Raw genomic sequence first — 144,179 nt, 5'->3', positions numbered from 1 at the left:
TGTAGATCTTGGAACATGGAAAAAAAATCTTTTGTCAAATGCACACATTCTGCAAAATGTAACTACTTCTCTACTGCAGTTTGTTGATTTTGTGCTAAGAGCATAGTTAAACCCAATTGTTCATTGTTTTGTATATGAAATGATGATATATCCTATTGTTTCTTACAGTTCATTGGGTTGAAAAACATTTAACATGATCTATTGAAGAGGGTATATGGTTATGAAACAGGAACTTCTTGAACTGCACTCCTACGCTCTACCATTGACATAAACCCTTGAATGTTGAAAACTGCCCTTTTTTAAAAAGGTGATAGAGTGGGTGACTGTATGGAACTTGTAGAACTAATGACATCAGTGCACTTTCTTGTCAGCTGTACAAATTAATACATTTCATTAAGGGTTGTAAGGATATTTGTCGTGTTACAGCACAGAGTACAGCACTACTGCACAGGTAGCATTTTTTTTGATGCAGCACCACCACATGGGTGTGGTGCATTGCTATATGTGTTGCCAGAGTAACATGGACATATAAGTAAAGACAGGCTATTCAGTCAAAGACAATTTTTACATATAAGATGCAAATCTATTTTTACAGTTAAAAGCACACATGTGCACATTCAAAATGCACACTATTTTTCACCTGAAATGCCTGTGTTGCAAGAGACACATTTGAAAATTAATAACTAACCTTATTAATATCTAACCTGACTAATAAAACTTCATTTAACATAACCCACTAATAAAAATGTGTCTCCACTGCAGAATTAGGCCTACTCTGAAAGTGATCTTTTAAACGCACATTCATTTATTTTTCTCTGCTGCTCTGTCCACATAACTACAGGAAGCAAAGAGCTCGAAGGAACAGGAAATCAGTTTGTTACAATTGCCACTGTAGAAGTGAGCCATTGTGTAGTGAGGGAGGAGATGACATGATTGATTCTGATTGGAGCCGCGTCATAGCAAGTATCATGCTAGAGGCTGTGATTAGAACTTTGCTGGAGAAGCTTGAGGAGAGGGGGAGAACAATCGAGATCTGGCAGAGCTGGGAGAAGGATCTTTTACTGGCTGGGGCATTCCTGCTGCAAAAGCTGAGAGTTCCAGGCAATAACCCCGGTTTGAGAACGGCAGACGCTTGTTCTCACTGGGGTTGATTTTCAAGATGAGTGATGAAAACAACTATTTGCAAAATGAAGCAAACAGACTCCTTAAAAAGTGTAAGGACTTAGAACAGCAAATGTGCATTCCCAAGTCCCAGGAGAGGCGGCAGGGTACCACATTCAATGGAGTGGAGGTGAATTCAGTTCTGCCCAAAGAGCTAGTGCTCCAGTGACTGGGCCGGTGACTGAACTTGGTTGCAGCGCCCTTGGGGGATTTGATACTCCCATTGGGGGCAGCCACCAATCTCATACACCTGAAAACAGGATTGAATCACAAAGTAGTGCAATTCCATGCATTGCAACAAGTAGCCCCATAAAAATAATGAAATCCAAAAAAGCCCTGATCAAACCATTTAAAAAGGGAGGTGAATGCTGCATTGAGGATCATTTAGAAGAGGTGCATGACATTTTTAAAGCACTCCAGATACCTAAGGAACAGTACAGGCAATATTTTCATTTAACTTTAGATGCCCCGACGGCCAGCATCATAAGGGGATTAAATGAACAGCAGAATATGACCTGGGTGGAGTTTGAAAAAGAAATTAGGCATCATTTTTCTCCTTTTCAGTCATTGCAGGAGGCAAAGAAAGTCGCTTACACAATCACTGCTGGACCTAATACATCCCCTCGCCAATTTTTACAAGACTTAAAAAGAGCATTTTCTCGCTTTGATGTATCTTTTGACCCAAATTCCAATGAGTTTAAAACTGCATACTTCTATGGGCTACAGAAAGACATCATATCCGAATTGGTCCGTGAATTTGACCGTGACAAGTCCCTTGAATGGATTGTACATCAAAGCACAAAACTATATGAGGTACTCTATTGTCAGGGTAGAGAAAGTGATAAAATGAAAGATACTAGACCTAAATCCAAAGAACCCTCAGCCACAGTAATGGAAATCAGGTCAGCCAAAATGTCCCTTGAGTCTGCTCAAAGCCAAGGTAAAAATAATGTGACACCTGAACAAAGGGGTAATCAACAAAGATCGCCATTTCCTGTACCAATGTTCCAATCACATGATCCTAGTAATAGGGAGAGCTACATCAGCCCTAGTTATTTAAGGGACAGACCCCGGGTAGGATATCGGCCTGATATGGCAGGTATGAACAATAACCAGAGACAAAATCAAGATCAAAGAAATGATGGTCCCTACCAGTCATTGGGGACACAGAGCAGATTTGATCCCAACACCATGATATATGGTAATCAGGATAGACCCCGATATGTGGATCGATTTACTGATAATGGAAATCAACATAGGGGCCAGTACCCACAATCTGAGAGACAGGACATGAGGCAAAACATGAACTACAATCCACGTCAGTACAATGATTCCCCACCAGGGGACTATAATCAAAGGATGGGTGCACCCCGCTCCCCTCCACAAATGAATCAAGAGTTCAGAAACCATCCCAACCGACATCAATCACCTGAGAGGTATCAGAATAGATCCAATCAGGGGGAAAACAACCAATATCGACCTAGGCCACAGAAAGAGGATTCTAGAGAGATGGAAAGGTTCCAGTGCCTTGAGGCCCAAGTGAAAATGTTAGCTGAGCAAATAGTAAAGCTCTACACAGCGCAAAAACAACCTTCCAAAGAGGGGGCTGATGGCCATAGCAATGACCGGGGGGCTTCCGAAAAGTGACTAAGTACTCATGATAACTGCAGTGCCAAAATGACAGATTGCTCTGATATAATTTTGCTTAACGACTCTGAGATGCCTAATGAATTAAAAATGAAAGTGCCAGTAAATGAACATGTGACAGAAAGTGCAAATACTTCTAAAAAAGAGGTACGGTTTAACCTGGAGCTAAATAAAACAGTAAAGATTTGCACAAATGAAAAAGAAACATTAGGAATTCCAAAAGAACAAAGGGACAGATTTAAGAAAAATGACTCATGCATGGGAAATACCAGTGAACAGGGAGTAAGTGGGGATGCTATAGCTCCTTCCCTGGGCAAGCAAAACAATGACCAAACACAGGCAGAAAAAGGGTATACTCAAATGGAGGGTACAAGTCAATCACCTGAAGAATTCTTTGAGCCACATATTTTTGAAGAGGCTGAAAGGGCTGGTATCACACTAAATGATCACAAATGCACAGAATTAAAAAATGACAAATTGCTGAATGATGTTGTTACACATGTTCAGTTGGAAGGTTGTAGTGTGGTCTCTGATGTTACCCAGATGGATGGGCGAACAGTGGCCACACTCCAAAAAACCTCTGATCATGGAGAAATGAATAAAGTCTCTCGCGCAGAAATGGGTAAAAAGGAGGGAAACATGTCTTTCCATTTACCAATGTGCTTAGCCAAAAGTGAAAAAGGCCTGAGAAAGGTGAGCCCTGAAATCAGTAAGAATTCACACTTCTTATGTATATTAGAGGAAGTTGAGCACAAATATTATGCACCCATCACTGTAGAAGAAAAATGCCACACCTTTGCTATGATTGACACTGGCACACAGGCCACAATTATGTCCAAGGAGCTGGTAAAGAGTATCAATGAAGGGAGATCCCCACAGAGTCAGATCACAGTGAAGGAAAATCAAGGTCCAGTGCATAACTTTAATGGGGAGGAGGTGCCCATCATAGGTGTAACTGAGGTTGACATAAAAATAGGAAAGCACAGAATGAAACAAGAGGTATTGATCACATCTATTTGTGAAATTCCATTTCTGATGGGGACAGGTTGCTTGAAAAGATTGTCTCCTCTCATAGATGGGGTGAATGGAGTGCTGTGGTCCTTAACCAAAAAACCATTGAGGCCTAAGAAACTAAAATCACAAAACAGCAACATAAATGAATGTCACACCGTTGCCAAAACAAATGATGCTGTGGAGGTATATCTCCAGAATAGTTGCATACCTAGTGTCACTGTTATATTAATGTGTCAAGACAAAATGCAGAGCGACAATGAAAAACTACCTGTACAAATATACTTGGACCCAAGGAAAAATTGGCAGACTGCCATAGATGAGCACACATTATGTTTTTATTTAAAAGAGAAAACATGCAAACAGAATATTGCTCCTAAAACAGATTCAGAAAAACACATTACCACTCTGGCAGAAATACACATGGAAGATGAGCAACCATGGATTCATGTTGGTATAAATGACTATTTTAAAACAATAAAAGGCACTTTAGCGCTTGGACATGAAAGGAGTTTCATTAATGAGAAATTGTTGCAAAAAATAATGGAGAGGGAAGAAATCCCGAAATTTAGGATTAAAAACCAATATGTTTCTGGGTTGGACAGTCCAGACTTTAAAAACCGAATTGCAGGCAGATGCATGCTTAAAATTAGCATTGGGCAGAAAACAATTTACCATAATGTATGGATAGTGAGTGGAGCACAAAATGAATTTTACATGGGCAATGACATCATGCACAGAATGTGTATGGTGTTAGATTTCCTTAATCAAAAAAATGGTCACGCCTAGGTGGTCCGGCACCTGAATTTGAAGACAAAAGAAGGGCTTATCATTGTGCACAACTGGTTTCTTATGCAATTGAATTACAAATGAGGAAAGATACTATTATTCCTGCATTTACAAAACAGTTTGCAATAACACTGAAATGCAAAAATGGAGAGCAGATGAAAGACTCTGATGCATTTGTATGCCTGAATGAATCCATAAAACAGCAAGGCCTGGATTATGAATACATTACATTGGTAGATATTGGTGAAGGATCTGTAAAAATTATGGTAAATAATAAAGGTTGTCAGGATATTCATTTAGAGAAAAACACCCCATTAGGAATGGCCATACAAAAATCACATTATACGGCAGATTTAAATAACATGGTGATTGAAAATATCCCTGAAAAGTATGTAGATGCCAAGGGTGAGTTGCCAGAACACCTGGACTCCCAGCCCAAAGGAATATTTAAAATTCATTCTGTGTATCCTTATGATTCAAATGAGACAGTGTGCTGCCATCAAGAGGATTGCATAATATTAATTTAAATGAAAATGAAACAGAAAATCAGCCCATTGAAGTGGAAGCTGATATGCCAAAATATTTAAAAGTGGCAGCTTTACAAAAAGACACAGCCACACAGTTAGAGGAAAGCGCCGAGATTCCCTTACCAGAAGATTTTCCAGAATTTTCCAAAATGGTAGAAGAGCAGATCTCCTTAGCAGATGCGTGTGACAGCAATGAGGATAGCGACAATCTGAGGGAGATATTTATGGAGTTTAAGGATGTATTTGCAAAAGATGCTTATGATTGTGGTTTAACTGATATACATGTGGCCACACTACCAGAAGGGTGTAGCAGAAGCCCAGTGTTTGTACGCCAGTATAGACTACCGCTGGCATGTTTAGAATCATTGGCAGAGATTATTAAAAATTTGGAATCGCGGGGAATCATCAGGCCCATTCATAGCACATCGAATACACCTATTTTAGGTGTGTTAAAGCCAAATGGTCAATGGCGGCTATGTGCAGACTTGAGAGAGTTAAATAAAAGAGTACCAGTATCTAGATGGCCACTGCCATTCCTTGATCAGGGCCTAGCTCAGGTACATGGTTCAAAAGTATTTACCACATAAGATCTCACCTCTGGATATTGGTGCGTGCCATTGGCAGAGGAGATACAACATTTATTTTCCTTTACATTTGACAGGACTCAATACGCCTGGCTTAGAGCTCAGTTCGGGTACATCAATAGTGGGAGTGAATTTGGCATATTTTTGAGAAATGCCATGCCAGATGCAGCGGAAAGAGGAACAATAGTTTACGTGGACGATGTCCTGATAAAAAATGAAAGCCTGAAAAGCCATTTTGATGAAATAAGACATGTGCTTGGCCAATTGCAGAAAGCAGGCGCCAAAGTATCTTTGCAAAAAGCACAATGGTGCAAGAAAAAAGTGAACTTTCTAGGGCATGAAGTGACTGAACATGGGCTAAATCCACAAAAGAAGAAAATAGAGGCCATACAAAGATTAAAAGATCCTAAAAATGTGAAAGGAGTAAAAAGTTTATTAGGGATGACAGGCTATAACAGAAAGTTCATTGAAAATTATGCAGAAATCACTCAACCATTGACTAAACTGCTTAAACTGAATACTCCCTGGAAATGGGAAAAAGAGCAGTCTGATGCAGTGGCTAAATTAAAGTAATGTCTTGTAAAGGCACCATGTTTGGCATATCCCATAAAGTACAGGGATTTCTTTATAGAAATAGGTTTTTCTGAACATTGTATGTCAGCAGTCTTATCACAAAAACACGATTTGAATCACAAAACCATTGCCTGTGCAAGTAAGGCATTGTCCCAAGTTGAAATGAAATTTAATGAATGTGAAAAGGCCCTATTAACCACTGTGTGGGCGCAACAACATTTCCGCCCCATTGTTCAGGGAGAAAAGGTGATTATTGAAACAAATCATCAACCTTTGCAATTTTTAGAGAGTAAAAGAATTAGATCAGGTAATCTAGCGCAGTCCAGATTCACTTCATGGACGCTGGCATTACAAGGTTTTCCTGTAGAAGTGAGATATGGACAAAATAAAAAGAACCCAATTGCTCAAGGGTTAGCTGACTTACATGACTGCGCAGCTGAACAAATACCAAATGAAATGGAAGTGGAAACTAGTTTGCAGGAATTTGAACAATCACCACACAAAGCTTTTGATGAAAAAACATGCAAGGATTTGCCAACTGTATATGTGGATGGTTGTGCTTTTCACATTGAAAATGACCGTAATAAACAATTAGTGGCAGGAATAGGAAATGTCTGGTTGAAATGTGAAGGCGTCCCCAGTATAGGGATGAGGATTGGAGATAGGAGCAGTCAGGTGGCGGAATTGGCAGCCATTTATAAAGCAATTACTACTGCAGTTGATAAAAAGTTCAGTGAAATTGTCCTGGTGACTGATTCTGACTATGCACGGAATAGCTTTGTGGAGTATTTGCCTGGTTGGAAAGCAAGAGGCATGGTTACATACAACAAAAAGCCACTTAAACATGGAAAAATGATACAAGCCATAGACAAATTGGTGTCAGAGAATAATTTAACAATATACTGGAGAAAAATTCGTGGGCATTTAAAAACACCAGGAGAGGATAAGGAGGGAAATGATAAGGCAGACCACCTGGCTAAGATTGGGGCTGTGATGGGAGAATTGCTACCTATTGATTATTTAATGGGTGGAATAAAAATTGATGCAGTAACACGTTCTAAAGCACCAAAGGAGGTAGATCAACCAGTGGTACAGTGGAGTCATGACACGCCAGACCAAGATTTGATTGAGGCACAAAAGAATGATCGAATTTTGGGAATCTATTATAATCATTTGATAGATCCTGAACAAAATCCTTTAACAGAAAATGATTGTATGGGAAAAGAAGAGTTGAGGGTGCTATTAAAGAACAAAACACGAATTAGATTACAGAGTCCATAACAGGACAAATACAGTGGGTGGTACCCCTTTCATTCAGAGGGCTAATGCTACACCATGCACATGATGCCATAACTGCAGGCCATAGAGGTTCACAAAAAACATTGGAAATACTGAAAGATTATGCTTACTGGCCACATATGTCCCAAGATGTGGAATTATATACTAGAGGGTGTCTAGTATGCGCCCAATTTAAAGCTGCTTCACCAATGCATAGAGTCCCATTAATGAAAAGAGGCCTAACTCTTCCATGGTCAGATTTGCAAATAGACTATGTAGGGCCTTTAAAAAGGTCGAGCAGAGGAAACCGTTATATTTTAAGTGTGGTATGTTTGATGTCAAAGTGGATTGAATGCATTCCTGCACCAGATTGTACTGCGCAAACAGCAGCCACATTGCTGGTGAACCATGTGTTCTCAAGGTTTGGGTTGCCACAAAGAATTGAGTCAGACAGAGGAAGTCATTTCACAAGTATTCTAACGAGTAAGGTATGGCAAATACTGGGTGTGAAAAGAAAACTACATATTGCATATCGGGCGGTCTCTTCAAGTGGAGTTGAACGAAGCAATAGGTCTGTTGTGGATATTTTAAAGAAATTCGTGGCAGAAGCAGGTTCCAGCTGGGATTTACGTTTACCGTTGGTTTTGATGGCAATCAGATCAACTCCTGTCAAAGCAACAGGTGTTAGCCCCCATGAGGTCTTGACAGGTAGGAAAATGGTGTTACCACAACACCTACTATACAGAAAACATGAGCAAACACTTGTGAGTGCATCCACAGTTCATGAATATATTGATGAAATGAGGAGGCATTTGCAACATGCATTTGCTTTTGTGCAGAGAAATCTGGAAAGAGCTGCTGACAGTGCAAAGTCTTATTATGATAAAAAGACATCAGTAAAGGAATACAGTGTAGGGGATCAGGTGTACAAGTTTCATTTTGGAAAAAGTAAACAGAAAAATTCTAAATTTCTAGCAGCCTGGCAGGGGCCATTTCGAATTATAGATAAGGTCTCTCCTGTGGTTTATACAATTTTGAAAAATGAAGGTGAAACGGCGATAGAGCAGTTTGTCCATGTAAATCAGATCAAACCATGCCATCCCAGACACGAGATCAGGCGGCTTGAGCATGTAGAAACAGAAAGCCCTGGGGCTACTACCCACTGATGCACACAATACAACATAAAGTCCCTTGAACACAAAAAGAGAAAATAAATGGATATGAAGTGGGAGAATGGAAAAACAGGCTCCCGTCCTTCCCCTCTCGCGCCTGGCCTAAAGGATCACGGCCCAGGCACCCGCCACGAGAAGAGTTTGCCCATCTACCAGACGACCAAATACCCTGGTACAGGAACATACGGATGTGTCCATCTGCCTGCCCAGCAGCACGCCCTGCCCATGCCGACACCTGCGGCACGGATCAACTAGATTAAAACCTACACGTCGTTAGAGATGCCATGACGACCTAGCCAACGGTCAGCACACCTGTGCAAATATACACAATGGACACTCCCGCACCAATCTACACGAAGAATACACTCAGTGCTATGACGTAGGCGACAGACATACTCACGGACGTGCATCTTTATTATTTTTCACATAGGCTCTCAAAATGCAGAAACGCAAGACGCATCATGAACTCATCTAAAAAGCTTGCTTACGCGTCTCCTAAACCCAGGTGCCATAATGAGAAATATAACGAAGACACGATACTGGTTATAAGACAATATGATACTATAACCTAAAGCGCCTGTGCACCAAACGGTTCCACCTATACACCAGGCCTAAGTAGGCCGCAAGCAAGAGCTTCCATGGACGTTAAAAGAACAAGAGTCAGGTTGCTGATCCTGCAGAATGAGCCCGGTGAAAGCAGACAGCCAAGGTCGCAATGTTGCAAACCCACATTCCGAAAGCAGACCATCAAGGGCACGATGTTGCAACCTCGCACGCCGCGCACCAACGTTAAAGTCACACCTGCAAATTAAACCAGGCACACAGTGGAAAAACAATATTAATTGTGCAGAAGTCTGCCTCAAACACGGTCCCACCTCACGTGACCAAGCTGAACTTGACAGGATGCCAAGCCCAGGAGAAAGAAGGCGTCTGGATCCTTCGGTACAAGACACAGGCAGACACACTTAAAAGGCTCAATGGACATCTGCGACAGTGGGAGTAGTCGGCCTTCTCGCTCATGAATAAGTCCTCACATTGTCTGCACGTACTCATAGTGAAACATTGTTGCAAATGACAGGTACACCGAGAGCTGGGAACAGCGATGGTCCCATGCTGGGAAGCTCGCGGGCGCACCAATCAGAACATGGGGCTCTTATCACTGACGCCATTAACATTGACCAATCATCAGGAGTCTTCATGTAACAATTCTCATGTATCTAATTGTAGGGACAACACAGTATATCACCTGACTAACCCTTGTCCACTAATATTGTTCTCTATACGTATGCTATACTAACCCTACCACTCGAGCAACCAATTAAGAGTGGCGATAGGTTTTTTGCTAACTTTCTAAGGTGACGCAAGTAGCGCGTCATACTAAGGTAAAAAGGGCCTGCGAGCCCCACGATTGTGTGTGTGTCAGGACGGACGCGTACGATCCTTGACCCATCCCTGCCGTTTTTGTTTAATAAACAGCAGAGTCACCTTGCTTCTTGTGTATGTCTCATACTCTATCTCATCTGGGATATACGGGAGGAGATGGGGCCTCCCTGCCCGGAGGTCTGCGGACGGCCCGGCCGACCCCGGCAGAATTTCCCCCCGACAAGTTGGAGGCACTGCTGAGATCTGTTTAAGATCCGCCTTTTTATTTTTTTACTTTTTCCAGGCACTCCAGTTGCGAGGAGGCCCGGCGGCGCGGCCCCCTCTGCCGTCGCCCCCTTCTGAGGACTACAGGACCATCGCAGAGCTGCGAGAAGACCGGACAGCGCAATCCGGATATTGGCCCTCGGGAGCCGGTTGAGAAGTATCCCGCCCGCGGTTTGCAAGTGTCCAGACGTGGTCCAGACGAGGGGAGGTGACGAGCCGCTTGGAGGGGTGCACGCAGTCGAGCGGCCCCGCATCAAGAGAACTTGGTGAGCATGCCACGCACAACAAGCAATGTGAAATTGTGAGGGAGGGGGGAGGAATTAAATACGGGAGGCGGGAGGTGTTGCAGAGGTGCGCGGCGAAGGTTTGACAACTTAGTGTTGGAAATAGAATGAATGGTAGTCGAACAAGTGCGAGAGCAGTCGACTACGTTACGCGAGAGAGGGGGGCGGAGCACGAAAACATCACGTGCGGCCGCTCGTAGAAACTGATTGGCCTAGGTAGCGACTACGTGCAAGGGTGGGTGTGTGTGGTTTCCTACGATTTGGCATTTATTGATCAATGAGTAGATGAGGATCCCTATTGTTCAAGCAGGAAACCCGATAGATAGATGATGTTTCCCTGTAGGCGGTAGCTAGTTAGTTGCCTAATATGGAAGATAATTGGCTGGTTAAGCCCTCCTGTCGAGGGGCGTATCACACGCGAGGCGACGCAGTGTGCGCAGTCCGATTATATTATTGATTTGATTACCTTGTTCCAGGAGTGACAGGAAGACAGCTGTAGGGTTAACGGGGGTAGATTGCAAGTGTATTTTGAACTTAAAGAATATATAAAGAACTTATCAGTAGCTCGAAGAGATCGGTGACGTCACCAGTAGGGCTTTCATAGGATATCGCGAGCACAAGGAATCTTCGTCTTGAGAGTGGTGGGGAAGAGAACTGTGGTAAGGGAGTGGAAACGGAGATAAATGGTAATGAGTTGATCGGGGAAAGGCGAAACGGGGGACGTGGCTGCGCACGGAGAACGCCGGCCACGGCAAAGTGTAGAAGGGGGAGGAGCACGTGAAAGTAGGACAACTGTATAAGAACGCCATAAAGGGGTACGCAGCCGCAGGGGGCTACGTGCGCCTCGGCCGCAGGGGGCTGTAAGGGTGTTGTAGAAAGAAAGAAAGACAGAAGAAAATATACAAATGTAACATACTATATTTTTTATAATTTTCCTTAGCGGACTATCGTAAGTCCCCAAACTTACGGGGCCAGGTAACAATATAAGGCTGTATATTGTAAACTACTAGTGAGATAAATTGCTACCAGATAGGGGAAGGGTAGCAAGTGGAGCGCTACTATGTCATACGGGACAGGATCGGGAGGGTGGGGGAACACCCTCTCTACCCCACTACAACACATATGCACAACACTGCCACCCCATAGGGAGAAACTGATTAAGTATAGCATAGAATGGACCGAGGGGACGGATAACAAAATGCTAATACCGTGGCCGCCTAATGGTAGCTTCGATCCATATGCCCAACATTCGCTATTAAACCATATGCACAATACATATAAAGGGAAGAAGTTGGCAAACCACGTGGAAGTGTTTAACTTATGGAGGATGTTCCAGGGGTCCCGACCAGGACCAAATGGAATGTTCACTATGGGGAAAATACCGGAAGAAAAAGAGATTAAGGAGGAAGGAGAGGATGGGAAACAGGGGAGTGAGGACCCAAAGAACACGAGGAACAGAGGAGAGGGAGGAGAAAAGAATAATAAAACAGATGAGATAAAAAAGGAACCGAGCAACGAGATACCCATAGCAAAGGGAGTGAAAACAGAGGGAGGGGGGTTGTACCCTTTAAGAGAATTAGGAGAAATAGAAAGAGGACAGTTAAGGGCGGCTGAGGGATACTCGAACCCGGCATACAGCCCTCCACCAGATGTGGCTCATAGGAAAATGCCAGCAGGGGAGGGGCGGACTTGTAACACTCACCTGATTCCCTCGGAGGCGCGGGTCTTGACTGGGCGGTGAAGCCGTCTTCAGCGTTAGGCGTAGGATTCGTTTGGCTCCCGGATTAGGCCCCTTCTTCACTGAAAATTTGACCCGAAGGGTGAGGTGTCTGCAAGTAGAAAATCTAGGTATTAGTGGCTGGAAGGCTGGGAGAAGTTCCAAGCCCCTCTCTCCCTCTCTCCCCGTGGTACTGGGTTGTAGTCGCGCTCACCTTAAATAGGTGAATGCCGGGCTCTCCATCCTGCGTCTTGTGCAGGGGCGCTGGGTCCAGTTACTTCACTGGATTCGAGTTCAGCCTCTTGATTGCAGAGGGTGATTTGAGAGTGATGCCGCCGTTTGCTGCACGAGCGTGACTTGTAAGTATTAAAGTTCTTTTTAGATTGCTCTCTTATAATGTCTATGTCTTTTTCCTTTTCAGTTGCTGCCGATGCCAAAGAAGATGCCCTCCCGGTTCGTGGCAAGGAATAAAGCAAGAAGGTGGAGAATAGGATGGCACGTAAGAAGAAAGGCTGCTCTAGGGCTGTAGAATGCACCTTAATGTCTCCTTTTGTCTTTACAGGTGATGGAATGCGGCGCGAGCAGAGTTGAGGCGAGCGTAATGCAGGTAAGTCGTTTTGCAACTAAGCGTTAGTAACCAATGTTCTTTGTCTTTGCAGGCCCGATGCCGGACGAGAAATGCAGAAAAAACGCCTTGGATGCTGCCGATGGATCGGGTATGTTGAAGCGCCAACCTTGCTTTTGCCTAACCTGTGCCTTTTGTTTTTGCAGGAGTTGCTGAAGACTGCAGATTGGTTCCAGCAGGTAATTTTCTTATTCACAGGATCCGGAGCTGAAGATTCCCTGGAGCTGACATGGTGAGGGTCCTGCTGCAGATGCAGAATAACGCGAAGCACGTTGCACCAATCGGGTGTGGTTTAAATAGCCCACAGGAGTGCTTAGGTGTCTCCTTCCTCAGCCTCGCCCAGGAAAAAAGAGTTCCTGCTTCCAGAAGGATTCCAGCATCAATGATCCAGGGAGTGGTGCCTGCCCCACCCAGAAGAAAAAGTAGTCCCTGCCAGAGGAGAATGAAACATCATTCTGCTGGTAAGTAAGCAGCATGGTCTGCTGCAGGTAGGTCCACCCAAGCACTTTCACACTTGTTATGAGCCCGGCGCTTCCTGTGCCGGGACTGGTCCATTTTATGAGCCTGGCACCACCGGTGCCAGGACAGGGTCCAAAGGGTCCCCATTGGGACTGGCTGGCGCTGATGGTATATGTTATGAGCCTGCTTCCAAGGGTGTTGGGTTGGTCCTGACTCCTTGGAAGCAGTGGTCATGACAGGACTGGAGAAGATCAGACTGTGGAAATAGGAAATGATGAGTGGGTAGCTGCACAGATATTATTAAAATTACGAGGTTCATTAACAGGAGAAGAGAAGGAGGTAGTAAAGAAAACAGACGAGGATAATGCAAGGGAGAGTGAAATGAGGGGGGATGAGCTGTTACGACAAAAGGGAGAGATTTTGGAGGAACACTAGCAAAATTAAGGGATGAGCAGAATGAATTGATCAATCAGCTTGAGAGGGAGGAGAGAGAGAGAGAGCGAGGAAAAGGAAAGAAGGTAAGAACGAATTGGAGAAAATACGGGAACGAACGGAGGAGCAAAGGAGAGAAGCTGAAAGGGTAAAAGCAGCAGCAGAAAGGGTATCAAGAGTAGTACTGCGAGAAAAGAAAAGGGAAGAAGAAGAAAAAGAAAAAGAAATGGCAATGTGGAAGAGGAGGTTACTATCAGAAACAACTAAGAAATACGAAGAAGGGAGGGTGATAGAGAGTATAGTAGAAAGAGAAAGGGTGAAATGGGAAAGGAAGAAGGTGGATGAAAGAATACTAGAACAGATGAGAAGTGAAGTAATGGAGGAATTAAAAAGGAAAAGGGAGGAAAATAGTAGGGAGATGGTGGAGAGAAATGAAGGAGAAAGCGAAGATAGGAGAAGGGAGAGTGGAGCATGGGGGGATGTATATAGAAACACAGAAGTAGCAACAACATCAGCACAAAGGGGAGCGGTTGATAAAGGAGACGCAGGAGAACTGGACCTAATAGACTTACAAACAGTAACGATCAAGGGGAAAAAGACCGAGTGGGGGTTGCCGTTTATGACTGACTTTTGTAGTGAGGAAGAAGAAGGAGTGGAGAAGGAAGGAAGAAACAGTGAAATGGAAAGTTTAGATAAACTATACATCACCCGGACCAACACAGACTCACCATGGATCAGTAGGAGAAAAGATGAGCTGGAGAGAAGTGAGGAGGGAGAGCGAGGAATAGTGGAAAGACAGACACATGAGGCAGCACCATCCCCATCCCCATCACGCCCTCCCCCATCGCACCCTACATGCTCAACCACCTCACGCTCGTTACGCAAAATAAAACTCGCGCCCTTCACAGATGAACTGACACCCTATGCATGTCGACTTAGAGACCTCCCTAGTCGCAGGCAGGAAAGACGAATACACATGCCCACATTAAATACAGGAAAAGATGGGAGAAGGGGAAAAGATGGAGAAGAAAGAGTTACGAGCAGGGGAAATACGGACGAAATTGAAGATGTAGAAGAAAGGGAAGAGGAGGAAGGGTGTGAGGACTCGATATTATGGAACACAAAGGGTGAAACGAGACATAACCTAATGCCACCTTTAGAGAGAGGAGGGGTTAGACCGCAGTATGTCCCTTGGAAGCATAGCGATAAAGAAAATATAAAATGCAGGCTCCCATCATTAAGTGGAGGTGCGGGTAAGTGGATATATGAAATGGAAAAACACACCGCAGGACAGAAACTGGCAGTAGGAGATGTAAAGGGCCTGTTAATATCAATATTAGGGGATAGAGCGGATGACATTTGGAAGAGAGCGGGATTCCATGGGGTAACAATAACAAACACATTGCATGATGGGGCACCATTCGCAAACTGCAGACATGCACTATGGCAGGCACTGAGGGTACAGTACCCAGACACATCAGACATAGGAGCAATTACCTCACGCAAGATGCGTGAGAATGAAGACTCTGTTGATTATATCCAGGAGATCCAAGAGAAGTGGCACATGGAAACTAGAGAGCAATGGGATAAAACACCAGCAATATTCTATCATATACTAGTACAAGGGCTCCCAGAAGGAGTTCAGAAACAACTAAAGAAAGTAGTGGGAATGGAAGCAAAACCATGGCCAGAAATACAACTGACTATAGTGCATCATTGCAGGACATGGCAAGGAAAAATGAAACAAAAGGAAGAGGACAGGAAAACGGAAGAGGCTAAACTAGTACAGAAAAAACTTACTAAATACACAATGGAAGGGGCACTAATAACTACGCCCACAACAATGACCCAAAGCCCCACACAAGTAGTGGCTGCACCAGATTCCGCCCAAATACCACCTTCACAGAATGTAACACAACAGGCGCCGCCAAAACTACCATACACGACCAACATGGGAGGAGGACATACAATGGCGGGAGTTGGGTATTATAATTATAACAGGGGGAGAGGAGGATTTATGAGGGGGAGAGGATACGGATATAACACCCAACAACAGGGGGGAGGACTTAGAAATCCCTACCCCACAGGGCAACCAGTATACCAGGACAACACAGGGAGCTTCCCATGGCAGAGTAGGGAACCACCGGTGTGTTGGAGTTGTGGACTATTGGGGCACATGTCACGCACGTGTAGAGTTAGACCAGGAACACCATCATGGAGTGAACAGGGACAACCAAGGCCCTCACAGGAACAGCAGGGCCTACAAAAACAGCAGCCGTTGCAACAGGGAAATGAACAACAACAACAAATAACACAACAACAGCCACAGACATATTCACTGCCACAACAACAGGTAGCGATGACACAACACCCCCAAGCACAACAAACACAACTGGGTAGGGTGACGGTCTTGGGACACAACCCTTACACAGGAAATGGCCAATCATTGTACCCTCAATAGGACTGCCCACAGACGGCCTTGGTGTGTCCCATCCTGTCAGTAACACCTAATAGTGCGGAGGAGCCACGCATAGAGGTAAGGATAGGTGACAAAAAATTATCATTCCTTGTTGACACCGGGGCAACCCGGTCCTGCATAAGGGAAGGTAAATTTAAGATGTCAGGCGAAGCCATGAACACCCAAGGATTCTCTGGGGCTAGAGGGTTGGTTCCCTTTACTGATAACATTCCCTTATCTATTGGAGATTATGATCTGTCAGTTCCACTTCTATATTATAGTGCCTCACCAGTAAATATACTGGGGAGGGACATAATGAACAGGTTGAATATGACCTATACTGAGGACGGCATAATTTGCTCTACTCCAGGGATTAACATGCTCACAGCATGACAGATTATGCAAGCATACTGCGGACAGACAGCGATTAGGGCGGAGCCAGTAGATGGCGAACTATTCCAGTATGGAACAGATATGGCAATTGCATGGATGCCAGGGATAGACGGGAAAATATGGAGGAGGCCAGCAGCTTATCTGTTCAGACCAGAAACACCTGTTAATGAACCAGAAGGAAAGGTGGTCCTAATGGACATTGAGAGCATTATTGCAACAGCTGATTACATTGCTGTACATGCCCAAGACAGAGAAGGAAGAGCATGGAGGGCCGTGATAGCATTAGCAGAAGGATGTAGGCTCACCCAGGTGTCAGATGAGGAGCTGTTTTCAGATGAAAAGGAAGAAGGTGAAATGGTGTTTATGATGAGTGTGGAAATATGGCTAAGAGTGGCTTACAAACAAGTAGCACAGAAAATTGCAATGGCACTTGAGGCATCCGCATGCACCCCAGTCCCCTTCTTTAAGGAGGATATGTCAAAGGTACCCAAATCATTGTGGACTACTGGCCCCTCTGACGTGGGGTGCATAAAAAGTATAGGGGGAGTAAGGATAAAATTGAAAAAAGGTGCAATACTCCCCAGAGTAAAACAGTACCCACTGTCAAAAGAGGCAGATGAGGGCATATATGAAACCATAATGGCCCTTATAAATAATGGGATATTGGTCCCCTCGGAATCACCATGTAACACGGCTGTGTACCCTGTGCGCAAGGCTAAAGGGGGGTCTTGGTGCTTCATACAGGATCTCAGGCCGTTGAACAACATAGTAGAAGCGGAATATCCTGTAGCAGCAAACCCGGCCACGATATTGTGTGGCATTCCAGCAGAGGCATCACATTTACAGTGATCGACCTTAAAAATGCTTTTTTCTCAATACCATTACACCCAGACTCACAAGATCTGACGAGCTTCACTTACAGAAACACAAAGTGGAAGCACAATAGATTGCCACAAAGGTATTGCGAATCACCCTCAATTTTCAACAGAGTAATACAGATGGATTTGGGTAACATTGAAGTGGAAAGCACAGTGTTGCAGTATGTGGATGACATAATAATTTGCAGTACAAACGAAAGAACATGCAGAGAGGACTCCTTAAAGATGTTGACAATATTGGCTGAAAAAGGCTACAAGGTAGACATGGAAAATATACAGTACTGTCAAGAACAGGTACTTTACATTGGTGAGTTTATATCCCAACATGGAAGAAAGATTGCACCACAAAGAGCACAGGCCATTTCAAACACTCCAATGCCACAAACTGTGAGGGAACTGCAGCAGTTCCTGGGGCTGTGCAACTACTGTAGAGCGTGGGTATTTGATTACAGTTCGTACATAGGAGCCCTGCTTGAGGCGTTAAGGGAAGCTAATAAAGGGGAGAAAAAGCTGGGGTGGACGATGGAAATGAAAGAGGCTTTTGATGAATTGAAAGATGCGATATCAACTGCTCCAGTACTGGCATCCCCAAACTATGAGCGACAATTTTTTATATTTTCACATTGCGACTCAGCAGTAATGAAAGCAGTGTTGGCTCAAAAAACAAGCATGGGCTACAAACCAGTAGCATTTTACAGCGGCCACTTAGATCCTGTGATGTTAGGTCACTTCCCTTGCGAACAAGGTCTCGCCGCAGCTGCTTTTGCGGTGGAAAAGGCATCAGCAATCACCATGGGGTGCCCAACTACACTGTTTGTGGAACATGCACTATTTGCGATATTGAATAAACCTAAGTCCACCCTAACCACGCAGAGGGCATCAGGTTATGAGATCATTTTATCCAGAGCTGAACTATCAATTGTTAGATGTAGCACGGTCAACCCTGCAAGGTTCCTAGCAGAAGTAATTGAGGAGGGAGATTATGCCCATGACTGTACGGAAATAACTGAAATGTACTCATTTACTAGAAAGGTTGAAGAAAACGCACTGGAGGGTGGTGAGCTCTTATTTATTGATTGGTCATCAACTATCGATCAAAGGGATGGTATAAGGAGAACCGGGGCAGCAGTGGTAAAAATGATGGAGGTACCGGTGTGTGTGGCAATAAAATGTGTACAATTACCACAGCATTACTCCGCTCAAGCAGCGGAATTAGTTGCACTGATCTTGGCATTGAAGGAAAGCTTTGACAAACGAGTGACCATATACTCCGACAGCGCATATGTTACATCCACTGTCCACTCAGGGCTGTCGAAATGGAGAAGAAGAGGGTTTAGGAGAGCTGATGGCACCCCAGTGCAACATGCTCTCTTATTGGCTGAACTGATTGAAGTAATAAATGACCCCCAAGAATTAGCTTTAGTAAAATGCACCGCACACACCAATGGTGAAGACCACGTCTCAAAGGGGAATGCAGCAGCAGACGCACATGCGAAGTATGCTGCATACTTTGGTGAGATATGGAACCCCCCAGAGTCACAGAGAGGGAGAGGGAGGGGAATGGCTAAGGAGATGTTGATAAGAGAAGGGTACACCCATCTCCCAGCCACGCAGATTATGGAGCTACAAGCGGCTGCACCAATGGCCGAAAAAGAAATATGGGTAAAAAGAGGATGCACAATGTCACCAACTGACGCACTATGGCACCAGGGTGGCACTGGAAAGGTTGTAATACCATTGGCACTTTTGAACACTGCCCTGAGCCAACTACATCATCCAGCCCACACAGGCAAGGAAGTAATTGCAGCACGAATTAGGGAAGACTGGTTCTGCCCCGAGTTAAATTCTCATGTGTCAAATTTTATCAGTAATTGTCTCACATATCAACAGGCCGGCCATACTCTAAAGGTGGTAAGAGGTACTATACCCCGGCCAGAGGGACCTTTCCGGCATCTCCATATTGACTATGTTGATATGATCAACATATGTCAAGGAAATAGGTATATGATTGTAGTAGTATGCCCATTCTCTAGGTGGATTGAAGCAGGGCCCTGTTCACACCCAGATGCATTTAGAGCAGCTAAATTCCTAGTGAGGGAGGTCTTCCCAAGGTGGGGAGTGTGCGAAGTGTTAAGGTCAGACAATGGCCCACATTTCGCAAATGAAATGTTCCAGCACATCACCTCCTTGCTGAACATAAAGCATAAATTTGCATGTGCATACCACCCACAGGCCAACGGTGTATGTGAACGCCTGAATGGCCTATTAAAGGAGGCAATTGCAAAGATACAGCAAACAACAAAGAAGAGTTGTTATATTGCCTTCCATTAGCCCTATTTGAGCTAAGGAATAGACCAGGGTCCGACCACCACCTCACCCCACACGAGGTGGTTACCGGACGTCAAATGCGCCTTCCCCTAACGCCAACATCAAGAGCATTTACCGACCACGAAAGCACAGCAAGTGTTCTTGGTGATGAAATGTACCAATATGTGTCTTCTTTGATTACTAGTGTAGTGTTTGTGTCTCAACAGCTCGAGCGCACACGGGGCGGGTCTAACAGCAATCAACAAGAAGACGCGGATAAAGAATTGGAAAAGGAAAGACTGTGTAAAGTTGCTAAAGGTGACCACGTACTACTTCGCAATTTCAATAGGAAATGGAATAGTGCACGATTTACTGGCCCCCATCTGGTAGAGGAGGTATCAACGAGAGCAGTAAAGCTACAGGACAAGCGTGCCTGGAACCACCTACACGATGTAAAGATCTACAAACTCCAGACCCGCCCCAGCACCACCGACAGGTCCATTGGGAGAACAGCAACAACATCACCAACGGAGGAAGAAAGTTCTACCACAGCCAACGACCCAAGTGTTCCCATACCCTGTCAATCCCCAGATTCCCCAGAGACAATAACTGAAGAAGAAAAGGGTGATCCCCATACTGCCCACCCCATGGTCACACGCTCAAAGAGTAAAAATACTTCCGCCAGTTGAGCCCAACCCCCCTGCCCATTGACCCCTACCCCCACTACAAGTAATAACTGAACTAAAGAACATTTTGTTGCACAAGTACACATGTAAACACGTGAATGCTCTCTTTTCTTTTCTCTCGCACATGCAGGAACTGCGTATTATTGTACTGCTAAGAAAATAGATAACTAACAAATTCACTGCCCAGGAGTAGATGGTACCCTCAGACGATAACTACCCAGAAGAATTGTCACACCAATTTGTATATGAAGTAAAAAGGCCAACGTACCTGAAAAGGAGAAGGGTACGTGTCTACTACACAGCATTCCTCTTGGCCATAGAATATTCAATGCCCCACCTCCACCCATACTTGCCTGTCCTAAGAGATAGAACGCTTAGAATAGCGTGGGAACAGCTCTTCGCCTGGGCACTGAATGACTATTTGATAGGGAGAGCTTAAATAACAACAACTAACATTTAATAACCATCATATTGAGAATTTTCAGGTGGGCAACTTTAACATCGCAAGAATACGCTGCCGGACCGCAGCAAGGTAAGAGCAAAATGCCGGTGAAATTAGCATATGTAATAAAAATAATAGGGATTTTGATGATCACCGGGTTCTTGGCTGCCTCTGTATGGCAGTACAGCTGTGCTATCAATATTATTGCTGTACCCAAACCTAATACACCCCCATCCCCAGCTGCAACAGGTGTTACGTCAGGTGATACTAGTAATATTACACACAAGCAAAATAGAGTTAAACGCAGCACATACTCAGATAATAAAGGTATTGATAATTATATACAAGATTCAGCACACGTCTCAAACAACATATGGTACCAACACATGACCCGCATCGGTAAGCAGACAACAGAAGACAGCTGCTACGTTTGCTCATTAATACCATATGCCATGAGCGCTCCCCGAACATTTGTTGCCGCAGAAATAGATGAAAAGACAGCACGATGCATAATATACTTGGCACTGTTCCAAACAAAAGGAAGATTTCAAGGGACAGTGGTGCATATGGTGTGGAAAACACGAGACTCATACCCATACGAAAACAACTTCCTCAAGACTTATTTGAGTTACCACAAGAGCAGTTTACATGCTGAAGCATTCAGATACATAACAAGTGGGCCTGCAAAAGGGGAAACAAAGAAAGTAACACTGCAGTATTTACCATGTGATTGGTACGCCACTGAAGCTCCTGGTAAACTAGGATGCTGGGAGAGGCCACTGGTGACGATAACGGGGAAGGTGTACTTGGACAACAATTGGGAGATAGGAGTGATTGGCAGCAACATGGTAACAAAGGAAACTATCTCAACTATCAAGGCACACAACCACAGATGTTGGATGACTTGGATCAAGTACGTGCCCATGCTCACGTGGATAGAGACGGATGAAGACCCAATAACAATACTGCCGCTGACTGTGTTACTCACCGGTGAGATGAGTGCGTGGAACCGGGGAGTATCCAAAACCCAGGAAGTTGCTTGAAGAGCTTTGGGTAGGGCCTCTACCCAAGCCTCCTCTCTGTGAGGGAATAAGACATTCAAAATGATATGACCACTTGCTGTATTTAACCAGACAAGGGGACTGATCACCCAGAAGGGAGGGGAGAAAGCGCACCGCCACGAACCAGGCTGTAAAGGAAGAACAACAAGTGAGTAATACGAAGGTAACAGTTGTCCCCTGTAAGCCTTACTAACTGATGGGATACCTGGGCTTTTTCCCCCCGTAGGATAGAAGAACAGTACAATCCGGGAATCACCTAGGAATATAACAAGACTTAGTATCTAACTGGCTTAAACTATGACACAATTCAAGAGGTGGACAGGATCTTACCAGTGGAGAATGAATGGAGGATTTGAGTAGCTTATAACACAACGACAGGGATAAAATAAGAAAAAGGAAATGTTAGTAGTAGGATGCTAATACCCGGGCGGCACGAGAGTCGCACTGGATTCGGGATGGTGCACAGCTGCAGAGCGTCCTTGAGTGCACGGATAAAACAGGTGCATTCCAAATGTTCCGTTTGTGAAGCAGAAAGTCTTACCACTGATGAACGAAGAATGATGACAACAACCAGTCGGGATGGTAGTTCCAGGGAAGGTAAGTGGAAGGCAGGTAAGGTCTGGCGCGATGCAGAACAACCAGTCGGGATGGCTATTCCTGAGATAGGTAAGTCGAAGGCAGGCAAGGTCTGGTACACTAGGGGACATGGACTATGGCAAAAGCGCGTAGAAAAGAAGTCCAGCAGAAAATCGGTTTTCGGTACACAGGCAGGCAATAACAAAGACAATTTTTTTCTAGCGGGGTCCGTGAAGCAAAAACAGGTTCGGTACACGGGAAGGCAGTTCAATAAGGGTATTCCAAAAATAGAGGGTCCAGTAAACAGTCCGAGTCAAATCCGTAAGAACAAGGAGGTTTAGCAATTGAAGATGGAACTTCTAAATGCCGGAGTAGCTGTAAACAGAAGCGGCGCCCTGGCTGCCTCCATGGACTACATCAGTGAGAGAGGCGGGACAAGCCAATGCGAGGCTCTACTGGCAAACTACCATACGGAGCCAGGTTTTCTGGGGAATGTAGTTTCCGATTTGCTAACTTCCACGGCAGCTGCCATCGTGCATGAAATGGGGCAGCATAATGCCGAATTCTTTTGGGGAGCGCTACAAATCTCCCCTTCATTCTGGTAGTTGCACTAGGAAGTCGAAGTGCTAGAGGTGCAGGTGGCTGGGTTTTGCACACAGAGGGGGGTGAACGACGACCCATAACAGCATCCGCCCCCAAAGACAGCGGCAACCCCTTGCGGGCATGGAAACGACGCAGGAGTACAGGTGAGTGGATGTTACACAAGGGTTCCCAAGACCTATCCTCAGGACCATACCCCTTCCAATCGACCAGATAAAAGGGCCGACCCCTGCAGAGTTGGAAGTCAATATATCAGCAACCTCATATTCATCTTCGCCATCCACGCGAATAGCGCAAGGTCGCGTAGGTAGGCGCGTGGAAGGAAGGCAAGGCTTGAGGAGACTGACGTGGAAAACAGGATGCAGTTTCCGTGAAGTTGGCAAAGAAAGACGCATTGCCACAGGATTCAAAACCTTCGTAATGGGAAAAGGACCCACAAACTTCGGTAGCAGCATACGTCTGCCAGGAATACGTAGATTACGTGTAGACAGCCAAACCTTCATGCCCACTTTGTATTCAGGAGCTGCAGTCCTATGCCGGTCAGCGTATCTTTTCGCTCTCTCCTGCGCAAGTAGAAGATGGGATCGAACTCCCCTACGGACTGAGTCCAATTCTCTTACACAAGCCTGAGCGGCCGGGTTGTCAATGGGGAGTGCCGGATCCAAGGGCAAAGAACGTGGATGGAATCCATACAAGGCAAAAAACGGTGATACACCCGAGGCACAGTGTACCGAATTATTGTAGGCAAATTCGGCAGTGGCGAGCGTCTCTAACCAGGTAGACTGAAATTGGAGACACAGGCATCGGAGGAACTGTTCCAGAGTGGCGTTAGCCCTCTCAGTCTGTCCATCGGTTTGTGGATGGTATGCAGAGCTGAAACGATCGTCAATGTGCAGTGAAGAAGTCAAAGCCCTCCAAAAGCGAGAAGTAAACTGAGGGCCGCGGTCCGAAACTATGATAGAGGGAAGTCCAAAGAAACGAAAGACATGCTTGAGAAACAAAGAAGCCAGGAGGGGGGCTGAAGGTAACCCCGAGCAGGGAACAAACAGAGCCATCTTGGAGAAGTAGTCGATGACAACCCAGACGGTATCATAACCGCTTAGAGGAGGCAGATCCACGATGAAATCCATGGAAACCATATACCATGGTTTATGTGGCACCGGAAGGGGTCGCAAAAGGCCCACAGACTTGGATCTCGAGACTTTGCATTGAGCACATACTGAGCAAGAGGCCACGTAATCGATGATATCCCTGGACATCGACGGCCACCAAGCCCAACGGCGCAGTGCCTCCAACGTCTTTTGCTGCCCCGGATGGGCCGCCATCAAGGAATCGTGTGACCAGGCTAAAGCTCGAAGACGTGCTTCTCCAGGAGGTATAAAGAGACGACCCTGGATATAAGGCAAGCCTTGTACGATGTCGAGATTTAATGATTCACATTCCTCATCATTTGAGGTCACCCAAGATGATATAAGGGCACGGAGCGAAGGCTGAGGAGTGCAGGCACAGACCACCCTTTCAGGTAACAGCAGGGGACGATCAGCCTTAGAAACACAGGAACCGTGGAATAACCTTGAAAGAGCGTCAGCACAGGCATTGAGGCGAGCCGGTCTATATGTGATGACAAAGTTAAACTGGGAAAAGAAAAGATGCCAACGAGCTTGTCGGGCCGTAAGGCACTTCATAGATTTGAAGGCAAGGAGGCTACGATGATCCGAATAAACAGTAACCTGATGACGGGCCCCCAACAGATGATGACGCCATTCCGCAAAGGCATCTCTGATGGCTAATAACTCACGTTCTGTGATAGGATAATTGCGTTCATAAGGGGTCAATTTTCTGGAAAAATATGCCACTGGATGGATTTCTCCTGAATCGGGACATTCTTGTGACAACACTGCCCCAACAGCTGAACCAGAGGCGTCTGCCTCCACTAGGAAGGGAAGGAGAGGGTCCGGGTGTTGCAAGACCGGTGCTGTCGAAAAGGCGGTCTTCAGGATTTCAAAGGCCCGCTGTGCCTCCAGATTCCATGCATATGGTTTCTTGGAGCTGGTCAGTGCTATTAAAGGAGAAGAGATCGATGAGAATGAATGGATGAAACGTCGATAAAAATTGGAGAACCCCAAGAAGGACTGCAGTGCTTTAACTGAAGCAGGAACGGGCCATTCCAGAATCGCTCTAACCTTAGAGTGACTCATACGAATGCCACGACTGGTCAAGTCATAATCAAGAAATTCCACCTCGGCGGAATTAAATACACACTTCTCTGCCTTGACGTACAGGTGGTTCTCCCTCAACCTCTGTAACACAAGACGCACATGTACGCAGTGATCTTTCATAGAGGATGAGTAGATAAGGATATCATCTAGATAAATTATGACAAATTGATCCAGATAGTCATGGAAGATGTCATTCATGAAGGCCTGGAAGGTGGCCGGGGCATTACAAAGTCCAAACGGCATCACTAAGTATTCGAACAAGCCATAACGTGTCTTAAAGGCAGTCTTCCACTCGTCCCCTGCTCTAATCCGAACGAGATTATAGGCCCCCCTGAGGTCAAGTTTAGTGAACATCACTGACGAACCAAGTTGATCTAGAAGCACTGATATCAACGGAAGAGGGTACTGATTTTTTACCGTAACATTATTCAATGCCCTGTAATCTATACAAGTGCGCAGGTCCCCCTCCTTCTTAGGGACAAAGAATAATGGAGATGCCGCTGGGGATTTGGAAGGCCTAATAAAGCCCGTGGCCAAGGCTTTATCTATGTATTCTTTCAGAACCTTGTCTACTGGTAAGGTAAGGGAATAGACTCTTCTGGCTGGTATCTTGGCCCCAGGTAACAGGTCTGTTGGACAATCATAGGGCCTATGAGGCGGCAATCGATCTGCCCTGCCCTTATCGAACACATCCCGAAAGGATTCGTATTCAGGAGGGATGTCTTTACTAGTGTCACGAACGATGGCACCTATGACAGACAAGGAAGCCACCAGAGCTTGACAGGAAGACTCCGGGCATACATATGTATCCTGAAAACAGTTTTCATTACACTCCAAAGAAGGGAATCGAACACTTTTCTTTACCCAATCAATAGCAGGGTTGTGGTGTTGCAACCATGGAATACCCAATATGACCTGATATTGAGGAGCTTTGATTAGATCGAATGACATCGATTCAACATGTCCGTCTTCGGTCTTCATGCTGACAAGGGAAGTATTCTGTGTAAGCAAACCGGATACCAAAGTTGTACCGTCCACAGTATGGACCCTCTCGGGTTGAGCCTTTGGTAGAATGGACACTTTGTTTTTTCCAGCGTAGTCAAAGTCCTTATAGTTCCCCGTAGCTCCGGAATCTATAATAGCCAAGGAGGGGAACGTAGCGTCTTCGGCCGTGGTAAATAACACAGGAAGACTGACAGGAGCAGACAAAAAACCCTGTGAGTCCAAAGAAGACACTCCCGGCGTAGGGACTCTATCTATCGCCGGGATTTGGCGTTTCCCGCCTTTTTGACCGGTCTTTTGGGACAGTCTTTCAATTGGTGTTCTGAAGAACCACAATACATGCACAAATTATGTGAACGTCGATATTCACGTTGGGCCTGAGTCAAAGGACCCCTCACCGCCCCTATCTGCATGGGTTCTGGAGTCAGAGCAGGAGGAGTAACTACATCTGCTGGAATGGGGGTAAGGATTGATGTTTTACGTTCTCCTCTTCTTTCAGACCTTCGGGCATCTATTTGCAACACCAAGTCTAATAATTCACCGAAGGAGGTCGGAACGACCGGTACTGTGGCTAGGATGTCTTTTAATTCTTCGGACAACCCCTGGTAGAATACGGCTGATTTCTTCTCTTCAGGCCAGTCTGTCTCAGCAGCTAGCTGATTGAATCTGGTTAGATAATAAAAAAGAGAAGAAGAGCCTTGTCGTAGACTCAACAACTCCAGGTCAGATGCTTGAGATTTGTAACGGTTATCAAAAACCTTATTCATGGCCAATATGAGTTTGTCACAGTCATAGAGGACGTAGCTGTTGGACTCAAGTAAAGGGTTGGCCCACGCAGCCGCTGTACCCCCGAGATGGGAAAGAATAAAGGCTGCCTTGGTGGTGGAGTTTGGAAAGGTGGTGGGCCGACACAAAAAATGCAATTTGCATTGATTCATGAAGGTCCGATATTGCTTTGGATCTCCCGTAAAGCGTTCCGGAGGGGCCAACGGGAATTGAGTGGCCATCAAAACCGGGGTCGCAGAAAACCCAGAGGCGGAAGCTGAAGGTAGACCAGAACCTGAAGCGGCCGCACCCGCCATGTCTACCCCGAGTGTCGGGGGGGTTTGAATACTCCGTAAGCTGTCGATCCTTTGATGCATGGCGTCATGAGCTAATGTCATGTCAGATCGTAACTCAGACACCAAACGAAACAAAGCAGCCAAAGGATCAGCTTCATCCATGGCTTCTGTTTTTGTTACTCACCGGTGAGATGAGTGCGTGGAACCGGGGAGTATCTAAAACCCAGGAAGTTGCTTGAAGAGCTTTGGGTAGGGCCTCTACCCAAGCCTCCTCTCTGTGAGGGAATAAGACCTTCAAAATGATATGACCACTTGCTGTATTTAACCAGACAAGGGGACTGATCACCCAGAAGGGCGGGGAGAAAGTGCACCGCCACGAACCAGGCTGTAAAGGAAGAACAACAAGTGAGTAATACGAAGGTAACAGTTGTCCCCTGTAAGCCTTACTAACTGATGGAATACCTGGGCTTTTTCCCCGTGTAGGATAGAAGAACAGCACAATCCGGGAATCACCTAGGAATATAACAAGACTTAGTATTTAACTGGCTTAAACTATGACACAATTCAAGAGGTGGACAGGATCTTACCAGTGGAGAATGAATGGAGGATTTGAGTAGCTTAGAACACAACGACAGGGATAAAATAAGAAAAAGGAAATGTTAGTAGTAGGATGCTAATACCCGGGCGGCACGAGAGTCGCACTGGATTCGGGATGGTGCACAGCTGCAGAGCGTCCTTGAGTGCACGGATTAAACAGGTGCATTCCAAATGTTCCGTTTGTGAAGCAGAAAGTCTTACCACTGATGAACGAAGAATGATGACAACAACCAGTCGGGATGGTAGTTCCAGGGAAGGTAAGTGGAAGGCAGGTAAGGTCTGGTGCGATGCAGAACAACCAGTCGGGATGGCTATTCCTGAGATAGGTAAGTCGAAGGGAGGCAAGGTCTGGTACACTAGCGGACAGGGACTATGGCAAAAGCGCGTAGAAAAGAAGTCCAGCAGAAAATCGGTTTTCGGTACACAGGCAGGCAATAACAAAGACAAACTTTTTCTAGCGGGGTCCGTGAAGCAAAAACAGGTTCGGTACACGGGAAGGCAGTTCAATAAGGGTATTCCAAAAATAGAGGGTCCAGTAAACAGTCCGAGTCGAATCCGTAAGAACAAGGAGGTTTAGCAATTGAAGATGGAACTTCTAAATGCCGGGAGTAGCTGTAAAAAGAAGCGGCGCCCTGGCTGCCTCCATGGACTACATCAGTGAGAGAGGCGGGGCAAGCCAATGCGAGGCTCTACCGGCAAACTACCGTACGGAGCCAGGTTTTCTGGGGAATGTAGTTTACGATTTGCTAACTTCCACGGCAGCTGCCATCGTGCATGAAATGGGGCAGCATAATGCCGAATTCTTTTGGGGAGCGCAACAAATCTCCCCTTCATTCTGGTAGTTGCACTAGGAAGTCGAAGTGCTAGAGGTGCAGGTGGCTGGGTTTTGCACACAGAGGGGGGTGAACGACGACCCATAACAGACTGCGCCTAAGGTATGCTACCAACATAAAGGAAAGGTGGACGTAGGATACAACACCAACTGTGCAAGCGTGATGGAGTTACCTGAGGGGGGAGCAGGAACAGCAGTGATAATGGACCATTACTGGGCCTGTGGAGAAAAGGCATACCACACACTGCTCCCTCTGTGGAATGGTGTGTGCACGATGGTGCACGTCAATGTACCATCACTAGTGGTACCCAAGAAGCATGTGAATGTGGCGAACTTTCCCAAAATGGATGAAGGGGACAAGAGAAAGAAGAGATCTGCACCACCTCAGGTGGAGCAAGGGAACAGGACCAATGGCAATAATACCGTCCTAAATAGAAGGAAAAGACAAGGAGAACCTCTGACTGGAAATTACCTATGGGGAAGGTCGGAAACGGCACTCACTTCAATTCCGCCAGAACACAGACTATTCGGCAGAGCAGCAATGTTCTTCTCCTCAATAATACATCCGGGACTGCAGGTTTACGCAAACGCAAAATGGCTCCAGATAACTAGATGGGAACTAATGATGACCATCAATTCTACAGTAAATGGATTCAACGCAATAAAAGAGGAGCTGCGAGCTGTAAGGATGGTAGCACTCCAGAACAGATATGTATTGGACCTCCTCACAGCCATGGAAGGAGGAGTCAGCGCAAAGATAGGACAATCATGCTGCACGTTCATTCCTGCCAACGATGCTGACAATGGTACACTGACAGAAGCAGTTTAACAATTGGCGCAGATGCACTCCAAAATGATGGATGAAAGTAATGGTGTAAAAAAGGATGAGAGCTGGTTTTCGCTATTATGGTCATGGATGCCATCTTGGCTGTCAGATGGACTGAAAATCATAGTTGGTTGTACTATTTTGGCTGGAGCTACACTGATCATAATAAGATTTTGGAAGGCCCGGAAGGCACGCACCACCGACGAGTTGCTTGAAATGGTCGGTATGCACCCCTTGATGCCAGCAGATGACAGCCAACACACAGGCATAATAATACAAGAGAGAGAGAAATTGCGCAACCAGATCATCACCAACCACCTGGACCCACCATCGGTGAAGATCGAGAACCCAAGAAACCCCAGGAGTTACATTGGGAAATGGGTATACTGTACTCCTGGAGGAACATGTGAATATATGTACTGGTCATTTGAAGATCATGTTAACCACTATGGACATTTAGGAGGAATAACTAAAATATGGAGAGAAAGAGGAGATAACGAAAAGGATATGTTTGTGGTCGACAAGTCGACCAGAGGGGGGACTGAAGTGGGAGAATGGAAAAACAGGCTCCAGTCCTTCCCCTCTCGCGCCTGGCCTAAAGGATCACGGCCCAGGCACCCGCCACGAGAAGAGTTTGCCCATCTACCAGACGACCAAATACCCTGGTACAGGAACATACGGATGTGTCCATCTGCCTGCCCAGCAGCACGCCCTGCCCATGCCGACACCTGCGGCACGGATCAACTAGATTAAAACCTACACGTCGTTAGAGATGCCATGACGACCTAGCCAACGGTCAGCACACCTGTGCAAATATACACACTGGACACTCCCGCACCAATCTACACGAAGAATACACTCAGTGCTATGACGTAGGCGACAGACATACTCACGGACGTGCATCTTTATTATTTTTCACATAGGCTCTCAAAATGCAAAAACGCAAGACGCATCATGAACTCATCTAAAAAGCTTGCTTACGCTTCTCCTAAACCCAGGTGCCATAATGAGAAATATAACGAAGACACGATACTGGTTATAAGACAATATGATACTATAACCTAAAGCGCCTGTGCACCAAACGGTTCCACCTATACACCAGGCCTAAGTAGGCCGCAAGCAAGAGCTTCCATGGACGTTAAAAGAACAAGAGTCATGTTGCTGATCCTGCAGAATGAGCCCGGTGAAAGCAGACAGCCAAGGTCGCAATGTTGCAAACCCACATTCCGAAAGCAGACCATCAAGGGCACGATGTTGCAACCTCGCACGCCGCGCACCAACGTTAAAGTCACACCTGCAAATTAAACCAGGCACACAGTGGAAAAACAATATTAATTGTGCAGAAGTCTGCCTCAAACACGGTCCCACCTCACGTGACCAATCTGAACTTGACAGGATGCCAAGCCCAGGAGAAAGAAGGCGTCTGGATCCTTCGGTACAAGACACAGGCAGACACACTTAAAAGGCTCAATGGACATCTGCGACAGTGGGAGTAGTCGGCCTTCTCGCTCATGAATAAGTCCTCACATTGTCTGCACGTACTCATAGTGAAACATTGTTGCAAATGACAGGTACACCGAGAGCTGGGAACAGCGATGGTCCCAGGCTGGGAAGCTTGCGGGCGCCCCAATCAGAACATGGGGCTCTTATCACTGATGCCATTAACATTGACCAATCATCAGGAGTCTTCATGTAACAATTCTCATGTATCTAATTGTAGGGACAACCCAGTATATCACCTGACTAACCCTTGTCCACTAATATTGTTCTCTATACGTATGCTATACTAACCCTACCACTCGAGCAACCAATTAAGAGTGGCGATAGGTTTTTTGCTAACTTTCTAAGGTGACGCAAGTAGCGCGTCATACTAAGGTAAAAAGGGCCTGCGAGCCCCACGATTGTGTGTGTGTCAGGACGGACACGTACGATCCTTGACCCACCCCTGCCGTTTTTGTTTAATAAACAGCAGAGTCACCTTGCTTCTTGTGTGTGTCTCATACTCTATTTCATCTGGGATATACGGAAGGAGTTAGGGCCTCCCTGCCCGGAGGTCTGCGGACGGCCCGGCCGACCCCGGCAGGATTTCCCCCCGACAGATACAATCAGGAGGCAGTGACAGAGAAGTTAAAAAGTTGATTGTTATAATGGCACACAAACACTGTAATATATGTAAAAGTATATAATATAAAATAAGAAAATAAATAAATAAATAAATAAATAAATAAATAGATAAATAAATATAATCGAAGCTCATGGTTGGTGTGCAGAGAGAAAATGTATTAAATATTGAATGCTGTTTTATATATGCTTGTTTTCTTTTTAACTTGTGTTTAATTTCAGAAAAAAAAAAAAAAAAAAAACGAAATGTTTTTACCAAGCATGTTTTATTTTTGGAAAAAGGGTGAAGTTAGTATTGTGCAATATACTTAATCTGTTTCTTTTCTATTTTGGTTTAGAACATTAACTATTTATACCGGAGGTCACGGGAGACAATGGAGTCCTGGAGCCCACATGGACGGATTCCGGGAAAGCCCCAAAGAGGGGTGAAGACCAAGGCTGTAAAGCGATCAGCATTGAAGATGATACCGATGATATGGTTAATGATGATGATATTTGGAGGGATCTTCAAGAATTCAGAAGCACAGGTTGTCATTGAACCTGGACCAGCATCTGGTATCGCGGTGGAAGAGGCACCAGGATTCATCATGAGTGATAGAAGGATGATTTTCCAAAATATCTACATACCATTGAATCCTGAGATTTTGATTGAAAAACATTTGAACAATACCGGAATTAAGATTGAACAGACTAAAGAGTGGCTGGAAATAAGAAAAGGGGACACAAAGCAGTCAATAAGAGATATATTAATGCAGTTGGAGAAAACATTTGTGAATTCAGCAGACATTAAGAAGAGGAGAGGAAAGAGAGGTGCAGTGATGCGCGCGATATCATTGGTAATGTCTATAGTTGGAGCCATAATAGGTACCACAATATCAACAGCCAATTCTATTTCGGTAGGAACACTGAGTACTAAAGCGCAACAACTGAGTATTGACCTATAAATAATACAAAAAACATTAGATGGGATTAGAGGGGGACTGGATGAACAAGTAAGATTCATAAATGAAACTGCAATCATTCTAAATGAACAAGCAGATGTGATGCAACGGGGGACTAAAATAATACTTAAGCATGACAGAACTTTGAATGAAATATTGAACATAATGAGTCCTGTTGATAGACTATTAACAAATTATATGAGAGAAGTTCAAACTGCAGTTTCACAATTGATTCAAGGACATATCCCCTTGTATTTTGTTTCGCAGGATATTATTCGTCAAATGATAGAAAGATTGACCAGGAGGGAAATTGATATAATACAGGTAAAAATTGCATTTGAAATGGGTAATGCAATGCCGTTATACGTGGACTTGGAAAGACTAGAGATCGGATTTTTGCTATGCATCCCATATGTAGCTCCTGAACTTATTTATCAAACGAAGTGGGTACACAACGTGGGATTTTGGCAAGAGGACACATTTATTAAGATTAAGACTCCAGAAGTGGTGGCATTTCAGTCATGGGAACCTGAAGTTTATTTAATACCAAACCTGGAAACATGTGTCAAATTTAAAGAACAAAATTATATGTGTCCAGGTAAACCGTTTGTTCCTGATGCCACAGATGCTGTTTGTGGTTTGAAATCTGACCAAAGTATATCATAAGGATGTGAAGTGATTATTAGTAATATGGGGAGTGAAGAACTGGCACAGGCTAAGATGGTCAGAGGTAAATGGTTGGTCAGCACCTGTTTAAAGAACATGACGGTAGTACATTTAAACCATGGAACATACGTGGTTAAACAGGTGAAATATAATGTTTTTTATTTACAGGTTCCAAAGGATACAATTGTGTCAATTGGGGGGTTAACATTGTTTCATGTAACAAATGATGTTTGGGAAAGCCAAGTGGAAAATATCGATTTTTTCAAAGGGATACTTTTCCAATAGATCCGGATGTGGAATATTTATTGAATCACAAAAAAAGACATGTTATAAAAATTAATTTGAGAAAAAAACAATATTACAATTAGTAATCTGGGGATAATAGAAGTGGAAAGATTTAATTGGGGAACCTGGGGGGAACGCTCAATAGTGGGTTTGGCTGTCCTGGTGCTAATCATGGGTGGATGGTTGATTGTGCTATCAGTAAAAATGAAAATGTTACTGATTTTAGTAGCTACATCAGGAAGAGAAAGATATCCCAATACACATGCATTTTAAAAGAAAAAAGAACAAGTTGTTTTTAGGAATTGGCTTGGATCGTAGCCAAGTTCTAAAAACAAAAGGAGGGTATGTAAGGATATTTGGCGTGTTACAGCACAGAGTACAGCACTACTGCACAGGTAGTATTTTTTTTTGATGCAGCACCACCACATGGGTGTGGTGCATTGCTATATGTGTTGCCAGAGTAACATGGACATATAAGTAAAGACAGGCTATTCAGTCAAAAACGATTTTTACATATAAGATGCAAATCTATTTTTACAGTTAAAAGCACACATGTTCACATTCAAAATGCACACTATTTATCACCTGAAATGCCTATGTGGCGAAAGAGACACATTTGAAAATTAATAACTAACCTTATTAATAACTAACTGACTAATAAAACTTCATTTAACATAACCCACTAATAAAAATGTGTCTCCACTGCAGAATTAGGCCTACTCTGAAAGTGAACTTTTAAACGCACATTCATTTTTTTTTCTCTGCTGCTCTGTCCACATAACTACAGGAAGCAAAGAGCTCGAAGGAACAGGAAATCAGTTTGTTACAATTGCCACTGTAGAAGTGAGCCATTGTGTAGTGAGGGAGGAGATGATATGATTGATTCTGATTGGAGCAGCGTCATAGCAAGTATCATGCTAGAGGCTGTGATTAGAACTTTGCTGGAGAAGCTTGAGGAGAGGGGGAGAACAATCGAGATCTGGCAGAGCTGGGAGAAGGGTCTTTTACTGGCTGGGGCATTCCTGCTGCAAAAGCTGAGAGTTCCAGGCAATAACCCCGGTTTGAGAACGGCAGACGCTTGTTCTCACTGGGGTTGATTTTCAAGGGAGCCAAATTCAGAAAGAGAATAGCCGGAGAAAACTCATGCTGTACAGATAAGGTAATTATAGAAGCGAGTGGGAGCTGTGCGAAAGTGTGCGAAACTGTTCAGTCAGTTTATTAAAGGGAGTCTCAGTCCAATTGAATATATTCTCGCAGCTCTCTGTTCATTTATCACAAATAATGTTGTACCATTTCATTTATTTCTATAAAAAAAATTAAACTGTGTTTAAAAGAAATTTCTATAATACAAAAATATTTGAAAACAGATAGCTAGTGTGTATTATTTCTCTCTTTCATTTTGCATGGGAAAAGGTTTAAACGTGGGTAGATTTTCAAACAGTGCAATTGTCATTTTAAAACAGATGTGTGCATGATTCTATTCAGTATGGACAGTTGTGAGTGACTGTTTGTAGCATAGCCTGTTGGAGGTACATGAGTCAACGGGAAGAGAGACTCTCTGGACATAGTTCCCTACCATATACAAGGTAGTGGAAATTACCACAAAAATACCACAATAGCCCATGGTGCCACACAACACTAACACTGAAAATGTGGTATCCCTAAAATGTAGGCCTGAGGTCTCTCTAGTGATCAAGAACAATCTAGATAAAAAACAAGGGATGTTGGATATTGGGGCCACAAATAAACCAACCACTTTACCAACCAACCACGCAAACTACCGCGCACATCATCTAAATGGGTCTGAATTCTGAAATAATGCAATGTATTATTGTCATGTGTGACCCAATATGAATACAGAGAGTGATTATTGCTAAAGGTATTTTGGCGGTAAGAAAATACAGCAAAGCCCCAAATATCCACAAAATACCCAACAGGGCATATTATTGGTTTCCACCACAGTTTTATAACATTCATATGAGCTTCCAGCGGACTATTTCAAACTGATAATATCACCAGTAGAACTTGGGTAAATGTAAAACACAGCTTGTATCATACGAAGAAGTCACTCACAACTGTCCATACTGAATAGAATCATGCAGCATAATGGTGTTTACCCTATGTTTCAGGAGATGATCAGGAGTATTTCAAATGTAGAAATGTTTTGCTCATTACATAAAATGATAAGATTGCAAATATTTTCTTCAATTTAAGGTTGGACATGGGGGCAGCCAGATTTGAACTAAGGACCTCATGATCTACAGTCAAGTGCTCTACCACTAGCTATACCCCCAATTCTGAAATGTTCACCTATTTTAATTCAGTAATATGTACAAAGTGGAAGCAACATGCAATCACCATCAAAGCAATACATTTTCAGCCACCAAACATTCCTTATAACTATAAGGGGTACACAAGATGTCCTTTATCTGCCTTGGTAAAATACAGTGAGGTTTCCATTGCAAGAATTCATACATTTCGTAACACATGTAGATCTTGGAACATGGAAAAAAAATCTTTTGTCAAATGCACAAATTCTGCAAAATGTAACTGCTTCTCTACTGCAGTTTGTTGATTTTGTGCTAAGAGCATAGTTAAACCCAATTGTTAATTGTTTTGTATATGAAATGATGATATATCCTATTGTTTCTAACAGTGCATTGGGTTGAAAAACATTTTAACAGGATCTATTGACGAGGGTATATAGTTATGAAACAGGGACTTCTTGAACTGCACTCCTACGCTCTACCACTGAGTTAAACCCTTGAATGCTGAAAACTGCCCTTTTTTAAAAAGGTGATAGAGTGGGTGACTGTATGGAACTTGTAGAACTAATGACATCAGTGCACTTCTGGTCAGCTGTACAAATTAATACATTTCATTTAGGGCATATTATTGGTTTCCACCACAGTTTTATAACATTCATATGAGCTTCCAATGGACTATTTCAAACTGATAATATCACCAGTAGAACTTGGGTGAATGTAAAACACACCTTGTATCATATGAAGAAATCCTAAACAGTTTCATGGTGTTTACCCTATGTTTCAGGAGATGATCAGGAATATTTCAAATGTAGAAATGTGTTGCTCATTACATAAAATGCTAAGATTGTAAATGTTTTCTTCAATTTATTTAATTAAAAAAATATTTCTACAGGTAAAACAGTTGGACAAGGGGGCACCCAAATTCGAACTAGGGACCTCTTGAACTGCAGTCAAATGCTCTACCACTGAGCTATACCCCTAGTTCTGAAATGTGTACCTTTATTAATTCAGTAATATGTACAAAGTGCAAGCAACATGCAATCACCATCAAAGCAATGCATTTTCAGCCACCAAACCCTCCTTATAAGTATATGGGGTGCGAAGGATGTCCTTTATCTGCCTTGGTAAAATACAGTGAGGTTTCCATTGCAAGAATTCATACATTTCGTGTCACATGTAGATCTTGGAACATGGAAAACAAATCTTTTGTCAAATGCACAAATTCTGCAAAATGTAACTGCTTCTCTACTGAAGTTTGTTGATTTTGTGCTAAGAGCATAGTTAAACCCAATTTTTCATTGTTTTTTATATGAAATGATGATATATCCTATTGTTTCTTACAGTGCATTGGGTTGAAAAACATTTTAACAGTATCTATTGACGAGGGTATGTGGTTATGAAAAAGGGACTTCTTGAACTGCACTCCTACGCTCTACCACTGAGTTAAACCCTTGAATGCTGAAAACTGCCCTTTTTTAAAAAGGTGATAGAGTGGGTGACTGTATGGAACTTGTAGAACTAATGACATCAGTGCACTTCTGGTCAGCTGTACAAATTAATACATTTCATTTAGGGCATATTATTGGTTTCCACCACAGTTTTATAACATTCACATGACCTTCCAATGGACTATTTCAAACTGATAATATCACCAGTAGAACTTTGGTAAATGTAAAACACAGCTTGTATCATATGAAGAAATCCTAAACAGTTTCATGGTGTTTACCCTATGTTTCAGGAGATGATCAGGAATATTTCAAATGTAGAAATGTGTTACTCTTTACATAAAATGCTAAGATTGTAAATGTTTTCTTCAATTTATTTAATTAAAAACATTTTTCTACAGGTAAAACAGCTGAACAAGCAGGCACCCAGATTTGAACTAGGGTACCGCTTGATCTGCAGTCAAATGCTCTACCACTGAGCTATACCCCCAGTTCTGAAATATTCACCTTTATTAATTCAGTAATATATACAAAGTGCAAGCAACAGGCAATCACCATCAAAGCAATGCATTTTCAGCACCCAAACCCTCATATATGTATATGGGGTGCGAAGGATGTCCTTTATCTGCCTTGGTAAAATACAGTGAGGTTTCCTTTGCAAGAATTCATACATTTCGTAACACATGTAGATCTTGGAACATGGAAAAAAAATCTTTTGTCAAATGCACAAATTCTGCAAAATGTAACTGCTTCTCTACTGCAGTTTGTTGATTTTGTGCTAAGATCATAGTTAAACCCAATTGTTCATTGTTTTGTATATGAAATGATGATATATCCTATTGTTTCTTACAGTGCATTGGGTTGAAAAACATTTTAACAGGATCTATTGAAGAGGGTATATGGTTATGAAACAGGGACTTCTTGAGCTACACCCCTACGCTCTACCACTGACATACACCCTTGAATGTTGAAAACTGCCCTTTTTTAAAAAGGTGAGAGAGTGGGTGACTGTAGGGAACTTGTAGTACAATGACATCCGTGCACTTCTGGTCAGCTGTACAAATTAATACATTTCATTAAGGGCAAATTATTGGTTTCCACCACTGTTTTATAACATTCATATGAGCTTCCAATGGACTATTTCAAACTGATAATATCACCAATAGAACTTGGGTGAATGTAAAACACAGCTTGTATCATACGAAGAAATCCTAAACAGTTTCATGGTGTTTACCCTATGTTTTAGGAGATGATGAGGAGTATTTCAAATGTAGAAATGTGTTGCTCATTACATAAAATGCTAAGATTGTAAATGTTTTCTTCAATTTATCTAATTTAAAAAATATTTCTACACGTAAAACAGTTGAACAAGGGGGCACCCACATTTGAACTAGTTGACCTCTTGATCAGCAGTCAAATGCTATACCACTGAGCTATACCCCCACTTCTGACATGTTCACCTTTATTAATTCAGTAATATGTACAAAGTGCAAGCAACATGCAATCACCATCAAAGCAATGCAGTTTCAGCCACCAAACCCTCCTTATAATTATATGGGGTGCGAAGGATGTCCTTTATCTGCCTTGGTAAAATACAGTGAGGTTTCCATTGCAAGAATTCATACATTTCGTATCACATGTAGATCTTGGAACATGGAAAAAAAACTTTTGTCAAATGCACAAATTCTGCAAAACGTAACTGCTTCTCTACTGCAGTTTGATGATTTTGTGCTAAGAGCATAGTTAAATCCAATTGTTCATTGTTTTTTATATGAAATGATGATATATCCTATTGTTTCTTACAGTGCATTGGGTTGAAAAACATTTTAACAGGATCTATTGACGAGGGTATATGGTTATGAAACAGGGACTTCTTGAACTGCACTCCTACGCTCTACCACTGAGTTAAACCCTTGAATGCTGAAAACTGCCCTTTTTTAAAAAGGTGATAGAGTGGGTGACTGTATGGAACTTGTAGAACTAATGACATCAGTGCACTTCTGGTCAGCTGTACAAATTAATACATTTCATTAAGGGAATATTATTGGTTTCCACCAGAGTTTTATAACATTCATATGAGCTTCCAATGGACTATTTCAAACTGATAATATCACCAGTAGAACCTGGGTGAATGTAAAACACAGCTTGTATCATATGAAGAAATCCTAAACAGTTTCATGGTGTTTACCCTATGTTTCAGGAGATGATCAGGAATATTTCAAATGTAGAAATGTGTTGCTCATTACATAAAATGATAAGATTGTAAATGTTTTCTTCGATTTATTTAATTAAAAAAAATGTTCTACAGGTAAAACAGTTGAAAAAGTGGGCACCCAGATTTGAATTAGGAAACTTCTTGATCTGCAGTCAAATGCTCTACCACTGAGCTATACCCCCAGTTCCGAAATGTTCACCTTTATTAATTCAGTAATATATACAAAGTGCAAGCAACAGGCAATCACCTCAAAGCAATGCATTTTCAGCCACCAAACCCTCATATAAGTATATGGGGTGCGAAGGATGTCCTTTATCTGCCTTGGTAAAATACAGTGAGGTTTCCATTGCAAGAATTCATACATTTCGTATCACATGTAGATCTTGGAACATGGAAAAAAAATCTTTTGTCAAATGCACAAATTCTGCAAAATGTAACTGCTTCTCTACTGCAGTTTGTTGATTTTGTGCTAAGAGTATAGTTAAACCCAATTGTTCATTGTTTTTTATATGAAATGATGATATATCCTATTGTTTCTTACAGTGCATTGGGTTGAAAAACATTTTAACAGGATCTATTGACGAGGGTATATGGTTATGAAACAGGGACTTCTTGAACTGCACTCCTATGCTCTACCACTGAGTTAAACCCTTGAATGCTGAAAACTGCCCTTTTTTAAAAAGGTGATAGAGTGGGTGACTGTATGGAACTTGTAGAACTAATGACATCAGTGCACTTCTGGTCAGCTTTACAAATTAATACATTTCATTAAGGGCATATTATTGGTTTCCACCACAGTTTTATAACATTCATATGAGCTTCCAATGGACTATTTCAAACTGATCATATCACCAGTAGAATTTGGGTGAATGTAAAACACAGCTTGTATCATATGAAGAAATCCTAAACAGTTTCATGTTGTTTACCCTATGTTTCAGGAGATGATCAGGAGTATTTCAAATGTAGAAATGTGTTGCTCATTACATAAAATGCTAACATTGTAAATGTTTTCTTCAATTTATTTAATAAAAAAATATTTCTACAGGTAAAACAGTTGGACAAGGGTGCACCCAGATTTAAACTAGCGACCTTTTGATCTGCAGTGAAATGCTCTACCCCTAAATTATACCCCCATTTCTGAAATGTTCACCTTTATTTATTCAGTAATATGTACAAAGTGGAAGCAACATGCAATCACCATCAAAGCAATGCATGTTCAGCCACCAAACCCTCCTTATAAGTATAAGGGGTGCAACGGATGTCCTTTATCTACCTTGGTAAAATACAGTGAGGTTTCCATTGCAAGAATTCATACATTTCGTATCACATGTAGATCTTGGAACATGGAAAAAAAATCTTTTGTCAAATGCTCACATTCTGCAAAATGTAACTGCTTCTCTACTGAAGTTTGTTGATTTTGTGCTAAGAGCATAGTTAAACCCAATTGTTCATTGTTTTTTATATGAAATGATGATATATCCTATTGTTTCTTAGAGTGCATTGGGTTGAAAAACATTTTAACAGGATCTATTGACGAGGGTATATGGTTGTGAAACAGGGACTTCTTGAACTGCACTCCTATGCTCTACCACTGAGTTAAACCCTTGAATGCTGAAAACTGCCCTTTTTTAAAAAGGTGATAGAGTGGGTGACTGTATGGAACTTGTAGAACTAATGACATCAGTGCACTTCTGGTCAGCTCTACAAATTAATACATTTCATTAAGGGCATATTATTGGTTTCCACCACAGTTTTATAACATTCATATGAGCTTCCAATGGACTATTTCAAACTGATAATATCACCAGTAGAACTTGGGTGAATGTAAAACACAGCTTATATCATATGAAGAAATCCTAAACAGTTTAATGGTGTTTACCCTATGTTTCAGGAGATGATCAGGAGTATTTCAAATGTAGAAATTTGTTGCTCATTACATAAAATGCTAACATTGTAAATGTTTTTTTCAATTTATTTAATAAAAAAAATATTTCTACAGGTAAAACAGTTGGACAAGGGGGCGCCCAGAGTTGAACTAGGGACCTCTTGATCTGCAGTCAAATGCTCTACTACTGAGCTATACCCACAGTTCTGAAAAGTCCACCTTTATTAATTCAGTAATATGTACAAAGTGCAAGCAACATGCAATCACCATCAAAGCAATGCATTTTCAGCCACCAAACCCTCCTTATAAGTATAAGGGGTACAAAAATGTCCTTTATCTGCCTTGGTAAAATACAGTGAGGTTTCCATTGCAAGAATTCATACCTTTCGTATCACATGTAGATCTTGGAACATGGAAAAAAAACGTTTGTCCAATGCACAAATTCTGCAAAACGTAACTGCTTCTCTACTGCAGTTTGTGGATTTTGTGCTAAGAGTATAGTTAAACCCAATTGTTCATTGTTTTTTATATGAAATGATGATATATCCTATTGTTTCTTACAGTGCATTGGGTTGAAAAACATTTTAACAGGATCTATTGACGAGGGCATATGCTTATGAAACAGGGACTTATTGCACTGCCCTCCTATGCTCTACCACTGAGTTAAACCCTTGAATGCTGAAAACTGCGCTTTTTTAAAAAGGTGATAGAGTGGGTGACTGTATGGAACTTGTAGAACTAATGACATCAGTGCACTTCTGGTCAGCTGTACAAATTAATACATTTAATTAAGGGAATATTATTGGTTTCCACCAGAGTTTTATAACATTCAAATGAGCTTCCAATGGACTATTTCAAACTGATAATATCACCAGTAGTGCCTGGGTGAATGTAAAACACAGCTTGTATCATATGAAGAAATCCTAAACAGTTTCATGGTGTTTACCCTATGTTTCAGGAGATAATCAGGAATATTTCAAATGTAGAAATGTGTTGCTCATTACATAAAATGCTAAGATTGTAAATGATTTCTTCGATTTATTTAATTAAAAAAAATGTTCTACAGGTAAAACAGTTGAACAAGTGGGCACCCAGATTTGGACTAGGGAACTTCTTGATCTGCAGTCAAATGCTCTACCACTGAGCTATACCCCCAGTTCTGAAATGTTCACCTTTATTAATTCAGTAATATATACAAAGTGCAAGCAACAGGCAATCACCTCAAAGCAATGCATTTTCAGCCACCAAACCCTCCTTATAAGTATAAGGGGTACAAAAATGTCCTTTATCTGCCTTGGTAAAATACAGTGAGGTTTCCATTGCAAGAATTCATACATTTCGTATCACATGTAGATCTTGGAACATGGAAAAAAAATCTTTTGTCAAATGCATAAATTCTGCAAAATGTAACTGCTTCTCTACTGCAGTTTGTTGATTTTGTGCTAAGAGCATAGTTAAACCCAATTGTTCATTGTTTTGTATATGAAATGATGATATATCTTATTGTTTCTTACAGTGCATTGGGTTGAAAAACATTTTAACAGGATCTATTGAAGAGGGTATATGGTTATGAAACAGGGACTTTTTGAACTGCATTCCTACGCTCTACCACTGAGTTGAACCCTTGAATGTTGAAAACTGCCCTTTTTTAAAAAGGTGATAGAGTGGGTGACTGTATGGAACTTGTAGAACTAATGACATCAGTGCACTTCTGGACAGCTCTACAAATTAATGCAGTTCATTAAGGGCATATTATTGGTTTCCAACACAGTTTTATAACATTCATATGAGCTTCCAATGGACTATTTCATACTGATAATATCACCAGTAGAACTTGGGTGAATGTAAAACACAGCTTGTATCATATGAAGAAATCCTAAACAGCTTAATGGTGTTTACCCTATGTTTCAGGAGATGATCAGGAGTATTTCAAATGTAGAAATGTGTTGCTCATTACATAAAATGCTAAGATTGTAAATGTTTTCTTCAATTTATTTAATAAAAAAAATATTTCTACAGGTAAAACAGTTGAACAAGGGGCACCCAGATTTGAACTAGGGACCTTTTGAACTGCAGTGAAATGCTCTACCCCTGAGCTACACCCCCATTTCTGAAATATTCACCTTTATTTATTCAGAAATATGTACAAAGTGGAAGCAACATGCAATCACCATCAAAGCAATGCATTTTCAGCCACCAAACCCTCCTTATAAGTATATGGGGTGCAAAGGATGTCCTTTATCTGCCTTGGTAAAATACAGTGAGGTTTCCATTGCAAGAATTCATAAATTTCGTATCACATCTAGATCTTGGAACATGGAAAATAAACGTTTGTCAAATGCACAAATTCTGCAAAACGTAACTGCTTCTCTACTGCAGTTTGTTGATTTTGTGCTAAGAGTATAGTTAAACCCAATTTTTCATTGTTTTTATATGAAATTATGATATATCCTATTGTTTCTTACAGTGCATTGGGTTGAAAAACATTTTAAGAGGATCTATTGACGAGGGTATATGCTTATGAAACAGGGACTTCTTGAACTGCACTCCTATGCTCTACCACTGAGTTAAACCCTTGAATGCTGAAAACTGCCCTTTTTTAAAAAGGTAATAGAGTGGGTGACTGTATGGAACTTGTAGAACTAATGACATCAGTGCACTTCTGGTCAGCTGTACAAATTAATACATTTCATTAAGGGCATATTATTGGTTTCCACCACAGTTTTATAACATTCATATGAGCTTCCAATGGACTATTTCAAACTGGTAATATCACTAGTAGAACTTGGGTGAATGTAAAACACAGCTTGTATCATATGAAGAAATCCTAAACAGCTTAATGGTGTTTACCCTATGTTTCAGTTGATGATCAGGGGTATTTCAAATGTAGAAATGTGTTGCTCATTACATAAAATGCTAAGATTGTAAATGTTTACTTCAATTTATTTAATTAAAAAAATATTTCTACAGGTAAAACAGTTGGACAAGGGGGCAACCAGATTTGAACTAGGGACCTTTTGATCTGCAGTGAAATGCTGTACCCCTGAGCTATATCCCCATCTCTGAAATATTCACCTTTATTTATTCAGTAATATGTACAAAGTGGAAGCGACATGCAATCACCATCAAAGCAATGCATGTTCAGCCACCAAACCCTCCTTATAAGTATAAGGGGTGCGAAGAATGGCCTTTATCTGCCTTGGTAAAATACAGTGAGGTTTCCATTGCAAGAATTCATACATTTCGTATCACATGTAGATCTTGGAACATGGAAAAAAAATCTTTTGTCAAATGCACAAATTCTGCAAAATGTAACTGCTTCTCTACTGCAGTTTGTTGATTTTGTGCTAAGAGCATAGTTAAACCCAATTGTTCATTGTTTTGTATATGAAATGATGATATATCCTATTGTTTCTTACAGTGCATTGGGTTGAAAAACATTTTAACAGGATCTATTGAAGAGGGTATATGGTTATGAAACAGGGACTTCTTGAACTCCACTCCTATGCTCTACCACTGAGTTAAACCCTTAAATGCTGAAAACTGCCCTTTTTAAAAAAAGGTGTTAGAGTGGGTGACTGTATGGAACTTGTAGAATTAATGACATCAGTGCACTTCTGGTCAGCTGTACAAATTAATACATTTCATTAAGGGCATATTATTGGTTTCCACCACAGTTTTATAACATTCATATGAGCTTCCAATGGACTATGTCAAACTGATAATATCACCAGTAGAACTTGGGTGAATGTAAAACACAGCTTGTATCATATGAAGAAATCCTAAACAGCTTAATGCTTACCCTATGTTTCAGGTGATGATGAGGAGTATTTCAAATGTAGAAATGTGTTGCTCATTACATAAAATGCTAAGATTGCAAATGTTTACTTCAATTTATTTAATTAAAAACACATTTCTACAGGTAAAACAGTTGGACAAGGGGGCACCTAGATTTGAACTAGGGACCTTTTGATCCACAGTGAAATGCTCTACCCCTGAGCTATAGCCCCATTTCTGAAATGTTTACATTTATTTATTCAGTAATATGTACAAAGTGAAAGCAACATGCAATCACCATCAAAGCAATGCATTTCCAGCCACCAAACCCTCCTTATAAGTATAAGGGGTACAAAAGATGTCCTTTATCTGCCTTGGTAAAATACAGTGAGGTTTCCATTGCAAGAATTCATACATTTCGTATCACATGTAGATCTTGGAACATGGAAAAACAATCTTTTGTCAAATGCACAAATTCTGCAAAATGTAACTGCTTCTCTACTGCAGTTTGTTGATTTTGTGCTAAGAGCATAGTTAAACCCAATGTTCCATTGTTTTTTATATGAAATGATGATATATCTTATTGTTTCTTACTGTGCATTGGGTTGAAAAACATTTTAACAGGATCTATTGAAGAGGGTATATGGTTATGAAACAGGGACTTCTTGAACTACACTCCTACGCTCTACCACTGACATAAACCCTTGAATGTTGAAAACTGCCCTTTTTTAAAAAGGTGATAGAGTGTGTGACTGTATGAAACTTGTAGAACTAATGACATCAGTGCACTTCTGGTCAGCTGTACAAATTAATACATTTCATTAAGGGCATATTATTGGTTTCCACCACAGTTTTATAACATTCATATGAGCTTCCAATGGACTATTTCAAACTGATAATATCACCAGTAGAACTTGGGTGAATGTAAAACACAGCTTGTATCATTTGAAGAAATCCTAAACAGTTTCATGGTGTTTACCCTATGTTTCAGGAGATGATCAGGAGTATTTCAAATGTAGAAATGTGTTGCTAATTACATGAAATGCTAACATTGTAAATGTTTTCTTCAATTTATTTAATAAAAAAATATTTCTACAGGTAAAACAGTTGAACAAAGGGCACCCAGAGTTGAACTAGGGACCTCTTGATCTGCAGTCAAATGCTCTACTACTGAGCTATACGGCCAGCTCTGAAAAGTCCATCTTTATTAATTCAGTAATATGTACAAAGTGCAAGCAACATGCAATCACCATCAAAGCAATGCATTTTCAACCACCAAACCCTCCTTATAAGTATAAGGGGTACAAAAATGTCCTTTATCTGCCTTGGCAAAATACAGTGAGGTTTCCATTGCAAGAATTCATACATCTCGTATCACATGTAGATCTTGGAACATGAAAAAAAAACGTTTGACAAATGCACAAATTCTGCAAAACGTAACTGCTTCTCTACTGCAGTTTGTTGATTTTGTGCTAAGAGTATAATTAAACCCAATGTTCCATTGTTTTTTATATGAAATGATGATATATCCTATTGTTTCTTACAGTGCATTGGGTTGAAAAACATTTTAACAGGATCTATTGACGAGGGTATATGCTTATGAAACAGGGACTTCTTGAACTGCACTCCTATGCACTACCACTGAGTTAAACCCTTGAATGCTGAAAACTGCCCTTTTTTAAAAAGGTGATAGAGTGGGTGACTGTATGGAACTTGTAGAACTAATGACATCAGTGCACTTCTGGTCAGCTGTACAAATTAATACATTTCATTAAGGGCATATTATTGGTTTCCACCACAGTTTTATAACATTCATATGAGCTTCCAATGGACTATTTCAAACTGATCATATCACCAGTAGAACTTGGGTGAATGTAAAACACAGCTTGTATCATACAAAGAAATCCTAAACGGCTTAATGGTGTTTACCCTATGTTTCAGGTGATGATCAGGAGTATTTCAAATGTAGAAATGTGTTGCTCATTACATAAAATGCTAACATTGTAAATGTTTTCTTCAATTTATTTAATAAAAAAAATATTTCTACAGGTAAAACAGTTGAACAAAGGGCACCCAGAGTTGAACTAGGGACCTCTTGATCTGCAGTCAAATGCTCTACTACTGAGCTATACGGCCAGTTCTGAAAAGTTCTCCTTTATTAATTCAGTAATATGTACAAAGTGCAAGCAACATGCAATCACCATCAAAGCAATGCATTTTCAACCACCAAACCCTCCTTATAAGTATATGGGGTGCGAAGGATGTCCTTTTTCTGCCTTGGTAAAATGCAGTGAGGTTTCCATTGCAAGAATTCATACATTTGGTATCACATGTAGATCTTGGAACATGGAAAAAAAATCTTTTGTCAAATGCATAAATTCTGCAAAATGTAACTGCTTCTCTACTGCAGTTTGTTGATTTTGTGCTAAGAGCATAGTTAAACCCAATTGTTCATTGTTTTGTATATGAAATGATGATATATCTTATTGTTTCTTACAGTGTATTGGGTTGAAAAACATTTTAACAGGATCTATTGAAGAGGGTATATGGTTATGAAACAGTGACCTTTTTAACTGCATTCCTACGCTCTACCACTGAGTTCAACCCTTGAATGCTGAAAACTGCCCTTTTCTAAAAAGGTGATAGAGTGGGTGACTGTATGGAACTTGTAGAACTAATGACATCAGTGCACATCTGGACAGCTGTACAAATTAATACCGTTCATTAAGGGCATATTATTGGTTTCCACCACAGTTTTATAACATTCATTTGAGCTTCCAATGGACTATTTCAAACTGATAATATCACCAGTAGAACTTGGGCGAATGTAAAACACAGCTTGTATCATATGAAGAAATCCTAAACAGTTTCATGGTGTTTACCCTATGTTTCAGGAGATGATCAAGAGTATTTCAAATGTAGAAAAGTGTTGCTCATTACATAAAATGCTAAGATTGTAAATGTTTTCTTCAATTTATTTAATAAAAAAAATATTTCTACAGGTAAAACAGTTGAACAAGGGGGCACCCAGATTTGAACTAGGAACCTCTTGATCTGCAGTGAAATGCTCTACCCCTGAGCTATACCCCCATTTCTGAAATATTCACCTTTATTTATTCAGTAATATGTACAAAGTGGAAGCAACATGCAATCACCATCAAAGCAATGCATGTTCAGCCACCAAACCCTCCTTATAAGTATAAGGGGTGCGAAGAATGTCCTTTATCTGCCTTGGTAAAATACAGTGAGGTTTCCATTGCAAGAATTCATACATTTCGTATCACATGTAGATCTTGGAACATGGAAAAAAAATCTTTTGTCAAATGCACAAATTCTGCAAAATGTAACTGCTTCTCTACTGCAGTTTGTTGATTTTGTGCTAAGAGCATAGTTAAACCCAATTGTTCATTGTTTTGTATATGAAATGATGATATATCCTATTGTTTCTTACAAGGCATTGGGTTGAAAAACATTTTAACAGGATCTATTGAAGAGGGTATATGTTTATGAAACAGGGACTTCTTGAACTGCACTCCTATGCTCTACCACTGAGTTAAACCCTTGAATGCTGAAAACTGCCCTTTTTTAAAAAGGTGATAGAGTGGGTGACTGTATGGAACTTGTAGAACTAATGACATCAGTGCACTTCTGGTCAGCTGTACAAATTAATGCATTTCATTAAGGGCATATTATTGGTTTCCACCACAGTTTTATAACATTCATATGAGCTTCCAATGGACTATTTCAAACTGATAATATCACCATCAGAACTTGGGTGAATGTAAAACACAGGTTGTATCATTTGAAGAAATCCTAAACAGCTTAATAGTGTTTACCCTATGTTTCAGGTGATGATCAGGAGTATTTCAAATGTAGAAATGTGTTGCTCATTACATAAAATGCTAAGATTGTAAATGTTTACTTCAATTTATTTAATTAAAAAAATATTTCTACAGGTAAAATAGTTGAACAAGGGGACACCCAGATTTGAACTAGGGACCTCTTGATCTGCAGTCAAATGCTCTACCACTGAGCTATACCCCCATTTCTGAAAAGTTCACCTTTATTAATTCAGTAATATGTACAAAGTGCAAGCAACATGCAATCGCCATCAAAGCAAAGCATTTCAGCCACCAAACCCTCCTTATAAGTATAAGGGGTACAAAAGATGTCCTTAATCTTTTTTGGTAAAATACAGTGAGGTTTCCATTGCAAGAATTCATACATTTCGTATCACATGTAGATCTTGGAACATGGAAAAAAATCTTTTGTCAAATGCACAAATTCTGCAAAATGTAAATGCTTGTCTACTGCAGTTTGTTGATTTTGTGCTAAGAGCATAGTTAAACCCAATTGTTCATTGTTTTGTATATGAAGTGATGATATATCCTATTGTTTGTTACAGTGCATTGGGTTGAAAAATATTTTAACAGGATATATTGACGAGGGTATATGCTTATGAAACAGGGACTTCTTGAACTGCACTCCTATGCTCTACCACTGAGTTAAACCCTTGAATGCTGAAAACTGCCCTTTTTTAAAAAGGTGATAGAGTGGGTGACTGTATGGAACTTGTAGAACTAATGACATCAATGCACTTCTGGTCAGCTGTACAAATTAATTCATTTCATTAAGGGCATATTATTGGTTTCCACCACAGTTTTATAACATTCATATGAGCTTCCAATGGACTATTTCAAACTGATCATATCACCAGTAGAACTTGGGTGAATGTAAAACACAGCTTGTATCATATGAAGAAATCCTAAACAGTTTCATGGTGTTTACCCTATGTTTCAGGAGATGATCAGGAGTATTTCAAATGTAGAAATGTGTTGCTCATTACGTAAAATGCTAAGATTGTAAATGTTTTCTTCAATTTACTTAATTAAAAAAATATTTGTACAGGTAAAACAGTTGAACAAGGGGGCACCCAGATTTGAACTAGGGACCTCTTGATCTGCAGTCAAATGCTCTACCACTGAGCTATACCCCCAGTTCTGAAAAATTCACCTTTATTAATTCATTAATATGTACAAAGTGCAAGCAACATGCAATCACCATCAAAGCAATGCATTTTCAGCCACCAAACCCTCCTTATAAGTATATGGGGTGCGAAGGATGTCCTTTATCTGCCTTGGTAAAATACAGTGAGGTTTCCATTGCAAGAATTCATACATTTCGTATCACATGTAGATCTTGGAACATGGAAAAAAAATCTTTTGTCAAATGCACAAATTCTGCAAAATGTAAATGCTTGTCTACTGCAGTTTGTTGATTTTGTGCTAAGAGCATAGTTAAACCCAATTGTTCATTGTTTTGTATAGGAAATGATGATATATCCTATTGTTTCTTACAGTGCATTGTGTTGAAAAACATTTTAACAGGATCTATTGAAGAGGGTATATGGTTATGAAACAGGGACTTCTTGAACTACACTCCTACGCTCTACCACTGACATAAACCCTTCAATGTTGAAAACTGCCCTTTTTTAAAAAGGTGATAGAGTGGGTGACTGTATGGAACTTGTAGAAGTAATGACATCAGTGCACTTCTGGTCAGCTGTACAAATTAATACATTTCATTAAGGGCATATTATTGGTTTCCACCACCGTTTTATAACATTCATATGAGCTTCCAATGGACTATTTCAAACTGATAATATCACCAGTAGAACTTGGGTGAATGTAAAACACAGCTTGTATCATATGAAGAAATCCTAAACAGTTTCATGGTGTTTACCCTATGTTTCAGGAGATGATCAGGAGTATTTCAAATGTAGAAATGTGTTGCTCGTTACATAAAATGCTAAGATTGTAAATGTTTTCTTCAATTTATTTAATTAAAAAAATATTTCTACAGGTAAAACAGTTGAAGAAGGGGGCACCCAGATTTGAACTAGGGACCTCTTGATATGCAGTCAAATGCTCTACCACTGAGCTATACCCCCAGTTCTGAAAAGTTCACCTTTATTAATTCAGTAATATGTACAAAGTGCAAGCAACATGCAATCACCATCAAAGCAATGCATTTTCAGCCACCAAACCCTCCTTATAAGTATGTGGGGTGCGAAGGATGTCTTTATCTGCCTTGGTAAAATACAGTGAGGTTTCCATTGCAAGAATTCATACATTTCGTATCACATGTAGATCTTGGAACATGGAAAAAAAATCTTTTGTCAAATGCACAAATTCTGCAAAATGTAACTGCTTCTCTACTGCAGTTTGTTGATTTTGTGCTAAGAGCATAGTTAAACCCAATTGTTCATTTTTTTGTATATGAAATGATGATATATCCTATTATTTCTTACAGTGCATTGGGTTGAAAAACATTTTAACAGGATCTATTGAAGAGGGTATATGGTTATGAAACAGGGACTTCTTGAACTACACTCCTACGCTCTACCACTGACATAAACCCTTCAATGTTGAAAACTGCCCTTTTTTAAAAAGGTGATAGAGTGGGTGACTGTATGGAACTTGTAGAACTAATGACATCAGTGCACTTCTGGTCAGCTGTACAAATTAATACAGTTCATTAAGGGCATATTATTGGTTTCCACCACAGTTTTATAACATTCATATGAGCTTCCAATGGACTATTTCAAACTGATAATATCACCAGTAGAACTTGGGTGAATGTAAAACACAGCTTGTATCATATGAAGAAATCCTAAACAGTTTCATGGTGTTTACCCTATGTTTCAGGATATGATCAGGAGTATTTCAAATGTAGAAATGTGTTGCTCATTACATAAAATGCTAAGATTGTAAATGTTTTCTTCAATTTATTTAATTAAAAAAATATTTCTACAGGTAAAACAGTTGAACAAGGGGGCACCCAGATTTGAACTAGGGACCTCTTGATCTGCAGTCAAATGCTCTACCACTGAGCTATACCCCCAGTTCTGAAAAATTCACCTTTATTAATTCAGTAATATGTACAAAGTGCAAGCAACATGCAATCACCATCAAAGCAATGCATTTTTAGCCACCAAACCCTCCTTATAAGTATATGGGTTGCGAAGGATGTCCTTTATCTGCTTTGGTAAAATACAGTGAGGTTTCCATTGCAAGAATTCATACATTTCGTATCACATGTAGATCTTGGAACATGGAAAAAAAATCTATTGTCAAATGCACAAATTCTGCAAAATGTAAATGCTTGTCTACTGCAGTTTGTTGATTTTGTGCTAGGAGCATAGTTAAACCCAATTGTTCATTGTTTTGTATATGAAATGATGATATATCCTATTGTTTCTTACAGTGCATTGGGTTGAAAAACATTTTAACAGGATATATTGACGAGGGTATATGCTTATGAAACAGGGACTTCTTGAACTGCACTCCTATGCTCTACCACTGAGTTAAACCCTTGAATGCTGAAAACTGCCCTTTTTTAAAAAGGTGATAGAGTGGGTGACTGTATGGAACTTGTAGAACTAATGACATCAATGCACTTCTGGTCAGCTGTACAAATTAATACATTTCATAAAGGGCATATTATTGATTTCCACCACAGTTTTATAACATTCATATGAGCTTCCAATGGACTATTTCAAACTGGTCATATCACCAGTAGAACTTGGGTGAATGTAAAACACAGCTTGTATCATATGAAGAAATCCTAAACAGTTTCATGGTGTTTACCCTATGTTTCAGGAGATGATCAGGAGTATTTCAAATGTAGACATGTGTTGCTCATTACATAAAATGCTAAGATTGTAAATGTTTTTTTCAATTTATTTAATAAAAAAATATTTCTACAGGTAAAACAGTTGGGCAAGGGGGCACCCACATTTGAACTAGGGACATTTTGATCTGCAGTGAAATGCTCTACCCCTGAGCTATACCCCCATTTCTGAAATGTTCACCTTTATTTATTCAGTAATATGTACAAAGCCCAAGCAACATGCAATCACCATCAAAGCAATGCATTTTCAGCCACCAAACCCGCCTTATAAGTATATGGGGTGCGAAGAATGTCCTTTACCTGCCTTGGTAAAATACAGTGAGGTTTCCATTGCAAGAATTCATACATTTCGTATCACATGTAGATCTTGGAACATGGAAAAAAAATCTTTTGTCAAATGCACAAATTCTGCAAAATGTAAATGCTTGTCTACTGCAGTTTGTTGATTTTGTGCTAAGAGCATAGTTAAACCCAATTGTTCATTGTTTTGTATATGAAATTATGATATATCCTATTGTTTCTTACAGTGCATTGGGTTGAAAAACATTTTAACAGGATCTATTGAAGAGGGTATATGGTTATGAAACAGGGACTTCTTGAACTACACTCCTACGCTCTACCACTGACATAAACCCTTGAATGTTGAAAACTGCCCTTTTTTAAAAAGGTGATAGAGTGGGTGACTCTATGGAACTTGTGGAACTAATGACATCAATGCACCTCTGGTCAGCTGTACAAATTAATCCATTTCATTAAGGGCATATTATTGGTTTCCACCACAGTTTTATAACATTCATATGAGCTTCCAATGGACTATTTTAAACTGATCATATCGCCAGTAGAACTTGGGTGAATGTAAAACACAGCTTGTATCATATGAAGAAATCCTAAACAGCTTAATGGTGTTTACCCTATGTTTCAGGTGATGATCAGGAGTATTTCAAATGTAGAAATGTGTTGCTCATTACATAAAATGCTAAGATTGTAAATGTTTACTTCAATTTATTCAATTAAAAAAATATTTCTACAGGTAAAACAGTTGGACAAGGGGGCACCCACATTTGAACTAGGGACATTTTGATCTGCAGTGAAATGCTCTACCCCTGAGCTATACCCCCATTTCTGAAATGTTCACCTTTATTTATTCAGTAATATGTACAAAGTGAAAGCAACATGCAATTACCATCAAAGCAATGCATTTTCAGCCACCAAACCCTCCTTATAAGTATAAGGGGTACAAAAGATGTCCTTTATCTGCCTTGGTAAAATACAGTGAGGTTTCCATTGCAAGAATTCATACATTTCGTATCACATGTAGATCTTGGAACATGGAAAAAAAATATTTTGTCAAATGCACAAATTCTGCAAAATGTAACTGCTTCTCTACTGCAGTTTGTTGATTTTGTGCTAAGAGTATAGTTAAACCCAATTGTTCATTGTTTTTTTATATGAAATGATGATATATCCTATTGTTTCTTACAGTGCATTGGGTTGAAAAACATTTTAACAGGATCTATTGACGAGGGTATATGGTTATGAAACAGGGACTTCTTCAACTGCACTCCTATGCTCTAACACTGAGTTAAACCCTTGAATGCTGAAAACTGCCCTTTTTTAAAAAGGTGATAGAGTGGGTGACTGTATGGAACTTGTAGAACTAATGACATCAGTGCACTTCTGGTCAGCTGTACAAATTAATACATTTCATTAAGGGCATAATATTGGTTTCCACCACAGTTTTATAACATTCATATGAGCTTCCAATGGACTATTTCAAACTGATAATATCACCAGTAGAACTTGGGTGAATGTAAAACACAGCTTGTATAATATGAAGAAATCCTAAACAGTTTCATGGTGTTTACCCTATGTTTCAGGAGATGATCAGGAGTATTTCAAATGTAGAAATGTGTTGCTCATTACATAACATTCTAAGATTGTAAATGTTTTCTTCAATTTATTTAGTTAAAAAAATATTTCTACAGGTAAAACAGTTGATCAAGGGGGCACCCAGATTTGAACTAGGGACCTCTTGATCTGCAGTCAAAAGCTCTACCACTGAGCTATACCCCCAGTTCTGAAGTTTTTCCCCTTTATTAATTCAGTAATATGTACAAAGTGCAAGCAACATGCAATCACCATCAAAGCAATGCATTTTCAGCCACCAAACCCTCCTTATAAGTATATGGGGTGCGAAGGATGTCCTTTATCTGCCTTGGTAAAATACAGTGAGGTTTCCATTGCGAGAATTCATACATTTCGTATCACATGTAGATCTTGGAACATGGAAAAAAATCTTTTGTCAAATGCACACATTCTGGAAAATGTAACTGCTTCTCTACTGCAGTTTGTCGATTTTGTGCTAAGAGCATAGTTAAACCCAATACTTCATTGTTTTTTATAAGAAATGATGATATATCCTATTGTTTCTTACATTGCATTGGGTTGGAAAACATTTTAACAGGATCTATTGAAGAGGGTATATGGTTCTGAAACAGGGACTTCTTGAACTACACTCCTATGCTCTACCACTGACATAAACCCTTCAATGTTGAAAACTGCCCTTTTTAAAAAAGGTGATAGAGTGGGTGACTCTATGGAACTTGTAGAACTAATGACATCAGTGCACTTCTGGTCAGCTGTACAAATTAATACATTTCATTAAGGGCATATTATTGGTTTCCACCACAGTTTTATAACATTCATATGAGCTTCCAGTGGACTATTTCAAACTGATCATATCACCAGTAGAACCTGGGTGAATGTAAAACACAGCTTTTATCATATGAAGAAATCCTAAACAGCTTAGTGGTGTTTACCCTATATTTCAGGTGATGATCAGGAGTATTTCAAATGTAGAAATGTGTTGCTCATTACATAAAATGCTAAGATTCTAAATGTTTACTTCAATTTATTTAATTAAAAAAATATTTCTACAGGTAAAACAGTTGGACAAGGGGGCACCCAGATTTGAACTAGGAACCTTTTGTCCTGCAGTGAAATGCTCTACCCCTGATCTATACCCCCATTTCTAAAATGTTCACCTTTATTAATTCAGTAATATGTACAAAGTGGAAGCAACATGCAATCACCATCAAAGCAATGCATTTTCAGCCACCAAACCCTACTTATAAGTATATGGGGTGCAAAGGATGTCCTTTATCTGCCTTGGTAAAATACAGTGAGGTTTCCATTGCAAGAATTCATACATTTCGTATCACATGTAGATCTTGGAACATGAAAAAAAAAATCTTTTGTCAAATGCACAAATTCTGCAAAATGTAACTGCTTCTCTACTGCAGTTTGTTGATTTTGTGCTAAGAGCATAGTTAAACCCAATTGTTCATTTTTTTTGTATATGAAATGATGATATATCCTATTGTTTCTTACAGTGCATTGGGTTGAAAAACATTTTAACAGGATCTATCGAAGAGGGTATATGCTTATGAAACAGGGACTTCTTGAACTGCACTCCTATGCTCTACCACTGAGTTAAACCCTTGAATGCTGAAAACTGCCCTTTTTTAAAAAGGTGATAGAGTGGGTGACTGTATGGAACTTGTAGAACTAATGACATCAATGCACTTCTGGTCAGCTGTACAAATTAATACATTTCATAAAGGGCATATTATTGGTTTCCACCACAGTTTTATAACATTCATATGAGCTTCCAATGGACTATTTCAAACTGGTCATATAACCAGTAGAACTTGGGTGAATGTAAAACACAGCTTGTATCATATGAAGAAATCCTAAACAGTTTCATGGTGTTTACCCTATGTTTCAGGAGAAGATCAGGAGTATTTCAAATGTAGAAATGTGTTGCTCATTACATAAAATGCTAAGATTGTAAATGTTTTTTTCAATTTATTTAATAAAAAAATATTTCTACAGGTAAAACAGTTGAACAAGGGGACACCCAGATTTGAACTACGGTCCTCTTGATCTGCAGTCAAATGCTCTACCACTGAGCTATACCACCAGTTTTGAAAAGTCCATCTTTATTAATTCAGTAATATGTACAAAGTGCAAGCAACATGCAATCACCATCAAAGCAATGCATTTTCAGCCACCAAACCCTCCTTATAAGTATATGGGGTGCGAAGGATGTCCTTTATCTGCCTTGGTAAAATACAGTGAGGTTTCCATTGCAAGAATTCATACATTTCGTATCACATGTAGATCTTGGAACATGGAAAAAAAATCTTTTGTCAAATGCACAAATTCTGCAAAATGTAACTGCTTCTCTACTGCAGTTTGTTGATTTTGTGCTAAGAGCATAGTTAAACCCAATCGTTCATTTTTTTGTATATGAAATGATGATATATCCTATTGTTTCTTACAGTGCATTGGGTTGAAAAACATTTTAACAGGATCTATTGAAGAGGGTATATAGTTATGAAACAGGGACTTCTTGAACTACACTCCTACGCTCTACCACTGACATAAACCCTTCAATGTTGAAAACTGCCCTTTTTTAAAAAGGTGATAGAGTGGGTGACTGTATGGAACTTGTAGAACTAATGACATCAGTGCACTTCTGGTCAGCTGTACAAATTAATACAGTTCATTAAAGGCATATTATTGGTTTCCACCACAGTTTTATAACATTCATATGAGCTTCCAATGGACTATTTCAAACTGATAACATCACCAGTAGAACTTGGGTGAATGTAAAACACAGCTTGTATCATATGAAGAAATCCTAAACAGTTTCATGGTGTTAACCCTATGTTTCAGGATATGATCAGGAGTATTTCAAATGTAGAAATGTGTTGCTCATTACATAAAATGCTAAGATTGTAAATGTTTTCTTCAATTTATTTAATTAAAAAAATATTTCTACAGGTAAAACAGTTGAACAAGGGGACACCTGGATTTGAACCAGGGACCTCTTGATCTGCAGTCAAATGCTCTACCACTGAGCTATACCCCCAGTTTTGAAAAGTCCACCTTTATTAATTCAGTAATATGTACAAAGTGCAAGCAACATGCAATCACCATCAAAGCAATGCATTTTCAGCCACCAAACCCTCCTTATAAGTATATGGGGTGCGAAGGATGTCCTTTATCTGCCTTGGTAAAATACAGTGAGGTTTCCATTGCAAGAATTCATACATTTCGTATCACATGTAGATCTTGGAACATGGAAAAAAAATCTTTTGTCAAATGCACAAATTCTGCAAAATGTAACTGTTTCTCTACTGCAGTTTGTTGATTTTGTGCTAAGAGCATAGTTAAACCCAATTGTTCATTTTTTTGTATATGAAATGATGATATATCCTATTGTTTCTTACAGTGCATTGGGTTGAAAAACATTTTAACATGATCTATTGAAGAGGGTACATGGTTATGAAACAGGGACTTCTTGAACTACACTCCTACGCTCTACCACTGACATAAACCCTTCAATGTTGAAAACTGCCCTTTTTTAAAAAGGTGATAGAGTGGGTGACTGTATGGAACTTGTACAACTAATGACATCAGTGCACTTCTGGTCAGCGGTACAAATTAATACAGTTCATTAAGGGCATATTATTGGTTTCCACCACAGTTTTATAACATTCATATGAGCTTCCAATTGACTATTTCAAACTGATAATATCACCAGTAGAACTTGGGTGAATGTAAAACACAGCTTGTATCATATGAAGAAATCCTAAACAGTTTCATGGTGTTTACCCTATGTTTCAAGATATGATCAGGAGTATTTCAAATGTAGAAATGTGTTGCTCATTACATAAAATGCTAAGATTGTAAATGTTTTCTTCAATTTATTTAATTAAAAAAATATTTCTACAGGTAAAACAGTTGAAAAAGGGGACACCCAGATTTGAACTAGGGACCTCTTGATCTGCAGTCAAACACTCTACCACTGAGCTATACCGCCAGTTCTGAAAAATTCACCTTTATTAATTCAGTAATATGTACAAAGTGCAAGCAACATGCAATCACCATCAAAGCAATGCATTTTCAGCCACCAAACCCTCCTTATAAGTATATGGGGTGCGAAGGATGTCCTTTATCTGCCTTGGTAAAATACAGTGAGGTTTCCATTGCAAGAATTCATACATTTCGTATCACATGTAGATCTTGGAACATGGAAAAAAAATCTTTTGTCAAATGCACAAATTCTGCAAAATGTAAATGCTTGTCTACTGCAGTTTGTTGATTTTGTGCTAGGAGCATAGTTAAACCCAATTGTTCATTGTTTTGTATATGAAATGATGATATATCCTATTGTTTCTTACAGTGAATTGGGTTGAAAAACATTTTAACAGGATATATTGACGAGGGTATATGCTTATGAAACAGGGACTTCTTGAACTGCACTCCTATGCTCTACCACTGAGTTAAACCCTTGAATGCTGAAAACTGCCCTTTTTTAAAAAGGTGATAGAGTGGGTGACTGTATGGAACTTGTAGAACTAATGACATCAATGCACTTCTGGTCAGCTGTACAAATTAATACATTTCATAAAGGGTATATTATTGGTTTCCACCACAGTTTTATAACATTCATATGAGCTTCCAATGGACTATTTCAAACTGGTCATATCACCAGTAGAACTTGGGTGAATGTAAAACACAGCTTGTATCATATGAAGAAATCCTAAACAGTTTCATGGTGTTTACCCTATGTTTCAGGAGATGATCAGGAGTATTTCAAATGTAGAAATGTGTTGCTCATTACATAAAATGCTAAGATTGTAAATGTTTTTTTCAATTTATTTAATAAAACATATTTCTACAGGTAAAACAGTTGAACAAGGGGACACCCAGATTTGAACTAGGGACCTCTTGATCTACAGTCAAATGCTCTACCACTGAGCTATACCCCCAGTTCTGAAAAGTCCATCTTTATTAATTCAGTAATATGTACAAAGTGCAAGCAACATGCAATCACCATCAAAGCAATGCATTTTCAGCCACCAAACCCTCCTTATAAGTATATGGGGTGCGAAGGATGTCCTTTATCTGCCTTGGTAAAATACAGTGAGGTTTCCATTGCAAGAATTCCTACATTTCGTATCACATGTAGATCTTGGAACATGGAAAAAAAATCTTTTGTCAAATGCACAAATTCTGGAAAATGTAACTGCTTCTCTACTGCAGTTTGTTGATTTTGTGCTAAGAGCATAGTTAAACCCAATTGTTCATTTTTTTGTATATGAAATGATGATATATCCTATTGTTTCTTACAGTGCATTGGGTTGAAAAACATTTTAACAGGATCTATTGAAGAGGGTATATGGTTATGAAACAGGGACTTCTTGAACTACACTCCTACGCTCTACCACTGACATAAACCATTCAATGTTGAAAACTGCCCTTTTTTAAAAAGGTGATAGAGTGGGTGACTGTATGGAACTTGTAGAACTAATGACATCAGTGCACTTCTGGTCAGCTGTACAAATTAATACAGTTCATTAAGGGCATATTATTGGTTTCCACCACAGTTTTATAACATTCATATGAGCTTCCAATGGACTATTTCAAACTGATAATATCACCAGTAGAACTTGGGTGAATGTAAAACACAGCTTGTATCATATGAAGAAATCCTAAACAGTTTCATGGTGTTTACCCTATGTTTCAGGAGATGATCAGGAGTATTTCAAATGTAGAAATGTGTTGCTCATTACATAAAATGGTAACATTGTAAATGTTTTCTTCAATTTATTTAATAAAAAAATATTTCTACAGGTAAAACAGTTGAACAAGGGGACACCCAGATTTGAACTAGGGACCTCTTGATCTGCAGTCAAATGCTCTACCACTGAGCTATACCCCCAGTTCTGAAAAGTCCATCTTTATTAATTCAGTAATATGTACAAAGTGCAAGCAACATGCAATCACCATCAAAGCAATGCATTTTCAGCCACCAAACCCTCCTTATAAGTATATGGGGTGCGAAGGATGTCCTTTATCTGCCTTGGTAAAATACAGTGAGGTTTCCATTGCAAGAATTCATACATTTCGTATCACATGTAGATCTTGGAACATGGAAAAAAAATCTTTTGTCAAATGCACAAATTCTGCAAAATGTAACTGCTTCTCTACTGCAGTTTGTTGATTTTGTGCTAAGAGTATAGTTAAACCCAATTGTTCATTGTTTTGTATATGAAATTATGATATATTTTATTGTTTCTTACAGTGCATTGGGTTGAAAAACATTTTAACAGGATCTATTGAAGAGCGTATATGGTTATGAAACAGGGACTTCTTGAACTACACTCCTACGCTCTACCACTGACATAAACCCTTCAATGTTGAAAACTGCCCTTTTTTAAAAAGGTGATAGAGTGGGTGACTGTATGGAACTTGTAGAAGTAATGACATCAGTGCACTTCTGGTCAGCTGTACAAATTAATACAGTTCATTAAGGGCATATTATTGGTTTCCACCACAGTTTTATAACATTCATATGAGCTTCCAATGGACTATTTCAAACTGATAATATCACCAGTAGAACTTGGGTGAATGTAAAACACAGCTTGCATCATATGAAGAAATCCTAAACAGTTTCATGGTGTTTACCCTATGTTTCAGGAGATGATCAGGAGTATTTCAAATGTAGAAATGTGTTGCTCATTACATAAAATGGTAACATTGTAAATGTTTTCTTCAATTTATTTAATAAAATAAATATTTCTACAGGTAAAACAGTTGAACAAGGGGCACCCAGAGTTGAACTAGGGACCTCTTGATCTGCAGTCAAATGCTCTACTACTGAGCTATACCCCCAGTTCTGAAAAGTTCATCGTTATTAATTCAGTAATATGTACAAAATGCAAGCAACATGCAATCACCATCAAAGCAATGCATTTTCGGCCACCAAACCCTCCTTATAAGTATAAAGGGTACAAAAATGTCCTTTATCTGCCTTGGTAAAATACAGTGAGGTTTCCATTGCAAGAATTCATACATTTCGTATCACATGTAGATCTTGGAACATGGAAAAAAAATCTTTTGTCAAATCCACAAATTTTGCAAAATGTAACTGCTTCTCTACTGCAGTTTGTTGATTTTGTGCTAAGAGCATAGTTAAACCCAATTGTTCATTTTTTTGTATATGAAATGATGATATATCCTATTGTTTCTTACAGTGCATTGGGTTGAAAAACATTTTAACATGATCTATTGAAGAGGGTATATGGTTATGAAACAGGGACTTCTTGAACTACACTCCTACGCTCTACCACTGACATAAACCCTTCAATGTTGAAAACTGCCCTTTTTTAAAAAGGTGATAGAGTGGGTGACTGTATGGAACTTGTAGAACTAATGACATCAATGCACTTCTGGTCAGCTGTACAAATTAATACATTTCATAAAGGGTATATTATTGGTTTCCACCACAGTTTTATAACATTCATATGAGCTTCCAATGGACTATTTCAAACTGAAAATATCACCAGTAGAACTTGGGTGAATGTAAAACACAGCTTGTATAATATGAAGAAATCCTAAACAGTTTCATGGTGTTAACCCTATGTTTCAGGATATGATCAGGAGTATTTCAAATGTAGAAATGTGTTGCTCATTACATAAAATGCTAAGATTGTAAATGTTTTCTTCAATTTATTTAATTAAAAAAATATTTCTACAGGTAAAACAGTTGAAAAAGGGAACACCCAGATTTGAACTAGGGACCTCTTGATCGGCAGTCAAATGCTCTACCACTGAGCTATACCCCCAGTTTTGAAAAGTCCACCTTTATTAATTCAGTAATATGTACAAAGTGCAAGCAACATGCAATCACCATCAAAGCAATGCATGTTCAGCCACCAAACCCTCCTTAGAAGTATGTGGGGTGCGAAGGATGTCCTTTATCTGCCTTGGTAAAATACAGTGAGGTTTCCATTGCAAGAATTCATACATTTCCTATCACATGTAGATCTTGGAACATGGAAAAAAAATCTTTTGTCAAATGCACAAATTCTGCAAAATGTAACTGCTTCTCTACTGCAGTTTGTTGATTTTGTGCTAAGAGCATAGTTAAACCCAATTGTTCATTTTTTTGTATATGAAATGATGATATATCCTATTGTTTCTTACAGTGCATTGGGTTGAAAAACATTTTAACAGGATCTATTGAAGAGGGTATATGGTTATGAAACAGGGACTTCTTGAACTATACTCCTACGCTCTACCACTGACATAAACCCTTCAATGTTGAACACTGCCCTTTTTTAAAAAGGTGATAGAGTGGGTGACTGTATGGAACTTGTAGAACTAATGACATCAGTGCACTTCTGGTCAGCTGTACAAATTAATACAGTTCATTAAGGGCATATTATTGGTTTCAACCACAGTTTTATAACATTCATATGAGCTTCCAATGGACTATTTCAAACTGATAATATCACCAGTAGAACTTGGGTGAATGTAAAACACAGCTTGTATCATATGAAGAAATCCTAAACAGTTTCATGGTGTTTACCCTATGTTTCAGGATATGATCAGGAGTATTTCAAATGTAGAAATGTGTTGCTCATTACATAAAATGCTAAGATTGTAAATGTTTTCTTCAATTTATTTAATTAAAAAAATATTTCTACAGGTAAAACAGTTGAACAAGGGGGCACCCAGATTTGAACTAGGTACCTTTTGATCTGCAGTCAAATGCTCTACCACTGAGCTATACCGCCAGTTCTGAAAAATTCACCTTTATTAATTCAGTAATATGTACAAAGTGCAAGCAACATGCAATCACCATCAAAGCAATGCATTTTCAGCCACCAAACCCTCCTTATAAGTATATGGGGTGCGAAGGATGTCCTTTATCTGCCTTGGTAAAATACAGTGAGGTTTCCATTGCAAGAATTCCTACATTTCGTATCACATGTAGATCTTGGAACATGGAAAAAAAATCTTTTGTCAAATACACAAATTCTGCAAAATGTAACTGCTTCTCTACTGCAGTTTGTTGATTTTGTGCTAAGAGCATAGTTAAACCCAATTGTTCATTTTTTTGTATATGAAATGATGATATATCCTATTGTTTCTTACAGTGCATTGGGTTGAAAAACATTTTAACAGGATCTATTGAAGAGGGTATATGGTTATGAAACAGGGACTTCTTGAACTACACTCCTACGCTCTACCACTGACATAAACCCTTCAATGTTGAAAACTGCCCTTTTTTAAAAAGGTGATAGAGTGGGTGACTGTATGGAACTTGTAGAACTAATGACATCAGTGCACTTCTGGTCAGCTGTACAAATTAATACAGTTCATTAAGGGTATAATATTGGTTTCCACCACAGTTTTATAACATTCATATGAGATTCCAATGGACTATTTCAAACTGATAATATCACCAGTAGAACTTGGGTGAATGTAAAACACAGCTTGTATCATATGAAGAAATCCTAAACAGTTTCATGGTGTTTACCCTATGTTTCAGGATATGATCAGGAGTATTTCAAATGTAGAAATGTGTTGCTCATTATATAAAATGCTAAGATTGTAAATGTTTTCTTCAATTTATTTAATTAAAAAAATATTTCTACAGGTAAAACAGTTGAACAAGGGGACACCCAGATTTGAACTAGGGACCTCTTGATCTGCAGTCAAATGCTCTACCACTGAGCTATACCCCCAGTTTTGAAAAGTCCACCTTTATTAATTCAGTAATATGTACAAAGTGGAAGCAACATGCAATCACCATCAAAGCAATGCATTTTCAGCCACCAAACCCTCCTTATAAGTATATGGGGTGCGAAGGATGTCCTTTATCTGCCTTGGTAAAATACAGTGAGGTTTCCATTGCAAGAATTCATACATTTCGTATCACATGTAGATCTTGGAACATGGAAAAAAAATCTTTTGTCAAATGCACAAATTCTGCAAAATGTAAATGCTTGTCTACTGCAGTTTGTTGATTTTGTGCTAGGAGCATAGTTAAACCCAATTGTTCATTGTTTTGTATATGAAATGATGATATATCCTATTGTTTCTTACAGTGCATTGGGTTGAAAAACATTTTAACAGGATATATTGACGAGGGTATATGCTTATGAAACAGGGACTTCTTGAACTGCACTCCTATGCTCTACCACTGAGTTAAACCCTTGAATGCTGAAAACTGCCCTTTTTTAAAAAGGTGATAGAGTGGGTGACTGTATGGAACTTGTAGAACTAATGACATCAATGCACTTCTGGTCAGCTGTACAAATTAATACATTTCATAAAGGGTATATTATTGGTTTCCACCACAGTTTTATAACATTCATATGAGCTTCCAATGGACTATTTCAAACTGGTCATATCACCAGTAGAACTTGGGTGAATGTAAAACACAGCTTGTATCATATGAAGAAATCCTAAACAGTTTCATGGTGTTTACCCTATGTTTCAGGAGATGATCAGGAGTATTTCAAATGTAGAAATGTGTTGCTCATTACATAAAATGCTAAGATTGTAAATGTTTTTTTCAATTTATTTAATAAAAAAATATTTCTACAGGTAAAACAGTTGAACAAGGGGACACCCAGATTTGAACTAGGGACCTCTTGATCTACAGTCAAATGCTCTACCACTGAGCTATACCCCCAGTTCTGAAAAGTCCATCTTTATTAATTCAGTAATATGTACAAAGTGCAAGCAACATGCAATCACCATCAAAGCAATGCATTTTCAGCCACCAAACCCTCCTTATAAGTATATGGGGTGCGAAGGATGTCCTTTATCTGCCTTGGTAAAATACAGTGAGGTTTCCATTGCAAGAATTCCTACATTTCGTATCACATGTAGATCTTGGAACATGGAAAAAAAATCTTTTGTCAAATGCACAAATTCTGCAAAATGTAACTGCTTCTCTACTGCAGTTTGATGATTTTGTGCTAAGAGCATAGTTAAACCCAATTGTTCATTTTTTTGTATATGAAATGATGATATATCCTATTGTTTCTTACAGTGCATTGGGTTGAAAAACATTTTAACAGGATCTATTGAAGAGGGTATATGGTTATGAAACAGGGACTTCTTGAACTACACTCCTACGCTCTACCACTGACATAAACCCTTCAATGTTGAAAACTGCCCTTTTTTAAAAAGGTGATAGAGTGGGTGACTGTATGGAACTTGTAGAACTAATGACATCAGTGCACTTCTGGTCAGCTGTACAAATTAATACAGTTCATTAAGGGCATATTATTGGTTTCCACCACAGTTTTATAACATTCATATGAGCTTCCAATGGACTATTTCAAACTGATAATATCACCAGTAGAACTTGGGTGAATGTAAAACACAGCTTGTATCATATGAAGAAATCCTAAACAGTTTCATGGTGTTTACCCTATGTTTCAGGAGATGATCAGGAGTATTTCAAATGTAGAAATTTGTTGCTCATTACATAAAATGGTAACATTGTAAATGTTTTCTTCAATTTATTTAATAAAAAAATATTTCTACAGGTAAAACAGTTGAACAAGGGGACCCCCAGATTTGAACTAGGGACCTCTTGATCTGCAGTCAAATGCTCTACCACTGAGCTATACCCCCAGTTCAGAAAAATCCATCTTTATTAATTCAGTAATATGTACAAAATGCAAGCAACATGCAATCACCTTCAAAGCAATGCATTTTCGGCCACCAAACCCTTCTTATAAGTATAAGGGGTACAAAAATGTCCTTTATCTGCCTTGGTAAAATACTGTGAGGTTTCCATTGCAAGAATTCATAAATTTCGTATCACATGTAGATCTTGGAACATGGAAAAAAAACGTTTGTGAAATGCACAAATTCTGCAAAACGTAACTGCTTCTCTATTGCAGTTTGTTGATTTTGTGCTAAGAGTATAGTTAAACCCAATTGGTCATTGTTTTTTTTATGAAATGATGATATATCCTATTGTTTCTTACAGTGCATTGGGTTGAAAAACATTTTAACAGGATCTATTGACGAGGGTATATGCTTATGAAACAGGGACTTCTTGAACTGCACTCCTATGCTCCACCACTGAGTTAAACCCTTGAATGCTGAAAACTGCCCTTTTTTTTTAAAAAGGTGATAGAGTGGGTGACTGTATGGAACTTGTAGAACTAATGACATCAGTGCACTTCTGGTCAGCTCTACAAATTAAATACATTTCATTAAGGGCATATTATTGGTTTCCACCACAGTTTTATAACATTCATATGAGCTTCCAATGGACTATTTCAAACTGATCATATCACCAGTAGAACTTGGGTGAATGTAAAACACAGCTTGTATCATATGAAGAAATCCTAAACAGCTTAATGGTGTTTACCCTATGTTTCAGGTGATGATCAGGAGTATTTCAAATGTAGAAATTTGTTGCTCATTACATAAAATGGTAACATTGTAAATGTTTTCTTCAATTTATTTAATAAAATAAATATTTCTACAGGTAAAACAGTTGAACAAGGGGACACCCAGATTTGAACTAGGGACCTCTTAAGCTGCAGTCAAATGCTCTACCACTGAGCTATACCCCCAGTTTGGAAAAGTTCACCTTTATTAATTCAGTAATATGTACAAAGTGCAAGCAACATGCAATCACCATCAAAGCAAAGCATTTTCAGCCACCAAACCCTCCTTATAAGTATATGGGGTGCGAAGGATGTCCTTTATCTGCCTTGGTAAAATACAGTGAGGTTTCCATTGCAAGAATTCCTACATTTCGTATCACATGTAGATCTTGGAACATGGAAAAAAAATCTTTTGTCAAATACACAAATTCTGCAAAATGTAACTGCTTCTCTACTGCAGTTTGTTGATTTTGTGCTAAGAGCATAGTTAAACCCAATTGTTCATTTTTTTGTATATGAAATGATGATATATCCTATTGTTTCTTACAGTGCATTGGGTTGAAAAACATTTTAACAGGATCTATTGAAGACGGTATATGGTTATGAAACAGGGACTTCTTGAACTACACTCCTACGCTCTACCACTGATATAAACCCTTCAATGTTGAAAACTGCCCTTTTTTAAAAAGGTGATAGAGTGGGTGACTGTATGGAACTTGTAGAACTAATGACATCAGTGCACTTCTGGTCAGCTGTACAAATTAATACAGTTCATTAAGGGTATAATATTGGTTTCCACCACAGTTTTATAACATTCATATGAGCTTCCAATGGACTATTTCAAACTGATAATATCACCAGTAGAACTTGGGTGAATGTAAAACACAGCTTGTATCATATGAAGAAATCCTAAACAGTTTCATGGTGTTTACCCTATGTTTCAGGATATGATCAGGAGTATTTCAAATGTAGAAATGTGTTGCTCATTATATAAAATGCTAAGATTGTAAATGTTTTCTTCAATTTATTTAATTAAAAAGATATTTCTACAGGTAAAACAGTTGAACAAGGGGACACCCAGATTTGAACTAGGGACCTCTTGAGCTGCAGTCAAATGCTCTACCACTGAGCTATACCCCCAGTTTGGAAAAGTTCACCTTTATTAATTCAGTAATATGTACAAAGTGGAAGCAACATGCAATCACCATCAAAGCAATGCATTTTCAGCCACCAAACCCTCCTTATAAGTATATGGGGTGCGAAGGATGTCCTTTATCTGCCTTGGTAAAATACAGTGAGGTTTCCATTGCAAGAATTCATACATTTCGTATCACATGTAGATCTTGGAACATGGAAAAAAAATCTTTTGTCAAATGCACAAATTCTGCAAAATGTAACTGCTTCTCTACTGCAGTTTGTTGATTTTGTGCTAAGAGCATAGTTAAACCCAATTGTTTTGTATATGAAATGATGATATATCCTATTGTTTCTTACAGTGCATTGGGTTGAAAAACATTTTAACAGGATCTATTGAAGAGGGTATATGGTTATGAAACAGGGACTTCTTGAACTACACTCCTACGCTCTACCACTGACATAAACCCTTCAATATTGAAAACTGCCCTTTTTTAAAAAGATGATAGAGTGGGTGACTGTATGGAACTTGTAGAACTAATGACATCAGTGCACTTCTGGTCAGCTGTACAAATTAATACAGTTCATTAAGGGCATATTATTGGTTTCCACCACAGTTTTATAACATTCATATGAGCTTCCAATGGACTATTTCAAACTGATAATATCACCAGTAGAACTTGGGTGAATGTAAAACACAGCTTGTATCATATGAAGAAATCCTAAACAGTTTCATGGTGTTTACCCTATTTTCAGGATATGATCAGGAGTATTTCAAATGTAGAAATGTGTTGCTCATTACATAAAATGCTAAGATTGTAAATGTTTTCTTCAATTTATTTAATAAAATAAATATTTCTAAAGGTAAAACAGTTGAACAAGGGGCACCCAGAGTTGAACTAGGGACCTCTTGATCTGCAGTCAAATGCTCTACTACTGAGCTATACCCCCAGTTCTGAAAAGTTCATCGTTATTAATTCAGTAATATGTACAAAATGCAAGCAACATGCAATCAACATCAAAGCAATGCATTTTCGGCCACCAAACCCTCCTTATAAGTATAAGGGGTACAAAAATGTCCTTTATCTGCCTTGGTAAAATACAGTGAGGTTTCCATTGCAAGAATTCATAAATTTCGTATCACATGTAGATCTTGGAACATGGAAAAAAAACGTTTGTCAAATGCACAAATTCTGCAAAACGTAACTGCTTCTCTATTGCAGTTTGTTGATTTTGTGCTAAGAGTATAGTTAAACCCAATTGTTCATTGTTTTTTATATGAAATGATGATATATCCTATTGTTTCTTACAGTGCATTGGGTTGAAAAACATTTTAACATGATCTATTGACGAGGGTATATGCTTATGAAACAGGGACTTCTTGATCTGCACTCCTATGCTCTACCACTGAGTTAAACCCTTGAATGCTGAAAACTGCCCTTTTTTTAAAAAGGTGATAGAGTGGGTGACTGTATGGAACTTGTAGAACTAATGACATCAGTGCACTTCTGGTCAGCTCTACAAATTAATACATTTCATTAAGGGCATATTATTGGTTTCCACCACAGTTTTATAACATTCATATGAGCTTCCAATGGACTATTTCAAACTGATCATATCACCAGTAGAACTTGGGTGAATGTAAAACCCAGCTTGTATCATATGAAGAAATCCTAAACAGCTTAATGGTGTTTACCCTATGTTTCAGGTGATGATCAGGAGTATTTCAAATGTAGAAATGTGTTGCTCATTACATAAAATGGTAACATTGTAAATGTTTTCTTCAATTTATTTAATAAAATAAATATTTCTACAGGTAAAACAGTTGAACAAGGGGACACCCAGATTTGAACTAGGGACCTCTTGAGCTGCAGTCAAATGCTCTACCACTGAGCTATACCCCCAGTTTGGAAAAGTTCACCTTTATTAATTCAGTAATATGTACAAAGTGCAAGCAACATGCAATCACCATCAAAGCAATGCATTTTCAGCCACCAAACCATCCTTATAAATGGGGTGCGAAGGATATCCTTTATCTGCCTTGGTAAAATACAGTGAGGTTTCCATTGCAAGCATTCATACATTTCGTATCACATGTAGATCTTGGAACATGGAAAAAAATCTTTTGTCAAATGCACAAATTCTGCAAAATGTTACTGCTTCTCTACTGCAGTTTGTTGATTTTGTGCTAAGAGCATAGTTAAACCCAATTGTTCATTGTTTTGTATATGAAATGATGATATATCCTATTGTTTCTTACAGTGCATTGGGTTGAAAAACATTTTAACAGGATCTATTGAAGAGGGTATATGGTTATGAAACAGGGACTTCTTGAACTACACTCCTATGCTCTACCACTGAGTTAAACCCTTGAATGCTGAAAACTGCCCTTTTTTAAAAAGGTGATAGAGTGGGTGACTGTATGGAACTTGTAGAACTAATGACATCAGTGCACTTCTGGTCAGCTGTACAAATTAATACAGTTCATTAAGGGCATATTATTGGTTTCCACCACAGTTTTATAACATTCATATGAGCTTCCAATGGACTATTTCAAACTGATAATATCACCAGTAGAACTTGGGTGAATGTAAAACACAGCTTGCATCATATGAAGAAATCCTAAACATTTTCATGGTGTTTACCCTATGTTTCAGGAGATGATCAGGAGTATTTCAAATGTAGAAATGTGTTGCTCATTACATTAAATGCTAAGATTGTAAATGTTTTCTTCAATTTATTTAAAAAAATATTTCTACAGGTAAAACAGTTGAACAAGGGGGCACACAGATTTGAACTAGGGACCTCTTGAGCTGCAGTCAAATGCTCTACCACTGAGCTATACCCCCAGTTTGGAAAAGTTCACCTTTATTAATTCAGTAATATGTACAAAGTGCAAGCAACATGCAATCACCATCAAAGCAAAGCATTTTCAGCCACCAAACCCTCCTTATAAGTATAAGGGGTACAAAAGATGTCCTTTATCTGCCTTGGTAAAATACAGTGAGGTTTCCATTGCAAGAATTCATACATTTCGTATCACATGTAGATCTTGGAACATGGAAAAAAAATCTTTTGTCAAATGCACAAATTCTGCAAAATGTAACTGCTTCTCTACTGCAGTTTGTTGATTTTGTGCTAAGAGCATAGTTAAACCCAATTGTTCATTTTTTTGTATATGAAATGATGATATATCCTATTGTTTCTTACAGTGCGTTGGGTTGAAAAACATTTTAACAGGATCTATTGAAGAGGGTATATGGTTATGAAACAGGGACTTCTTGAACTACACTCCTACGCTCTACCACTGACATAAACCCTTCAATATTGAAAACTGCCCTTTTTTAAAAAGATGATAGAGTGGGTGACTGTATGGAACTTGTAGAACTAATGACATCAGTGCACTTCTGGTCAGCTGTACAAATTAATACAGTTCATTAAGGGCATATTATTGGTTTCCACCACAGTTTTATAACATTCATATGAGCTTCCAATGGACTATTTCAAACTGATAATATCACCAGTAGAACTTGGGTGAATGTAAAACACAGCTTGTATCATATGAAGAAATCCTAAACAGTTTCATGGTGTTTACCCTATGTTTCAGGATATGATCAGGAGTATTTCAAATGTAGAAATGTGTTGCTCATTACATAAAATGCTAAGATTGTAAATGTTTTCTTCAATTTATTTAATAAAATAAATATTTCTACAGGTAAAACAGTTGAACAAGGGGCACCCAGAGTTGAACTAGGGACCTCTTGATCTGCAGTCAAATGCTCTACTACTGAGCTATACCCCCAGTTCTGAAAAGTTCATCGTTATTAATTCAGTAATATGTACAAAATGCAAGCAACATGCAATCAACATCAAAGCAATGCATTTTCGGCCACCAAACCCTCCTTATAAGTATAAGGGGTACAAAAATGTCCTTTATCTGCCTTGGTAAAATACAGTGAGGTTTCCATTGCAAGAATTCATAAATTTCGTATCACATGTAGATCTTGGAACATGGAAAAAAAACGTTTGTCAAATGCACAAATTCTGCAAAACGTAACTGCTTCTCTATTGCAGTTTGTTGATTTTGTGCTAAGAGTATAGTTAAACCCAATTGTTCATTGTTTTTTATATGAAATGATGATATATCCTATTGTTTCTTACAGTGCATTGGGTTGAAAAACATTTTAACATGATCTATTGACGAGGGTATATGCTTATGAAACAGGGACTTCTTGATCTGCACTCCTATGCTCTACCACTGAGTTAAACCCTTGAATGCTGAAAACTGCCCTTTTTTTAAAAAGGTGATAGAGTGGGTGACTGTATGGAACTTGTAGAACTAATGACATCAGTGCACTTCTGGTCAGCTCTACAAATTAATACATTTCATTAAGGGCATATTATTGGTTTCCACCACAGTTTTATAACATTCATATGAGCTTCCAATGGACTATTTCAAACTGATCATATCACCAGTAGAACTTGGGTGAATGTAAAACCCAGCTTGTATCATATGAAGAAATCCTAAACAGCTTAATGGTGTTTACCCTATGTTTCAGGTGATGATCAGGAGTATTTCAAATGTAGAAATGTGTTGCTCATTACATAAAATGGTAACATTGTAAATGTTTTCTTCAATTTATTTAATAAAATAAATATTTCTACAGGTAAAACAGTTGAACAAGGGGACACCCAGATTTGAACTAGGGACCTCTTGAGCTGCAGTCAAATGCTCTACCACTGAGCTATACACCCAGTTTGGAAAAGTTCACCTTTATTAATTCAGTAATATGTACAAAGTGCAAGCAACATGCAATCACCATCAAAGCAATGCATTTTCAGCCACCAAACCATCCTTATAAATGGGGTGCGAAGGATATCCTTTATCTGCCTTGGTAAAATACAGTGAGGTTTCCATTGCAAGCATTCATACATTTCGTATCACATGTAGATCTTGGAACATGGAAAAAAATCTTTTGTCAAATGCACAAATTCTGCAAAATGTTACTGCTTCTCTACTGCAGTTTGTTGATTTTGTGCTAAGAGCATAGTTAAACCCAATTGTTCATTGTTTTGTATATGAAATGATGATATATCCTATTGTTTCTTACAGTGCATTGGGTTGAAAAACATTTTAACAGGATCTATTGAAGAGGGTATATGGTTATGAAACAGGGACTTCTTGAACTACACTCCTATGCTCTACCACTGAGTTAAACCCTTGAATGCTGAAAACTGCCCTTTTTTAAAAAGGTGATAGAGTGGGTGACTGTATGGAACTTGTAGAACTAATGACATCAGTGCACTTCTGGTCAGCTGTACAAATTAATACAGTTCATTAAGGGCATATTATTGGTTTCCACCACAGTTTTATAACATTCATATGAGCTTCCAATGGACTATTTCAAACTGATAATATCACCAGTAGAACTTGGGTGAATGTAAAACACAGCTTGCATCATATGAAGAAATCCTAAATATTTTCATGGTGTTTACCCTATGTTTCAGGAGATGATCAGGAGTATTTCAAATGTAGAAATGTGTTGCTCATTACATTAAATGCTAAGATTGTAAATGTTTTCTTCAATTTATTTAAAAAAATATTTCTACAGGTAGAACAGTTGAACAAGGGGGCACCCAGATTTGAACTAGGGACCTCTTGATTTGTAGTCAAATGCTCTACCACTGAGCTATACCCCCAGTTCTGAAAAATTCACCTTTATTAATTCAGTAATATGTACAAAGTACAAGCAACATGCAATCACCATCAAAGCAATGCATTTTCAGCCACCAAACCCTCCTTATAAGTATATGGGGTGCGAAGGATGTCCTTTATCTGCCTTGGTAAAATACAGTGAGGTTTCCATTGCAAGAATTCATACATTTCGTATCACATGTAGATCTTGGAACATGGAAAAAAAATCTTTTGTCAAATGCACAAATTCTGCAAAATGTAACTGCTTCTCTACTGCAGTTTGTTGATTTTGTGCTAAGAGCATAGTTAAACCCAATTGTTCATTTTTTTGTATATGAAATGATGATATATCCTATTGTTTCTTACAGTGCGTTGGGTTGAAAAACATTTTAACAGGATCTATTGAAGAGGGTATATGGTTATGAAACAGGGACTTCTTGAACTACACTCCTACGCTCTACCACTGACATAAACCCTTCAATATTGAAAACTGCCCTTTTTTAAAAAGGTGATAGAGTGGGTGACTGTATGGAACTTGTAGAACTAATGACATCAGTGCACTTCTGGTCAGCTGTACAAATTAATACAGTTCATTAAGGGCATATTATTGGTTTCCACCACAGTTTTATAACATTCATATGAGCTTCCAATGGACTATTTCAAACTGATAATATCACCAGTAGAACTTGGGTGAATGTAAAACACAGCTTGTATCATATGAAGAAATCCTAAACAGTTTCATGGTGTTTACCCTATGTTTCAGGATATGATCAGGAGTATTTCAAATGTAGAAATGTGTTGCTCATTACATAAAATGCTAAGATTGTAAATGTTTTCTTCAATTTATTTAATTAAAAAAATATTTCTACAGGTAAAACAGTTGAACAAGGGGGCACCCTGATTTGAACTAGGGACCTCTTGATCTACAGTCAAATGCTCTACCACTGAGCTATACCCCCAGTTCTGAAAAATTCACCTTTATTAATTCAGTAATATGTACAAAGTGCAAGCAACATGCAATTACCATCAAAGCAATGCATTTTCACCCACCAAACCCTCCTTATAAGTATATGGGGTGCGAAGGATGTCCTTTATCTGCCTTGGTAAAATACAGTGAGGTTTCCATTGCAAGAATTCATACATTTCGTATCACATGTAGATCTTGGAACATGGAAAGAAAATCTTTTGTCAAATGCACAAATTCTGCAAAATGTAACTGCTTCTCTACTGCAGTTTGTTGATTTTGTGCTAAGAGTATAGTTAAACCCAATTGTTCATTGTTTTGTATATGAAATGATGATATATTTTATTGTTTCTTACAGTGCATTGGGTTGAAAAACATTTTAACAGGATCTATTGAAGAGGGTATATGGTTATGAAACAGTGACTTCTTGAACTGCATCCCTACGCTCTACCACTGAGTTAAACCCTTCAATGCTGAAAACGGCCCTTTTTTAAAAAGGTGATAGAGTGGGTGACTGTATGGAACTTGTAGAACTAATGACATCAGTGCACTTCTGGTCAGCTGTACAAATTAATACAGTTCATTAAGGGCATATTATTGGTTTCCACCACAGTTTTATAACATTCATATGAGCTTCCAATGGACTATTTCAAACTGATAATATCACCAGTAGAACTTGGGTGAATGTAAAACACAGCTTGTATCATATGAAGAAATCCTAAACAGTTTCATGGTGTTTACCTTATGTTTCAGGAGATGATCAGGAGTATTTCAAATGTAGAAATGTGTTGCTCATTACATAAAATGCTAAGATTGTAAATGTTTTTTTCCTACAGGTAAAACAGTTGAACAAGGGGGCACCCAGATTTGATCTAAGGACTTCTTGATCTGCAGTCAAATGCTCTACCACTGAGCTATACCCCCAGTTTGGAAAAGTTCACCTTTATTAATTCAGTAATATGTACAAAGTGCAAGCAACATGCAATCACCATCAAAGCAATGCATTTTCAGCCACCAAACCATCCTTATAAATGGGGTGCGAAGGATATCCTTTATCTGCCTTGGTAAAATACAGTGAGGTTTCCATTGCAAGCATTCATACATTTCGTATCACATGTAGATCTTGGAACATGGAAAAAAAATCTTTTGTCAAATGCACAAATTCTGCAAAATGTAACTGCTTCTCTACTGCAGTTTGTTGATTTTGTGCTAAGAGCATAGTTAAACCCAATTGTTCATTGTTTTGTATATGAAATGATGATATATCCTATTGTTTCTTACAGTGCATTGGGTTGAAAAACATTTAACAGGATCTATTGAAGAGGGTATATGGTTATGAAACAGGGACTTCTTGAACTGCACTCCTACGCTCTACCACTGACATAAACCCTTGAATGTTGAAAACTGCCCTTTTTAAAAAGGTGATAGAGTGGGTGACTCTATGGAACTTGTAGAACTAATGACATCAGTGCACTTCTGGTCAGCTGTACAAATTAATACATTTCATTAAGGGCATATTATTGGTTTCCACCACAGTTTTATAACATTCATATGAGCTTCCAATGGACTATTTCAAACTGATCATATCACCAGTAGAACTTGGGTGAATGTAAAACCCAGCTTGTATCATATGAAGAAATCCTAAACAGCTTAATGGTGTTTACCCTATGTTTCAGGTGATGATCAGGAGTATTTCAAATGTAGAAATGTGTTGCTCATTACATAGAATGGTAACATTGTAAATGTTTTCTTCAATTTATTTAATAAAATAAATATTTCTACAGGTAAAACAGTTGAACAAGGGGACACCCAGATTTGAACTAGGGACCTCTTGAGCTGCAGTCAAATGCTCTACCACTGAGTTATACCCCCAGTTCGGAAAAGTTCACCTTTATTAATTCAGTAATATGTACAAAGTGCAAGCAACATGCAATCACCATCAAAGCAATGCATTTTCAGCCACCAAACCATCCTTATAAATGGGGTGCGAAGGATATCCTTTATCTGCCTTGGTAAAATACAGTGAGGTTTCCATTGCAAGCATTCATACATTTCGTATCACATGTAGATCTTGGAACATGGAAAAAAATCTTTTGTCAAATGCACAAATTCTGCAAAATGTTACTGCTTCTCTACTGCAGTTTGTTGATTTTGTGCTAAGAGCATAGTTAAACCCAATTGTTCATTGTTTTGTATATGAAATGATGATATATCCTATTGTTTCTTACAGTGCATTGGGTTGAAAAACATTTTAACAGGATCTATTGAAGAGGGTATATGGTTATGAAACAGGGACTTCTTGAACTACACTCCTATGCTCTACCACTGAGTTAAACCCTTGAATGCTGAAAACTGCCCTTTTTTAAAAAGGTGATAGAGTGGGTGACTGTATGGAACTTGTAGAACTAATGACATCAGTGCACTTCTGGTCAGCTGTACAAATTAATACAGTTCATTAAGGGCATATTATTGGTTTCCACCACAGTTTTATAACATTCATATGAGCTTCCAATGGACTATTTCAAACTGATAATATCACCAGTAGAACTTGGGTGAATGTAAAACACAGCTTGCATCATATGAAGAAATCCTAAACATTTTCATGGTGTTTACCCTATGTTTCAGGAGATGATCAGGAGTATTTCAAATGTAGAAATGTGTTGCTCATTACATTAAATGCTAAGATTGTAAATGTTTTCTTCAATTTATTTAAAAAAATATTTCTACAGGTAAAACAGTTGAACAAGGGGGCACCCAGATTTGAACTAGGGACCTCTTGATTTGTAGTCAAATGCTCTACCACTGAGCTATACCCCCAGTTCTGAAAAATTCACCTTTATTAATTCAGTAATATGTACAAAGTACAAGCAACATGCAATCACCATCAAAGCAATGCATTTTCAGCCACCAAACCCTCCTTATAAGTATATGGGGTGCGAAGGATGTCCTTTATCTGCCTTGGTAAAATACAGTGAGGTTTCCATTGCAAGAATTCATACATTTCATATCACATGTAGATCTTGGAACATGGAAAAAAAATCTTTTGTCAAATGCACAAATTCTGCAAAATGTAACTGCTTCTCTACTGCAGTTTGTTGATTTTGTGCTAAGAGCATAGTTAAACCCAATTGTTCATTTTTTTGTATATGAAATGATGATATATCCTATTGTTTCTTACAGTGCGTTGGGTTGAAAAACATTTTAACAGGATCTATTGAAGAGGGTATATGGTTATGAAACAGGGACTTCTTGAACTACACTCCTACGCTCTACCACTGACATAAACCCTTCAATATTGAAAACTGCCCTTTTTTAAAAAGGTGATAGAGTGGGTGACTGTATGGAACTTGTAGAACTAATGACATCAGTGCACTTCTGGTCAGCTGTACAAATTAATACAGTTCATTAAGGGCATATTATTGGTTTCCACCACAGTTTTATAACATTCATATGAGCTTCCAATGGACTATTTCAAACTGATAATATCACCAGTAGAACTTGGGTGAATGTAAAACACAGCTTGTATCATATGAAGAAATCCTAAACAGTTTCATGGTGTTTACCCTATGTTTCAGGAGATGATCAGGAGTATTTCAAATGTAGAAATGTGTTGCTCATTACATAAAATGCTAAGATTGTAAATGTTTTCTTCAATGTATTTAATTAAAAAAATATTTCTACAGGTAAAACAGTTGAACAAGGGGGCACCCAGATTTGAACTAGGGACCTCTTGATCTACAGTCAAATGCTCTACCACTGAGCTATACCCCCAGTTCTGAAAAGTTCACCTTTATTAATTCAGTAATATGTACAAAGTGCAAGCAACATGCAATCACCATCAAAGCAATGCATTTTCAGCCACCAAACCCTCATTATAAGTATATGGGGTGCGAAGGATGTCCTTTATCTGCCTTGGTAAAATACAGTGAGGTTTCCATTGCAAGAATTCATACATTTGGTATCACATGTAGATCTTGGAACATGGAAAAAAAATCTTTTGTCAAATGCACAAATTCTGCAAAATGTAAATGCTTGTCTACTGCAGTTTGTTGATTTTGTGCTAAGAGCATAGTTAAACCCAATTGTTCATTGTTTTGTATATGAAATGATGATATATCCTATTGTTTCTTAGAGTGCATTGGGTTGAAAAACATTTTAACAGGATCTATTGAAGAGGGTATATGGTTATGAAACAGGGACTTCTTGAACTACACTCCTACGCTCTACCACTGACATAAACCCTTGAATGCTGAAAACTGCCCTTTTTTAAAAAGGTGATAGAGGGGGTGACTGTATGGAACTTGTAGAACTAATGACATCAGTGCACTTCTGGTCAGCTGTACAAATTAATACATTTCATTAAGGGCATATTATTGGTTTCCACCACAGTTTTATAACATTCATATGAGCTTCCAATGGACTATTTTAAACTGATCATATCACCAGTAGAACTTGGGTGAATGTAAAACACAGCTTGTATCATATGAAGAAATCCTAAACAGTTTCATGGTGTTTACCCTATGTTTCAGGAGATGATCAGGAGTATTTCAAATGTAGAAATGTGTTGCTCATTACATAAAATGCTAAGATTGTAAATGTTTTCTTCAATTTATTTCATTAAAAAAATATTTCTACAGGTAAAACAGTTGAACAAGGGGGCACCCATATTTGAACTAGGGACCTCTTGATCTGCAGTCAAATGCTCTACCACTGAGCTATACCTCCAGTTATGAAAAGTTCACCTTTATTAAATCAGTAATATGTACAAAGTGCAAGCAACATGCAATCACCATCAAAGCAATGCATTTTCAGCCACCAACCCCTCCTTATAAGTATATGGGGTGCGAAGGATGTCTTTATCTGCCTTGGTAAAATACAGTGAGGTTTCCATTGCAAGAATTCATACATTTTGTATCACATGTAGATCTTGGAACATGGAAAAAAAATCTTTTGTCAAATGCACAAATTCTGCAAAATGTAAATGCTTGTCTACTGCAGTTTGTTGATTTTGTGCTAAGAGCATAGTTAAACCCAATTGTTCATTGTTTTGTATATGAAATGATGATATATCCTATTGTTTCTTACAGTGCATTGGGTTGAAAAACATTTTAACAGGATCTATTGAAGAGGGTATATGGTTATGAAACAGGGACTTCTTGAACTACACTCCTACGCTCTACCACTGACATAAACCCTTGAATGTTGAAAACTGCCCTTTTTTAAAAAGGTGATAGAGTGGGTGACTCTATGGAACTTGTGGAACTAATGACATCAGTGCACTTCTGGTCAGCTGTACAAATTAATCCATTTCATTAAGGGCATATTATTGGTTTCCACCACAGTTTTATAACATTCATATGAGCTTCCAATGGACTATTTTAAACTGATCATATCACCAGTAGAAATTGGGTGAATGTAAAACACAGCTTGTATCATATGAAGAAATCCTAAACAGCTTAATGGTGTTTACCCTATGTTTCAGGTGATGATCAGGAGTATTTCAAATGTAGAAATGTGTTGCTTCATTACATAAAATGCTAAGATTGTAAATGTTTTTTTCAATTTATTTAATAAAAAAATATTTCTACAGGTAAAACAGTTGAACAAGGGGACACCCAGATTTGAACTAGGGATCTCTTGATCTGCAGTCAAATGCTCTACCACTGAGCTATACCCCCAGTTCTGAAAAGTCCACCTTTATTAATTCAGTAATATGTACAAAGTGCAAGCAACATGCAATCACCATCAAAGCAATGCATTTTCAGCCACCAAACCCTCCTTATAAGTATATGGGGTGCGAAGGATGTCCTTTATCTGCCTTGGTAAAATACAGTGAGGTTTCCATTGCAAGAATTCATACATTTCGTATCACATGTAGATCTTGGAACATGGAAAAAAAATCTTTTGTCAAATACACAAATTCTGCAAAATGTAACTGCCTCTCTACTGCAGTTTGTTGATTTTGTGCTAAGAGCATAGTTAAACCCAATTGTTCATTTTTTTGTATATGAAATGATGATATATCCTATTGTTTCTTACAGTGCATTGGGTTGAAAAACATTTAAACAGGATCTATTGAAAAGGGTATATGGTTATGAAACAGGGACGTCTTGAACTACACTCCTACGCTCTACCACTGACATAAACCCTTCAATGTTGAAAACTGCCCTTTTTTAAAAAGGTGATAGAGTGGGTGACTGTATGGAACTTGTAGAACTAATGACATCAGTGCACTTCTGGTCAGCTGTACAAATTAATACAGTTCATTAAGGGCATATTATTGGTTTCCACCACAGTTTTATAACATTCATTTGAGCTTCCAATGGACTATTTCAAACTGATAATATCACCAGTAGAACTTGGGTGAATGTAAAACACAGCTTGTATCATATGAAGAAATCCTAAACAGTTTCATGGTGTTTACCCTATGTTTCAGGATATGATCAGGAGTATTTCAAATGTAGAAATGTGTTGCTCATTACATAAAATGCTAAGATTGTAAATGTTTTCTTCAATTTATTTAATTAAAAAAATATTTCTACAGGTAAAACAGTTGAACAAGGGGGCACCCAGATTTGAACTAGGGACCTCTTGATCTGCAGTCAAATGCTCTACCACTGAGCTATACCACCAGTTCTGAAAAATTCACCTTTATTAATTCAGTAATATGTACAAAGTGCAAGCAACATGCAATCACCATCAAAGCAATGCATTTTCAGCCACCAAACCCTCCTTATAAGTATATGGGGTGCGAAGGATGTCCTTTATCTGCATTGGTAAAATACAGTGAGGTTTCCATTGCAAGAATTCATACATTTCGTATCACATGTAGATCTTGGAACATGGAAAAAAAATCTTTTGTCAAATGCACAAATTCTGCAAAATGTAAATGCTTGTCTACTGCAGTTTGTTGATTTTGTGCTAGGAGCATAGTTAAACCCAATTGTTCATTGTTTTGTATATGAAATGATGATATATCCTATTGTTTCTTACAGTGCATTGGGTTGAAAAAGATTTTAACAGGATATATTGACGAGGGTATATGCTTGTGAAACAGGGACTTCTTGAACTGCACTCCTATGCTCTACCACTGAGTTAAACCCTTGAATGCTGAAAACTGCCCTTTTTTAAAAAGGTGATAGAGTGGGTGACTGTATGGAACCTGTAGAACTAATGACATCAATGCACTTCTGGTCAGCTGTACAAACTAATACATTTCATAAAGGGTATATTATTGGTTTCCACCACAGTTTTATAACATTCATATGAGCTTCCAATGGACTATTTCAAACTGGTCATATCACCAGTAGAACTTGGGTGAATGTAAAACACAGCTTGTATCATAAGAAGAAATCCTAAACAGTTTCATGGTGTTTACCCTATGTTTCGGGAGATGATCAGGAGTATTTCAAATGTAGAAATGTGTTGCTCATTACATAAAATGCTAAGATTGTAAATGTTTTTTTCAATTTATTTAATAAAAAAATATTTCTACAGGTAAAACAGTTGAACAAGGGGACACCCAGATTTGAACTAGGGACCTCTTGATCTGCAGTCAAATGCTCTACCACTGAGCTATACCCCCAGTTCTGAAAAGTCCATCTTTATTAATTCAGTAATATGTACAAAGTGCAAGCAACATGCAATCACCATCAAAGCAATGCATTTTCAGCCACCAAACCCTCCTTATAAGTATATGGGGTGCGAAGGATGTCCTTTATCTGCCTTGGTAAAATACAGTGAGGTTTCCATTGCAAGAATTCCTACATTTCGTATCACATGTAGATCTTGGAACATGGAAAAAAATCTTTTGTCAAATGCACAAATTCTGCAAAATGTAACTGCTTCTCTACTGCAGTTTGTTGATTTTGTGCTAAGAGCATAGTTAAACCCAATTGTTCATTTTTTGGTATATGAAATGATGATATATCCTATTGTTTCTTACAGTGCATTGGGTTGAAAAACATTTTAACACGATCTATTGAAGAGGGTATATGGTTATGAAACAGGGACTTCTTGAACTACACTCCTACGCTCTACCACTGACATAAACCCTTCAATGTTGAAAACTGCCCTTTTTAAAAAAGGTGATAGAGTGGGTGACTGTATGGAACTTGTAGAACTAATGACATCAGTGCACTTCTGGTCAGCTGTACAAATTAATACAGTTCATTAAGGGCATATTATTGGTTTCCACCACAGTTTTATAACATTCATATGAGCTTCCAATGGACTATTTCAAACTGATAATATCACCAGTAGAACTTGGGTGAATGTAAAACACAGCTTGTATCATATGAAGAAATCCTAAACAGTTTCATGGTGTTTACCCTATGTTTCAGGAGATGATCAGGAGTATTTCAAATGTAGAAATGTGTTGCTCATTACATAAAATGCTAAGATTGTAAATGTTTTCTTCAATTTATTTAATGAAAAAAATATTTCTACAGGTAAAGCAATTGAACAAGGGGACACCCAGATTTGAACTAGGGACCTCTTGATCTGCAGTCAAATGCTCTACCACTGAGCTATACCCCCAGTTCTGAAAAATTCACCTTTATTAATTCAGTAATATGTACAAAGTGCAAGCAACATGCAATCACCATCAAAGCAATGCATTTTCAGCCACCAAACCCTCCTTATAAGTATATGGGGTGCGAAGGATGTCCTTTATCTGCCTTGGTAAAATACAGTGAGGTTTCCATTGCAAGAATTCATACATTTCGTATCACATGTAGATCTTGGAACATGGAAAAAAAATCTTTTGTCAAATGCACAAATTCTGCAAAATGTAACTGCTTCTCTACTGCAGTTTGTTGATTTTGTGCTAAGAGTATAGTTAAACCCAATTGTTCATTGTTTTGTATATGAAATGATGATATATTTTATTGTTTCTTACAGTGCATTGGGTTGAAAAACATTTTAACAGGATCTATTGACGAGGGTATATGGTTATGAAACAGGGACTTCTTGAACTGCACTCCTATGCTCTACCACTGAGTTAAACCCTGGAATGCTGAAAACTGCCCTTTTTGAAAAAGGTGTTAGAGTGGGTGACTCTATGGAACTTGTAGAACTAATGACATCAGTGCACTTCTGTTCAGCTGTACAAATTAATACATTTCATTAAGGGCATATTATTGGTTTCCACCACAGTTTTATAACATTCATATGAGCTTCCAATGGACTATTTCAAACTGATCATATCACCAGTAGAACTTGGGTGAATGTAAAACACAGCTTGTATCATAACAAGAAATCCTAAACAGCTTAATGGTGTTTACCCTATGTTTCAGGATATGATTAGGAGTATTTCAAATGTAGAAATGTGTTGCTCATTACATAAAATGCTAAGATTGTAAATGTTTTCTGCAAATTATTTCTACAGGTAAAACAGTTGGACAAAGGGGCACCCAGATTTGAACTAGAGACTTCTTGATCTGCAGTCAAATGCTCTACCAGTGAGCTATACCCACCTTTCTGAAATGTTCACCTTTATTTATTCAGTAATATGTACAAAGTGGAAGCAACATGCAATCACCATCAAAGCAATGCAATTTCAGCCACCAAACCCTCCTTATAAGAATAAGGGGTAGAAAAAATGTCCTTTATCTGCCTTGGTAAAATACAGTGAGGTTTCCATTGCAAGAATTCATACATTTTGTATCACATGTAGATCTGGGAACATGGAAAAAAAGTTTTGTCAAATGCACAAATTCTGCAAAACGTAACTGCTTCTCTACTGCAGTTTGTTGAATTTGTGCTAAGAGCTTAGTTAAACCCAATTGTTCATTGTTTTGTATATGAAATGATGATATATCTTATTGTTTCTTACAGTGCATTGGGTTGAAAAACATTTTAACAGGATCTATTGAAGAGGGTATATGGTTATGAAACAGGGACTTCTTGAACTGCACTCCTACGCTCTACCACTGAGTTAAACCCTTGAATGCTGAAAACTGCCCTTTTTTAAAAAGGTGATAGAGTGGGTGACTTTATGGAACTTGTAGAACTAATGACATCAGTGCACTTCTGGTCATCTGTACAAATCAATACATTTCATTAAGGGCATAGTATTGGTTTCCACCACAGTTGTATAACATTCATATGAGCTTCCAATGGACTATTTCAAACTGATAATATCACCAGTAGAACTTGGGTGAATGTACAACACAGCTTGCATCATATGAAGAAATCCTAAACAGCTTAATGGTGTTTACCCTATGTTTCAGGAGATGATCAGGAGTATTTCAAATGTAGAAATGTGTTGCTCATTACATAAAATGCTAAGATTGTAAATGTTTTCTTCAATTTATTTCTACAGGTAAAACAGTTGGGCAAGGGGGCACCCAGATTTGAACTAGGGACCTCTTGATCTGCAGTCAAATGCTCTACAACTGAGCTTTAGCCCCATTTCCGAACTGTTCTCCTTTAGGTATTCAGAAATAAGTACAAAGTGCACGCAACATGCAATCACCATCAAAGCAATGCATTTTCAGCCACCAAACCCTCCTTGTAAGTATAAGGGGTACAAAAGATGTCCTTTATCTGCCTTGGTAAAATACAGTGAGGTTTCCATTGCAAGAATTCATAGATTTCGTATCACATGTAGATCTGGGAACATGGAAAAAAAGTTTTGTCAAATGCACAAATTCTGCAAAACGTAACTGCTTCTCTACTGCAGTTTGTTGATTTTGTGCTAAGAGCATAGTTAAACCCAATTGTTCATTGTTTTGTATATGAAATGATGATATATCTTATTGTTTCTTACAATGCATTGGGTTGAAAAACCTCTTAACAGGATCTATTGAAGAGGGTATATGGTTATGAAACAGGGACTTCTTGAACTGCACTCCTATGCTCTACCACTGACATAAACCCTTGAATGCTGAAAACTGCCCTTTTTTAAATAGGTGATAGAGTGGGTGACTGTATGGAACTTGTAGAACTAATGACATCAGTGCACTTCTGGTCAGCTGTACAAATTAATACATTTCATTAAGGGCATATTATTGGTTTTCACCACAGTTTTATAACATTCATATGAGCTTCCAATGGACTATTTCAAACTGATAATATCACCAGTAGAACTTGGGTGAATGTAATACACAACTTGTATCATACAAAGAAATCCAAAACAGCTTAATGGTGTTTACCCTATGTTTCAGGAGATGATCAGGAGTATTTCAAATGTAGAAATGTGTTGCTCATTACATAAAATGCTAAGATTGTACATGTTTTCTTCAATTTCTTTCTACAGGTAAAGCAGTTGGACACAGGGGCACCCAGATTTGAACTAGGGACCTCTTGACCCGCAGTCAAATGCTCTACCACTGAGCTATACCCCCAGTTCTGAAATGTTCACCTTTATTTATTCAGTAATATGTACAAAGTGGAAGCAACATGCAATCACCATCAAAGCAATGCATTTTCAGCCACCAAACCCTCCTTGTAAGTATAAGGGGTACAAAAGATGTCCTTTATCTGCCTTGTTAAAATACAGTGAGGTTTCCATTGCAAGAATTCATACATTTCATATCACATGTAGATCTTGGAACATGGAAAAAAATCTTTTGTCAAATGCACAAATTCTGCAAAACGTAACTGCTTCTCTACTGCAGTTTGTTGATTTTGTGCTAAGAGCATAGTTAAACCCAATTGTTCATTGTTTTGTATATGAAATGATGATATATTCTATTGTTTCTTACAGTGCATTAGGTTGAAAAACATTTTAACAGGATCTATTGAAGAGGGTATATGGTTATGAAACAGGGACTTCTTGAACTGCACTACTACGCTCTACCACTGAGTTAAACCCTTGAATGCTGAAAACTGTCCTTTTTTAAAAAGGTGATAGAGTGGGTGACTGTATGGAACTTGTAGAACTAATGACATCAGTGCACTTCTGATCAGCTGTACAAAGTAATACATTTCATTAAGGGCATATTATTGGTTTCCACCACAGTTTTATAACATTCATATGAGCTTCCAATGGACTAATTCAAACTGATAATATCACCAGTAGAACTTGGGTGAATGTAAAACACAGCTTGTATCATATGAAGAAATCCTAAACAGCTTAATGGTGTTTACCCTATCTTTCAGGAGACGATCAGGAGTATTTCAAATGTAGAAATGTGTTGCTCATTACATAAAATGCTAAGATTGTAAATGTTTTCTTCAATTTATTTCTACAGGTAAAACAGTTGGATAAGGGGGCACCCTGATTTGAACTAGGGACCTCTTAATCTGCAGTAAAATGCTCTACCACTGAGCTATACCCCCCTTTCTGAAATGTTCACCTTTATATATTCAGTAATATGTACAAAGTGGAAGCAACATGCAATCACCATCAAAGCAATGCAATTTCAGCCACCAAACCCTCCTTCCTTATAAGAATAAGGGGTAGAAAAGATGTCCTTTATCTGCCATGGTAAAATACAGTGAGGTTTCCATTGCAAGAATTCATACATTTTGTATCACATGTAGATCTTGGAACATGAAAAAAAACATTTGTGAAATGCACAAATTCTGCAAAACGGAACTGCTTCTCCACTGCAGTTTGTTGATTTTGTGCTAAGAGCATAGTTAAACCCATTTGTTCATTGTTTTGTATATGAAATGATTATATATCTTATTGTTTCTTACAGTGCATTGGGTTGAAAAACATTTTAACAGGATCTATTGAAGAAGGTATATGGTTATGAAACAGGGATTTCTTGAACTGCACTCCTACGCTCTACCACTGAGTTAAACCATTGAATGCTGAAAACTGCCCTTTTTTAAAAAGGTGATAGAGTGGGTCACTGTTTGGAGCTTGTAGAACTAATGACATCAGTGCACTTCTAGTCAGCTGTACAAATCAATACATTTCATTAAGGGCATATTATTGGTTTCCACCACAGTTTTATAACATTCATATGAGCTTCCAATGGACTATTTCAAACTGATAATATCTCCAGTAGAACTTGGGTGAATGCACAACACAGCTTGTATCATATGAAGAAATCCTAAACAGCTTAATGGTGTTTACCCTATGTTTCAGGAGATGATCAGGAGTATTTCAAATGTAGAAATGTGTTGCTCATTACATAAAATGCTAAGATTGTAAATGTTTTCTTCAATTTATTTAAAAAAATATTTCTACAGGTAAAACAGTTGAACAAGGGGGGCACCCAGATTTGAACTAGGGACCTCTTGATCTGCAGTCAAATGCTCTACCACTGAGCTATACCCCCATTACTGAAAAATTCCCCTTTATTTAATTCAGTAATATGTACAAAGTGCAAGCAACATGCAATCACCATCAAAGCAATGCATTTTCAGCCACCAAACCCTCCTTATAAGTATAAGGGGTACAAAAGATGTCCTTTATCTGCCTTGGTAAAATACAGTGAGGTTTTCATTGCAAGAATTCATACATTTCGTATCACATGTAGATCTTGGAACATGGAAAAAAAACTTTGTCAAATGCACAAATTCTGCAAAACGTAACTGTTTCTCTACTGCATTTTGTTGATTTTGTGCTAAGAGCATAGTTAAACCCAATTGTTCATTGTTTTGTATATGAAATGATGATATATCTTATTGTTTCTTACAGTGCATTGGGTTGAAAAACATTTAACAGGATCTATTGAAGAGAGTATATGGTTATGAAACAGGGACTTCTTGAACTACACTCCTACGCTCTACCACTGACATAAACCCTTGAATGTTGAAAACTGCCCTTTTTAAAAAAGGTGATAGAGTGGGTGACTCTATGGAACTTGTAGAACTAATGACATCAGTGCACTTCTGGTCAGCTGTACAAATTAATACATTTCATTAAGGGCATATTATTGGTTTCCACCACAGTTTTATAGCATTCATATGAGCTTCCAATGGACTATTGCAAACTGATAATATCACCAGTAGAACTTGGGTGAATGTATAACACAGCTTGTATCATATGAAGAAATCCTAAACAGCTTAATGGTGTTTACCCTATGTTTCAGGCGATCATCAGGAGTATTTCAAATGTAGAAATGTGTTGCTCATTACATAAAATGCTAAGATTGTAAATGTTTACTTCCATTTATTTAATTAAAAAAATATTTCTACAGGTAAAACAGTTGGACAAGGGGGCACCTAGATTTGAACTGGGGACCTTTTGATTTGCAGTGAAATGCACTACCCCTGAGCTATACCCCCATTTCTGAAATGTTTACCTTTATTTATTCAGTAATATGTACAAAGTGGAAGCAACATGCAATCACCATCAAATCAATGCATTTTCAGCCACCAAACCCTCCTTATAAGTATAAGGGGTACAAAAGATGTCCTTTATCTGCCTTGGTAAAATACAGTGAGGTTTTCATTGCAAGAATTCATACATTTCGTATCACATGTAGATCTTGGAACATGGAAAAAAAACTTTGTCAAATGCACAAATTCTGCAAAACGTAACTGTTTCTCTACTGCATTTTGTTGATTTTGTGCTAAGAGCATAGTTAAACCCAATTGTTCATTGTTTTGTATATGAAATGATGATATATCTTATTGTTTCTTACAGTGCATTGGGTTGAAAAACATTTAACAGGATCTATTGAAGAGAGTATATGGTTATGAAACAGGGACTTCTTGAACTACACTCCTACGCTCTACCACTGACATAAACCCTTGAATGTTGAAAACTGCCCTTTTTAAAAAAGGTGATAGAGTGGGTGACTCTATGGAACTTGTAGAACTAATGACATCAGTGCACTTCTGGTCAGCTGTCCAAATTAATACATTTCATTAAGGGCATATTATTGGTTTCCACCACAGTTTTATAGCATTCATATGAGCTTCCAATGGACTATTGCAAACTGATAATATCACCAGTAGAACTTGGGTGAATGTATAACACAGCTTGTATCATATGAAGAAATCCTAAACAGCTTAATGGTGTTTACCCTATGTTTCAGGCGATCATCAGGAGTATTTCAAATGTAGAAATGTGTTGCTCATTACATAAAATGCTAAGATTGTAAATGTTTACTTCCATTTATTTAATTAAAAAAATATTTCTACAGGTAAAACAGTTGGACAAGGGGGCACCTAGATTTGAACTGGGGACCTTTTGATTTGCAGTGAAATGCACTACCCCTGAGCTATACCCCCATTTCTGAAATGTTTACCTTTATTTATTCAGTAATATGTACAAAGTGGAAGCAACATGCAATCACCATCAAATCAATGCATTTTCAGCCACCAAACCCTCCTTATAAGTATAAGGGGTACAAAAGATGTCCTTTATCTGCCTTGGTAAAATACAGTGAGGTTTTCATTGCAAGAATTCATACATTTCGTATCACATGTAGATCTTGGAACATGGAAAAAAAACTTTGTCAAATGCACAAATTCTGCAAAACGTAACTGTTTCTCTACTGCATTTTGTTGATTTTGTGCTAAGAGCATAGTTAAACCCAATTGTTCATTGTTTTGTATATGAAATGATGATATATCTTATTGTTTCTTACAGTGCATTGGGTTGAAAAACATTTAACAGGATCTATTGAAGAGAGTATATGGTTATGAAACAGGGACTTCTTGAACTACACTCCTACGCTCTACCACTGACATAAACCCTTGAATGTTGAAAACTGCCCTTTTTAAAAAAGGTGATAGAGTGGGTGACTCTATGGAACTTGTAGAACTAATGACATCAGTGCACTTCTGGTCAGCTGTACAAATTAATACATTTCATTAAGGGCATATTATTGGTTTCCACCACAGTTTTATAGCATTCATATGAGCTTCCAATGGACTATTGCAAACTGATAATATCACCAGTAGAACTTGGGTGAATGTATAACACAGCTTGTATCATATGAAGAAATCCTAAACAGCTTAATGGTGTTTACCCTATGTTTCAGGCGATCATCAGGAGTATTTCAAATGTAGAAATGTGTTGCTCATTACATAAAATGCTAAGATTGTAAATGTTTACTTCCATTTATTTAATTAAAAAAATATTTCTACAGGTAAAACAGTTGGACAAGGGGGCACCTAGATTTGAACTGGGGACCTTTTGATTTGCAGTGAAATGCACTACCCCTGAGCTATACCCCCATTTCTGAAATGTTTACCTTTATTTATTCAGTAATATGTACAAAGTGGAAGCAACATGCAATCACCATCAAATCAATGCATTTTCAGCCACCAAACCCTCCTTATAAGTATAAGGGGTACAAAAGATGTCCTTTATCTGCCTTGGTAAAATACAGTGAGGTTTTCATTGCAAGAATTCATACATTTCGTATCACATGTAGATCTTGGAACATGGAAAAAAAACTTTGTCAAATGCACAAATTCTGCAAAACGTAACTGTTTCTCTACTGCATTTTGTTGATTTTGTGCTAAGAGCATAGTTAAACCCAATTGTTCATTGTTTTGTATATGAAATGATGATATATCTTATTGTTTCTTACAGTGCATTGGGTTGAAAAACATTTAACAGGATCTATTGAAGAGAGTATATGGTTATGAAACAGGGACTTCTTGAACTACACTCCTACGCTCTACCACTGACATAAACCCTTGAATGTTGAAAACTGCCCTTTTTAAAAAAGGTGATAGAGTGGGTGACTCTATGGAACTTGTAGAACTAATGACATCAGTGCACTTCTGGTCAGCTGTCCAAATTAATACATTTCATTAAGGGCATATTATTGGTTTCCACCACAGTTTTATAGCATTCATATGAGCTTCCAATGGACTATTGCAAACTGATAATATCACCAGTAGAACTTGGGTGAATGTATAACACAGCTTGTATCATATGAAGAAATCCTAAACAGCTTAATGGTGTTTACCCTATGTTTCAGGCGATCATCAGGAGTATTTCAAATGTAGAAATGTGTTGCTCATTACATAAAATGCTAAGATTGTAAATGTTTACTTCCATTTATTTAATTAAAAAAATATTTCTACAGGTAAAACAGTTGGACAAGGGGGCACCTAGATTTGAACTGGGGACCTTTTGATTTGCAGTGAAATGCACTACCCCTGAGCTATACCCCCATTTCTGAAATGTTTACCTTTATTTATTCAGTAATATGTACAAAGTGGAAGCAACATGCAATCACCATCAAATCAATGCATTTTCAGCCACCAAACCCTCCTTATAAGTATAAGGGGTACAAAAGATGTCCTTTATCTGCCTTGGTAAAATACAGTGAGGTTTTCATTGCAAGAATTCATACATTTCGTATCACATGTAGATCTTGGAACATGGAAAAAAAACTTTGTCAAATGCACAAATTCTGCAAAACGTAACTGTTTCTCTACTGCATTTTGTTGATTTTGTGCTAAGAGCATAGTTAAACCCAATTGTTCATTGTTTTGTATATGAAATGATGATATATTTTATTGTTTCTTACAGTGCATTCGGTTGAAAAACATTTAACAGGATCTATTGAAGAGAGTATATGGTTATGAAACAGGGACTTCTTGAACTACACTCCTACGCTCTACCACTGACATAAACCCTTGAATGTTGAAAACTGCCCTTTTTAAAAAAGGTGATAGAGTGGGTGACTCTATGGAACTTGTAGAACTAATGACATCAGTGCACTTCTGGTCAGCTGTACAAATTAATACATTTCATTAAGGGCATATTATTGGTTTCCACCACAGTTTTATAGCATTCATATGAGCTTCCAATGGACTATTGCAAACTGATAATATCACCAGTAGAACTTGGGTGAATGTATAACACAGCTTGTATCATATGAAGAAATCCTAAACAGCTTAAGAGTGTTTACCCTATGTTTCAGGAGATGATCAGGAGTATTTCAAATGTAGGAATGTGTTGCTCATTACATAAAATGCTAAGATTGTAAATGTTTACTTCCATTTATTTAATTAAAAACATATTTCTACAGGTAAAACAGTTGGACAAGGGGGCACCCAGATTTGATCTAGGGACCTTTTGATCTGCAGTGAAATGCACTACCCCTGAGCTATACCCCCATTTTTGAAATGTTCACCTTTATTTATTCAGTAATATGTACAAAGTGGAAGCAACATGCAATCACCATCAAAGCAAAGCATTTTCAGCCACCAAACCCTCCTTATAAGTATATGGGGTGCAAAGGATGTCCTTTATCTGCCTTGGTAAAATACAGTGAGGTTTCCATTGCAAGAATTCATACATTTCGTATCACATGTAGGTCTTGGAACATGGAAAAAAAATCTTTTGTCAAATGCACAAATTCTGCAAAATGTAACTGCTTCTCTACTGCAGTTTGTTGATTTTGTGCTAAGAGCATAGTTAAACCCGGGGGCGTGGCTTGGCGGCCATGCGAGAGTGAGCAGACTCCGAGAGGCTCCCACCAGATCCGACCAAAGATCCTGAGAAAGGCGTATATTAGGAAAAAAAAAACCCAAACAAACGCCAGGGAAAGGCGTCGGAAGACCCAAGGCACACACGGGAGAAGACCCGACGAAAAACGGAGGCCAGAAGAGCGAAAACGAGAAGAGACAGAGACGCGCGGCACCACCAACAAAATGGCGGGCGCGCAGCGCTGAAAAAGAGACCCGCGTCTCAACACACGAAGAAGGCCGAAGGGAAGGAGTAGAACCGGGCGAGATAGCTGATTAACATCCAGCGCAGGCAGGACCGAAATACCACCAGAGTGGCAGAAATCCGAGACGCCAACTGCAGAGATAGCCGCGCGACACCGACCCGGAGAAGGTGAAGACGGCGCGGCTCAAGAACAGGAAGCGGCCCACGGACCGGAGCTGGAGAACAGCTTTCCCCAGCCGATGCGGAGACGAGCAGCGGCAGCGGGGGCCTAGCGGAACAACGAAAGAACCTGAGCGGTGAGGCAGCGGAGGCGAGGGGCGACCCACAGACCGAGCCCCAGAAGAGCGGAGGTGAGCGTCAACGGCGGAGAGCCAACAGAGCGACGCAGGACCCCGAGAGACGAGGCGGCGGAGACTGGGAGACGACCCGTGGACCGGACCAAGAGAGCCCTCCCCTGACGCGGAGGAGTGTAGAAGCGGCGGAGGCCCATCAGAACAACCGGAGAGCCCGGAAGGCGAGGCAGAACGGATCGAAAGCGGCCTACAGACTGAACCGAGGCAGATTCCCTCGCGTCGAAGCGGAGGTGAGCAGCAGCAGAGCAACGAGGGATCCCACAACGAGAAGAAACGGAGAGCGAAGAGCGATCCATAGGCCGGACCGCAGAAGAGCCTCTCCCGACCGACACGGAAGTGAGCAGCAACGACGGAGACCCAGCAGTGCAACGAGGGACCTCGAGAGGAGAGACAGCGGAGAACGAGAGGCGGCCCACAGACTAGACCCAAAACAACCCTCCCCCTGCCAACGCGGAGGTGCGTAGCAGCAGCAGCGGAACCCGATAGGAGAAGCAGGGAAGAATACGAGGCAGCCCACAGATCGGATCGTTGAAGAAGAGCCCTAACCTGCCAGTCCGGAGCGGAACCGAGGGAGACAGCAGATCAACGCCCAGCCCAAGCAGGATCGGAGCATCACCCGACCGGCAGCGAGACAAGGCACCGACGGCAGCAACAGGAAGAGAAGCCCGAGACAGCACTACAGAAACAGCGCGACACCAAACGGGGAAGGAAGAAGGCGCCGAGACCCACGGACAGGAAGCGGCCCACAGATCGAACCGAAGAAGAGCCCTTCCCTGCCGCAGAGGTGACTAGCAGAGCCGGCAAAGCAGCGGGAGATCCCGAGCAGGGAGGTAACGCCGAGACACAGGAACCAGGCCCAGGGAACAAGAGACATACCGCGGGGCGGGTCAGGAAACCCGAGACCTAACAGAGACGACATAAGAGAAGAAGGTAGCCGCCGTAGTAACGAGGAGAGCAAAAGAATTACATATAGACCCGGACACCACCCCAACCAGCTGCCTCACAGATAACCAGCAAGCGGGGGAGAGAACGTAACAGTCACTACAAACCACAAATCCACCCAGCACAAACAGACCCCCCCCCACACAGGCAGAAGCTGGGGGAAGAGCCGCCTCACGCAAGGCACAGACTCCAACCACCCAAAAGCGAGAGGGAAGAGAACACCGGAGAGAGACACGGCAAACGGACAAAGAGGGTAAAGACACAGAGAGAAATCGCTTAATGAAAAGGTAACACACGCAGGAAGAGTGGAAGCGAGTGTGGGAATTGAGCAAGGACCCACTGAAGCACAAACGAAACCAGACTGAATAGGGCCCAACTACAGGCCAAGAGCAGTGGGTACTAACATGCCAGACAAGCCTAAAAGCGGCAGAGGGAGACAAACAGTCATGGAGACATTCACCCGGAAGAACGACGACCAGCAGCCAGGGGCTGGGGAGAAAGACACGCCGGAGTCATACGCCACGCAAGGAGAGATCAGGCAAGTGGAAAGCAGCATACTGGAAGCCATAGGGGCGTTAAAGACGTCGATAGAAGGCAAGTTAGACGCAGTGATGGTAGTTGTGGGACTTCTTAGACAAGATACGAGAAACCTGGCGGAAAGGATGACAACAGTGGAACAACAAGCACAGAGTAACTCAGTGGAAGTGTCCGCCTCGCGAACACAAATGTCGGAAGCACTGGAAAGAATTAATATACTAGAACGCAGAGCTGAAGACGCAGAAGGCAGGGCCCGGCGCAACAACGTACGAATAGTGGGGCTGCCAGAGGGGGAGGAAGGAAGGGACCCCACGAACTACATAGAGAACCTCCTGATCCAAGAAGTGGGAGCAGAGACCCTATCCCAAGGCTTCGTGGTAGAAAGGGCACACCGGGCGCTGACTAGAAGACCGCGCCCAGGAGCACCACCAAGACCAATGATCGCAAAAATTATGAACTTTAAGGATAGGGAAAAAATCCTGACTTTCTCGAGAGAAGGAGGGAACATCACAAGGAACGGGGCCAGGATAACGATATATCCAGACTATACGGTACTTGTGCAAAAGCAGAGAGCCCAGTTCTGGCAGACCAAAGAGCGCCTTCGAGCGGCAGGGGTGAAATTCATGCTGCTGTATCCAGCCAAACTAAAAATACTGCATGACGGAAAAACACAGATCTTCGAGACAACGACCGACGCCCAGGAGTGGATGGACCAGCGTGGGATTCCACAGTCGGCAGAGAGGAACGAGCGAAACAGAAACCACCCCCAGCAAAATAGAGACTAGAACCGGGCACGACAAGTATACCCAACGCTACAGGAGCAAGAACAAGACGGTAGAGATGCCCTACCGGGAAGTAACGAAAAGGAGCAACCGACAGCCACCAAGTTGAAAAGCCCACAGTAAAGAGACTTACAAAGGGAGCACAAGACTCGGGGAGAGGGAACCGCCAAGACCCACAGAGAAGCCCCAGTAAAAACAATGTTTATAGTGTCAGTTTCAAGACACTACGCCGCGACAGGCAAGGCCGAGGAGGAAAAAGCGGCACCTGGAAAGCGGTGGAGCCCGAGCAGAGGAGGGGAGGCTGGGCGTTTGTTGACGTTATTTGGGTTAACAGTTATAACAGTTGGGAAGTTAAGGCAAAGCCCGCAAAGAGAGGAGGAGAGCGGAAGAGGAAATAACAGTTGTCACACACAAAGAATCGGCAAGGAAAACAAATTCAGGGGACAGTACCCACAAACAAAAAGCTGGCGGGAAGCACGAGGCAAGACCGCCCACAACAAAGAGCGGCCAACAGAGAGAGAACCGACCCGAGAGAGAAAACGAACGGACGATTCAAAACTCAACAGCCAGAAGAAGGGACACAGATCCCCGGCAGGAACACACCGAGAGAATAAGACACCGAGCGAGCCCATGGGAAAGAACAGGCCGCAAGCGCTAGTCCCCACAAGGACCGAGATGTCTTAAGAATTGTCATGTGGAATGTCAGGGGGATGAACGCATACGTCAAGAGGCTAAGGATTTATACCTGGTTAAATAAAACAAGGACCCACATTGCACTGTTGCAAGAGACGCACCTGACGGCGGAAAAACAGGCCAAAATAAAGAAAAAATGGGGAGGCCAGATGTATAGTGCAACATACTCCAACTACGCCAGAGGAGTCATAACCTGGGTCGCCCCGGGCGTCCCATTCCAGCTCATCAACCAAGAGAAAGACACGGAAGGGAGAATCCTGGTAGTCCATGGGATGCTAGAAAATCGGGAGATATGCCTCGTGAACACCTATGCCCCTAATCACGACGCTACGGCCTTCTTCAGAACGCTCCCGCCCCGGCTGGCCCCGTACAGGAATGCAACGATGATTTGGGCAGGCGACCATAATTGCACACTGGACCCCCGGCTGGACAGGTCGGATAATAAGCACAAGAGAGCGGCGCCGCCAGCGAGAGCACTACAACAGATACTAGACCAGCTCGGACTCGAGGACGTCTGGAGGAAGGTACATGGGGAAGAGAGGGGATACACGCATTATAGTGCCCCACACAAGACATTCACACGGATAGACTACCTGTTTACGGGCAAGGAGACACTGGGGGAATTCACTGAGGCATACATACACGCGCGAACCCTATCTGACCACGCCCCCCAGACGATCACATGGGCGCACACACACAGGAGAGCCCCTATACCAACATGGAGGTTGAGGGCAGAGGCATTATTGGACGCGGGCTTCCAGGAACACATCCAAAGCGTAATAGAAGACTATTTTGAACATAATGAGGGTAGTGTGGAAAGCACAGGAACGGTCTGGGAGGCCTTCAAGGTGGTAGTCAGAGGGGAGGCGATGGGGAAAATGGGAGGTCTCAGACGAGAAACCCTAGCACAACTAGATGAGTTAGAAAGGAAAATCGAGAAGGCTGAGAGACAAGCGGGGGAGAAGGGGGCGGAACAAGAGAACCTCACCACCCTGCGACAACAGTGCGTGGAGACCTGGGAAAGATTGGGACGACTAGACTACGGGAAATATATACAGAAACTACATGCTGAGGGGGACAAGCCTAGCAGACTCCTGGCCTGGCTAACCAAGCAGGAGACTAAGCGGGAGCCAATCAATGAAATTCAGAACAGCAAAGGAGAGGTGATAAGGTCCCAAGAGGGAATAAACGAGGTGTTCTCGCAGTTTTACGAGGACTTATACTCCAGGGTCCAGGAGGCAGAGGAGGGGGACCTGAAGGAAGCCCTCGCGGAAATTAGACTCCCACAATTGACGGAGGAACAGGCCCAAATATTAGACGCCCCTCTCACTGTAGAGGAACTAACGGAGGTAATCGCCCAGCTCCCGACAGGGAAATCTCCGGGGCCAGATGGGCTCCCGGGGGAATTTTACAAACAATATAAAAATGACATAGCCCCGAGACTGCTAGAAACACTAGAGGAAGCATACGAGAAAGGAAGACTCCCGAGTAGTATGTCAGAATCTATAATAATCCCGATCCTTAAACCGGACAAGCCCCCCCTCGAATGCGGTTCCTATAGACCGATTTCCCTAATAAACCAGGACTCCAAGATCCTGACGGCGGCACTAGCCAACCGCCTGAAAAGAGTGCTACCCACCCTGATCCACACGGACCAGACAGGGTACGTGCCAGAACGGAACACGTCCTGGAACCTGCGCAGACTCCACTATGTTATAGAAAGGACAAACCAGGAGGGAGGGGAGTGTGCTGTAGCCTCACTGGATGCAATCAAAGCATTCGATTCGGTGGGATGGGACTGGCTCCTGGGAACGCTCACCCACTATGGGATTGGACAAGGGTTTACAAGATGGATAGAACTACTATACAAAGACCCGAGAGCGAGAGTCAAGACGGGTAGACAAGTTTCTAGGGAATGGGGCATAGAGCGAGGCACAAAGCAGGGATGCCCCCTGTCCCCAATGTTATATATCCTGGCCCTGGAGCCGTTCGCAGTATTCCTAAGAACGGATTACAAAGACACGGGCATAGAGATAGACGGGGAAACACACCAGATATCCATATACGCAGACGATATACTCCTTTACATACAGAACCCACGCACCCACCTGCAGGACTTACTAGAGGCGCTGCGCGCGTTTGGTAGGTTATCCGGAATAGTGGTCAACAGAGAAAAATCCGTGCTGTTTCCCCTGGCAGGCCTACGCGCAGTGCCGTCAGATCAATTACCGCCTCTGGGCATCACGTGGGCCCCGAACACCTTCAAATACCTAGGAGTGGAGATCTATCACGACACCAGGGAAACACACGCAGGTAACACACAAATAGCTTTAGACAAAATTGAAAAGGCTATGAAATTCTGGCAGACGCTACCGTTGGGCATGATAGGCCGGGCGGCACTACTAAAAATGACAGTCCTACCCCGACTCTTATATTACTTCACGAACATCCCATACAACATACCAAGGCCCTTCTTCAAGCGCCTACACACTATGGCGAGAACCTTCCTATGGGGAGGGGGACGAAACAGGGTGGCACTAAGCACACTACAGAGAAGCTATGAGTGGGGGGGCATCAAACTCCCAGATTTTGAATATTACTATTTGGCAGCACAACTCCAATTTGTGGTGCGATGGCTGGGCGAGGAGACCTCAATAGATGCAATAATTATTGGGCCAGCACTCCGGAGGTACCACCTGAGAGAATTATTATGGGTCAATGCCGCCCAAGCCAAAGACCTACCCAAAATAGCCCAACTAGGCCGAACACTATGGAAAAGAGCCTGGAAGACACAGGGCATACGAGACCCCTGCTCAAGACATATCCCACTGGCGGGGCTGGTGGACACCCGAGTGGCCAGCCTGACCACGTACAGGGCACAATGGGAAGACAAAGGTGTGGCCCAAATTGGGGACCTGTGGCGTGATGGACAGTGGGTTGAATTCCAGACCCTGATGGACGAACAAGATGTACACAGGGGCCAATTCATCCTGCACAATAGCCTAGTTCAGACAATAAAGAAGAGGTGGAGCACTATGCCAGAGCCTGAGGACACCGAAGGGGAACTAGAGGCATGGTACGATATATCCGAAGGAGGTCATACGGTGTCCAGACTCTATGAGCAAATACTGGGACACACCAACAAAAAAACACTAACAGCACGGATGAAGTGGGAAGAGCAACTGCAACAACCCTTCGAAGACGAGGAATGGAACAAAGTCCTCATGTACGCAAAAAAGGTGTCCAGAAACGCCAGGTTCAGACAACTGCAGATATACATAGTACACAGAGCATATCTAACCCCCAAGAGAATGTCAAAGATGGGAGAAGGACAAACCCGGAGCTGCCCGCGGTGCGGAGACGAACAGGCCGACATGGTGCACATGTTCTGGTCGTGCCCGCAAATAGCAGACTTCTGGAACACGGTGAGAGAAAAGGCGTTGACAGCAGACATACAGATGCCAGCAAGAACGCCAGCAACATACCTATTGGGACTGTTCCCAAGGGGGCACCGGTAGATGACACACGTGGCAAAAATGAAGGATTTAATGACAATACTAGCGAAACGCCGCATATCGATGGCATGGAACAAGAGCGAAGGCCCCTCGAAGGAAGGATGGTGGGCCGACCTACAAAAATGGGCAATAGCAGAGACGACAGTCTGGGCGAGAGCTACACAAGGGGGAGAGAGCGACAGTGGAGCCAGACTACAAGCATGGAACTCCCTGGTGCAAGACCTGTTTGGCAGCGGAGGCGAGGACGATACGACTGACATTACCGATCCAGGTGACTCAGGAAACGATGAAATTGAACCGCCCACGTCGGGAGGCACTACATAATTCAGAAGAAGAGAACTAACGGGAAGAGAGAGACGAGGTCGTGACCAGCGCAGACTCTGAACAGTGCAACTCCAACTGGGAAAGACCAGCAAACACATGCAAAGACAAGACCAAGGGAAATTCCCAGGGAAAGGAGGGAGGCCACCGGGAGACTGGCCCCTCCGCTACGAACTTGACAACGGCCGGCGCCGGCCCCGAGGCGGCAACGGACCACGAACATACTGCGGCAGCCTTTGGGGAGAGGGAGGGGGGGGAAGGGGGAAAGGAAAATGGGAGGGGGACTTTTGTTTCTGTTTTGTTTGTTCTCTCCCATTCCTTTTATGTTGTAAAACCAATAAAAAGAAGTTAAAAAAAAAAAAAAAAAAAGAGCATAGTTAAACCCAATTCTTAATTCTTTTGTATATGAAATGATGATATATCTTATTGTTTCTTACAGTGCATTGGGTTGAAAAACATTTTAACAGGATCTATTGAAGAGGGTATATGATTATGAAACGGGGACTTCTTGAACTGCATTCCTACGCTCTACCACTGAGTTAAACCCTTGAATGTTGAAAACTGCCCTTTTTAAAAAAGGTGATAGAGTGGGTGACTCTATGGAACTTGTAGAACTAATGACATCAGTGCACTTCTGGTCAGCTGTACAAATTAATACATTTCATTAAGGGCATATTATTGGTTTCCACCACAGTTTTATAACATTCATATGAGATTCCAATGGACTATTTCAAACTGATAATATCACCAGTAGAAATTAGGTGAATGTAAAACACAGCTTGTATCATATGAAGACATCCTAAACAGTTTCATGGTGTTTACCCTATGTTTCAGGAGATGATCAGGAGTATTTCTAAAGTAGAAATGTGTTGCTCATTACATAAAATGCTAAGATTGTAAATGTTTTCTCCAATTTATTTAATTAAAAAATATTTCTACTGGTAACACAGTTGAACAAGGGGGGCACCCAGATTTGAACTAGGGACCGCTTGATCTGCAGTCAAATGCTCTACCACTGAGCTATACCCCAGTTCTGAAAAGTTCACCTTTATTAATTCAGTAATATGTACAAAGTGCAAGCAACATGCAATCACCATCAAAGTAATGCATTTTCAGCCACCAAACCCTCCTTATAAGTATATGGGGTGCGAAGGATGTCCTTTATCTGCCTTGGTAAAATACAGTGAGGTTTCCATTGCAAGAATTCATACATTTCGTATCACATGTAGATCTTGGAACATGGAAAAAAAATCTTTTGTCAAATGCACACATTCTGCAAAATGTAACTGCTTCTCTACTGCAGTTTGTTGATTTTGTGCTAAGAGCATAGTTAAACCCAATTGTTCATTGTTTTGTATATGAAATGATGATATATCCTACTGTTTCTTAAAGTGCATTGGGTTGAAAAACATTTTAACAGGATCTATTGACGAGGGTATATGGTTATGAAACAGGGACTTCTTGAACTACACTCCTACGCTCTACCACTGACATAAACCCGTCAATGCTGAAAACTGCCCTTTTTTTTATAAAGGTGATAGAGTGGGTGACTGTATGGAACTTGTAGAACTAATGACATCAGTGCACTTCTGGTCAGCTGTACAAATTAATACCTTTCATTAAGGGCATATTATTGGTTTCCACCACAGTTTTATAACATTCATATGAGATTCCAATGGACTATTTCAAACTGATAATATCACCAGTAGAACTTGGGTGAATGTAAAACACAGCTTGTATCATATGAAGACATCCTAAACAGTTTCATGGTGTTTACCCTATGTTTCAGGAGATGATCAGGAGTATTTCTAATGTAGAAATGTGTTGCTCATTACATAAAATGCTAAGATTGTAAATGTTTTCTTCAATTTATTTAAAAAAATATTTCTACAGGTAAATCAGTTGAACAAAGGGGCACCCAGTTTTGAACTAGGGACCTCTTGATCTGCAGTCAAATGCTCTACCACTGAGCTACACCCAAGCTCTGAAAAGTTCACCTTTATTAATTCAGTAATATGTACAAAGTGCAAGCAACATGCAATCACCATCAAAGCTATGCATTTTCAGCCACCAAACCCTCCTTATAAGTATATGGGGTGCGAAGGATGTCCTTTATCTGCCTTGGTAAAATACAGTGAGGTTTCCATTGCAAGAATTCATACATTTCGTATCACATGTAGATCTTGGAACATGGAAAAAAATCTTATGTCAAATGCACAAATTCTGCAAAATGTAACTGCTTCTCTACTGCAGTTTATTGATTTTGTGCTAAGAGCATAGTTAAACCCAATTGTTCATTGTTTTGTATATGAAATGATGATATATCCTATTGTTTCTTACAGTGCATTGGGTTGAAAAACATTTTAACAGGATCTATTGACGAGGGTATATGGTTATGAAACAGGGACTTCTTGAACTGCACTCCTACGCTCTACCACTGAGTTAAACCCTTGAATGCTGAAAACTGCCCTTTTTTAAAAAGGTGATAGAGTGGGTGACTGTATGGAACTTGTAGAACTAATGACATCAGTGCACTTCTGGTCAGCTGTACAAATTAATACATTTCATTAAGAGCATATTATTGGTTTCCACCACAGTTTTATAACATTCATATGAGCTTCCGATGGACTATTTCAAACTGAAAATATCACCAGTAGAACTTGGGAGAATGTAAAACACAGCTTGTATCATATGAAGAAATCCTAAACAGTTTCATGGTGTTTACCCTATGTTTCAGGAGATGATCAGGAGTATTTCTAATGTAGAAATGTGTTGCTCATTACATAAAATGCTAAGATTGTAAATGTTTTCTTCAATTTATTTAATAAAAAACATATTTCTACAGGTAACACAGTTGAACAAGGGGGGCACCCAGATTTGAACTAGGGACCGCTTGATCTGCAGTCGAATGCTCTACCACTGAGCTATACCCCAGTTCTGAAAAGTTCACCTTTATTAATTCAGTAATATGTACAAAGTGCAAGCAACATGCAATCACCATCAAAGTAATGCATTTTCAGTCACCAAACCCTCCTTATAAGTATATGGGGTGCGAAGGATGTCCTTTATCTGCCTTGGTAAAATACAGTGAGGTTTCCATTGCAAGAATTCATACATTTCGTATCACATGTAGATCTTGGAACATGGAAAAAAAATCTTTTGTCAAATGCACAAATTCTGAAAAATGTAACTGCTTCTCTACTGCAGTTTGTTGATTTTGTGCTAAGAGCATAGTTAAACCCAATTGTTCATTGTTTTGTATATGAAATGATGATATATCCTACTGTTTCTTAAAGTGCATTGGGTTGAAAAACATTTTAACAGGATCTATTGACGAGGGTATATGGTTATGAAACAGGGACTTCTTGAACTACACTCCTACGCTCTACCACTGACATAAACCCTTCAATGCTGAAAACTGCCCTGTTTTTATAAAGGTGATAGAGTGGGTGACTGTATGGAACTTGTAGAACTAATGACATCAGTGCACTTCTGGTCAGCTGTACAAATTAATACATTTCATTAAGGGCATATTATTGGTTTCCACCACAGTTTTATAACATTCATATGAGCTTCCAATGGACTATTTCAAACTGATAATATCACCAGTAGAACTTGGGTGAATGTAAAACACAGCTTGTATCATATGAAGAAATCCTAAACAGTTTCATGGTGTGTACCCTATGTTTCAGGAGATGATCAGGAGTATTTCTAATGTAGAAATGTGTTGCCCATTACATAAAATGCTAAGATTGTAAATGTTTTCTTCAATTTATTTAAAAAAATATTTCTACAGGTAAATCAGTTGAACAAAGGGGCACCCAGTTTTGAACTAGGGACCTCTTGATCTGCAGTCAAATGCTCTACCACTGAGCTATACCCAAGCTCTGAAAAGTACACCTTTATTAATTCAGTAATATGTACAAAGTGCAAGCAACATGCAATCACCATCAAAGCTATGCATTTTCAGCCACCAAACCCTCCTTATAAGTATATGGGGTGCGAAGGATGTCCTTTATCTGCCTTGGTAAAATACAGTGAGGTTTCCATTGCAAGAATTCATACATTTCGTATCACATGTAGATCTTGGAACATGGAAAAAAATCTTATGTCAAATGCACAAATTCTGCAAAACGTAACTGCTTCTCTACTGCAGTTTGTTAATTTTGTGCTAAGAGTATAGTTAAACCCAATTGTTCATTTTTTTTTTATATGAAATGATGATATATCCTATTGTTTCTTACAGTGCATTGGGTTGAAAAACATTTTAACAGGATCTATTGACGAGGGTATATGGTTATGAAACAGGGACTTCTTGAACTGCACTCCTACGCTCTACCACTGAGTTAAACCCTTGAATGCTGAAAACTGCCCTTTTTTAAAAAGGTGATAGAGTGGGTGACTGTATGGAACTTGTAGAACTAATGACATCAGTGCACTTCTGGTCAGCTGTACAAATTAATACATTTCATTAAGGGCATATTATTGGTTTCCACCACAGTTTTATAACATTCATATGAGCTTCCAATGGACTATTTCAAACTAATCATATCAACAGTAGAACTTGGGTGAATGTAAAGCACAGCTTGTATCATATGAAGAAATCCTAAACAGCTTAATAGTGTTTACCCTATGTTTCAAGTGATGATCAGGAGTATTTCAAATGTAGAAATGTGTTGCTCATTACATAAAATGCTAAGATTGTAAATGTTTTCTTCAATTTATTTAATTAAAAAAATATTTCTACAGGTAAAACAGTTGGACAAGGGGGCACCCAGATTTGAACTAGGGACCTCTTGATCTGCAGTGAAATGCTCTACCCCTGAGTTATAACCCAATTTCTGAAATGTTCACCTTTATTTATTCAGTAATATGTACAAAGTGGAAGCAACATGCAATCACCATCAAAGCAATGCATTTTCAGCCACCAAACCCTCCTTATAAGTATAAGGGGTACAAAAGATGTCATTTATCTGCCTTGGTAAAATACAGTGAGGTTTCCATTGCAAGAATTCATACATTTCGTATCACATGTAGATCTTGGAACCTGGAAAAAACCTTTTGTCAATGCACAAATTCTGCAAAACGTAACTGTTTCTCTACTGCATTTTGTTGATTTTGTGCTAAGAGCATAGTTAAACCCAATTGTTCATTGTTTTGTATATGAAATTATTATATATCTTATGGTTTCTTACAGTGCATTGGGTTAAAAAAATACATTTTAACAGGATCTATTGAAGAGGGTATACGGTCATGAAACCGGAACTTCTTGAAAAGCACTCGTACGCTCTACCACTGACATAAACCCTTGAATTCTGAAAACTGCCCTTTTTTAAAAAGGTGATAGAGTGGGTGACTGTATGGATCTTGTAGAACTAATGACATCAGTGCACTTCTGGTCAGCTGTACAAATTAATACATTTCATTAAGGGCATATTATTGGTTTCCACCACAGTTTTATAACATTCATATGAGCTTCCAATGGACTATTTCAAACTGATAATATCACCAGTAGAACTTGGGTGAATGTAAAACACAGCTTGTATCATATGAAGAAATCCTAGACAGTTTCATGGTGTTTACCCTATGTTTCGGGAGATGGTCAGGAGTCTTTCAAATGTAGAAATGTGTTGCTCATTACATAAAATGCTAAGATTGTAAATGTTTTCTTCAATTTATTTCTACAGGTAAAACAGTTGGAGAAGAGGGCATCCAGATTTAAACTAGGGACTTCTTGATCTGCAGTCAAATGCTCTACAACTGAGCTATACCCCCTTTCTGAAATGTTCGCCTTTATTTATTCAGTAATATGTACAAAGTGCAAGCAACATGCAATCACCATCAAAGCAATGCAAATTCAGCCACTAAACCCTCCTTATAAGTATAAGGGTTGCGAAGGATGTCCTTTATCTGCCTTGGTAAAATACAGTGAGGTTTCCATTGCAATAATTCATACATTTCGTATCACATGTAGATCTTGGAACATGGAAAAAAAATCTTTTGTCAAATGCACAAATTCTGCAAAACGTAACTGCTTCTGTACTGCAGTTTGTTGATTTTGTGCTAAGAGCATAGTTAAACCCAATTGTTCATTGTTTTGTTTATGAAATGATGATATATCTTATTGGTTCTTACAGTGAATTGGGTTAAAAAACATTTTAACAGGATCTATTGAAGAGGGTATATGATTATGAAACAGGGTCTTCTTGAACTGCACTCCTACACTCTACCACTGAGTTAAACCCTTGAATGCTGAAAACTGCCCTTTTTAAAAAAGGTGATAGATTGGGTGACTGTATGGAACTTGTAGAACTAATGACATCAGTGCACTTTCTGGTCAGCTGTACAAATTAATACATTTCATTAAGGGCATATTATTGGTTTCCACCACAGTTTATAACATTCATATGAGCCTTCAATGGACTATTTCAAACTGATAATATCACCAGTAGAACTTGGGTGAATGTAAAACACAGCTTGTATCATATGAAGAAATCCTAAACAGCTTAATGGTGTTTACCCTATGTTTCAGGAGATGATCAGGAGTCTTTCACATGTAGAAATGTGTTGCTCATTACATAAAATGCTAAGATTGTAAATGTTTTCTTCAATTTATTTCTACAGGTAAAACAGTTGGAGAAGGGGGCACCCAGGTTTGAACTAGGGACCTCCTGATCTGCAGTCAAATGCTCTACCACTGAGCTATACCCCCAATTCTGAAATATTCCCCTATATTAATTCAGTAATATGTACAAAGTGGAAGCAACATGCAATCACCATCAAAGCAATGCAATTTCAGCCACCAAACCCTCCTTATAAGTATAAGGGGTACAAAAGATTTCCTTTATCTGCCTTGGTAAAATACAGTGAGGTTTCCATTGCAAGAATTCATACATGTTGTATCACATGTAGATCTTGGAACATGGAAGAAAAACTTTTGTCAAATGCACAAATTCTGCAAAACGTAACTGCTTCTCTACTGCAATTTGTTGATTTTGTGCTAAGAGCATAGTTAAACCCAATTGTTCATTGTTTTGTATATGAAATGATGATATATCTTATTGTTTCTTACAGTGCATTGGGTTCAAAAACATTTTAACAGGATCTATTGAAGAGGGTATAGGGTTATGAAACAGGGACTTCTTGAACTGCACTCCTACCCTCTACCACTGACATAAACCCTTGAATGCTGAAAACTGCCCTTTTTTAAAAAAGTGATAGAGTGGGTGACTGTATGGAACTTGTCAAACTAATGACATCAGTGAACTTCTGGTCAGCTGTACAAATTAATACATTTCATTAAGGGCATATTATTGGTTTCCACCACAGTTTTATAACATTCATATGAGCTTCCAATGGACTATTTCAAACTGATAATATCACCAGTAGAACTTGGGTGAATGTAAAACACAGCTTGTATCATATGAAGAAATCCTAAACAGTTTCATGGTGTTTACCCTATGTTTCAGGAGATGATCAGGAGTATTTCTAATGTAGAAATGTGTTGCCCATTACATAAAATGCTAAGATTGTAAATGTTTTCTTCAATTTATTTAATTAAAAAAATATTTCTACAGGTAAAACAGTTGGACAAGGGGGCACCCAGTTTTGAACTAGGGACCTCTTGATCTGCAGTCAAATGCTCTACCACTGAGCTATACCCAAGCTCTGAAAAGTACACCTTTATTAATTCAGTAATATGTACAAAGTGCAAGCAACATGCAATCACCATCAAAGCTATGCATTTTCAGCCACCAAACCCTCCTTATAAGTATATGGGGTGCGAAGGATGTCCTTTATCTGCCTTGGTAAAATACAGTGAGGTTTCCATTGCAAGAATTCATACATTTCGTATCACATGTAGATCTTGGAACATGGAAAAAAATCTTATGTCAAATGCACAAATTCTGCAAAACGTAACTGCTTCTCTACTGCCGTTTGTTAATTTTGTGCTAAGAGTATAGTTAAACCCAATTGTTCATTTTTTTTTATATGAAATGATGATATATCCTATTGTTTCTTACAGTGCATTGGGTTGAAAAATATTTTAACAGGATCTATTGACGAGGGTATATGGTTATGAAACAGGGACTTCTTGAACTGCACTCCTATGCTCTACCACTGAGTTAAACCCTTGAATGCTGAAAACTGCCCTTTTTTAAAAAGGTGATAGAGTGGGTGACTGTATGGAACTTGTAGAACTAATGACATCAGTGCACTTCTGGTCAGCTGTACAAATTAATACATTTCATTAAGGGCATATTATTGGTTTCCACCACAGTTTTATAACATTCATATGAGCTTCCAATGGACTATTTCAAAATAATCATATCAACAGTAGAACTTGGGTGAATGTAAAGCACAGCTTGTATCATATGAAGAAATCCTAAACAGCTTGATAGTGTTTATCCTATGTTTCAAGTGATGATCAGGAGTATTTCAAATGTAGAAATGTGTTGCTCATTACATAAAATGCTAAGATTGTAAATGTTTTCTTCAATTTATTTAATTAAAAAAATATTTCTACAGGTAAAACAGTTGGACAAGGGGGCACCCAGATTTGAACTAGGGACCTCTTGATCTGCAGTGAAATGCTCTACCCCTGAGTTATAACCCAATTTCTGAAATGTTCACCTTTATTTATTCAGTAATATGTACAAAGTGGAAGCAACATGCAATCACCATCAAAGCAATGCATTTTCAGCCACCAAACCCTCCTTATAAGTATAAGGGGTACAAAAGATGTCATTTATCTGCCTTGGTAAAATACAGTGAGGTTTCCATTGCAAGAATTCATACATTTCGTATCACATGTAGATCTTGGAACCTGGAAAAAACCTTTTGTCAATGCACAAATTCTGCAAAACGTAACTGTTTCTCTACTGCATTTTGTTGATTTTGTGCTAAGAGCATAGTTAAACCCAATTGTTCATTGTTTTGTATATGAAATTATTATATATCTTATGGTTTCTTACAGTGCATTATGTTAAAAAAATACATTTTAACAGGATCTATTGAAGAGGGTATATGGTCATGAAACCGGAACTTCTTGAAAAGCACTTGTACGCTCTACCACTGACATAAACCCTTGAATTCTGAAAACTGCCCTTTTTTAAAAAGGTGATAGAGTGGGTGACTGTATGGATCTTGTAGAACTAATGACATCAGTGCACTTCTGGTCAGCTGTACAAATTAATACATTTCATTAAGGGCATATTATTGGTTTCCACCACAGTTTTATAACATTCATATGAGCTTCCAATGGACTATTTCAAACTGATAATATCACCAGTAGAACTTGGGTGAATGTAAAACACAGCTTGTATCATATGAAGAAATCCTAGACAGTTTCATGGTGTTTACCCTATGTTTCGGGAGATGGTCAGGAGTCTTTCAAATGTAGAAATGTGTTGCTCATTACATAAAATGCTAAGATTGTAAATGTTTTCTTCAATTTATTTCTACAGGTAAAACAGTTGGAGAAGAGGGCACCAAGATTTAAACTAGGGACTTCTTGATCTGCAGTCAAATGCTCTACCACTGAGCTATACCCCCAATTCTGAAATATTCCCCTATATTAATTCAGTAATATGTACAAAGTGGAAGCAACATGCAATCACCATCAAAGCAATGCAATTTCAGCCACCAAACCCTCCTTATAAGTATAAGGGGTACAAAAGATTTCCTTTATCTGCCTTGGTAAAATACAGTGAGGTTTCCATTGCAAGAATTCATACATGTTGTATCACATGTAGATCTTGGAACATGGAAGAAAAACTTTTGTCAAATGCACAAATTCTGCAAAACGTAACTGCTTCTCTACTGCAGTTTGTTGATTTTGTGCTAAGAGCATAGTTAAACCCAATTGTTCATTGTTTTGTATATGAAATTATTATATATCTTATGGTTTCTTACAGTGCATTGGGTTAAAAAAATACATTTTAACAGGATCTATTGAAGAGGGTATACGGTCATGAAACCGGAACTTCTTGAAAAGCACTCGTACGCTCTACCACTGACATAAACCCTTGAATTCTGAAAACTGCCCTTTTTTAAAAAGGTGATAGAGTGGGTGACTGTATGGATCTTGTAGAACTAATGACATCAGTGCACTTCTGGTCAGCTGTAGAAATTAATACATTTCATTAAGGGCATATTATTGGTTTCCACCACAGTTTTATAACATTCATATGAGCTTCCAATGGACTATTTCAAACTGATAATATCACCAGTAGAACTTGGGTGAATGTAAAACACAGCTTGTATCATATGAAGAAATCCTAGACAGTTTCATGGTGTTTACCCTATGTTTCGGGAGATGGTCAGGAGTCTTTCAAATGTAGAAATGTGTTGCTCATTACATAAAATGCTAAGATTGTAAATGTTTTCTTCAATTTATTTCTACAGGTAAAACAGTTGGAGAAGAGGGCACCCAGATTTAAACTAGGGACTTCTTGATCTGCAGTCAAATGCTCTACAACTGAGCTATACCCCCTTTCTGAAATGTTCGCCTTTATTTATTCAGTAATATGTACAAAGTGCAAGCAACATGCAATCACCATCAAAGCAATGCAAATTCAGCCACTAAACCCTCCTTATAAGTATAAGGGTTGCGAAGGATGTCCTTTATCTGCCTTGGTAAAATACAGTGAGGTTTCCATTGCAATAATTCATACATTTCGTATCACATGTAGATCTTGGAACATGGAAAAAAAATCTTTTGTCAAATGCACAAATTCTGCAAAACGTAACTGCTTCTGTACTGCAGTTTGTTGATTTTGTGCTAAGAGCATAGTTAAACCCAATTGTTCATTGTTTTGTGTATGAAATGATGATATATCTTATTGGTTCTTACAGTGAATTGGGTTAAAAAACATTTTAACAGGATCTATTGAAGAGGGTATATGATTATGAAACAGGGTCTTCTTGAACTGCACTCCTACACTCTACCACTGAGTTAAACCCTTGAATGCTGAAAACTGCCCTTTTTAAAAAAGGTGATAGATTGGGTGACTGTATGGAACTTGTAGAACTAATGACATCAGTGCACTTTCTGGTCAGCTGTACAAATTAATACATTTCATTAAGGGCATATTATTGGTTTCCACCACAGTTTATAACATTCATATGAGCCTTCAATGGACTATTTCAAACTGATAATATCACCAGTAGAACTTGGGTGAATGTAAAACACAGCTTGTATCATATGAAGAAATCCTAAACAGCTTAATGGTGTTTACCCTATGTTTCAGGAGATGATCAGGAGTCTTTCACATGTAGAAATGTGTTGCTCATTACATAAAATGCTAAGATTGTAAATGTTTTCTTCAATTTATTTCTACAGGTAAAACAGTTGGAGAAGGGGGCACCCAGGTTTGAACTAGGGACCTCCTGATCTGCAGTCAAATGCTCTACCACTGAGCTATACCCCCAATTCTGAAATATTCCCCTATATTAATTCAGTAATATGTACAAAGTGGAAGCAACATGCAATCACCATCAAAGCAATGCAATTTCAGCCACCAAACCCTCCTTATAAGTATAAGGGGTACAAAAGATTTCCTTTATCTGCCTTGGTAAAATACAGTGAGGTTTCCATTGCAAGAATTCATACATGTTGTATCACATGTAGATCTTGGAACATGGAAGAAAAACTTTTGTCAAATGCACAAATTCTGCAAAACGTAACTGCTTCTCTACTGCAGTTTGTTGATTTTGTGCTAAGAGCATAGTTAAACCCAATTGTTCATTGTTTTGTATATGAAATGATGATATATCTTATTGTTTCTTACAGTGCATTGGGTTCAAAAACATTTTAACAGGATCTATTGAAGAGGGTATAGGGTTATGAAACAGGGACTTCTTGAACTGCACTCCTACCCTCTACCACTGACATAAACCCTTGAATGCTGAAAACTGCCCTTTTTTAAAAAAGTGATAGAGTGGGTGACTGTATGGAACTTGTCAAACTAATGACATCAGTGAACTTCTGGTCAGCTGTACAAATTAATACATTTCATTAAGGGCATATTATTGGTTTCCACCACAGTTTTATAACATTCATATGAGCTTCCAATGGACTATTTCAAACTGATAATATCACCAGTAGAACTTGGGTGAATGTAAAACACAGCTTGTATCATATGAAGAAATCCTAAACAGTTTCATGGTGTTTACCCTATGTTTCAGGAGATGATCAGGAGTATTTCTAATGTAGAAATGTGTTGCCCATTACATAAAATGCTAAGATTGTAAATGTTTTCTTCAATTTATTTAATTAAAAAAATATTTCTACAGGTAAAACAGTTGGACAAGGGGGCACCCAGTTTTGAACTAGGGACCTCTTGATCTGCAGTCAAATGCTCTACCACTGAGCTATACCCAAGCTCTGAAAAGTACACCTTTATTAATTCAGTAATATGTACAAAGTGCAAGCAACATGCAATCACCATCAAAGCTATGCATTTTCAGCCACCAAACCCTCCTTATAAGTATATGGGGTGCGAAGGATGTCCTTTATCTGCCTTGGTAAAATACAGTGAGGTTTCCATTGCAAGAATTCATACATTTCGTATCACATGTAGATCTTGGAACATGGAAAAAAATCTTATGTCAAATGCACAAATTCTGCAAAACGTAACTGCTTCTCTACTGCCGTTTGTTAATTTTGTGCTAAGAGTATAGTTAAACCCAATTGTTCATTTTTTTTTATATGAAATGATGATATATCCTATTGTTTCTTACAGTGCATTGGGTTGAAAAACATTTTAACAGGATCTATTGACGAGGGTATATGGTTATGAAACAGGGACTTCTTGAACTGCACTCCTATGCTCTACCACTGAGTTAAACCCTTGAATGCTGAAAACTGCCCTTTTTTAAAAAGGTGATAGAGTGGGTGACTGTATGGAACTTGTAGAACTAATGACATCAGTGCACTTCTGGTCAGCTGTACAAATTAATACATTTCATTAAGGGCATATTATTGGTTTCCACCACAGTTTTATAACATTCATATGAGCTTCCAATGGACTATTTCAAAATAATCATATCAACAGTAGAACTTGGGTGAATGTAAAGCACAGCTTGTATCATATGAAGAAATCCTAAACAGCTTGATAGTGTTTACCCTATGTTTCAAGTGATGATCAGGAGTATTTCAAATGTAGAAATGTGTTGCTCATTACATAAAATGCTAAGATTGTAAATGTTTTCTTCAATTTATTTAATTAAAAAAATATTTCTACAGGTAAAACAGTTGGACAAGGGGGCACCCAGATTTGAACTAGGGACCTCTTGATCTGCAGTGACATGCTCTACCCCTGAGTTATAACCCAATTTCTGAAATGTTCACCTTTATTTATTCAGTAATATGTACAAAGTGGAAGCAACATGCAATCACCATCAAAGCAATGCATTTTCAGCCACCAAACCCTCCTTATAAGTATAAGGGGTACAAAAGATGTCATTTATCTGCCTTGGTAAAATACAGTGAGGTTTCCATTGCAAGAATTCATACATTTCGTATCACATGTAGATCTTGGAACCTGGAAAAAACCTTTTGTCAATGCACAAATTCTGCAAAACGTAACTGTTTCTCTACTGCATTTTGTTGATTTTGTGCTAAGAGCATAGTTAAACCCAATTGTTCATTGTTTTGTATATGAAATTATTATATATCTTATGGTTTCTTACAGTGCATTATGTTAAAAAAATACATTTTAACAGGATCTATTGAAGAGGGTATATGGTCATGAAACCGGAACTTCTTGAAAAGCACTTGTACGCTCTACCACTGACATAAACCCTTGAATTCTGAAAACTGCCCTTTTTTAAAAAGGTGATAGAGTGGGTGACTGTATGGATCTTGTAGAACTAATGACATCAGTGCACTTCTGGTCAGCTGTACAAATTAATACATTTCATTAAGGGCATATTATTGGTTTCCACCACAGTTTTATAACATTCATATGAGCTTCCAATGGACTATTTCAAACTGATAATATCACCAGTAGAACTTGGGTGAATGTAAAACACAGCTTGTATCATATGAAGAAATCCTAGACAGTTTCATGGTGTTTACCCTATGTTTCGGGAGATGGTCAGGAGTCTTTCAAATGTAGAAATGTGTTGCTCATTACATAAAATGCTAAGATTGTAAATGTTTTCTTCAATTTATTTCTACAGGTAAAACAGTTGGAGAAGAGGGCACCAAGATTTAAACTAGGGACTTCTTGATCTGCAGTCAAATGCTCTACCACTGAGCTATACCCCCAATTCTGAAATATTACCCTATATTAATTCAGTAATATGTACAAAGTGGAAGCAACATGCAATCACCATCAAAGCAATGCAATTTCAGCCACCAAACCCTCCTTATAAGTATAAGGGGTACAAAAGATTTCCTTTATCTGCCTTGGTAAAATACAGTGAGGTTTCCATTGCAAGAATTCATACATGTTGTATCACATGTAGATCTTGGAACATGGAAGAAAAACTTTTGTCAAATGCACAAATTCTGCAAAACGTAACTGCTTCTCTACTGCAGTTTGTTGATTTTGTGCTAAGAGCATAGTTAAACCCAATTGTTCATTGTTTTGTATATGAAATGATGATATATCTTATTGTTTCTTACAGTGCATTGGGTTCAAAAACATTTTAACAGGATCTATTGAAGAGGGTATAGGGTTATGAAACAGGGACTTCTTGAACTGCACTCCTACCCTCTACCACTGACATAAACCCTTGGATGCTGAAAACTGCCCTTTTTTAAAAAAGTGATAGAGTGGGTGACTGTATGGAACTTGTCAAACTAATGACATCATTGAACTTCTGGTCAGCTGTACAAATTAATACATTTCATTAAGGGCATATTATTGGTTTCCACCACAGTTTTATAACATTCATATGAGCTTCCAATGGACTATTTCAAACTGATAATATCACCAGTAGAACTTGGGTGAATGTAAAACACAGCTTGTATCATATGAAGAAATCCTAAACAGTTTCATGGTGTTTACCCTATGTTTCAGGAGATGATCAGGAGTATTTCTAATGTAGAAATGTGTTGCCCATTACATAAAATGCTAAGATTGTAAATGTTTTCTTCAATTTATTTAAAAAAATATTTCTACAGGTAAATCAGTTGAACAAAGGGGCACCCAGTTTTGAACTAGGGACCTCTTGATCTGCAGTCAAATGCTCTACCACTGAGCTATACCCAAGCTCTGAAAAGTACACCTTTATTAATTCAGTAATATGTACAAAGTGCAAGCAACATGCAATCACCATCAAAGCTATGCATTTTCAGCCACCAAACCCTCCTTATAAGTATATGGGGTGCGAAGGATGTCCTTTATCTGCCTTGGTAAAATACAGTGAGGTTTCCATTGCAAGAATTCATACATTTCGTATCACATGTAGATCTTGGAACATGGAAAAAAATCTTATGTCAAATGCACAAATTCTGCAAAACGTAACTGCTTCTCTACTGCAGTTTGTTAATTTTGTGCTAAGAGTATAGTTAAACCCAATTGTTCATTTTTTTTTTATATGAAATGATGATATATCCTATTGTTTCTTACAGTGCATTGGGTTGAAAAACATTTTAACTGGATCTATTGACGAGGGTATATGGTTATGAAACAGGGACTTCTTGAACTGCACTCCTACGCTCTACCACTGAGTTAAACCCTTGAATGCTGAAAACTGCCCTTTTTTAAAAAGGTGATAGAGTGGGTGACTGTATGGAACTTGTAGAACTAATGACATCAGTGCACTTCTGGTCAGCTGTACAAATTAATACATTTCATTAAGGGCATATTATTGGTTTCCACCACAGTTTTATAACATTCATATGAGCTTCCAATGGACTATTTCAAACTAATCATATCAACAGTAGAACTTGGGTGAATGTAAAGCACAGCTTGTATCATATGAAGAAATCCTAAACAGCTTAATAGTGTTTACCCTATGTTTCAAGTGATGATCAGGAGTATTTCAAATGTAGAAATGTGTTGCTCATTACATAAAATGCTAAGATTGTAAATGTTTTCTTCAATTTATTTAATTAAAAAAATATTTCTACAGGTAAAACAGTTGGACAAGGGGGCACCCAGATTTGAACTAGGGACCTCTTGATCTGCAGTGAAATGCTCTACCCCTGAGTTATAACCCAATTTCTTAAATGTTCACCTTTATTTATTCAGTAATATGTACAAAGTGGAAGCAACATGCAATCACCATCAAAGCAATGCATTTTCAGCCACTAAACCCTCCTTATAAGTATAAGGGGTACAAAAGATGTCATTTATCTGCCTTGGTAAAATACAGTGAGGTTTCCATTGCAAGAATTCATACATTTCGTATCACATGTAGATCTTGGAACCTGGAAAAAACCTTTTGTCAATGCACAAATTCTGCAAAACGTAACTGTTTCTCTACTGCATTTTGTTGATTTTGTGCTAAGAGCATAGTTAAACCCAATTGTTCATTGTTTTGTATATGAAATTATTATATATCTTATGGTTTCTTACAGTGCATTGGGTTAAAAAAATACATTTTAACAGGATCTATTGAAGAGGGTATATGGTCATGATACCGGAACTTCTTGAAAAGCACTCGTACGCTCTACCACTGACATAAACCCTTGAATTCTGAAAACTGCCCTTTTTTAAAAAGGTGATAGAGTGGGTGACTGTATGGATCTTGTAGAACTAATGACATCAGTGCACTTCTGGTCAGCTGTACAAATTAATACATTTCATTAAGGGCATAATTTTGGTTTCCACCACAGTTTTATAACATTCATATGAGCTTCCAATGGACTATTTCAAACTGATAATATCACCAGTAGAACTTGGGTGAATGTAAAACACAGCTTGTATCATATGAAGAAATCCTAGACAGTTTCATGGTGTTTACCCTATGTTTCGGGAGATGGTCAGGAGTCTTTCAAATGTAGAAATGTGTTGCTCATTACATAAAATGCTAAGATTGTAAATGTTTTCTTCAATTTATTTCTACAGGTAAAACAGTTGGAGAAGAGGGCACCCAGATTTAAACTAGGGACTTCTTGATCTGCAGTCAAATGCTCTACAACTGAGCTATACCCCCTTTCTGAAATGTTCGCCTTTATTTATTCAGTAATATGTACAAAGTGCAAGCAACATGCAATCACCATCAAAGCAATGCAAATTCAGCCACTAAACCCTCCTTATAAGTATAAGGGTTGCGAAGGATGTCCTTTATCTGCCTTGGTAAAATACAGTGAGGTTTCCATTGCAATAATTCATACATTTCGTATCACATGTAGATCTTGGAACATGGAAAAAAAATCGTTTGTCAAATGCACAAATTCTGCAAAACGTAACTGCTTCTCTACTGCAGTTTGTTGATTTTGTGCTAAGAGCATAGTTAAACCCAATTGTTCATTGTTTTGTTTATGAAATGATGATATATCTTATTGTTTCTTACAGTGCATTGGGTTAAAAACATTTTAACAGGATCTATTGAAGAGGGTATATGATTATGAAACAGGGTCTTCCTGAACTGCACTCCTACACTCTACCACTGAGTTAAACCCTTGAATGCTGAAAACTGCCCTTTTTAAAAAAGGTGATAGATTGGGTGACTGTATGGAACTTGTAGAACTAATGACATCAGTGCACTTTCTGGTCAGCTGTACAAATTAATACATTTCATTAAGGGCATATTATTGGTTTCCACCCCAGTTTATAACATTCATATGAGCCTTCAATGGACTATTTCAAACTGATAATATCACCAGTAGAACTTGGGTGAATGTAAAACACAGCTTGTATCATATGAAGAAATCCTAAACAGCTTAATGGTGTTTACCCTATGTTTCAGGAGATGATCAGGAGTCTTTCACATGTAGAAATGTGTTGCTCATTACATAAAATGCTAAGATTGTAAATGTTTTCTTCAATTTATTTCTACAGGTAAAACAGTTGAAGAAGGGGGCACCCAGGTTTGAACTAGGGACCTCCTGATCTGCAGTCAAATGCTCTACCACTGAGCTATACCCCCAATTCCGAAATATTCCCCTATATTAATTCAGTAATATGTAAAAAGTGGAAGCAACATGCAATCACCATCAAAGCAATGCAATTTCAGCCACCAAACCCTCCTTATAAGTATAAGGGGTACAAAAAATTTCCTTTATCTGCCTTGGTAAAATACAGTGAGGTTTCCATTGCAAGAATTCATACATGTTGTATCACATGTAGATCTTGGAACATGGAAAAAAAACTTTTGTCAAATGCACAAATTCTGCAAAACGTAACTGCTTCTCTACTGCAGTTTGTTGATTTTGTGCTAAGAGCATAGTTAAACCCAATTGTTCATTGTTTTGTATATGAAATGATGATATATCTTATTGTTTCTTACAGTGCATTGGGTTCAAAAACATTTTAACAGGATCTATTGAAGAGGGTATAGGGTTATGAAACAGGGACTTCTTGAACTGCACTCCTACCCTCTACCACTGACATAAACCCTTGAATGCTGAAAACTGCCCTTTTTTAAAAAAGTGATAGAGTGGGTGACTGTATGGAACTTGTCAAACTAATGACATCAGTGAACTTCTGGTCAGCTGTACAAATTAATACATTTCATTAAGGGCATATTATTGGTTTCCACCACAGTTTTATAACATTCATATGAGCTTCCAATGGACTATTTCAAACTGATAATATCACCAGTAGAAGTTGTGTGAATGTAATACACAACTTGTATAATACAAAGAAATCTGAAACAGCTTAATGGTGTTTACCCTATGTTTCAGGTGATGATCAGGAGTATTTCAAATGTAGAAATGTGTTGCTCATTACATAAAATGCTAAGATTGTAAATGTTTACTTCAATTTATTTAATTAAAAACATATTTCTACAGGTTAAACAGTTGGACAAGGGGCCACCCAGATTTGAACTAGGGACCTTTTGATCTGCAGTGAAACGCTCTACCCCTGAGCTATAACCCCATTTCTGTAAATTTCACCTTTATTTATTCAGTAATATGTACAAAGTGGAAGCAACATGCAATCACCATCAAAGCAATGCATGTTCAGCCACCAAAACCCTCCTTATAAGTATAAGGGGTGCGAAGGATGTCCTTTATCTGACTTGGTAAAATACAGTGAAGTTTCCATTGCAAGAATTCATACATTTCGTATCACATGTAGATCTTGGAACATGGAAAAAAAATCTTTTGTCAAATGCACAAATTCTGCAAAATGTAACTGCTTCTCTACTGCAGTTTGTTGATTTTGTGCTAAGAGCATAGTTAAACCCAATTGTTCATTGTTTTGTATATGAAATGATGATATATCCTATTGTTTCTTACAGTGCATTGGGTTGAAAAACATTTTAACAGGATCTATTGACGAGGGTATATGGTTATGAAACAGGGACTTCTTGAACTGCACTCCTATGCTCTACCACTGAGTTAAACCCTGGAATGCTGAAAACTGCCCTTTTTGAAAAAGGTGTTAGAGTGGGTGACTCTATGGAACTTGTAGAACTAATGACATCAGTGCACTTCTGGTCAGCTGTACAAATTAATACATTTCATTAAGGGCATATTATTGGTTTCCACCACAGTTTTATAACATTCATATGAGCTTCCAATGGACTATTTCAAACTGATCATATCACCAGTAGAACTTGGGTGAATGTAAAACACAGCTTGTATCATATGAAGAAATCCTAAACAGCTTCATTGTGTTTACCCTATGTTTCAGGTGATGATCATGAGTATTTCAAGTGTAGAAATGTGTTGCTCATTACATAAAATGCTAAGATTGTAAATGTTTTCTTCAATTTATTTAAAAAAATATTTCTACAGGTAAAAGAGCTGGACAAGGGGGCACCCAGATTTGAGCTAGGGACCTCTTGATCTGCAGTCAAATGCACTACCACTGAGCTATACCCCCAGTTCTGAAATGCTCACGTTTATTTATTCAGTAATATGTACAAAGTGGAAGCAACATGCAATCACCATCAAAGCAATGCATTTTCAGCCGCCACCAAACCCTCCTTATAAGTATAAGGGGTACAAAAGATGTCCTTTATCTGCCATGGTAAAATACAGTGAGGTTTCCATTGCAAGAATTCATAGATTTCGTATCACATGTAGATCTTGGAACATGGAAAAAAACTTTTGTCAAATGCACAAATTCTGCAAAACGTAACTGTTTCTCTACTGCAGTTTTTTGATTTTGTGCTAAGAGCAAAGTTAAACCCAATTGTTCATTGTTTTTTGTATGAAATGATGATATATCTTATTGTTTCTTACAGTGCATTGGGTTGAAAAACATTTTATCAGGATCTATTGAAGAGGTTATATGGTTATGAAACAGGGACTTCTTGAACTGCACTCCTACCCTCTACCACTGACATAAACCCTTGAATGCTGAAAACTGCTCAAATTAATACATTTCATTAAGGGCATATTATTGGTTTCCACCACAGTTTTATAACATTCATATGAGCTTCCAATGGGCTATTTCAAACTGATAATATCACCAGTAGAACCTGGGTGAATGTAATTGTCGGGGGGTTTCTCCCGGGGTCGGCTGGGCCTTCCGCGGACCTCCGGGCTGGGAGGCCCCAACTCCTCCCGCGTATCCCAAAAATGAGTATGAGACACACACAAGAAGCAAGGTGTTACTGCTGTTTATTGAATAACGGCAGGGATGGGTCTAGGATCGTACGCGTCCGTCCAGACTCTCGAAATTCGGGGGGCTCGCAGGCCCCTTTTTGCCTCAGTATGACGCGCTACTTGCGTCACCTGGGAAAGTTAGCAAAAAACCTATCGCCACTCTGGATTGGTCGCTAGAGTGGTAGGGTTAGTATAGCATACGTATAGAGAACGCTGTTAGTGGTTAAGGGTCAGTCAGGTGGTATACTTAGGTTGTCCCTTCTATTAGATACTTGAAAATTGTTACACAAAGACCCCTAATGATTGGCTAATGTTAGTGGCGTCAGTGATGAGTGCCCCATGTTCTGATTGGTCGACTCGGAGCCCCCCAGCCAGGGACCATCGTTGTTCCCTACTCGCGGTGTACCTGTCATTTGCAACAATATGTAACTATGTGTTTGTGCAGACAATGCGTGGATTTGCTCATATGCCTGAGAGCAGACCATTCCCATTGATGTAGGTGTCCATTAGGTCATTTCATTGTTGCAGCCTGTATCTGAAACGTGGGACCCAGGCGACTTCTCCCTCCTGGGTCTAGCGCCCTGTCAGGTTTGGCTTGGTCACGTGAGGAGAGACCGTGGTTGAGGCAGAATTCTGCACATTTAAGTTGTACTTTCCACTGTGTGTCTGGCTTAGCTTGCAGGTGCGACCTTGGCGTCGGCTGGTGGCATGCGAGTTGCAACATCGCTCCCTTGGCTGTCAGTTCTCGCTGGGCGCGTTCTGCAGGGTCAGCAATTGTACTCTTGCTCGTTCAATGTTCATGGAGGCTCTTGCTTGCGGCCTACTTGGGCCTGGTGCATAGGTGGGGATGTTTAATGCACGGCACTTTAAGTTGCGGTATCACATTGCTTCATAGGCAGAACCATGTCTACGTTGTATTTTCATCACAATGCAAGGGTTAGGAGAAGCGTCTGCAAGCATTTAGATGAGTGCTTTGTGCGTCTTGCGTTTCTGCATTTTGAAAAACCTATGTGAAAAATAATAAAGATGCGCGTCAGTGGGTGAGTCTGTCACCTACGTCATAGCACTGAGTATGTTCTTCATGTAGATTGGTGTGGGGGTGTCCAGTGTGCATGGTTGCACGAGTGTTCTGACAGTTGGCTAGGTCGTCATGGCATCTCTAACGATGTGTTTATTTACCGTTGAAGGGTTTAGTCGAGTTCATCCATGCCGCAGGTGTCGGCTTGAGCAGGGCAGGCTGGTGGGCAGGCTGATGGGCACATCCGTATGTTCCTGTACCAGGGTATTTGGTCGTCTGGTAGATAGGCAAATTCATCTCGTGGCGGGTGTCTGGGTCACGATCCTCTAGGTCAGGGGCGCGAGGAGACTGGGGGGAGTCTTTTCTCCCATTCTCCCACTTCATAATACACAGCTTGTATCATACGAAGAAATCCGAAACAGCTTAATGGTGTTTACCCTATGTTTCAGGTGACGATCAGGAGTATTTCAAATGTAGAAATGTGTTGCTCATTACATAAAATGCTAAGATTGTAAATGTGTTCTTCAATTTATTTAATTAAAAAAATATTTCTACAGGTAAAACAAGTGGACAAGGGGGCACCCAGATTTGAACTAGGGACCTCTTGATCTGCAGCCAAACGCTCTACCACGGAGCTATACCCCCATCTATTTTAATTCAGTAATATGTACAAAGTGGAAGCAACATGCAATCACCATCAAAGCAATGCATTTTCAGCCACCAAACCCTCCTCATAACTATAAGGGGTACACAAGATGTCCTTTATCTGCCTTGGTAAAATACAGTGAGGTTTCCATTGCAAGAATTCATACATTTCGTATCACATGTAGATCTTGGAACATGGAAAAAAAACTTTTGTCAAATGCACAAATTCTGCAAAACGTAACTGCTTCTCTACTGCAGTTTGTTGATTTTGTGCTAACAGCATAGTTAAACCCAATTGTTCATTGTTTTGTATATGAAATGATGATATATCTCATTGTTTCTTACAGTGCATTGGGTTGAAAAACATTTTAACAGGATCTATTGAAGAGGGTATATGGTTATGAAACAGGGACTTCTTGAACTGCACTCCTACGCTCTACCACTGAGTTAAACCCTTGAATGCTGAAAACTGCCCTTTTTTAAAAAGGTGATAGAGTGGGTGACTGTATGGAACTTGTAGAACTAATGACATCAGTGCACTTCTGGTCAGCTGTACAAATTAATACATTTCATTAAGAGCATATTATTGGTTTCCACCACAGTTTTATAACATTCATATGAGCTTCCAATGGACTATTTCAAACTGATCATATCACCAGTAGAACTTGGGTGAATGTAAAACACAGCTTGTATCATATGAAGAAATCCTAAACAGCTTAATAGTGTTTACCCTATGTTTCAGGTGATGATCAGGAGTATTTCAAATGTAGAAATGTGTTGCTCATTACATAAAATGCTAAGATTGTAAATGTTTACTTCAATGTATTTAATTAAAAAAATATTTCTACAGGTATAACAGTTGGACAAGGGGACACCCAGATTTGAACTAGGGACCTCTTGATTTGCAGTGACATGCTCTACCCCTGAGCACTAACCCAATTTCTGAAATTTTCACCTATATTTATTCAGTAATATGTACAAAGTGGAAGCAACATGCAATCACCATCAAAGCAATGCATTTTCAGCCACCAAACCCTCCTTATAAGTATAAGGGGTACAAAAGATGTCCTTTATCTGCCTTGGTAAAATACAGTGAGGTTTCCATAGCAAGAATACATACATTTCGTATCACATGTAGATCTTGGAACATGGAAAAAAAACTTTTGTCAAATGCACAAATTCTGCAAAACGTAACTGCTTCTCTACTGCAGTTTGTTGATTTTGTGCTAAGAGCATAGTTAAACCCAATTGTTCATTGTTTTTTATATGAAATGATGATATATCCTATTGTTTCTTACAGTGCATTGGGTTAAAAAAATACATTTTAACAGGATCTATTGAAGAGGGTATATGGTCATGAAACTGGAACTTCTTGAAAAGCACTCGTACGCTCTACCACTGACATAAACCCTTGAATGCTGAAAACTGCCCTTTTTTAAAAAGGTGATAGAGTGGGTTACTGTATGGATCTTGTAGAACTAATGACATCAGTGCACTTCTAGTCAGCTGTACAAATTAATACATTTCATTAAGGGCATATTATTGGTTTCCACCACAGTTTTATAACATTCATATGAGCTTCCAATGGACTATTTCAAACTGATAATATCACCAGTAGAACTTGGGTGAATGTAAAACACAGCCTGTATCATATGAAGAAATCCTAAACAGTTTCATGGTGTTTACCCTATGTTTCAGGAGATGATCAGGAGTATTTCTAATGTAGAAATGTGTTGCTCATTACATAAAATGCTAAGATTGTAAATGTTTTCTTCAATTTATTTAATTAAAAACATATTTTACAGGTAAATCAGTTGAACAAAGGGGCACCCAGACTTGAACTATGGACCTCTTGATCTGCAGTCAATTGCTCTACCACTGAGCTATACCCAAGCTCTGAAAAGTTCTCCTTTATTAATTCAGTAATATGCACAAAGCGCAAGCAACATGCAATCACCATCAAAGCTATGCATTTTCAGCCACCAAACCCTCCTTATAAGTATATGGGGTGCGAAGGATGTCCTTTATCTGCCTTGGTAAAATACAGTGAGGTTTCCATTGCAAGAATTCATACATTGCGAATCACATGTAGATCTTGGAACATGGAAAAAAAATCTTATGTCAAATGCACAAATTCTGCAAAATGTAACTGCTTCTCTACTGCAGTTTGTTGATTTTGTGCTAAGAGCATAGTTAAACCCAATTGTTCATTGTTTTGTATATGAAATGATGATATATCCTATTGTTTCTTACAGTGCATTGGGTTGAAAAACATTTTAACAGGATCTATTGAAGAGGGTATATGGTTATGAAACAGGGACTTCTTGAACTGCATTCCTACGCTCTACCACTGAGTTAAACCCTTGAATGCTGAAAACTGCCCTTTTTTAAAAAGGTGATAGAGTGGGTGACTGTATGGAACTTGTAGAACTAATGACATCAGTGCACTTCTGGTCAGCTGTACAAATTAATACATTTCATTAAGGGCATATTATTGGTTTCCACCACAGTTTTATAACATTCATATGAGCTTCCAATGGACTATTTCAAACTGATAATATCACCAGTAGAACTTGGGTGAATGTAAAACACAGCTTGTATCATACTAAGAAATCCTAAACAGTTTCATGGTGTTTACCCTATGTTTCAGGAGATGATCAGGAGTATTTCAAATGTAGAAATGTGTTGCTCATTACATAAAATGCTAAGATTGTAAATGTTTTCTAAAATTTATTTAATTAAACAATATTTCTACAGGTGAAACAGTTGGACAAGGGGGCAACCAGATTTGAACTAGGGACCTCTTGATTTGCAGTCAAATGCTCTACCACTGAGCTATACCCAAAGCTCTGAAAAGTTCACCTTTATTAATTCAGTAATATGCACAAAGCGCAAGCAACATGCAATCACCATCAAAGCAATGCATTTTCAGCCACCAAACCCTCCTTATAAGTATATGGGGTGCGAAGGATGTCCTTTATCTGCCTTGGTAAAATACAGTGAGGTTTCCATTGCAAGAATTCATACATTGCGAATCACATGTAGATCTTGGAACATGGAAAAAAAATCTTATGTCAAATGCACAAATTCTGCAAAATGTAACTGCTTCTCTACTGCAGTTTGTTGATTTTGTGCTAAGAGCATAGTTAAACCCAATTGTTCATTGTTTTGTATATGAAATGATGATATATCCTATTGTTTCTTACAGTGCATTGGGTTGAAAAACATTTTAACAGGATCTATTGACGAGGGTATATGGTTATGAAACAGGGACTTCTTGAACTGCACTCCTACGCTCTATCACTGAGTTAAACCCTTGAATGCTGAAAACTGTCCTTTTATAAAAAGGATAGAGTGGGTGACTGTATGGAACTTGTAGAACTAATGACATCAGTGAACTTCTGGTCAGCTGTACAAATTAATACATTTCATTAAGGGCATATTATTGGTTTCCACCACAGTTTTATAACATTCATATGAGCTTCCAATGGACTATTTCAAACTAATCATATCACCAGTAGAACTTGGGTGAATCTAAAACACAGCTTGTATCATATGAAGAAATCCTAAACAGCTTAATGGTGTTTACCCTATGTTTCAGGTGATGATCAGGAGTATTTCAAATGTAGAAATGTGTTGCTCATTACATAAAATGCTAAGATTGTAAATGTTTACTTCAATTTATTTAATTAAAAAAATATTTCTACAGGTTAAACAGTTGGACAAGGGGGCACCCAGATTTGAACTAGGGACCTTTTGATCTGCAGTGAAATGCTCTACCTCTGAGCTATAACCCCATTTCTGAAATTTTCACCTTTATTTATTCAGTAATATGTACAAAGTGGAAGCAACATGCAATCACCATCAAAGCAATGCATGTTCAGCCACCAAAACCCTCCTTATAAGTATAAGGGGTGCGAAGGATGTCCTTTATCTGACTTGGTAAAATACAGTGAAGTTTCCATTGCAAGAATTCATACATTTCGTATCACATGTAGATCTTGGAACATGGAAAAAAAATCTTTTGTCAAATGCACAAATTCTGCAAAATGTAACTGCTTCTCTACTGCAGTTTGTTGATTTTGTGCTAAGAGCATAGTTAAACCCAATTGTTCATTGTTTTGTATATGAAATGATGATATATCCTATTGTTTCTTACAGTGCATTGGGTTGAAAAACATTTTAACAGGATCTATTGAAGAGGGTATATGGTTATGAAACAGGGAGTTCTTGAACTGCATTCCTACGCTCTACCACTGAGTTAAACCCTTGAATGCTGAAAACTGCCCTTTTTTAAAAAGGTGATAGAGTGGGTGACTGTATGGAACTTGTAGAACTAATGACATCAGTGCACTTCTGGTCAGCTGTACAAATTAATACATTTCATTAAGGGCATATTATTGGTTTCCACCACAGTTTTATAACATTCATATGAGCTTCCAATGGACTATTTCAAACTGATAATATCACCAGTAGAACTTGGGTGAATGTAAAACACAGCTTGTATCATACTAAGAAATCCTAAACAGTTTCATGGTGTTTACCCTATGTTTCAGGAGATGATCAGGAGTATTTCAAATGTAGAAATGTGTTGCTCATTACATAAAATGCTAAGATTGTAAATGTTTTCTAAAATTTATTTAATTAAACAATATTTCTACAGGTGAAACAGTTGGACAAGGGGGCAACCAGATTTGAACTAGGGACCTCTTGATTTGCAGTCAAATGCTCTACCACTGAGCTATACCCAAAGCTCTGAAAAGTTCACCTTTATTAATTCAGTAATATGCACAAAGCGCAAGCAACATGCAATCACCATCAAAGCAATGCATTTTCAGCCACCAAACCCTCCTTATAAGTATATGGGGTGCGAAGGATGTCCTTTATCTGCCTTGGTAAAATACAGTGAGGTTTCCATTGCAAGAATTCATACATTGCGAATCACATGTAGATCTTGGAACATGGAAAAAAAATCTTATGTCAAATGCACAAATTCTGCAAAATGTAACTGCTTCTCTACTGCAGTTTGTTGATTTTGTGCTAAGAGCATAGTTAAACCCAATTGTTCATTGTTTTGTATATGAAATGATGATATATCCTATTGTTTCTTACAGTGCATTGGGTTGAAAAACATTTTAACAGGATCTATTGACGAGGGTATATGGTTATGAAACAGGGACTTCTTGAACTGCACTCCTACGCTCTATCACTGAGTTAAACCCTTGAATGCTGAAAACTGTCCTTTTATAAAAAGGATAGAGTGGGTGACTGTATGGAACTTGTAGAACTAATGACATCAGTGAACTTCTGGTCAGCTGTACAAATTAATACATTTCATTAAGGGCATATTATTGGTTTCCACCACAGTTTTATAACATTCATATGAGCTTCCAATGGACTATTTCAAACTAATCATATCACCAGTAGAACTTGGGTGAATCTAAAACACAGCTTGTATCATATGAAGAAATCCTAAACAGCTTAATGGTGTTTACCCTATGTTTCAGGTGATGATCAGGAGTATTTCAAATGTAGAAATGTGTTGCTCATTACATAAAATGCTAAGATTGTAAATGTTTACTTCAATTTATTTAATTAAAAAAATATTTCTACAGGTTAAACAGTTGGACAAGGGGGCACCCAGATTTGAACTAGGGACCTTTTGATCTGCAGTGAAATGCTCTACCTCTGAGCTATAACCCCATTTCTGAAATTTTCACCTTTATTTATTCAGTAATATGTACAAAGTGGAAGCAACATGCAATCACCATCAAAGCAATGCATGTTCAGCCACCAAAACCCTCCTTATAAGTATAAGGGGTGCGAAGGATGTCCTTTATCTGACTTGGTAAAATACAGTGAAGTTTCCATTGCAAGAATTCATACATTTCGTATCACATGTAGATCTTGGAACATGGAAAAAAAATCTTTTGTCAAATGCACAAATTCTGCAAAATGTAACTGCTTCTCTACTGCAGTTTGTTGATTTTGTGCTAAGAGCATAGTTAAACCCAATTGTTCATTGTTTTGTATATGAAATGATGATATATCCTATTGTTTCTTACAGTGCATTGGGTTGAAAAACATTTTAACAGGATCTATTGAAGAGGGTATATGGTTATGAAACAGGGAGTTCTTGAACTGCATTCCTACGCTCTACCACTGAGTTAAACCCTTGAATGCTGAAAACTGCCCTTTTTTAAAAAGGTGATAGAGTGGGTGACTGTATGGAACTTGTAGAACTAATGACATCAGTGCACTTCTGGTCAGCTGTACAAATTAATACATTTCATTAAGGGCATATTATTGGTTTCCACCACAGTTTTATAACATTCATATGAGCTTCCAATGGACTATTTCAAACTGATAATATCACCAGTAGAACTTGGGTGAATGTAAAACACAGCTTGTATCATACTAAGAAATCCTAAACAGTTTCATGGTGTTTACCCTATGTTTCAGGAGATGATCAGGAGTATTTCAAATGTAGAAATGTGTTGCTCATTACATAAAATGCTAAGATTGTAAATGTTTTCTAAAATTTATTTAATTAAAACAATATTTCTACAGGTGAAACAGTTGGACAAGGGGGCAACCAGATTTGAATTAGGGACCTCTAGATTTGTAGTCAAATGCTCTACCACTGAGCTATACCCCCATTTCTGAAAAGTTCACCTTTATCAATTCAGTAATATGTACAAAGTGCAAGCAACATGCGATCACCATCAAAGCAATGCATTTTCAGCCACCAAACCCTCCTTATAAGTATATGGAGTGCTAAGGATGTCCTTTATCTGCCATGGTAAAATACAGTGAGGTTTCCAAATGCACAAATTCTGCAAAATGTAACTGCTTCTCTACTGCAGTTTGTTGATTTTGTGCTAAGACCATAGTTAAACCCAATTGTTCATAGTTTTGTATATGAAATGATGATATATTTTATTGTTTCTTACAGTGCATTGGGTTAAAAAATACATTTTAACAGGATCTATCGAAGAGGGTATATGGTTATGAAACAGGAACTTCTTGAAAAGCACTCCTACGCTGTACCACTGACATAAACCCTTGAATGCTGAAAACTGCCCTTTTTTAAAAAGGTGATAGAGTGGGTGGGTGACTGTATGGAACTTGTAGAACTAATGACATCAGTGCACTTCTGGTCAGCTGTACAAATTAATACATTTCATTGTGGGCATATTATTGGTTTCCACCACAGTTTTATAGCATTCATATGAGCTTCCAATGGACTATTTCAAACAAATCATATCACCAGTAGAACTTGGGTGAATGTAAAACACAGCTTGTACCATATGAATAAATCCTAAACAGCTTAATGGTGTTTACCCTATGTTTCAGGTGATGATCAGGAGTATTTCAAATGTACAAATGTGTTGCTCATTACATAAAATGCTAAGATTGTAAATGTTTTCTAAAATGTATTTAATTAAAACAATATTTCTACAGGTGAAACAGTTGGACAAGGGGGCACCCAGATTTGAATTAGGGACTTCTTGATCTGCAGCCAAATGCTCTACCACTGAGCTATACCCCCAGTTCAGAAAAGTTCTCGTTTATTAATTCAGTAATATGTACAAAGTGCAAGCAACATGCAATCACCATCAAAGCAATGCATTTTCAGCCTCCAAACCCTCCTTATAAGTATATGGGGTGCTAAGGATGTCCTTTATCTGCCTTGGTAAAATACAGTGAGGTTTCCATTGCAAGAATTCATACATTTCGTATCACATGTAGCTCTTGGAACATGGAAAAAAAATCTTTTGCCAAATGCACAAATTCTGCAAAATGTAACTGCTTCTCTACAGCAGTTTGTAGATTTTGTGCTAAGAGCATAGTTAAACCCAATTGTTCATAGTTTTGTATATGAAATGATGATATATTTTATTGTTTCTTACAGTGCATTGGGTTAAAAAATACATTTTAACATGATCTATCGAAGAGGGTATATGGTTATGAAACAGGAACTTCTTGAAAAGCACTCCTACGCTGTACCACTGACATAAACCCTTGAATGCTGAAAACTGCCCTTTTTTAAAAAGGTGATAGAGTGGGTGGGTGACTGTATGGAACTTGTAGAACTAATGACATCAGTGCACTTCTGGTCAGCTGTACAAATTAATACATTTCATTGTGGGCATATTATTGGTTTCAACCACAGTTTTATAGCATTCATATGAGCTTCCATTGGACTATTTCAAACAAATCATATCACCAGTAGAACTTGGGTGAATGTAAAACACAGCTTGTACCATATGAAGAAATCCTAAACAGCTTAATGGTGTTTACCCTATGTTTCAGGTGATGATCAGGAGTATTTCAAATGTAGAAATATGTTGCTCATTACATAAAATGCTAAGATTGTAAATGTTTACTTCAATTTATTTAATTAAAAAAATATTTCTACAAGTAAAACAGTTGGACAAGGGGGCACCCAGATTTGAACTAGGGACCTTTTGATCTGAAGTGAAATGATCTACCCCTGAGCTATACCCCATTTCTGAAATGTTCACCTTTATTTATTCAGTAATATGTACAAAGTGGAAGCAACATGCAATCACCATCAAAGCAATGCATGCTCAGCCACTAAACCCTGCTTATAAGTATAAGGGGTGCGAAGGATATCTTTTATCTGCCTTGGTAAAATACAGTGAGGTTTCCATTGCAAGAATTCATACATTTCGTATCACATGTAGATCTTGGAACATGGAAAAAAAACTTTTGTCAAATGCACAAATTCTGCAAAATGTAACTGCTTCTCTACTGCAGTTTGTTGATTTTGTGCCAAGAGCATAGTTAAACCCAATTGTTCATTGTTTTGTATATGAAATTATGATATATCTTATTGTTTCTTACAGTGCATTGGGTTAAAAAATACATTTTAACAGGATCTATTGAAGAGGGTATATGGTCATGAAACAGGAACTTCTTGAAAAGCACTCCTACGCTCTACCACTGACATAAACCCTTGAATGCTGAAAACTGCCCTTTTTTAAAAAGGTGATAGAGTGGGTGTCTGTATGGAACTTGTAGAACTAATGACATCAGTGCACTTCTGGTCATCTAGACAAATGAATACATTTCCTTAAGGGCATATTATTGGTTTCCACCACAGTTTTATAGCATTCATATGAGCTTCCAATGGACTATTTCAAACTGATAATATCACCAGTAGAACTTGGGTGAATGTAAAACACAGCTTGTATCATACGAAGAAATCCTAAACAGTTTCATGGTGTTTACCCTACGTTTCAGGAGATGATCGGGAGTTTTTCAAATGTAGAAATGTGTTGCTCATTACATAAAATGCTAAGATTGTAAATGTTTTCTAAAATTTATTTAATTAAAACAATATTTCTACAGGTGAAACAGTTGGACAAGGGGGCAACCAGATTTGAACTAGGGACCTCTTGATCTGCAGCCAAATGCTCTACCACTGAGCTATACTCCCAGTTCTGAAAAGTTCACCTTTATTAATTCAGTAATATGTACAAAGTGCAAGCAACATGCAATCACCATCAAAGCAATGCATTTTCAGCCACCAAACCCTCCTTATAAGTATATGGGGTGCTAAGGATGTCCTTTATCTGCCTTGGTAAAATACAGTGAGGTTTCCATTGCAAGAATTCATACATTTCGTATCACATGTAGCTCTTGGAACATGGAAAAAAAATCTTTTGCCAAATGCACAAATTCTGCAAAATGTAACTGCTTCTCTACAGCAGTTTGTTGATTTTGTGCTAAGAGCATAGTTAAACCCACATGTTCATAGTTTTATACATGAAATGATGATATATTTTATTGTTTCTTACAGTGCATTGGGTTAAGAAATACATTTTAACAGGATCTATTGAAGAGGGTATATGGTCATGAAACAGGAACTTCTTGAAAAGCACTCCTACGCTCTACCACTGACATAAACCCTTGAATGCTGAAAACTGCCCTTTTTTAAAAAGGTGATAGAGTGGGTGTCTGTATGGAACTTGTAGAACTAATGACATCAGTGCACTTCTGGTCATCTAGACAAATTAATACATTTCATTAAAGGCATATTATTGGTTTCCACCACAGTTTTATAACATTCATATGAGCTTCCAATGGACTATTTCAAACTGATAATATCACCAGTAGAACTTGGGTGAATGTAAAACACAGCTTGTATCATACGAAGAAATCCTAAACAGTTTCATGGTGTTTACCCTACGTTTCAGGAGATGATCGGGAGTTTTTCAAATGTAGAAATGTGTTGTTCATTACATAAAATGCTAAGATTGTAAATGTTTTCTAAAATGTATTTAATTAAAACAATATTTCTACAGGTGAAACAGTTGGACAAGGGGGCACCCAGATTTGAACTAGGGACTTCTTGATCTGCAGCCAAATGCTCTACCACTGAGCTATACCCCCAGTTCTGAAAAGCTCACCTTTATTAATTCAGTAATATGTACAAAGTGTCAGCAACATGCAATCACCATCAAAGCAATGCATTTTCAGCCACCAAACCCTCCTTATAAGTATATGGGGTGCTAAGGATGTCCTTTATCTGCCTTGGTAAAATACAGTGAGGTTTCCATTGCAAGAATTCATACATTTCGTATCACATGTAGCTCTTGGAACATGGAAAAAAAATCTTTTGCCAAATGCACAAATTCTGCAAAATGTAACTGCTTCTCTACAGCAGTTTGTTGATTTTGTGCTAAGAGCATAGTTAAACCCAATTGTTCATAGTTTTGTATATGAAATGATGATATATTTTATTGTTTCTTACAGTGCATTGGGTTAAAAAATACATTTTAACAGGATCTATCGAAGAGGGTATATGGTTATGAAACAGGAACTTCTTGAAAAGCACTCCTACGCTGTACCACTGACATAAACCCTTGAATGCTGAAAACTGCCCTTTTTTTAAAAAGGTGATAGAGTGGGTGGGTGACTGTATGGTACTTGTAGAACTAATGACATCAGTGCACTTCTGGTCAGCTGTACAAATTAATACATTTCATTGTGGGCATATTATTGGTTTCCACCACAGTTTTATAGCATTCATATGAGCTTCCAATGGACTATTTCAAACAAATCATATCACCAGTAGAACTTGGGTGAATGTAAAACACAGCTTGTACCATATGAAGAAAACCTAAACAGCCTAACGGTGTTTACCCTATGTTTCAGGTGACGATCAGGAGTATTTCAAATGTAGAAATATGTTGCTCATTACATAAAATGCTAAGATTGTAAATGTTTACTTCAATTTATTTAATTAAAAAAATATTTCTACAAGTAAAACAGTTGGACAAGGGGGCACCCAGATTTGAACTTAGGACCTTTTGATCTGTAGTGAAATGATCTACCCCTGAGCTATACCCCATTTCTGAAATGTTCACCTTTATTTAATCAGTAATATGTACAAAGTGGAAGCAACATGCAATCACCATCAAAGCAATGCATGCTCAGCCACTAAACCCTGCTTATAAGTATAAGGGGTGCGAAGGATATCCTTTATCTGCCTTGGTAAAATACAGTGAGGTTTCCATTGCAAGAATTCAAACATTTCGTATCACATGTAGATCTTGGAACATGGAAAAAAAATCTTTTGTCATATGCACAAATTCTGCAAAATGTAACTGCTTCTCTACTACACTTTGTTGATTTTGTGCTAAGAGCATAGTTAAACCCAATTGTTCATTGTTTTGTATATGAAATGATGATATATCCTATTGTTTCTTACAGTGCATTGGGTTGAAAAACATTTTAACAGGATCTATTGAAGAGGGTATATGGTTATGAAACAGGGACTTCTTGAACTACACTCCTACTCTCTACCACTGACATAAACCCTTCAATGTTGAAAACTGCCCTTTTTTAAAAAGGTGATAGAGTGGGTGACTCTATGGAACTTGTAGAACTAATGACATCAGTGCACTTCTGGTCAGCTGTACAAATTAATACATTTCATTAAGGGCATATTATTGGTTTCCACCACAGTTTTATAACATTCATATGAGCTTCCAATGGACTATTTCAAACTAATCATATCACCAGTAGAACTTGGGTGAATGTAAAACACAGCTTGTATCATATGAAGAAACCCTGAACAGCTTAATGGTGTTTACCCTATGTTTCAGGTGATGATCAGGAGTATTTCAAATGTAGAAATGTGTTGCTCATTACATAAAATGCTAAGATTGTAAATGTTTACTTCAATTTATTTAATTAAAAAAATATTTCTACAGGTAAAACAGTTGGACAAGGGGGCACCCAGATTTGAACTAGGGACCTTTTGATCTGTAGTGAAATGCTCTACCACTGAGCTATACCCCCATTTCTGAAATGTTCACCTTTATTTATTCAGTAATATGTAAAAAGTGGAAGCAACATGCAATCACCATCAAAGCAATGCATTTTCAGCCACCAAACCCGCCTTATAAGTATAAGGGGTACAAAAGATGTCCTTTATCTGCCTTGGTAAAATACAGTGATGTTTCGATTGCAAGAATTCATACATTTCGTATCACATGTAGATCTTGGAACATGGAAAAAAACTTTTGTCAAATGCACAAATTCTGCAAAACATAACTGTTTCTCTACTGCATTTTGTTGATTTTGTGCCAAGAGCATAGTTAAACCCAATTGTTCATTGTTTTGTATATGAAATTATGATATATCTTATTGTTTCTTACAGTGCATTGGGTTAAAAAATACATTTTAACAGGATCTATCGAAGAGGGTATATGGTTATGAAACTGGAACTTCTTGAAAAGCACTCCTACGCTGTACCACTGACATAAACCCTTGAATGCTGAAAACTGCCCTTTTTTAAAAAGGTGATAGAGTGGGTGGGTGACTGTATGGAACTTGTAGAACTAATGACATCAGTGCACTTTTCGTCAGCTGTACAAATTAATACATTTCATTAAGGGCATGTTATTGGTTTCCACCACAGTTTTATAGCATTCATATGAGCTTCCAATGGACTATTTCAAACTGATAATATCACCAGTAGAATGTGGGTGAATGTAAAACAGCTTGTATCATACGAAGAAATCCTAAACAGTTTCATGGTGCTTACCCTATGTTTCAGGAGATGATCAGGAGTATTTCAAATGTAGAAATGTGTTGCTCATTACAGAAAATGCTAAGATTGTAAATGTTTTCTAAAATGTATTTAATTAAAAAAATATTTCTACAGGTAAAACAGTTGGACAAGGGAGCACCCAGGTTTGAACTAGGGACCTCTTGATTTGCAGTCAAATGCTCTACCACTGAGCTATAACCCCAGTTCTTAAATGTTCACCTTTATTAATTCAGTAATATGTACAAAGTGCAAGCAACATGCAGTCACCATCAATGCAATGCATTTTCAGCCACGAAACCCTCCTTATGAGTATAAGGGGTACAAAAGATGTCCTTTATCTGCCTTGGTAAAATACAGTGAGGTTTCCATTGCAAGAATTCATACATTTCGTATCACATGTAGATCTTGGAACATGGAAAATAAATCTTTTGTCAAATGCACAAATTCTGCAAAATGTAACTGCTTCTCTACTGCAGTTTGTTGATTTTGTGCTAAGAGCATAGTTAAACCCAATTGTTCATTGTTTTGTATATGAAATGATGATATATCCTATTGTTTCTTACAGTGCATTGGGTTGAAAAACATTTTAACAGGATCTATTGAAGAGGGTATATGGTTATGAAACAGGGACTTCTTGAACTACACTCCTACGCTCTACCACTGACATAAACCCTTCAATGTTGAAAACTGCCCTTTTTTTAAAAAGGTGATATAGTGGGTGACTCTATGGAACTTGTAGAACTAATAACATCAGTGCACTTCAGGTCAGCTGTACAAATTAATACATTTAATTAGGGGCATATTATTGGTTTCCACCACAGTTTTAAAACATTCATATGAGCTTCCAATGGACTATTTCAAACTAATCATATCACCAGTAGAACTTGGGTGAATGTAAAACACAGCTTGTATCATATGAAGAAATCCTAAACAGCTTAATGGTGTTTACCCTATGTTTCAGGTGATGATCAGGAGTATTTCAAATGTAGAAATGTGTTGCTCATTACATAAAATGCTAAGATTGTAAATGTTTACTTCATTTTATTTAATTAAAAAAATATTTCTACAGGTAAAACAGTTGGACAAGGGGGCACCCAGATTTGAACTAGGGACATTTTGATCTGTAGTGAAATGCTCTACCCCTTAGCTATACCCCCATTTCTGAAATGTTCACCTTTATTTATTCAGTAATATGTACAAAGTGGAAGCAACATGCAATCACCATCAAAGCAATGCATTTCAGCCACCAAACCCTCCTTATAAGTATCAGGGGTACAAAAGATGTCCTTTATCTGCCTTGGTAAAATACAGCGATGTTTCCATTGCAAGAATTCATACATTTCATATCACATGTAGATCTTGGAACATGGAAAAAAACTTTTGTCAAATGCACAAATTCTGCAAAACGTAACTGTTTCTCTACTGCATTTTGTTGATTTTGTGCAAAGAGCATAGTTAAACCCAATTGTTCATTGTTTTGTATATGAAATTATGATATATCTTATTGTTTCTTACAGTGCATTGGGTTAAAAAATACATTTTATCAGGATCTATTGAAGAGGGTATATGGTCATGAAACAGGAACTTCTTGAAAAGCACTCGTACGCTCTACCACTGACATAAACCCTTGATTGCTGAAAACTGCCCTTTTTTAAAAAGGTGATAGAGTGGGTGCCTGTATGGAACTTGTAGATCTAATGACATCAGTGCACTTCTGGTCGGCTGTACAAATTAATACATTTCATTAAGGGCATATTATTTGTTTCCACCACAGTTTTATAGCATTCATATGAGCTTCCAATGGACTATTTCAAACTGATAATATCACCAGTAGAACTTGGGTGAATGTAAAACACAGCTTGTATCATACTAAGAAATCCTAAACAGTTTCATGGTGCTTACCCTATGTTTCAGGAGATGATCAGGAGTATTTCAAATGTAGAAATGTGTTGCTCATTACATAAAATGCTAAGATTGTAAATGTTTTCTAAAATGTATTTAATTAAAAAAATATTTCTACAGGTAAAACAGTTGGACAAGGGGGCACCCAGATTTGAACTAGGGACTTCTTGATCTGCAGTCAAATGCTCTACCACTGAGCTATACCCCCACTTCTTAAAAATTCACCTTTATTAATTCAGTAATATGTACAAAGTGCACGCAACATGCAGTCACCATCATTGCAATGTATTTTCAGCCACCAAACCCTCCTTATAAGGATAAGGGGAACAAAAGTGGTCCTTTATCTGCCTTGGTAAAATACAGTGAGGTTTCCATTGCAAGAATTCATACATTTCGTATCACATGTAGATCTTGGAACATGGAAAAAAAACTTTTGTCAAATGCACAAATTCTGCAAAATGTAACTGCTTCTCTACAGCAGTTTGTTGATTTTGTGCTAAGAGCATAGTTAAACCCAATTGTTCATTGGTTTGTATATGAAATGATGATATATCCTATTGTTTCTTACAGTGCATTGGGTTGAAAAACATTTTAACAGGATCTATTTAAGAGGGTATATGGTTATGAAACAGGGACTTCTTGAAGTACACTCCTACGCTCTACCACTGACATAAACCCTTCAATGTTGAAAACTGCCCTTTTTTAAAAAGGTGATATAGTGGGTGACTCTATGGAACTTGTAGAACTAATGACATCAGTGCACTTCAGGTCAGCTCTACAAATTAATACATTTCATTAAGGGCATATTATTGGTTTCCACCACAGTTTTATAACATTCATATGAGCTTCCAATGGACTATTTCAAACTAATCATATCACCAGTAGAACTTGGGTGAATGTAAAACACAGCTTGTATCATATGAAGAAATCCTAAACAGCTTAATGGTGTTTACCCTATGTTTCAGGTGATGATCAGGAGTATTTCAAATGTAGAAATGTGTTGCTCATTACATAAAATGCTAAGATTGTAAATGTTTACTTCAATTTATTTAATTAAAAAATATTTCTACAGGTAAAACAGTTGCACAAGTGGGCACCCAGATTTGGACTAGGGACCTTTTGATCTGCAGTGAAATGCTCTACCCCTGAGCTACACCCCCAGTTCTGAAATGTTCACTTTTATTTATTCAGTAATATGTACAAAGTGGAAGCAACATGCAATCACCATCAAAGCAATGCATGTTCAGCAACCAAACCCTCCTTATAAGTATAAGGGGTGCGAAGGATGTCCTTTATCTGCCTTGGTAAAATACAGTGAGGTTTCCATTGCAAGAATTCATACATTTCGTATCACATGTAGATCTTGGAACATGGAAAAAAAATCTTTTGTCAAATGCACAAATTCTGCAAAATGTAACTGCTTCTCTACTGCAGTTTGTTGATTTTGTGCTAAGAGCATAGTTAAACCCAATTGTTCATTGTTTTGTATATGAAATGATGATATATCCTATTGTTTCTTACAGTGCATTGGGTTGAAAAACATTTTAACAGGATCTATTGAAGAGGGTATATGGTTATGAAACAGGGACTTCTTGAACTACACTCCTACGCTCTACCACTGACATAAACCCTTCAATGTTGAAAACTGCCCTTTTTTAAAAAGGTGATAGAGTGGGTGACTCTATGGAACTTGTAGAACTAATGACATCAGTGCACTTCTGGTCAGCTGTACAAATTAATACATTTCATTAAGGGCATATTATTGGTTTCCACCACAGTTTTATAACATTCATATGAGCTTCCAATGGACTATTTCAAACTAATCATATCACCAGTAGCACTTGGGTGAATGTAAAACACAGCTTGTATCATATGAAGAAATCCTAAACAGCTTAATGATGTTTACCCTATGTTTCAGGTGATGATCAGGAGTATTTCAAATGTAGAAATGTGTTGCTCATTTCATAAAATGCTAAGATTGTAAATGTTTACTTCAATTTATTTAATTAAAAACATATTTCTACAGGTAAAACAGTTGGACAAGGGGGCACCGAGATTTGAACTAGTGACCTTTTGATCTGTAGAGAAATGTTCTACCCCTGAGCTATACCCCCATTTCTAAAATGTTCACCTTTATTTATCCAGTAATATGTACAAAGTGGAAGCAACATACAATCACCATCAAAGCAATGCATTTTCAGCCACCAAACCCTCCTTATAAGTATAAGGGGTACAAAAGATGTCCTTTATCTGCCTTGGTAAAATACATTGAGGTTTCCATTGCAAGAATTCATACATTTCGTATCACATGTAGCTCTTGGAACATGGAAAAAAATCTTTTGCCAAATGCACAAATTCTGCAAAATGTAACTGCTTCTCTACTGCAGTTTGTTGATTTTGTGCTAAGAGCATAGTTGAACCCAATTGTTCATTGTTTTTTATATGAAATGATGATATATCCTATTGTTTCTTAAAGTGCATTGGGTTGAAAAACATTTTAACAGGATCTATTGACGAGGGTATATGGTTATGAAACAGGGACTTCTTGAACTACCCTCCTACGCTCTACCACTGACATAAACCCTTCAATCTTGAAAACTGCCCTTTTTTAAAAAGGTGTTCGAGTGGGTGACTCTATGGAACTTGTAGAACTAATGACATCAGTGCACTTCTGGTCAGCTGTACAAATTAATACATTTCATTAAGGGCATATTATTGGTTTCCACCACAGTTTTATAACATTCATATGAGCTTCCAATGGACTATTAAAAACTGATCATATCACCAGTAGAACTTGGGTGAATGTAAAACACAGCTTGTAAAATATGAAGAAATCCTAAACAGCTTAATGGTGTTTACCCTATGTTTCAGGTGATGATCAGGAGTATTTCAAATGTAGAAATGTGTTGCTCATTACATAAAATGCTAGGATTGTAAATGTTTACTTCAATTTATTTAATTAAAAAATATTTCTACAGGTAAAACAGTTGGACAAGGGGGCACCCAGATTTGAACTAGGGACCTTTTGATCTGCAGTGAAATGCTCTACCCCTGAGCTATACCCCCATTTCTGAAATGTTCACCTTTATTTATTCAGTAATATGTACAAAGTGGAAGCAACATGAAATCACCATCAAAGCAATGCATGCTCAGCCACTAAACCCTCCTTATAAGTATAAGGGGTGCAAAGGATGTCCTTTATCTGCCTTGGTAAAATACAGTGAGGTTTCCATTGCAAGAATTCATACATTTCGTATCACATGTAGATCTTGGAACATGGAAAAAAATCTTTTGTCAAATGCACAAATTCTGCAAAATGTAACTGCTTCTCTACTGCAGTTTCATGATTTTGTGCTAAGAGCATAGTTAAACCCAATTGTTCATTGTTTTGTATTTGAAATGATGATATATCCTATTGTTTCTTACAGTGCATTGGGTTGAAAAACATTTTAACCGGATCTATTGAAGAGGGTATATGGTTATGAAACAGGGACTTCTTGAACTACACTCCTACGCTCTACCACTGACATAAACCCTTCAATGTTGAAAACTGCCCTTTTTTAAAAAGGTGATAGAGTGGGTGACTCTATGGAACTTGTAGAACTAATGACATCAGTGCACTTCTGGTCAGCTGTACAAATTAATACATTTCATTAAGGGCATATTATTGGTTTCCACCACAGTTTTATAACATTCATATGAGCTTCCAATGGACTATTTCAAACTGATATATCACCAGTAGAACTTGGGTGAATGTAAAACACAGCTGGAATCATATGAAGAAATCCTAAACAGTTTCATGGTGTTTACCCTATGTTTCAGGAGATGATCAGGAGTATTTCAAATGTAGAAATGAGCTGCTCATTACATAACATGCTAAGATTGTAAATGTTTTCTTCAATTTATTTAATTAAAAAATATTTCTACAGGTAGAACAGTTGAACAAGGGGGCACCCAGATTTGAACTAGGGACCTCTTGATCTGCAGTCAAATGCTCCACCACTGAGCTATACCCGCAGTTCTGAAAAGTTCACCTTTATTAATTCAGTATTATGTACAAAGTGCAAGCAACATGCAATCACCATCAAAGCAATGCATTTTCAGCCACCAAACCCTCCTTATAAGTATAAGGGGTACAAAAGATGTCCTTTAACTACCTTGGTAAAATACAGTGAGGTTTCCATTGCAAGAATCCATACATTTCGTATCACATGTAGATCTTGGAACATGGAAAAAAAACTTTTATCAAATGCACAAATTCTGCAAAATGTAACTGCTTCTCTACTGCAGTTTGTTGATTTTGTGCTAAGAGCATAGTTAAACCCAATTGTTCATTGTTTTGTATATGAAATGATGATATATCCTATTGTTTCTTACAGTGCATTGGGTTGAAAAACATTTTAACAGGATCTATTGAAGAGGGTATATGGTTATGAAACCGGGACTTCTTTAGGTACACTCCAACGCTCTACCACTGACATAAACCCTTCAATGTTGAAAACTGCCCTTTTTTAAAAAGGTGATATAATGGGTGTCTCTATGGAACTTGTAGAACTAATGACATCAGTGCACTTCAGGTCAGCTGTACAAATTAATACATTTCATTAAGGGCATATTATTGGTTTCCACCACAGTTTTATAACATTCATATGAGCTTCCAATGGACTTTTTCAAACAAATCATATCACCAGTAGAACTTGGGTGAATGTAAAACACAGCTTGTATCATATGAAGACATCCTAAACAGCTTAATGGTGTTTACCCTATGTTTCAGGTGATGATCAGGAGTATTTCAAATGTAGAAATGTGTTGCTCATTACATAAAATGCTAAGATTGTAAATGTTTACTTCAATTTATTTAATTAAACCATATTTCTACAGGTGAAACAGTTGCGCAAGTGGACACCCAGATTTGAACTAGGAACCTTTTGATCTGCAGTGAAATGCTCTACCCCTGAGCTACACCCCCATTTCTCAAATGTGCGCTTTTATTTATTCAGTAATATGTACAAAGTGGAAGCAACATGCAATCACCATCAAAGCAATGCATGTTCAGCCACCAAACCCTCCTTATAAGCATAAGGGGTGCAAAGGATGTCCTTTGTCTGCCTTGGTAAAATACAGTGAGGTTTCCATTGCAAGAATTCATACATTTCGTATCACATGTAGGTCTTGGAACATGGAAAAAAATTCTTTTGTCAAATGCACAAATTCTGCAAAATGTAACTGCTTCTCTACTGCAGTTTGTTGATTTTGTGCTAAGAGCATAGCTAAACCCAATTGTTCATTGTTTTGTATATGAAATGATGATATATCCTATTGTTTCTTACAGTGCATTGGGTTGAAAAACATTTTAACAGGATCTATTGAAGAGGGTATATGGTTATGAAACAGGGACTTCTTGAACTACACTCCTACGCTCTACCACTGACATAAACCCTTCAATGTTGAAAACTGCCCTTTTTTAAAAAGGTGATAGAGTGGGTGACTCTATGGAACTTGTAGAACTAATGACATCAGTGCACTTCTGGTCAGCTGTACAAATTAATACATTTCATTAAGGGCATATTATTGGTTTCCACCACAGTTTTATAACATTCATATGAGCTTCCAATGGACTATTTCAAACTGATATATCACCAGTAGAACTTGGGTGAATGTAAAACACAGCTTGAATCATATGAAGAAATCCTAAACAGTTTCATGGTGTTTACCCTATGTTTCAGGAGATGATCAGGAGTATTTCAAATGTAGAAATGAGTTGCTCATTACATAACATGCTAAGATTGTAAATGTTTTCTTCAATTTATTTAATTAAAAAATATTTCTACAGGTAGAACAGTTGAACAAGGGGGCATCCAGATTTGAACTAGGGACCTCTTGATCTGCAGTCAAATGCTCCACCACTGAGCTATACCCGCAGTTCTGAAAA

General features: G+C 38.8%; 31 non-coding genes across 31 annotated transcripts; all 31 read right to left on the bottom strand.

Annotated features, from left to right (window-relative positions):
• Positions 1-45,607: 45,607 nt before the first annotated feature.
• Positions 45,608-45,679, bottom strand: TRNAH-GUG (transfer RNA histidin (anticodon GUG)). Its single transcript has one exon. It is a non-coding gene; the product is annotated as a tRNA-His (tRNA).
• A 3,739-nt stretch (positions 45,680-49,418) lies between these two features.
• On the bottom strand, positions 49,419-49,490 carry TRNAC-GCA (transfer RNA cysteine (anticodon GCA)). Its single transcript has one exon. It is a non-coding gene; the product is annotated as a tRNA-Cys (tRNA).
• Positions 49,491-50,370: 880 nt separating this feature from the next.
• TRNAC-GCA (transfer RNA cysteine (anticodon GCA)) lies at positions 50,371-50,442 on the bottom strand. The gene has a single exon. It is a non-coding gene; the product is annotated as a tRNA-Cys (tRNA).
• Positions 50,443-51,324: 882 nt separating this feature from the next.
• Positions 51,325-51,396, bottom strand: TRNAC-GCA (transfer RNA cysteine (anticodon GCA)). Its single transcript has one exon. It is a non-coding gene; the product is annotated as a tRNA-Cys (tRNA).
• An 881-nt stretch (positions 51,397-52,277) lies between these two features.
• Positions 52,278-52,349, bottom strand: TRNAC-GCA (transfer RNA cysteine (anticodon GCA)). Its single transcript has one exon. It is a non-coding gene; the product is annotated as a tRNA-Cys (tRNA).
• A 2,790-nt stretch (positions 52,350-55,139) lies between these two features.
• TRNAC-GCA (transfer RNA cysteine (anticodon GCA)) lies at positions 55,140-55,211 on the bottom strand. Its single transcript has one exon. It is a non-coding gene; the product is annotated as a tRNA-Cys (tRNA).
• Positions 55,212-58,002: 2,791 nt separating this feature from the next.
• On the bottom strand, positions 58,003-58,074 carry TRNAC-GCA (transfer RNA cysteine (anticodon GCA)). Its single transcript has one exon. It is a non-coding gene; the product is annotated as a tRNA-Cys (tRNA).
• Positions 58,075-58,956: 882 nt separating this feature from the next.
• Positions 58,957-59,028, bottom strand: TRNAC-GCA (transfer RNA cysteine (anticodon GCA)). Its single transcript has one exon. It is a non-coding gene; the product is annotated as a tRNA-Cys (tRNA).
• Positions 59,029-59,908: 880 nt separating this feature from the next.
• Positions 59,909-59,980, bottom strand: TRNAY-GUA (transfer RNA tyrosine (anticodon GUA)). Its single transcript has one exon. It is a non-coding gene; the product is annotated as a tRNA-Tyr (tRNA).
• An 881-nt stretch (positions 59,981-60,861) lies between these two features.
• Positions 60,862-60,933, bottom strand: TRNAC-GCA (transfer RNA cysteine (anticodon GCA)). Its single transcript has one exon. It is a non-coding gene; the product is annotated as a tRNA-Cys (tRNA).
• A 3,742-nt stretch (positions 60,934-64,675) lies between these two features.
• On the bottom strand, positions 64,676-64,747 carry TRNAC-GCA (transfer RNA cysteine (anticodon GCA)). The gene has a single exon. It is a non-coding gene; the product is annotated as a tRNA-Cys (tRNA).
• An 881-nt stretch (positions 64,748-65,628) lies between these two features.
• TRNAY-GUA (transfer RNA tyrosine (anticodon GUA)) lies at positions 65,629-65,700 on the bottom strand. Its single transcript has one exon. It is a non-coding gene; the product is annotated as a tRNA-Tyr (tRNA).
• An 881-nt stretch (positions 65,701-66,581) lies between these two features.
• Positions 66,582-66,653, bottom strand: TRNAC-GCA (transfer RNA cysteine (anticodon GCA)). The gene has a single exon. It is a non-coding gene; the product is annotated as a tRNA-Cys (tRNA).
• An 884-nt stretch (positions 66,654-67,537) lies between these two features.
• Positions 67,538-67,609, bottom strand: TRNAC-GCA (transfer RNA cysteine (anticodon GCA)). Its single transcript has one exon. It is a non-coding gene; the product is annotated as a tRNA-Cys (tRNA).
• An 882-nt stretch (positions 67,610-68,491) lies between these two features.
• TRNAC-GCA (transfer RNA cysteine (anticodon GCA)) lies at positions 68,492-68,563 on the bottom strand. The gene has a single exon. It is a non-coding gene; the product is annotated as a tRNA-Cys (tRNA).
• A 1,826-nt stretch (positions 68,564-70,389) lies between these two features.
• TRNAC-GCA (transfer RNA cysteine (anticodon GCA)) lies at positions 70,390-70,461 on the bottom strand. Its single transcript has one exon. It is a non-coding gene; the product is annotated as a tRNA-Cys (tRNA).
• Positions 70,462-74,185: 3,724 nt separating this feature from the next.
• Positions 74,186-74,257, bottom strand: TRNAC-ACA (transfer RNA cysteine (anticodon ACA)). The gene has a single exon. It is a non-coding gene; the product is annotated as a tRNA-Cys (tRNA).
• A 3,704-nt stretch (positions 74,258-77,961) lies between these two features.
• On the bottom strand, positions 77,962-78,033 carry TRNAC-ACA (transfer RNA cysteine (anticodon ACA)). The gene has a single exon. It is a non-coding gene; the product is annotated as a tRNA-Cys (tRNA).
• An 882-nt stretch (positions 78,034-78,915) lies between these two features.
• On the bottom strand, positions 78,916-78,987 carry TRNAY-GUA (transfer RNA tyrosine (anticodon GUA)). Its single transcript has one exon. It is a non-coding gene; the product is annotated as a tRNA-Tyr (tRNA).
• Positions 78,988-80,822: 1,835 nt separating this feature from the next.
• TRNAC-GCA (transfer RNA cysteine (anticodon GCA)) lies at positions 80,823-80,894 on the bottom strand. Its single transcript has one exon. It is a non-coding gene; the product is annotated as a tRNA-Cys (tRNA).
• Positions 80,895-81,776: 882 nt separating this feature from the next.
• On the bottom strand, positions 81,777-81,848 carry TRNAC-GCA (transfer RNA cysteine (anticodon GCA)). The gene has a single exon. It is a non-coding gene; the product is annotated as a tRNA-Cys (tRNA).
• Positions 81,849-82,729: 881 nt separating this feature from the next.
• On the bottom strand, positions 82,730-82,801 carry TRNAC-GCA (transfer RNA cysteine (anticodon GCA)). The gene has a single exon. It is a non-coding gene; the product is annotated as a tRNA-Cys (tRNA).
• Positions 82,802-83,682: 881 nt separating this feature from the next.
• On the bottom strand, positions 83,683-83,754 carry TRNAC-GCA (transfer RNA cysteine (anticodon GCA)). The gene has a single exon. It is a non-coding gene; the product is annotated as a tRNA-Cys (tRNA).
• A 2,738-nt stretch (positions 83,755-86,492) lies between these two features.
• TRNAR-GCG (transfer RNA arginine (anticodon GCG)) lies at positions 86,493-86,564 on the bottom strand. The gene has a single exon. It is a non-coding gene; the product is annotated as a tRNA-Arg (tRNA).
• Positions 86,565-88,382: 1,818 nt separating this feature from the next.
• Positions 88,383-88,454, bottom strand: TRNAC-GCA (transfer RNA cysteine (anticodon GCA)). The gene has a single exon. It is a non-coding gene; the product is annotated as a tRNA-Cys (tRNA).
• A 19,095-nt stretch (positions 88,455-107,549) lies between these two features.
• TRNAC-GCA (transfer RNA cysteine (anticodon GCA)) lies at positions 107,550-107,621 on the bottom strand. Its single transcript has one exon. It is a non-coding gene; the product is annotated as a tRNA-Cys (tRNA).
• A 4,648-nt stretch (positions 107,622-112,269) lies between these two features.
• TRNAC-GCA (transfer RNA cysteine (anticodon GCA)) lies at positions 112,270-112,341 on the bottom strand. Its single transcript has one exon. It is a non-coding gene; the product is annotated as a tRNA-Cys (tRNA).
• Positions 112,342-118,888: 6,547 nt separating this feature from the next.
• TRNAC-GCA (transfer RNA cysteine (anticodon GCA)) lies at positions 118,889-118,960 on the bottom strand. Its single transcript has one exon. It is a non-coding gene; the product is annotated as a tRNA-Cys (tRNA).
• Positions 118,961-129,841: 10,881 nt separating this feature from the next.
• On the bottom strand, positions 129,842-129,913 carry TRNAC-ACA (transfer RNA cysteine (anticodon ACA)). The gene has a single exon. It is a non-coding gene; the product is annotated as a tRNA-Cys (tRNA).
• A 5,606-nt stretch (positions 129,914-135,519) lies between these two features.
• On the bottom strand, positions 135,520-135,591 carry TRNAC-ACA (transfer RNA cysteine (anticodon ACA)). The gene has a single exon. It is a non-coding gene; the product is annotated as a tRNA-Cys (tRNA).
• Positions 135,592-138,383: 2,792 nt separating this feature from the next.
• On the bottom strand, positions 138,384-138,455 carry TRNAC-GCA (transfer RNA cysteine (anticodon GCA)). The gene has a single exon. It is a non-coding gene; the product is annotated as a tRNA-Cys (tRNA).
• Positions 138,456-144,179: the final 5,724 nt, after the last annotated feature.

The sequence above is a fragment of the Ambystoma mexicanum genome, unplaced genomic scaffold (genome assembly GCF_040938575.1).
Source record: "Ambystoma mexicanum isolate Mex_15411 unplaced genomic scaffold, UKY_AmexF1_1 Mex_scaf66, whole genome shotgun sequence".
Taxonomy (NCBI): Eukaryota; Metazoa; Chordata; class Amphibia; order Caudata; family Ambystomatidae; genus Ambystoma; species Ambystoma mexicanum.
The sequence above is the reverse complement of the archived record's forward strand: the minus strand, read 5'-3'. Positions and strand labels throughout refer to the sequence as shown.